The 113,560-nt window shown below is 37.9% G+C and overlaps 3 protein-coding genes across 3 annotated transcripts in view; 1 reads left to right on the top strand and 2 right to left on the bottom strand.

Moving 5' to 3' along the window:
• Nucleotides 1–36,130: 36,130 nt before the first annotated feature.
• LOC149774736 (gigasin-6-like) lies at nucleotides 36,131–51,158 on the bottom strand. Its single transcript, XM_089944996.1, has 5 exons — nucleotides 50,854–51,158; nucleotides 40,334–40,504; nucleotides 38,722–38,982; nucleotides 37,723–37,982; nucleotides 36,131–37,147 (listed from the first exon to the last, which is right to left on the bottom strand). The coding sequence occupies exons 1-5, from the start codon at nucleotides 51,156–51,158 to the stop codon at nucleotides 36,555–36,557; spliced, it is 1,590 nt and encodes a 529-aa protein (XP_089801122.1). The 3' UTR covers nucleotides 36,131–36,554.
• A 19,013-nt stretch (nucleotides 51,159–70,171) lies between these two features.
• LOC149774737 (uncharacterized) lies at nucleotides 70,172–90,995 on the bottom strand. Its single transcript, XM_089944790.1, has 5 exons — nucleotides 90,514–90,995; nucleotides 86,870–87,040; nucleotides 81,095–81,355; nucleotides 74,298–74,557; nucleotides 70,172–71,101 (listed from the first exon to the last, which is right to left on the bottom strand). The coding sequence occupies exons 1-5, from the start codon at nucleotides 90,819–90,821 to the stop codon at nucleotides 70,440–70,442; spliced, it is 1,662 nt and encodes a 553-aa protein (XP_089800916.1). The 5' UTR covers nucleotides 90,822–90,995; the 3' UTR covers nucleotides 70,172–70,439.
• A 21,205-nt stretch (nucleotides 90,996–112,200) lies between these two features.
• LOC149774738 (uncharacterized) overlaps nucleotides 112,201–113,560 on the top strand; it is a 7,953-nt gene continuing 6,593 nt past the window's right edge. The window contains exon 1 of the mRNA XM_089944833.1: nucleotides 112,201–112,291. The gene's annotated coding sequence lies outside the window, so the exon portion shown is untranslated. The remainder of the gene's footprint in view (nucleotides 112,292–113,560) is intronic.

Consider the following 113,560-nt stretch of genomic DNA (forward strand, 5'->3'; position numbering starts at 1 on the left):
TCTTGTTATCCAATTATATATTTCTACTCAGATCTCTGGAATATTTTATTTTGTTGCTTACTCGATTCGGGTAATAACACCGTGATCTCTCTCATTCGACAGATAACGATAACCAAAATCATCTCCACCACCTACTGACATCGGCACAGATAAATTCAGGTTTTAAACCTTTTTTCTCTTCTAGATAAGATTCGTATACTTTGCATTTATGATTTTTAAGATAAGAAATGATTACTGTTTGTAACATGCATATAGATTACTCTCTTGATTACAATTGCTTATTTTTCTTTCTCAAAAATTAAGGTTTGAAAGGAAACACAACTAACTTATGTTCATTGTGGCATTGTTTACTCATACCAACATAATGCCGTTCAGCAAAGTAAAGTTAGAATTTTTGTTCTGTAAATTAAGATGACTTTAAATGCCAATTTATATGAATCTATGCTAGTCAATCTTGTTTCATGTGATACATGTTTGGTGTACTGCATTATCATCTTTTCTGACTCCGATCTTTAGGAAGATTCTTGCAAGAGAAACGTCTTTAGATTTAAATTTTTTTATAAACTATAACATTCTTGGATTTCATTCACTAATGGTCATATGTGAAACTTGAAAAAATAAATTCATCCTGGAAAATACCTGGACATTTATCTTTAAAATAAGCGTGGGATGTTCTCTCTCTCTCTCTCTCTCTCTCTCTCTCTCTCTCTCAAACATTTAGATAATTCCAAAATCTTTCCAATTATTCCTTTATCTGTCTATATACATGTACATGTCTTCTTTTGCTCTTCAAACTATATCTGCATTTGCGAAAGAATTTGGGATCAAGTACACGACCTAAAGCCCCATTACGTAGAAGAAAAGACAGTTACTGTAGTTAAAAGATTGTTTCAAAGGACAGAAAGCAAAGTCCTTATCGTTATATTCCTGAACATATGAATTCTCTCCTTGATTGTGGCTACTCAATAGCCCAACTGTTATTGGGTAGGAGGACCAAATCTGCATTGTCTATAACAGACACATTTCTCATTCCAGTGACTGTAGACCCAACCATCGTCCACCAAAAAGTGTAGCAATGAAAGAAGAAGAAAAAAACAAGCAGAAAAAATATTTTGACACGTAATCAAAATAATATAAACTCCTCCGTATAAATCACAATGACAGAGTTCTGTTTGGTAAAATCTGGAAAAATGATCAAAGTTCACAACAAAAGGTCATTATCCGTTCAAACTTAAGATGGTGTTATATACCGCCCAAACAGACGGTTGCTCGATCTAACCATGGAAAAGTTCTCTGAGCTAACCCCGTTTGCTGCATATGTCATAGCGCGTCCTATCAATGAACCATGGAATTGAATAACTGAACCAAATACCCCTGGACAACCCCATTTAAACAGAACTCTTACTGAACCGAGCCTGCAAGAACAGACCCTTAATAAAATGTCCATATGGAACACGGCCTGGAGGAGAAGTGAAAGCTTGTACTCGAAATCCTGGTGATCAATGAATTAGTAAGTGATATTGTAAATAGAGTAGTGATTGAATGATGAGATTAATAAGAATTGAATTCAATGTAGGGCGAATAACCTGTGTGAACAATGATCTTTTTACAATGTATGAATCACCCATCCGAGAGGAAACTTTGAAAGAATCAAAACTATACGCTGAGTGGAACGTTATTCATGAAAATTCTCGTGTAAGTGCTCAGTATGAAAATGTCGGCCGGTGCGATCTAGCTTTTTATATTCATTAATACTTGTGTGGCGACGGTCATGAAATCTAAATGGTTTTGCGTTCAAGCATACAAATGTGTGAAATTATCTAATTCGTAGGTTTCTTCAAAAATAGAAGACACTTCAAGATAGATGTTAGTTTACCTAAAGATAAGTCTTACCTAATCCTCCCATCGACGTCATAATGGACACACGAACACAAAGTACGTGACACTCTTCAGCGTGATTTGTTAAAACTTCATAAAGAAAAATATCCAAAGGAAGATGTTCTACTCTTATACAGACCGGTGTATACTCTGATGCGAAACATGCGAAACATCAGTGTACCGACACCTGACACGGAAACAACTCTCAAGTTTATGTTTAACGACATAGTCAAGTGTGCCGTTGTGTGAGGTTGAATGTGATAAGTGTGTCCATTGTCTTTTAGATATGCAGTCACCGTTCATTTATCACAAGAATTAAACCTAAAGAACCCACAGCGTGTTTGGATCATTGACGATTGTATAGAATGGTCAAATCTTGCAAAGTTGTGCTGATTCCATTCTGAGAATATTTAGATTACATTGTTAACACTTAGCTTAATTTCCGCCCACCAGCAACTTTGCATGCATTACGGTTGTTATTAACGATCATGCAAGACGTTGTCTTGGTGTTGGTGAATTAATGTTATCTAACGTGTCAATTAACTCACGATCAGTCATGTGTATCCGAGATAAATCACGATTACGGTATGCAAGATCATGTCGGTAACATGCGCGGTCTATCTCGTTCATTGGATTCTCACCATCGAGAGGAAAGTCTTGTCGATCTAGTCAGATATCCATTCGAGTCCCAGGGGACCGTAATTGTACCTGGTAAATGTGTTTGTCTCCCGGATATTTCGCCCATGGCGGCGATCGATTAAACTCCGACAACGACGATGCACAATCGCCACCCAACTTAGTATATGCTTGACATACATTTTTTTTGTTTCGTGCCACATCTTTCACACATCACTGTGGTTGGGCACCATGTTTGTTTAGCTGTGACTACATGCGCGTCTACTGTGTCCCTGTAACTCTTGCGTCGCAGATAATATCAACGACGAGTTTCACATTGTTGACTTTGAAAGACAAAAAATCAGCCGGTAAGACACAACGAGGCCCTACCTAATAGTGTCTGTACGATAATATAGGGCCGTCGACTTGTGGTAAGACTCAGTGGTCGTTAAATATCGTACGATTTGACTGGTTGTATCTGGTTGCACCAATTGCAGATGACACACCATGTTATAACGTCCTGCAAGACTACACCGATGCCGTCAAGAAAATCGAAGTATAGGACATAGTTGGCTTCATCAGCATCATCAAAGACGCACGTGCCATCGACGACATAGATGACGTTATTAACAATTTTGTCGTGTACGACGACATCGTGATTGAGAAACAATATAATTCAGCAGTGATAGTTTCAAGGGTTAAAACAAAACACTGACCTAATATAGCTGATACGATAAACACAGATGCCCAAAGTTATCAGGGACAACGCCAATATGTCATTTGTGTTCAACGGGTAGACTCACAACACTGGAGACATGGATTTCAAAAACCGTTTTAAAAAAGTATTTTCACATGTGAGGCCACCCCACATGGGTTTCTTACCATATCGATGTGAACGCCAGTGTGATGTCGGGTTGGCATTGATAAGATAAATTCAACGCATTAACACAGGCAGGAATTTATCGCGACGCGTTAAGCAAAAAAAAAAAAACGACAATAATTACTGTGACCTGCCGCGAGCTGCTGACACTCCCCTGCAGTAAATATATTTTCCATTTCGTTTTGGAAGATCATCAAACTCCTGTGCCGTTTTAACCTTTTCAAACTTTTCTGTTAGAACTCTGCACATATATTCGATTACTAGTCAAGGTTTTAAATTTTCCTCCTGTACGATGGAAGATTTGAAAATATCTGACCGCATCTCCGTGATCGGTTTATACTCAAACAACAATGATGGAAGGCTTCGTTCAAGTATTCGCTTTCCTTTTCAAATTTTTCTTGTATATATTCACATTTACGTCCTTTCGCTTTTAATATTTCAGTTTCATTAATTATCAGTTTTATAATTTCTGCACGCATATTGTATGGTTAGATATGCTTATTTTAATAGTAACCCGCACGGATACTTATGCCTTGTGAGTATTCTAGAGAACGATAATAATGTAACGAACACAGCTACCAGCACAGGAGCGCCTGGCAAGGCTATTTACCAGAGGGTGATACAGCCAAAGAACAATTACTGTGCATTCAGTCAACGACGGACGATCTCACCGCATGATTGGAACAAACATTTTCCCCGATGATTAAGATGTCTAAGAAAACCTCGGCGGCAACAGGAACAACGACGCAGACACTACATCGTTTTCCGGGACACATTGAAGCGATTCAATATGCCACCGCAATCACACATAAACAAATCGGAGAAGCCATAGCGGCAGCAGAACTCACATAAACTGCCATGAAGGATGCACGTAAACAAATCGGTTAAATTTCAGGCAAATTTGTGTCTGGAGATCCACGGTGTACGAATCAGAATTGTGGGTAGAAGTACAAATGTCTAACGAGCAGACCCGTCAGAAATCATTTGAGATCGCCTCTGCGTTTGCTACTGGCATGTATGACCAGAGATAAGCAAAGGAAAAATCCTCGATCAAAAAGAGACTGGTTAAGACAGGTTTATCGAGAATCTCGCGGTCATCTAGAGTAAATGATGATGAACAAAGCTGGGAAAACCTTTTACACGACGTAGGGGTTGACACATCTGAATATAAGCTTGTTAAAAAATCAACTAACCTCCAGCTGGAAAATCGATTAAACCTCCAGCTGAAAAAAACCTAACACATCTGACTAAGAAACCTTGAAATTCAGAATGAAACCGCTCCGATGGAAACAGTGGTAAGCGGTTATAAACCCCGTCGGAGTGACTCAGACGCGACATAATAGTGACATGATAATGGTGTCTGAGAGTGTTAACGTGGATGTTGATCGATTAGAAACCCACGTGGAGAGTTTACGTGCTTGCAACAATTCCCACGATGACATCAATGAGAAAACATAAATATGTCAGCGTTACACACAAGTAGGCTCATGGTCCTACACGTATACGATACACTGATAAACGTGGTGATCAACAACATAAAATCACTGTCTCTGCAACAATCATCACAACAAATACAGCTGTGCTAGTAGATAATGGAATCTAGGGTGATTCACAAAAAAGTAGTTTCACGACTTGATAGAATAATAGCAAATATCACTCCGAGTACCATTACAATGGTGTCGGTGTCGACATCGAGGCCGGAATTTTATTTATTTCCTTCCGCGATTATGGCATTATCTGGTAGAACACTTCAGATGCGTGTGTGAAGTTATCGTTACTGAATTTAGGCGGCGTGTAAGCGTGATAATAGGACGAGATTCTAACACTCAACTAGGCCATCGAGGTAATATATTCTAGGTATCTTATCGAATTTGAGCGACTGGATGAATACCTTGGCCAGGTGGTCAGCATATGCGACTAGAGAACTAACCGTGGATGATTTCCAGATCGCGATGGACGTTCTTTAGCACTTGGCATCATTAACATTGCATCGACGATCCGGTAAATCTCACTTGCCACGCCGTAGATAAACGCTTTTCATCTGGGAGCGGCGGGGTAGCGCATAAGGGGTATACTTTGTATAGTTTTTCGAGAACGTGTCTTAGGGTCCTACCAACTCAGCAGGTGTTTCTGCGATGTCTGAACAATATTCGTTTCAGAGTGAGATTCACACTGTCAGATCAAGATGAATGATTGCTTTCTTGACTTAGAGCACCACTAGCCGTTAGTTTGTATATCAAGGACCAGGTGGCTTAAGTGCTGACAAAAATTAGTAGCTGATGATCAAATAAATAATGGCGATCGTGCATGTTACGCAGCTATCCCCGTCAGAGTGGTAAAATCAGGCTTGCCTGTTTATCTCATTTATTACGGAAATGGACTTGGCATTGTTGTTCAGGGATTATTCAGCAGGATTGCCCCATTAACTCGCTAAAATAGAATTTCGCTGGCAGATAACAAATTGGTGAAGAAGGCCATTGGGGTTGTCAAGGATAAGATTATTCACGCGTCTTATTGGGTTCCCCGGTGTGGTTTCACTGCGATAGAGGATACAGTATCTAGATTAGTTTTCTGAGTTCCACGTGGCGACAGCAATACATTTTCGACCACTACAGCGATACAATCCACGCAGACCATTAATGGCCGGACCACTAGTGGTCTACCACTGCGTAGTACCGAAGGCCTAACCGCCAAGGGCAGTAAAACCATCACTGCAGCTTCAGCAGCGCGACGAAATAATTTGGTGGGGGATAACAAAATGCCCACATCAATACTCGGGGAAAGTCAGTGGTGGACAATAAACTGTCCAATAACACAACAGCTAATTTTATTGTTGGCAATGGGCTAACTCGGAAAGGACAGAGACGGTAAATTGTTCTAGCAATTCAATTGCCTAAATAACGTAAAATATGTTCAAATGTGTATCAGATCCAAGACTTGATGTGGGCGTACAAATACTCAAGAATGAATCTGTCAGCGATTCTCACTATTTTTCTTATGATGTTAGTGTGGCAGACGATCGTGGTCGATTAGATCAGCAGGTATTTCTTGCCCACTAAGGCCTAGTGGTTAGAGCGTCCTCCTCAGATGTGAAAGGTCTTGGCTTCGAATTCCTGCCGAGTCATACCAAAGACTAATAAAAATGGTACTAATAGCTGCCTCGCTTAGCGCTCAACAATAAGATGCTGCCCCAGAGCTTGACATCTCTATAAATTTCCACAATGCAGACATCGTTGCGATATGACTGAAAACTTGTTAAAGGTACGTTAAAAATCCAAATCACACACAATTTGCACATTAAAGCATTTATAGAGATCTAATAAACTCTATTTAATCGATACGTGGCGGGAGAACAATGTCGTTTTGTTATCAACATCGTGATAGCGTTATTTAACAATACCCGGTACGTCATATACGGCAAGTAAATTGAAACATGCCTTTAAAATATTGATGTAGCAACGACATGGGTTTGACTCGCACGATATCCCGATGATTATTCTCGCAGAGCTGGGCCCTCAATGGTGTTTGACAGGAATATCACAGATAATGCTGATGGCAGACCATTAGAATTGGTGATATCAATCAAAGTCGGTTCCGCTATACCGACTGCCACCAAGGTAGCATTAACAGACGTGCCAATTGCACCCTTTTCCGTTTCATTGCCGCCCAACGCAAAATTCAACCCGAGATTTTCAGCACGACGAGCGCAAATCAAAGGCCGCGATCAAATGAGTTGCTTAATGTCATTGTCAGACATTTTTGGCTTTTTCAGAAATGGTACAAAGGGTCCAAGAACACAGATGTGCTGATTTACTGGGGCAGTTGAAGCCGCAACTAGAGCACTGGATAGAAAAGTTACACTGTCGAAATTGTATTTATGGATGCCCTCGCAGACACAGTCGTTGACTTAAGTACAGCGACTACTTGGTGTTATGCAAGGAGGCGGTCAATCAACCCTGAGTTGACTGTTAATGTCTGCAGATACAGCTCAGTGTCTGTCAGTGGATTATTTACGTGGCAAGTTTCCTCGTGGCTAAATGGTCATCAAGAACCATCAAAGAAATCAAGCTTGATTTTGATCATAATCACGTCGCACGTGCATATCGCGCACTTATGCCATTATGGGGTGTGCTTAGAATGTTGACACGGGACTCAATCTATCTCAGAAGGATTTCGTAGCGTTGTATATAGTACTTTTCGTTGGAACATATAGATTTATTGAGACAAAATATCGTCGACATGCATTTCAGATTACGTGTGGATAACACAGGCACTTGCATTGACGACTAAAGATGTAATTGGTGCTGTCAGATAAAACATTGACAATCGAGGGGAACGGCTGATGAATGAGAGTCGTCGACGTCCATTTGGAAAACATGTATCACAATTGGTCATACGCGCGATAGCAATATAAACATGCTCAATAGCACATAAAACCACGTTGATATTACACTGAATCAAAATCAAATTACAAAACTACGATCGGCCACCAAAAATAGCAGTGGCCTTAGATTGCGATTATCAAACACGCAGCTGGTAGAGAAAATGGTGGGGCAAATAAACTGGCGTGCATTTCAATGAGGCACACAAAGCACGTCCTGGAATGGAAATAATGCTATTGGCCGCTGGGATTACATATACGTTCAAATCGTGTGGAATATTCTTCTTTCTCACAGAAACACAGCACTGCTGGCTGCTCCAAAAGCCGCTGTCATTGCTGCAGCATCAGCCGGTGAAAATGCCCACGAGCTTGGCGCTGCAGGATACTGCTGACTATAACAAAGCAGCAAGTAACACCAAAGGCACTCCACGTCGCGAAACCAAGCAAAGAACTAAAATGGAATTAATCTCAGTGTTCAAAGCAGTGGCAGAATAACAGTGGCAGAAGAACCTGAATCATAAGAAGAAATAATACAAATATACGAAAGTACGACTGCACAAATATAAAATAATGAAGATATGACCTTCTCGGAGAAATCATAGAGACTGAATTTTGCAGACACCGAAAGAACACAAGAGCGAATACATAGATTTCATGTGATAAACATAGATCGATAATGTTATTTACTTACTAGTTTATATAATTTATGCAGCCACCTATGTCTGATGCATTATCATGTTTAACCTTGAAATCTAAACATGTTTATTGTTGTAGGTACACTTTTTCTAATACTTTAACCAAGTATCAACGGTATAGAGTGTCTTGTGTCGTTAATAGTAATATATTACTTCTCAGTACTTCAGTTATGATGCAACCTCCTCCTCGTATGCTGCAACCTCCTCCTCATATGCTGCAACCTCCTCACATGCTGCAGACTCCTCATATGTTATCAAAGTGATTGACGAAAAATTAGATCGTCAAATATGGAAGGCCTTGTATCTTAGCCATCTTTTTAACATGTTGATTGTTGGAGCTATTGGTTGAAGTAAAACTCAATTTGTCAAATATTTTATCACAAACAAATCACACTTGTTTGATCATCCACCTCAACGTATTGTGTGGTATTACAGACATTGGAAATCGGCAGGACATTCCTAGCGAAGACGATCGGATAGTGCCTGACCTTATTCAGACACTTCTTGTCATCTTCCATGACATGTTTGGAGAAGACGAACGGACATTAAATTGTGGTACACTCCTGGGATATTGTTCCCTGAGTCTGCATTAACTGGACGAATTTAGTAGGTTTCTGTGTCATGTGCGACCCTCAGGATTTATAAACGTCAGCTGGTATAGCATCTGCTCCACTTGCTTTGACTTATGACGGAAGGTCAGCAGTGGAGGAGCAGCAAATTTCTCTTTTTATTTCCACTTGGGCAAGTCGATCACTTGCCTTCTGGCTGAAGCAAGACGGTAGTGATTAGGGATAGCATAGCGTCAAGGGATTTTAATGTTTAACTTGGAGGGTTGTACCCTGGCGTCTATTTAAATTTAACATGGAGCAAAGTGATTTTGTACCCTAGCGTCAAGGGGAATTTAACATGGGAATAGATTGTGGGACTGTATAGCGTCAAGGGAAATTGAACATTGTGGGACTGTAAAGCGTCAAGGGAAATTGAACATGGTGGGACTGTATAGCGTCAAGGGAAATTGAACATGGTGGGACTGTAAAGCGTCAAGGGAAATTGAACATGGTGGGACTGTATAGCGTCAAGGGAAATTTAACATTTAAAAAAGAAAAAAAGAAATAAGGTATGAAAGTTAATTTCTTTTCGAGGCATAGGATTCGCCCTGAAAAGGGCCTTTGGTTTTATGTTAACATACCATACTGCTAACATAGAGGGCACCGCTTAGGTCTCCTTCCTTTCCTTAAACTCTGTCTCACTTCTGGTCCGTAAATCAAAACCCTGTTTAAACAACCTTGTCTTTCTACGTAGATTCTTCTTTTCCACACACATGTATCCGTCATCTTGACAATAGTCCACGAGGATCTGACATACATGGGTAAGTCCGTTCTAAACATCATCGAATAGTCGGGAGTAGAGGATTCCACATCGGTCCACATCTTGGTGACGAGAACAGCTGAAGGAATGCAGCAAACTGCTGTTATTTATAGGGAAAGGGAGGATCGAAACGGATTGAGTTCATTGACCAATCCAAACACGTGTTACAAAATTCAGTCACCATTCGTCCAATTGGAAGAGAGCAGTCATTGACGTCACATTCCTTATATAGAGGCACTAGCGTTTGTGCGCAGTCAATCCATGCGACACAGTTAGCATAAACATAGCGCAAACTCAGAAGACAATGAATTGGGGTGCACCGACTTTCGAGACTACCCAAGTAAACCCGGACTTAACTTACAGAAGAGGTTAATTGGGATTGTGTGGATTTTCTTTCGCAAGAATTTGTTCCGGAACCAGTACCTTCGCCACCTTCTCCTTCTTTACCACACGTGGAGAATTTTAAGCAGAGACAGAAAGAAGAATTGGAGAAATTTATACAACAGCAAAAGGAAGCAGAACGAGCTTTTCTCCTTCACTCTGAAGACCAATGTCCTTTATTTTTTACAGATATAGCAAGTATCTTGACTTTTGTCTCCAAACGAGGGTGAGTAGTCCGTCGGCTGGTCTGAAGAAAATTTTCTAATGACCCCTCGCAAAGAACTGATGAAAAGTTCGATCTGTGTAGTCTCGTCCATTGTTCGGCTCAGTTTGAGAGTGAAATGAATAGTGGAAGGACAAGACATACACCCTTTATATACGCTAGTCTGTCATGGATATAAAGTGACCCATGGTGTTTCAACTTTAATCATTTGACTTTTTGCAGTCAAGATGAAACGATCCAATTCATTCGTGAAGAAAGGAGAGGAAAGTAAGAGGCAGAAACGTGATCTATCGCCTCGTACCATTGCTGAAGTCTTGGAACAAATTCATGCCAGTGATTTTAAAGAGAACATGAGCGAACCAGAATCCAAACCCAGAGAGTCTGCACCTAGTCAAAGTTCACCACTCTTAGTCAACCCTGAAAAGTACTATGACATTCTAGAGACGGAAAAGCGCTCCTCTTGAAAATTTAGAACCACGGCTTACACTTACAGGGTGAAGTTTAAAGATTTCAAGGCCGATGTACCATTGGAGAAAGCAGAAGGGTTCATCACCGAGATGTGGGATTCATTGCTCACCACACTCAAGAGACAATGTCAACCCAAAGAATACGATCGCTTGAGACTCACCATAGAACACGACGGCTTGAAATCTCCTGTTTGGATCGAGTTTAGCAGCCCTGCAGAACTGACCCCTTCCAAAGTCATGGACAAGATTCAACTCGTGCAACAATCCAATGACCAGTTTGGCATCACCGATGGAAAAGAGACACTGTCCATGATCCACGTCTCTCCTCCTCAAGGGACTGGCCGCAGAAAGGTGTTATTGGTGAACGGGCTTCGCAGCATTAAGCGTATCCTCGTTAAAATTCACACTTCTCAAGACCAGATGTGTTTAGCCAGGGCTATCGTGGTGAGACGAACCTATGCAAACAAGAACGACACGGCAGAATGGAAAAGAATCGGGAAAATTATTCAACAGTCGGACCGAGCCAAACAACGAAATGAAGCAGAACTCCTGTTACAACAAGCCGGACTGTCCAAAGACACACCCTGTGGCATTCCTGAAATGCAAAAATTGCAAGATGTACTAGCTCCACGCTACACCTTGAAAGTGTACCCTCAAGAAGTGCGCGGGCCTCTGTTGTTTAGAGGCCAAGACTTTAAGGACGGAAAATACATTCATCTCTATCACAACGATGAACATTTTGATACCATTACCAGTATCACCGCATACCTGGCATACGGTTATTACTGTGAGAAATGCGACTATGGCTATAACAATCGAGAGCAACACAAACATTGTGGATCGAAATGCTGAGGATGTGTGGCCTCTCAAACCTGTCTGAACAAAGGACAAGAAAGAGTAAATTGTCCTACTTGTCTGCGCACGTTTGTCAGCCCTACCTATTACAGACAACATCTGAAGACACACGGTTTACAGCAGAAATGTGCTTGTCAGCTCCTGAGATTGTGCCCTACGTGTGGACAAGGCATATGTACCAATACTGCCAAGGCACACGTATGTCGAGGAAAGAAAAAATGTCACATTTGTCACCAAATCGTGAACTTGGAACATCAAAAATACCAACCCCAACAAGAGGAAGATAAGGACCACAAGAAGAAGAAGGCAATTTCATCTTTTTCGATTTTGAATGCATGCAAGAGACCGGCATTCACATTCCTAATTTCGAGCATGTGAGAAGTGCATTCAAGAACCTATCTTCAGTTATAGCCCTCACTGCAGCAAAATTCCTGGAGGCGTGAAAAAATATTTCGGGGACCGAACACGCTAGCCGATTTTGCACGATGGGTCCTAGACCCCATCAACAAGACATGGAACCAAGAGGACATCGAACGTGACCGAGATTGTCATCGTCATGCCACGGTGATGGCTCACAATTTCTCCGGATACGATGGTCAGTTACTACTCACATACTACATGGAACATGGCACCGAGCGTCCTAAAGTCACTTTGAACGGAGCCAAAATCATTTTCATGCAAATGGGACAAGTACAGATTAAAGATTCGATGAGTTACTTGGCCATGCCTTTGAGTCGAATGCCTAAAACGTTCGGAATGACAGAAATGGCTAAAGGGTACTTTCCACACTTTTTCAATACCGAAGCCAATCAACATGCCGTTCTGCCCCATTTGCCCGAGGCTCACTATTACGACCCCGAAAACACGCTTACAGGACAGCGAGAAGCTTTCTACGCTTGGTACCAGGCTCACGCCTCGGACCCTTTTGAATTTCAGTAAGAAATGCTAAAGTATTGTCGCTCAGACGTAGACATTTTACGGCGATGCTGTGGAAAATTTCGAGAACTGTTCATGGAACACGGAGGGGTCGATCCTTTGAAAGAAGCTTGCACCATTGCCAAAGCGTGTTCCTTAGTCTACCGACAACGATTCATGCCTGAAAACACGGTGACTGTCATCAGTCCTCAAACGACCAACTATGTTAAACGTCAATACTCGTTCAAAGCCCTACGCTGGTTACATTACTTGTGCGACAAGGAAGACAAATGGAGTCAGCATGCCCGCAACGGAGGGGGCGAAAAGACCATCAGAACGTGTTCGGTCAATGGCTGGGGCTTAGAAAACCCCAAGATCGTGTACGAGTTTAACGGTTGCTTATTTCACGGATGTCCCGTCTGTTACCCTGATCGTGGCACTAAAAATCAGTTTTTACATAGAACCATGGAAGACTTGTACCAGGACGCTTGTCAGCGACGCTTGAAGTTAGAACAGCAGGGATACCAAGTGGTGGAAATGTGGGAACACGAGTACGATCACCGTTTGAAAATCGATCCCGAGTTTAAACGCCTCGTGGAAAGTTACCAGTTCATGGACCCCCTGAACCCGAGGGATAGTTTGTACGGAGGAAGAACCAATACCACCTGTTTGCTGTACTATGCCGACGAAGAGAAAGGAGAAGAAATCAAATACTTGGACGTGTGTTCGCTGTATCCCTACGTGTGCAAATATTGTCGCTTTCCTGCAGGGCACCCATGATTGCTAACGGAACACATCGACCTGAAAAAACATTCGACAATACAAAGTGCAAAGTTTTACCTCCCACGGACTTGTACCATCCCGTGTTACCTCACCATTGCCAAGGCAAACTGATGTTTCCCTTGTGTCGTACTTGTGCCGAAACGTGCAACCAAGACCAGCCTTGTCAGCACACCCAGGAAGAACGCACCTTGACAGGGACATGGGTTAACGTGGAATTGATCAAAGCTCTGGACATGGGGTACCAACTGTTAGAAATGTACCAAATTTGTCACTTTCCCAAGACACAACAATACCACAAGGGTGACCAAACTCAGAAAGACATTTTCGCAGACTACGTGGATGCTTTTTTGAAACTGAAACAAGAAGACAGTGGCTATACTTCCTGGTGTCACACTCCCGAACACCAAAAGAAATTCAAAGAGAAATACTGGGCACAAGAAGGCATTACTTTAGATCACATCGAGAAAAACGAAGGCAGGCGATCGTTTGCCAAAGTGATGTTAAACTGCTTGTGGGGTAAAATGGCATAATAACCGAGTTTACCCAAGACGGAGTATTTGACACAACCTTCCTGTTACTTCCAGATGATTCACGACAAAACCAAATACATGAAACACGTGGACGTCGTTCGCGAGGATTTGATCTTAGTTAATTATGAAGATGATCTAGACTTTATAGAAGCCGACGAATTTGGAAATGTTATCATTGCGGCTTACGTGATAGCTCATGCTTGCTTAAAATTGTACGAAGCTTTAGAACTGTTAGGGAAATGTGTCCTGTACTTTGACAAGACAGTTGTATCTACATTGTGCGCACGGGTCAACATCACCCTGACATCGAAGGAGACCGTTTAGGAGCCTGGACAGACGAGCACCCCGACGACAAAATTTTAAGTTTCGCGAGTGGTGGTCCCAAACATTACGGCTACGAATACCCGGACAAACAAGGAGAAGTGCACACGGAGTGTAAAGTGAAAGGATTGACTCTCAATTATCGTACCAGTTGAGTGGTGAACTTTAGCGTATTGAAAGAAGCCTTGCAGTCTGGAGAAGATAAAAACTTTAAAGTGACCACCTACCAGTCAAACAAGATTGTACGTTTACCCACTCACCAAATCGTCAGTCGGCCCTTGGAAAAAGTCTATCAAATCGTGTGCCAGAAGCGAGTGCGACTTCCCAATCACTTCACTTTGCCGTATGGACATGTCGGTATTGGCAAGAATATAAAAAGGTACCATAGGTAAGATTGTTAGTTTATTGTGACTACCAAGACCAAGCGAACAAGATGAATACTTTCAGAGAAACACAAAATAAGTTCAGACAGGCACAATTCAAGTTTAGAGACTCTGAAGTGGAATGTGATGCTGAGCCTTGCGATGTGAGCGATGATGTACGCTGTGACCTTAGCGATAACGTAAAGCATCATGGGAACTTTGTTCTCACTACTACTAGTACCACAATCCCTATCATGGAAAGTGATGCTGTACGTGTCAAACCTGATGGATGCGAAAGCGATGCCACTTGTCCTCTTGGACACTTTACTGGGTTTCATTTTAAATGTGGATGTCAACCTTCACGTTTACCACCCTTTCGGATGTCATCCAGCCCTGAGCAAACTCCTGTCGATGTCACCCTGCCCTCATCAAAACGAACCTGTGAAAGACGAATATTCGTTCCCTGTGCGTTTGTCTGAATACTGCAACTTTGAAAATCGTTTTCAATCGTTCAAAGGAAAATGGCGTAAGTATCTGGGAGGACCAACCCCCGAAGAATTAGCCAGAGCCGGATTTTTCTACTTGGGCGAAGGGGATAAGGTCAAGTGCTTCAGTTGCGGTGTGTCACTTCACCAATGGGAACCACAAGATCGGCCTACCTGTAACATGCTCGATGGTCTCCCAGTTGTCACTATTTACCTTTAGTAGGACAATATCAGTAATCCCTGAATGGATACTTTATAAGAGAACATTCGTGCTTTGCCTGTGGAGTTGAGAGAACGCATTTACCGAGAACTGGTCAAAATACAAGTGAAACGTAAAGAACAATTGCATCCGTTACGTCACCGGTGTTTAAATCACTGGTACCTGAATGCTATAAGAGGACTGATTCATGAGAAAGTGTTTCATTGGTCAGACCTTCATCAACTATCCCATGGTTTTAAAAAGGATTGGTTTGTTATTGATGATTCTATTTCTTACAATGTAAACTTACTGCATCGAATTCCAGAGGAAGAGTTAACGAGTTACCAACATCTTTTACACAATGTCAACTTAGTGAAAGAGGAAACTTCTAAACGAACTGTGATGTGCAAATTAGTGACTAAACGATTTAGATTCGACACTGGAGTTAAACCATGTCTGTGCAAACAGTACATTTCTTGTGTCAGACAAAAGAGGATTTAGTATGACATATTCATGGATACTTTACAAACAACATTCGTGGTTTGCCTGTGGAGTTGAGAGAACGCATTTACCAAGAACTGGTCAAAATTCAAGTCAAACATAAAGAACAATTGCATCCGTTACGTCACCGGTGTTTGAACCACTGGTACCTGAATGCTTTAAGAGGACTGATTCATGAGAAAGTGTTCCAGTGGTCAGACATTGTTCAACACTTTAAGGTCGCATGCGATCGACATGTTCATGTTTTACGTTACTTCGAGATAGACCTACTGCAATGCATTGAGGGTTGAAGTATTACAAACATCTTTTATGCAACATCTGTTTAACGAAAGAGGAAACTTCTGAACGAACTCTGGATTGTAGGTTAGCGCATGGAGTATTTAGGTTCCCTACTGGAAAACGAATATCTAGGCAGAAAGTAAATTTATTGCATACGAGAAAAAAGTATAAAAACAGGCTGCCATGCCAGGGCTTTTCTCATAAGTGATTGAACAGATTCCCTGGAAGGAACTCAATGACCATATTCAAACTGTGGATGATTACCATCACTTAGTACAAGATCTGTTTCCATTGAATTTGGGTCGACGTGTGGTGTGTGTCTTAGTGACTTGTTTTCTGGGATTTCGTCAACCAGCCGATTCCTTGTGGACTCTTTACGAACAGTACTTCAAAACCCGAATGGCCTTAAATATTCACGAGAGACTCATTTTGCTCAAAGCCTTGCGTTTTCATCTGGATACTTCTCGACCTCTACGGGAAAAAAAGATCCGTCAACTTTTAGCTACCGAAGACGTGTATGACGATGTGTGTGTAGCTTGTGACTTACACCCCCATTTGACAGACGTACGTGCCTGAAAAAAATGGGGTTTTGAGACTTGGACCCAAGAAGTGGACCAGTATGCTCGAGAGTTGTGATCCTTCCTTTCAAAGTCCAAAGAAAAAAGTCACTCTTCAACCTGTGTTGGTGACAGTACCAGAAGAACCCGTCACCGAGGACAGGACTGTCATGTACATTCCTGAAAGACCATTCCGGGAGGACACTTGTGTGACATTACCCCCTGTAGAACCTGTAAGAACATTACACCCTGTCTCTAGGACATCTTGGTTACCAAAAACATGTTGTACAGAGACTTCTTTATATTCCACTTTGATCGTTTAATTGTGCATTTTTTCGTTGTACTTAACCCTTTGGCTTTTATGTATTTTAGTCTTTCGTGTTTATTTTTAAAACATCAATAAACGTATCCTGAAAAAGCATAAAATAAACTCTTGTCTTGTCTGTCTGCGTGTCATAAGTGACATTCCTTGCACTATGGCTACCTCTGTTGGAAGACACTTGTGTGACCTTACCCCCTGTTGAACTTGTCAGAACATTACCCAAAACATGTTGTGCAGAAACTTGTTTCTATTCCACGATGATCGTTTTCATGTACATTTTATCATTGCACTTAAGCCCTTGGCTTTGATGTATTTTTGTCTTTCGTGCTCATTTTTAAAACATCAATAAACGTGTCCTGAAAAAGTATATAAACTCTTGTCTTGTCTGTTTTCTTGTCACAAGTGACATACCTGACACTATGACAACAGCTACTGTCTCTGCTCAATCTTCCTCCACTTTCAAAGTCATCGACGAACACTTAGATCGTGCCAGTTGGGAGGCTTTGTATCTTCGTCATCCCTTTAACATGCTATTGCTGGGCCTAGCGATTCAGGCAAAACCGAATTTGTCAAACGTTTGATCGAACATAAACATCATTTGATCGATCGTCCACCTTGTTGGGTTACAAAGAGTAGCAATCGGTGTACAGCCTCTTGCGAGAAAGTCAAGGCGATTCCATCGTGTTTGTGGAAGGCATTCCTAACGAAGACGACAGAATCGTGTCTGACTCCCGTCAAACCCATTTGGTCATTTTCGACGACATGTTAGGAGAAGACGAAGAAGAAATTAAACTTTGGTTTACCCGCAAAGGGCATCATTGTAAAGCCATTGTCATTCACATCACTCAAAATTTGTTTCAACAAAGTAAAGCCCATCGCACTATCAGTCTGAATGCTCATCACGTGGTCTTGTTTAAAAGTCCTCGAGATAAATCGCAAGTGCAAGTCTTAGCCAAACAGTTACGACGATGCCACTCAAACTCCACACGCCTATTTACTCGTCGATTTGAAACCTACTACACCCTATTATTTGCGATTACGTACCCAATTGTTTGACCACTGGTGCCAAGACGGAGGGCCTGTCCTGTACACCTCTCCGTCCTCGAATTAACCCAAAAAAAATCTATAAAAACCTTTGACACTTTTCGTCTGCCTCAGTCTCAACATGACGTCCCTTCAGTCGCATCTTCCAATCAAATTGATTAGTGCTTTGTATGGCATCAGTCGCGAAAAAAATCCACAAATACGTGCTCGTGTCTTAGAAGCCAGTCTCAAAGAAGTCTTACGAATGTTCACGGTGACAGCACGTCAATTATTGCAAGGCATCATTCAGATTCCTCATCAAACCAAACGCTTTTTTGATCGAAACAAAGTAGCTTTGACCCAACTGGCCGATCCCCGCATCGACACTCAAACCAAAAAACAAATCATTTTGAAACCTGGAGGGAGCGGTACTCTAGGAGGTGTCATCATTCGCTCTCTCTTAAGATCGGTTCCTAATGCTCCCAAAATTCTCCCCAAGAAAAAAGTCAAACGAAGTCCCAAGAAGAAAAAGAGCAACGGTGTCAAGACCAGGTCACCACCCCGGAAAAAGAAAAGCCCACAGAAAAAGAAACAGAGAAGTCCTCCGAAAAAGAAAAGCTGACAGAAAACTAGTCGCAAGAGAGGCACTTCAGCCAGGATGCAACCTTACATTAGTAAACCACGGCCTGCAACGTCGGTGACCGCATCTCCGGTAGCCTCAGGTTCATCCACTTCTCCGTTAATGACACCAAGAACTGAGAAGTTCTTGGAGACGTTGATGACACCAATAATTTCTCCGTTGATAACACCAAGAACTTCTCCAGTGGCAGGACTCTCCTCTTTAGCGGCAGTGGCAGCTGCTCACAAAGTACCTTCTCCCAAAATCAAAGTCCAAGAGAGATCGAACATTTTTTGTTACAGAGTTTACTGGATTTGTCCAAGCAAGAACTGGCTCGATTTAGTCCGTTACGTACCAATGCACGACGTGTCATGCCTGTCCTCAAAATGATACGAATTAAAGACAATCAGTGGCGACGCATTCCAGTATAAAAAGGTATGTGACAAAGTAGGGGCATCAGTGTTTTGGTGCTCCTGAAGACTCAAAGATGTCACCTTCCAAAAAACATCCTTCTTCTAAACCCCAAGGAAAGAAAAGGAAAGGACTGCCTTCTCGTTTAGTCAAACATGGGGACATGTTATCTGTCCTGTCCAAAGCTTCTCCACCCATGCGAAAAAACTCATTCAAACGGCCTCCAAAGAGGTCATCGATACCGTATGCGAATGTTGTTTGAACGTTTTGAAAGGCACGATCCCTTTGTCCAAACACCAGAAACAATGCTTAGACAAACATCGACACGCTCTTCGTCAAATGGTTCAAAAGAAAATCCCCATTCGTCAAAAGAAGATGTTGGTCCAACGTAGAGGAATTTTAGCACTCTTGTTAGGCCCGTTGCTGAAAGGAGTCTTGGGAACCATGTTGGGAGGACTCGTGGGAGCACGATAAAAAGGACCTCTGAAGTCTCAAGATCTCAGACGTAACCCTTGACATTCAATGGAAGGACGAAAACTAGCTTTAGTGCCTTACAAACGATGGATGGAATACCGTCAATGGCAAGAACAACGGACACCGCATTTACCTCCCAAACCCAATTTGACCGAGATGTCTCAGTCACAACACGAATTGCAAACCTTGATGGATCGCCAAGATTTGTCCGAAACAAAAAAATTGCAAAAGTACGGTCAACTCTTGCAACTACTGCAACTCTTTCACCAGAAAGCTTCAGACGAAACAGTTTTACCCACTCTGAAAGATTTTAAGACCTTGATGAAAAGTCCAGCACCATCACCAATGACCAAGACAGAAAAAGGAGAAGAAGAAGGGTTTCAAACTCCACCAGAAGAAGTACGCAAGTTAACAACACCACCTACCTCCAGAATTGGATGGATTAAAAATATGATAATGACCCCTTCTTCATTAGATGAGAAAAAGAAGGTGAAGACAGAAGTGAAACAAGAACCGATATCCCCTGTTCAGACATCCTCCTCTTCGACACCTCTCGCTGGTCGCACACGCAAAGCATTACAAACCAAGAAAATACGCCACGAGAAAAACAAGTAGCATCCTCAAAGAGTGGGTGCCTTATTAACAAACAAAATGGAAAAGGTGTTAGCCAGCATTTGCTACGATCCATCCCATCCTGCAGGTTACGCAGGAGTTCAAAAATTGCATCGTGCTGCCAAAACTCGACTGAAAAGTCTCCGTTTAAATCAAGTACAACGATGGTTACAAGAACAAGCTACTTACACTTTACACAAACCCATTCGACGCAAGTTTTCCAGAAGTTCCACCCAAGTGGAAGGCATCGATCATCAATGGCAAGCCGATTTAGCCGATGTCTTTCATATGGCCAGCTACAATCGCGGCTACAAATATTTGTTTTGTGTCATCGACGTCTTTTCCATATTTGCCTGAGTTGTGCCATTGACTTCCAAATCGAGCAACGAGTTAGTGCGAGCCCTGCAACGGGTGTTGAAAGAAAGCGGTCGGCACCCTCTTCGATGGCAAAGGGACAAAGGCACCGAATTTCTAAGCCAAGCTTTCCAAAATGAATTAAAGAAACGTCACATTCATTTTTTTACCACCGAGAATCCCGAAACCAAAGCTAGCATCGTGGAACGTTTTCAACGCACTTTGAAAGAACGCATGTGGAAATATTTTACCCATCACCACACTCTGAAGTACACCGACATCTTACCGCACCTGCTCCAAGCGTACAACCAATCTTACCATCGAAGCATTGGAGGTGCCCCACAAGAGGTGACTCCCGACAACGAAGTGCTGGTTTCTGATCGCCTATTTGTTACGTCCCCGACGGGGGCTGTCCCCAAGAAAAGTGGAGTGTTGGCCATAGGAGATTGGGTGCGCATTAGTAAAACCAAACGCACTTTCGACAAAGGTTACTTACCTAACTGGACGACCGAATTGTTTCGTGTCACTGAACGAGTGCATGGCCGTCATCCTGCTGTCTATAAATTGGAAGACATGAGCTCGAGAAGTGTTAAATCGAACGTTTTACTTGCCTAAGTTACAACGTGTCACAAAAAAAGAAGACGACGTGTACGAAATAGAAAGCATTTTCGAACGCAGAACCCGTAAAGTAGGCAAACGACGTGTCAAAGAAGTCAAAGTACGTTGGAAAGGATATCCACCCAGTTTTGATTCTTGGATCGACGCTTCGCAAGTCATCGACTATAAAAAGAAGTGACCTTCATGCCCTTTCACACAGACTCAGCTACTGCGACCACTCCTTCACCCAGTTCTTCTCTGCAAGATTTACAGAAACAACCCTTGTGGGTGTGGTGTGGAGAACGTGTGCCTAAAACGCAAATCGTCTTTTTCTGCCAAATCTTTGTGGTTTATTGTGTCATCGGTGCAGCCATTGCCAATTCGAGTTTGCAACAAGCAGAAAAACATATGTGGACCATTTTATTGAGCAGTTGCATCGGTTACCTGCTTCCCAATCCCTCACTGAAATTCTCCTCGAACGGGAACAACGGGAACCTTGTGTCCAGTGCCAGTGTCAGTCACCACTCCACCAATAATAACAAACCCATTTTGGGCGGAGATACTCCTCTGACTTCCAGTAACCCCTCGGACAGTCACAGAACTCTGGAATTATGAGTCACCATAACCAATTTTCCTTAACCTTACCTAGTGACAGTTCCATGGAGGTGTTTCCCAATAACACTTTGTGCTGTTACACGACCAAATTACCTCAGGCCATTAAATTAGATCACGAAGCCCATTGGGAAATGGCTTTAGTGGAAATCATTCATCCAACCGAAGTTCTCAATGTCCTTCCCAATCAAAAACTTTTTCAGTGGAAGTTCATGACGAGCAAATGCAACAGTACTTGGATACCCATGTAAAATATGATAACAAAATAAATAACTCAGAAACTCAAAAGTTGACCTATCGCTTGATCATTTCCTCAGACTTTTATTTTAGTGGTCAACATTTGGTGAGCACCATTGCCTCCAGGTTTAATGTCGTGTTTCTTAAAGCTTTGGAGAGTGTCAAAAAATTGTCTCCCTGGAGTACCACAAAGTAGCTCGTCGCCTCCTGATGAAGTTTCCTGAGGGGAACAAAATGTTGTCTTTTTTATTTTGTCCTGAATTGTTTGACATGTTGGGTTGAGACATGGAGATGAGGATGACCATGATCAAGAAAAACGAAATACCAGTCATTTCCGATAACGCTTCTTTTGCCAAGTTCTTTCGTTTCCCGGTAGATCTGAAAAAAAGATTCAATTTGATCTTTGTATAATCCGATGTGGTGGAGTATAACGTGGTCGGACACACCTCCGTACCTTTACTACTTGTCATTCCTTTCAAAGTGGATTCTGCCACGGTCGCTGACGAGGAAGGTGGAAACACTTATCACGTTCACCGCGAATTTGTACAACCTCACAATTTGCCCGTCAGCAAGTCGTATTTGGACACTGTCAAAATTGCTATAAAAGGAGATCTGGGACAAAATATTCCATTCACCAAAGGGAAAGTCACGGTGAAACTCCATTTTCGAAAACGGTTCTCTAACGATTCGTAAGTTATGTATCCAGTGTACCGAGGTGTTGCTCGACAGCGAGGACACGGTTTAGGAGATATGTTGAAATCAGCTTTTCGTTCGGTGGTCCCAGTGTTGGAACCGATGGTGACACGCTGATTGCACGCATTGACAGAAGCGGCATTGACACACGGTAAAGAATTTCTCCAAAATGTCATCATCGAGAAATAAAACCGTAAAGAAGCCTTCTTGACAGCAGGCAAAAATGTCTTGTTGCAAACGGGCAAAGGCCTTTTGGGTCGACGAGAAACTCCTATAAATGCCCTGAGCGCTAGCGAGTCAGGCATTCCTACTTCCCTGACGCCACAGCAAGGACAAGGTAGAAAGAGAGGACGAAGAAAACACCCTTTCACCAGACTTCACACTTCTAAAGCAAGAAAGACAAAGAAAAGTAGAACCGTTCGACACTTAGACGATTTTGATTATTAAAATATTGAGAAACAGAAAAATGACTCACCGAGAGTTTTGCGTCTGTTCCAAGTCGGAACTGGATATGTTTGCCTTGCCACCCACCATGATGACGATGCAAGAATCCCAATGGGTGGAATTTCATCCCGTCACCTCTTTGACGGATTCCACTCCCATCGAGTTTGAAATCAAAGGACAGCTCGAGGATTGCATAGATCTGAACAGCAGTTACTTGTATTTGAAAGTTAAAGTTCAAGTTAAGACTGGAGGTGCTATAGACGGTGACGAGAAAGTAGCTCCCGTCAACAATTTCATGCATTCTTGTTCAGTGGAGTGGACTTGAATAACAAACTAATCAGTAGCAGCATGGATACTTACCCTTTTCGTGCCTACCTGGAAAATCTCTTGACGTACGGAACAGACGCCAAGAAGAGTCATCTCAATGCCTGTGTGGTATGGGAACCTGACGATCCGGGCGAGTTTGAAGAAACAAAAATTGATTTTTAAAAAAGCATACAATGAGTGATTTGTAGAACGAAGAGACAAATCAAAGAGGGAAACAGTTTAGAACTGATGGATCGCTTGCATTTGGACATGTGGTTGCAAGAAAAGTATTTGCTGAACTGGGTGAATGTCCGCTTGAGACTGAATCGTAGCAGTACCACTTTCCATATATTAGCCGATGGTGCCGATTATAAAACCTTCATCCAAGAAGCCAGACTCTACGTACGACGCGTGGAAGTGTTACCTAAAGTGGGAAACGACATCAGTCACACATTGAGCAGAACGACCGCTAAGTATCTAATACGTCGTGTGGAAGTGAAAACCTTCACCATTCCCACTGGACAGAGATCCATGATCGAAGATCATCTGTTCCAAGGACAGTTACCCAAAAGTTTAATCCTTGGTATGGTTGAGAATACAGCCTTCAATGGAGTCCACAATCAAAATCCTTTCCACTTTCAACACTTTGACGTGTCCAAGATTGAAGTCAGTCGCGATGGCAAGTCCTTGTGTACCGACCTTTCGAGCCTGACTTTGACAAGAATAATTACTTGAGGTCGTACTTGTCCCTGTACGAAGCCACAGGACAATTAGTAACCAACACCAGTCATGGCATTACGTACGAGGAGTATGCAGGAGGCTATGCTTTGTGTGCTTTTGATTTCACTCCAGACCAAGGCAGTGACAAGGGACATTTCCACCCTATAAAATCCGGTCAGATTTGCGTAGAAATTCAGCTTGCTTCAAATCTAACAGAGACGGTGAACGTCATCCTGTATGCAGAATTTGACAATACGATAGAAATCAACAGTTTGAGAGAAGTCATTCTAGACTACTAGAAACCATGGAAGACTGTTATCCCTCTTTACCTAGTGGAGAAACTTTGGACATGGAATGTGAGGAGTCTGTGGAAGGAGACGAAAAAGACGAAGACAAAGACGAAGAAGTCATCATGATGAAGTCCCGATGGCCAGAACAAGAAGCCCATTTAGTCTCCTGTTTTGCTACAGTCCTGGGAGAAAAAATGAAGGAATTGATAAAGAAAGATTGCTATGGATGTCAAAACGATCATCCCAGTCAAATTCAACACGACAAATGCCTGATGCTGAGTCAAGAAGAAACATTAGACGAGTATCTGGAAAAAGTTTGGAGTCTCATCGAGATAGAATTCGTGTTAGATCAGTGGTATAAAGGCTTGCGTAAATATTCTTCTCCTCCATTAACGCCTCTGGAGATCCGTCGCATCGAAACTCTCGTGAACCAGGGTCCGAAGTCGGAGCTCGTACCCCTTTACTTATCAGACATTTTCCAAGAGAAAATCAGGATCGAATTGACCACACAAACATGGATACCTGGGAACTTCATTATCTTTTGAACCACAGCTCGTACACTGCTTCTTGGAATCCTGTCGTATGTGCTAAAGATGTACTCCCTCATCGCAAACATCAAGACCATCAAGCTTATGTGATCAACACGGACGACAGTCATCTCCCAGGAACCCACTGTGTAGCCGTCTACTTTCCTCAAGAAGGATGTGTGGAGTATTTCGATTCGTATGGATTGCCTCCTTTGGAAGACGATATCATTGACTTTATCAGAAGAAATGATCAGACCACACGATTCAATAATGTGAAATTGCAAGGCACAGATTCCTTGGTATGTGGACAATATTGTGTGTATTTTTGCATCATCTTAGAACATTTAGTGACTTATTTTGATCGTCATTCTTCTTCTAGAAACGATGTGAAAGTAGATCGATGGTTTTGTGACCATTATGCTTATATTTTGTCTTTAGCTAGGAAACGCAGTGTCCATCAATGGCCCAATGACTTCCAACAGTGGAAATCATAATTTCATTCACAACGTTGTCAGCTCTGTCCAAAATAGTGTTAGTCATTTGAGAAAAAAATGTTTCTTATTTGAAAAAATGTTTAATGTTATATTGAATGGTTAATGTTAAAATTTTATAGTTATTTGCTAGTATTAAGTGATTTGAATAAAAATGTTGTGTTTTGAAGAACAAAATGCCTTTGTCGTTTGTTTTGCTATTTGTATCACATCACACTAATTTAACGTTCCGATTCGAACACCGTGTAAGGATGTTTTCCTTCACGTCCGTGCTTTGACCATAAAATCGGGTTAGTTCCAGTCTGACCATCCATTATCGACTCATCCTCCTCCGAAGATGTGCTCAAGATTAGCTAAGCTGAACGAAGCCTACGTGAATTTGCATCGTGTCAGACAAAATCTGATACCGAAGCCTGAAGAGATAGAGAATGTTAGAATGTTAAAAGTCACTGAAGACCTGATAGAAGAGCTCTTCAGAGAAGAAATTAACAGGGAGAAAGAAGAATGGACGGAGAAGTACAGACTTCAGAAACAGCAGAGAGAACAGAGAGAGCAGCAACAACAACAACAGCAGCAGCAGCAACCTGAACCTGACAGAGGCTTTGTCGACTGTCGTATCGACACCAAAGAGTTCTTCTCTTTCCGAAGAAGCAGACCTTATCTTGTGAGAAAGCCTGTCGTCAGAGGAGGCCGCAATCCTATACACTAAAAGATTGCAATAGCTTCAAGTTCACACAAAAAAACCAGCCCTTTTCAGGGCTACCCCATACTCTAGAAAAGAAATAACTATCCATTGCCTATGATAAGATAGAAAAATAATATAAAGTGTGTGATTAAGCACATGAATTATTTATCTTCGTTAAAAAGTGATTGTATAAGAATTTTCTTTAAGGGGTTAATGAAATTTGTTCAAAATAGTAATGGGTAGTAAAAACGTGAGTGAGTGTTTCTTTTAGGTCCGCGCGTTTTTGGGTCATCATCTAGGTAATATAAGTTTTGGGTCTTATGGGGTATTTTCCTTCACGTCCGTTCTTTTCATATAACTTTAAAAACGCTCGGCAGTCTGACTACCCTTGATGATTGATGAAGAAGGAAAATATGAGCAGCAGACTAGCAAAGCTGATCGAACTCCAGATGCACCTGGAATATGCCAGGCAGCTCATGAACGAGCTGACCCAAGAAGCCTCAGAAGAAAGAGAAAGAGGAAAAAGAAGAAGAGGAAAAGAAAAAGAAAGTGGAAGAAGAACAGAAAAGTCCAATCTTGTCTCACCGGATCATGAGATATATGAGGTTTAACCATTGGCACCTCCACAGGCAGCACCGGTACCAGCACAACAACCGCAAGCACAGCTAGCGCCAGTATCAGTACAACAGTAGCAACTACAGGTACCAGCACAACAGCCGCAACCACGCCATCCTAGGGTCTGGCAGCGCAGGAGAATAGAGAAGGAAGAACAAGTGTTCCAAATCCCAGAAAGTGAAGATTGGGGTGCTGAGGCTAATCATCCAGCCTCTGCACTACCATCTAATAGAGTTAAGTGGGAAGGAGACTGGAGTAGGAGATGTGTCTGCGGTGCCAGGCCTGGAAGGTGCCATAATTAACCAGGTGCATCTGGAGTTCAAAAACAAACAGCCCAATTCAGAGCTAACCAAAACTCCAGAAAAGAAAAAACTATTTAATTTGCCAATGTGTAAATGTGGAGTAGTGTGATTATAAACACTCACTCCTTTCCTGGTGTGATTGTATATATGTGTGTGTGTGTGTGTGTGTGTGTGTGTGTGTGTGTGTGTGTGTGTGATTGTAAGCGCTCAAGTAGGTTTGCTGCTTTGAGTGTGTGAATAGTAGATTTGGGTTATGTTTTTGCTGCTTGGCGTGTGTGGATAGTATACATGGGATTGGTTTTGCTGTTTCACGTGTGTGGATAGTATATCATGGGATTGGTTTTGCTGCTTCACGTGTGTGGATAGTATATAATGAGGTTAGATTATATGGCCCATTACTTTTGTGTGAATAGTATATAATATAAGATGACAAAGTAGGAGATGTTTTCCTTCACGTCCGTGCTTTACATATAAGAACTTACAGCATTCGTCGTTCGAACACCACAAGGAAGTGGTATTAGCCCTACTCTATTCAACATCATGATCAATGAATTCAGCAAATATGTTAACACCAACCAAGTAGAACTATCATATTTTGCTGATGATAGGGGTATCGGGAAATCGGGCAACCCAAACAGCCAGGAAATCATCAAATAAATCCAACTCAACCTAGATAAGATAGGAACCTGGGCTGACAATTGGGGCTTCAAAATATCCAAAACCAAAACTGTAGGAATGCTTTTATCCCCAACAAATAAGCGTACAATAACATACCCTAAACTATATCTACAAAAAACACCAATAAACTTTGTTAAAAATACATATTTCTTAGGAATGTTGCTGGATGAACAATTAAGCTGGCAGTCTCATATTACCAACATCATTCAGAGATGCAGTAAAGATCTAAATGAACTTAAAAACATAAAGGGAACAACATGGGGAGCAGACCAACAAAGTATGTTAATGTTATATAGGTCACTAATTAGATCCAAACTAGACTATGGCTGCCAGATATACGCATCGGCAAACACAAAATTACTTCACAAATTAAACAACATACAGTACAAAGCACTAAGGCTCTGCACAGGAACACTTCCAAACATTGCCTTAGAAGAACTACAAATCCTTACAGGGGACTTACCCCTATGCCTAAGAAGGGAGGAACAGACCTTTAGGTATGCCACCAGGAATTCCATACACATGGATAACAACTCCACCAAAACTACAATCAACAAATGCCGAATAACATTTAGGCCAAAACTTGTCCCAAACCCACCAGCAGCCAATAAGGTACATACTCTCTGTACCGAATCAGGACAATGGGGAATACAAGCTGACCAACATCAATTAACTGACACGACGCCATGAAAAAATAGGACTCCAGACATCAACCTGACAGCGCAAAAAATTGGATCCAAAAGCGAAAACCCAATAGGACTCTTAGCGGAAGTACAAAAAAAATCATAATGGAAGAGTACCCGACCCATGTAAAAATCTACACAGATGGCTCCAAATCACAAGAGTTAAAAAGAACAGGAGCAGCTGTGGTTATCCCAGATTATAACATCGAAATTGCTGAAAGACTCCCAGACGACTGCTCAATCTACACAGCTGAATTCTGGGCCATAAATGAGGCACTAAAATGGATTACAAATTCAACCACATAACAACATGTAATCATCACCGACTCCCTCAGTGTACTTAAATCACTGGAATCTGGTCTTTCCAAAATCAGAGCAAATCTTATGGAAACAGCGCTACAAACAATAAGGGAAATATAAGCCAAACAATAGGAACTAATTTTCGTGTGGGTACCCTCACACATTAACCTACCAGGAAATGATAAAGCAGACCTAAGTGCAAAATCCAACCTCACAAAAAATACCAATTTGGCCATGCAATATAGCGTAACAGAAATGTAAAGCCAAATAACCCAAAAAATCAATCATAAATGGCAACAAACATGGGACAACATCATCAAGGGCAGACATCTATACCAATGGCAGAAAAGGTGGATAGACATACTACAATACCTAGGACACTACAAAGCCCAGATATCAGACTCATAAGAAGAATAAGAACCACTAAAACCCTGCTTAAGGGAAGCTTTGGAAGACATCTCAACAAAGGACTTAACAACCATACCCATTGTCCCCATTCCACAAGTATAGAGACCCTGGAACATGTCTTTAATCAGTGCACCTATTACCATTCGCACAGAATGGAAACAAAAGAAAATCGGATCCCCCTATAAACATCCAGACTTCCTAAATCCCAAAACAAACAGCAATAAAGACCTAACATATAAAAACATAATATCATACTTAAAACAAATAAACAAGTATGACAAGGTATGACCCAAGGAGTTGAAAGCATTAATTGCTAGCTTAAAAGCCTACTCAAGGTCCATAATAGGACAACACAAAGTATAGGTTATTAAACAAACATTAATAAAGAGAACAGGCACATCTGAGAAGTCCCCAGGACCTGATTATTCAGCAAAGGTGCCCAAATACTAGATATAAAAAAGAGTAGAATACTTAACTTTAAAAACAAAATAAATATAAAAATATAAAAATAATAATATTAAAATAAAAACAAATATAAAAGGGAAAACATTTCTTAAGACAATGGGGAGACAGGCACCTTTGATAAGTCCACCCGGACCTGAATATTCAGCAAAGGTACCTGCACCCATAAATCTCCTAAAATACACGCATGTTCCTGTCTTCCATTCTCTACCCTCCAAACTTTCTCAAATGTATGTCTATATTCTAACCATAACATCTAAGGTCTGACAACAAGAACAGAACACATATCAACTCCCTAAATTTAGATATATAAGGTGACATAAGTCCAGTCATCAGGACCCTCTGCACAAGGCGGAACAAAACCAAAGTCACAACAAAACCTTTCATTAATAACGCATTACACAGGGAGCACATCACTTTCTTCAGACTAAGTGCTGACAACTTTATTTATTAGAAAGAAAGAAAACAAATTATAACATAGGGCTTGAGGCAAAATGATAATTAAGATGATGGTGTGTGGCAGTTGAGTAGAAGAGGACTCCAGCAAGAAAGACCAGCAACCCACAACAACGATGACAGAAAGAAGACACAGACATCTGTCAATTGCCTCAAAAGAAGCTCTCACTTTGGCTATTGGAGAGCTCTTCAGATATACCAAATTTGTTTGGCCCTAATTCAATATGATCATTTTTGGACACCGCCATCAAAATTTAAAACTTAAAATTACAATACAAGAACTGAAATTATCTGGTGACAAACACCTAACTGATTGGCATCATATTCTTAATTTGTATTATATACATATACGAAAGTATACTCTGTACACAAACAAAAAGAGAACAAAACTGATACAGGTTAAAAATAAACAAAATTTAACAACTACTAAGATTAGGTTAATTGCAGTGGCTAACACGACATTGGTATATTTAAAGTCCATTAGTACAACTGGACTCAAATTGAACAATAGGCTTTGGCGTTTCTAACAACATGGATCCGTGACGTCGGGCTCCTCCTGGACTCATGCCTTCCCTCCCTTGCCACGGACAGACATTGTAATTAAGTAATGCGGTCATCGCACATAAACACGGGGGTGTAGTGGCTCCATTCCTACAAACCCGACTAAATAAATAGCCTGGTCATCAGGCATTAACAAGACGCAAAAGTAATAGTTTACATAAGCGTCTATAATTTTATATTCATTCATTCATTCACGTTCGCGCCATTCTACGGAATAACGACTAGGAAGATGGTGGCTGTAACAGAATTGTTTACCAGTTTGAGACATAGTTATTATTGGATAGTAGATGGAATGCACGTGGTGGCGAGACTAGAGAAGGAATGGAAAGATCCAGTTACAAAGGATTTGGTGACCAGACAAGTCACAAGTGTGAAATTAGCAATGGATCTGCTTGAGGGTATGTTAGAAGAAGAAGTGAAAAAGATAAGAGAATTGATTGACCCTCCCTATGTGAGAGTAGGTAACTTAAAGGAAGCTCTGGATAATGTAACAATAGTGAGATGCATCCTACAAGATATCTTGCTGTGGAGTGAGTGGTCCTATGTGAAGTGCGGTTTAGACCAACTTATAAAAGCCTAGGAAATGATGAGTCGAGTGCTAGCTAACCCAAGAGGTAAAGAACAAAGAGGTAAAGAACCTCAAAGAAAAGTCGACGAAGGAGAGGAAAGAAAGAGAAAACCTAAAGACCAAAGAAAGCTTTGAGCAACTGAACAAGAACTGGATCAAGATCCAACAGAAATTCAGAGCGACGGGTCTTCCTGACTGGATGCCAGAGACGGAAAAGAAGGAGAAGAAAGGAATAGTGGGAAAGATAAGGGGATGGCTGAAGAAGTGGAGGAAATAGAAGAAGAAGAAACCCAAGGGCCCTTTTCAGGGCAAATCCTATGCCTAGAAAAGAAATTAACTTTCATATCTCATTTCTTTTTTTTTTTTTCTTTTTTTAAATGTTAAATTTCCATTGACGCTATACAGTCCCACCATGTTCAATTTCCCTTCACGCTATACAGTCCCACAATCTATTCCCATGTTAAATTCCCCTTGACGCCAGGGTACAAACTCACTTTGCTCCATGTTAAATTTAAATAGACGCCAGGGTACAACCCTCCTAGTTAAACATTAAAATCCCTTGACGCTATGGTATCCCTAATCACTACTCAAGACTATTCATTGAGAATCATGTTGACATGTTTTGCCCATCTTTAAAGTATATCTTTTTTTTTCAATGGTCATCGTGGAGCTGTCATTACACAGTATAATAGATGTTCCTGATGACTTTTGCCCATTGATTATTTTCAAAGCATCATATAAGTTCCTCGTGCCATTTATGTCTGCACAGGACTGATTCTCATTGGCTTTATTGCCTTATTGCTCTGCCATGAGCCTTGTAATTCTTTCTTTGCATTGGACAGTCCTCTTTATGTTGGTGAAGCCAGCCATCTTAAACGATGAATTAATGCCTTCTAAGCAGGCCGTCTGTGGGCGATGTTTCTATTCAGAAGAGTCTATGTCATCAACATTCTCATCAACCCAATCTTGATGTTTACGTGTAGCAGAACAGTGAGATTGGGATGCAGTTGATTACACACAGTCTATAAATGATGCACAGCTTCCCTCGAGTTTATTTCGATAGCATCCAGCTGGCTGCACCGTTAGTCGACAAATGACTCTTTTACATTGACATGTTTCAATTTGGCAACATTTAGCGTTTTGGATATTTTATGCCACATGGCTGCTTGCTAGGTTGAATCCAGATCTCCAGCGTGGATATTATGAGCCCGTGGTCAGTCAAGCATCCTGCACATCTCGTGGCGTTCGTCACTCGGACATCTAGTGGAACTCTACAGCCCTGGATGACTGAGCAAAACTTCTTAGGAGCACACTGCTCACTTCGGTAGCACAAAGAAGAAACTATAAAATGTGCCGTAATATTGCATGATTCGCCTTATCCATGTTCCTCATGCGTTGTATTTTATGCTGAATTTTTCAGCATGTCACAGACGTAATTCATTTGATCACGGAATATACATTTTAATTTCCTTCTCTCAGTATATGCTGTTTTGTCAGCTTCAAACTGTAAATAGTATGAGCCTCCTTCGTCAAAACCTGTACCACAATGAATGCCATCTTTTACAATTACGGAGGCAACATTTAATTTTAGGGTCATTGTATTGTGTGTGTTTTTATTATTGCATTCTTTTTCTATCTTTCTGAATACGTTTGCAAAAAAAGAAATTTTCTATGACCAGATCGGATAAGTTGGCATTACCTTTACTACTAAAATAGGAAATAACTCGTAACAGCACTAACATTTTTATCTCCATTTTGCCATGTTGAGCAAACTATTCCGATTATTTAGTATTGTGCATTGATATAGTGAACCTATATGAACAAACGTGTACAACACGTTCAAGTGATCCAGAAATACACACACACACAAACACGCACTCACTCACTCAGTCACTCACATAGATGGGGGAGTAGTCAAAGGCGTTCGCCTTGACGGATCATTGACATCCCACCTCTGATCCCGTGGGATCGAATCCCTGAATTGGCCAACGTGGATATGTAAGAAAGCTTGTGCATATGATTGGGCTAGACATTGCCTTGAATAGACATTGCCTTTAATAGACATTGCCTATTGATACATTTCTGGATATGATTGGGCTAGACATTGCCTTGAATAGACATTGCCTATTGATGAATTTCTAAATATGATTGAATTAGACATTGCCTTAAATAGACATTGCCTATTGATGAATTTCTGAATATGATTGGCCTAGACATTGCCTACTGATAATAGCTTTGTCAATGATTCTTCTGGTGGTTTTCTCCAGAATTGTGACCTCTATGTACTGAGTTGAAAATGGCGTTAGGCCCAAAATGACAACACACATACGCTGGAGGAAGGTGAACAATATTTTGCACAACCTCTTAATGCACAATCAACAGATATGTATGTGCTTAGGTTATCATTCGCTTAAATCAATCACATAACAGACTCTGACCCATTTTTATGTATCTATCTCCTCTGTTTCCGTTGGTTTAATAACATCCATTTCCGTTTCCTTTCTGCTAACATTCTTTCCATCCTGTTCTGCATGTATCTTCCATTTTCCATTTCGAGTGATGTTAGTATCTTTGGTTGACAAAACAGAGACACATAAATCTGTGAGCATGAAACTGTTCAGGTTCATAGAAATAATGTTTCTTTCTTCCCCAATCAAGCTGTAATATCTACACCATTTATATATACTATTCAAACTCTCCATTTCTTTGATGGTTTAACAGCACTGATAGCATGTTTTCATCTCACTTTATTTCTTTTGTAAAATTTCAATAGTACGATATAAGTGTGCGTGAGCATACATAGTTAAACTATTGGTTCAGCTCTGAAATATCACTATGATCCAAGGACAAGGAGGTATTGTGAGCAGATATGAAAGAGTGGTCCAGCGACAGAGATTTACAGAGTACTTATTTTCCCGGGTTCTTCCTCCACCATTAATACTGGCCGCCATGTATAGCCTATCGTGTGCTGAAAAATGGCGTTAAACCCGACAACAACAACAACAACAACAGAGTACTTATTATCCAACAATACGTTTGATGCCCAAAACCCGAGTACTTATGTACTGGGGTTTTGGGCATCAAACGTATTGTTGGATAATTTTGCTTTCCATATTGAACGGAAAGAGCACGTTGAGTAGGTTATATTATTTGCAATGCAACTAGTGGTTCAAAACATAAATAATTAAGGACTGTGATTATTATTACCTTTATTTTTCTGTTAAAAAGCCATTACAATACATTAATTCGTTATTCAGCAAAATATTTTTTATCAGTAGATGTATTTACATCTTGAACATCATTAAATTATGGAATGGGAATGCTGATTTAAGTGCTATTTCACTGAAAATGTTATTGACGCTACTCACGCTATATGTTTTTCTTAATACTTTTTCTTCATGTGCGACCTGCCTGCCGTTCCTTGGAAGCTAGAGTGTTATGATGGCTGTAACGTGATCGTTATTGAATGATCCATGTTGTCTACCATATCACAGTTACTACCAGCATTAATGCTGTAAGATACGCACGCGCGATGCAGTTAGCCACGCGGTTCGATCTTGAAATATGTATGGCTTTGTTGACATTCCTTAGCCTCATGCCAGCATGTATGGCTGGTTAGAGCATAGAAATGATACCCTGTTTTTCTAAAAGTGTATTTGGTGTGGGTTCCCCCGTCCTTCCCTGAGGTCTGTAAGTGTAGTTGTTAGAAAACAATAATGCGTTAAAATATTTTTGCAGGGTTTTTCTATTTTTTATCCATCAAATCTGTGAGGTTTTTTTATCCCATGAAGTTAAAAGGTGTACTTTCTTCCCTTTGTCCGGGCTGACAGTGGGTCTGATTTCCACCAGTTACTTCGGATTGGGGTTGTAGTATTAACCCAAAGGCTAGTTACGGTCCTGGGTTAATTTCCTTCCCCTTTTAAAGTTATTTTGATTATTTTAAGTGACTTTGCCAGAGTCGTTTTCTCCGTATTGTGTTATTTGCAATATTTATTTTTTTGTCTATTTTTAAAAAAAAAAAATATTTGTTTGTATGTGTGTATAATGTTTTGTATGCTAAATAACCGGACGGCTTATCTAGTCCAAATCTAGAAGTTTTCTTCCTATCTACTATGCCCACAAAAAAATGATAACTGTTTGAAATGTATCGTTGTTTGTGTATGCATGTAGTGTGTCTGTCATATAAATATATGCTATAGCATATAGGGGTATGGGGTTTAGGTATTGTTTGCTTGATTTCAATACAAGGGTTTCCCAGACATGGTGGTGGTGACCATTCATTTGCTTTAAGTTTTATTTGGTTGTGCAATAGCACAAAAATTTCATTATCAATTGGAGGTAGATGAATTCCTCCATACACTATGTGTTGGGAGAATTTTCTGTTATTTTAAGTTTAAATTGAATGTACCATAGCACATAATTGTTGTGTTCAAAGTGGTTGAAGTTTCTATTATGAGGATGTAATGGCAACATCATTTATAACTTAAGTTTTAACCGATTGTGCCATAGCACATAATTCCAAATTAGGTTCTTTTTCTAAGTTTGTTTTGAAGTTATAGTGGAAGTCCCAAGTTTCCAAAGTTGGACCTCTCTGGTTGAGATCTCCACTATATTCTGTCGAGAAAAGAAAAAGGTCAATTAAAATTTAAATTATTAAATAGTCTTTTAAATAAACAAATTAATCCAAATTTGTTTATATTGTCTAAATTTGTAGTGAAGATTCCAAATCTCAGACCCCTTCTAGTCAGTCAAAGCTGACCTCTCTGGTTGAAACCTGCACCACACTCTAAAAGGAGAAAGATAATTTGTTAATTATTTTACTAAGTGAAAAGGTTTGAGTCCAATGATATAGTGGAGATTCCAGGTTTCAGAGTCCCATTAGGGTGTCAATATATAACCTCTCTGGTTGAAATCTCCACCATATTCTGCTCTGGAGAAACAAATATTCTTGTTAGGTCAATTTAGGATCAGTTATATTTATATAAAAGGATCTATGTGTTGGAGTTAAACTGTAAAGTTATAGTGGAGGTTCCAATTCTCAGAGTCCCGAGTCCCATTTGGAAATCAATAAATGACCTATCTGGCTGAAATCTCCACTATATTTTATTTTAGAAAAGCATAATTGTGGACCAGAGTATTTTTTTATTTTTTTTTTTTATTTTTATTAAAGTATTTTTGAATTTGAAGCCATGTTTGTTATTGGTCTAGTTTTTAATGGAGGGGTCCCTGTGTGGGTCCCTTTGGGATGTCACTGTATGACCTGCCCATCATAGACTCCTCCACCAATCTTCCTTCATTTGTCAAGTAATTTCGTTTGAAGTTTTCAAGAAGTCTAAAAGATGCATGTACAATAAAGTGACATGTATGTTAAGACACTACACCGGCAAATAGATTCTATTCGCAGGTGAGTAAATCTCTTATTGTCGTGTTTATATCTGTGAAATATGTATGACGACTGCATTCCTTCTAGTGAAAACTGGAGGATTCTGTGATTCGAAACTTGGAATTTCCAGAGTGTTCATTACATTGCTTGAATTGCTTTTGTCTACAAACCTGAATGTCGTGAAATCTTTTACATCCTTTAAAAGTCCCGTTCCTTCTGCGTAAAAGACGTCCTTTGTTTTCTTGGCAAACAGCAAAAAACTAGCGTACCCATAGGTCGCCATTAATTGATTGCCCTCACCAATGTGGATTTTGATATCTCCGTAGGCTTCGTTGTTATACACGCCAACATACAAGTCATTGGCTCGGAGGGGTTGAATATTTTTATCAATGGGTGTTCTCTTCGTTGAAGGTTTCTTCTCAAACCAAGGTTCTGGAAATGTACAGATCGTGGATTCATTCAACCAAGGTTCTTCGTTTAAGTAAAGATCACTGATGTAGTTGTGGAGATTAGAGCGGAATATATAGCTAGGATCGTCTCCGGTCATGGCAGTGAAGATGCCCAGCTTCTGGTTAGGGTAAAGCGTCAGCAGTGCACTGTACCCGTCGGTGGATCCAGTGTGGGAAAGCGTAGGATATCCTGAAAGAAAATTATTGTTGAAAATATTGCAGAAAATGATACATTAGAAAGGAAAGCTTGCTTAAGCTTTGGTCGAATTCCAGAAAACTAAATAGACGTTAACTCTCTAGCTTTTGCTCGTAAATATAACACATTATATACTCTCGTTCATTCTCACTAATAGGAACAAAATTATGATTATCCACTCCTTGTGTCTGTTCACATAATACAAAAGCAACATAAGTGTCAGTCAAAATAACACAACAAAATCTTTCGCAGTGAAGTGGTAACCGTGCACGTTCCCGTGCACTTCCCGTATTCAGTCACCGATAAATGCCATCTTGGTATCAGCATACTTCGAATTTAGGAAAACATTTTCATTTTCTGTAAGAATGTATACATTTTCCGCAGAGTGAATAAAAGTATTATGGTAAGACATTGATAAAACAAAATAATTAAGTTCATTGGCATCATCATCAAAACTGTGTCACGTAATCTAACTTATTTGTTATAGGTTCAACCAAAATCTTACGATAAAACTCAAGTTCAAAATTCTTTTGATTTTCTGGACATAATTTTTTTTTACTGCGTTTTACCTCGGTAATATCCTATTTTCCAGCCTAAACCATAGTTGTCTTCACTTAAGGTGACTGGGGCGGTAGGGCGAGTCAAATATGAACTGATTGTGGAGGGTGGCACAGGCTGTTGCTTCTTGTGGGCCTCGCCCAATACCCCCTCCCTAAGCACCCAGTCTCCTTCCGTATTCCGTCCGCCAGAAAGGTGAAACATCATCCACTTCGCCATGTCCAGGGCGTTACTTAGCACGCATCCAGACCCACACAACAGGCCCCATAGCCTGCAACAAGAGAGAGAGAGAGAGAGTGATTTTGTGTTGTCATGGTAAACACACACACACACACACATATGTGTGCGTGTGTGTGTGCAAAGGGAGCAAAATTTAGACATCGGTGAGAATACACACAAAGCTACTGGGGACACACCTTTAAAAAGAGATGTCCCTTTTTGTATATGGGACAGAGATAGATTGTGACGTCCTTACTTAGTGATAAAATCCTTCCAATACAAGTACCTCAATGTCCCTATTTCAATGGTAGAGAGAAGAAAAATCTGGGGCCACAGTTACGTGTCCCGGTCAGGTTAATTTACACGTTACTGGTCGTTGTTTAGTTTCAAAGACTGCATATTGTGTCCACTTTTGACTGGTCTATGCTCTCGCGTAGGCTTCTATTCATCCCTTTTATGTTCTATTCAAATACATAGAGGCGGAATTGGTGGGAATTGGTGGGGGTATGGCATTGGAGCTTGCCACAATAAGCACATATAACAGCTATTTATTATTTAGTATAAAAATCAGACAAATGCAAGAAATTCGACTATTTCAAGTCATCATCTTTGCATATATTTGTGAATGTGTATAATGTAGGCAAATACACCAGAAGCAAAGAAGTAGTAGTAGTAGCAGTAATAGTAGTAGCCTCAACAGGAGTATGGAAATATATTCTATCATGAATCATATTCTTGTAACAAAAAGGTAGAGAGAACAGGGAGGATAGGCGAGAAAATATTCTGGAAACCTTGAAAATTCATTAGGCACTTCATAGAGTTGTCCATCTTTGTCAAAATAACCCACGGCAAAGTCACCTTTCTCCCAGTCGTCAGTCGTGACAAAATTGGATGAAGTCATTCCTAGAGGTTGGAATAATTCTGTCGTGACCATATCCTCCCATTTCCGGCCGCCAAGCCTTTCTGTGATGTAAGTGATCAGTCCGTACATCAGGTTGTTGTAATAGAAACTGGTACGGAACCCACCAGTGGGTTTTAAATACTTCAGTCGCCTGAAACGACAAGTGAAAAACAGGACCGTCTTAAATGTTGGACCAGCTTCGAATAGTACAGCGGTAAAGTTATCGCTTAATGACTTTCCGGTCACAAGTTCAACTCACGATTGCAGAATGTGTAAATGGCAAATTTGCTGACTATCCATGGTCGGCGGTTTCATCTTCCTCGATTGTCGTTTTCAGCCACCCCATTAAGCTGAAGACCAATTCAAGCTAAATTAGAATATACAGGATTAAGTAGTTATAATTTTTTGTAAATAAATCACCGTTTTAATCCTAAATATTCGACCCTCTAAGGATAGTTCCTGTGGGAGATCAATGTTGGATTATTTTTCCCCTTTATCTGACGTCATTTATTTTAATGATAAAACTCCAATCATTTTATCTCACTACATGGGCATCTAGGTAAATGTCACTGTTTGAATTATAGGTACTCGCTACGAGTATTGGATTAACATAAGCAATCCTACGCTCAGCCTAAATTGATATAGATCCACTGAGAAAGATCTTCAATAATCATACAAACATTATTGTAAATATCGGGTGGCATGATTCAAAATTAGGGAGAGCAGGTTGTGTAAGAGATTCTAAGCGACAAATAAGTGTGACACTAGTAATTATTACAAAACATATCCAACTTATCTAAAGCAGGAATGAAGGTCTTAATTACCTTTAATTCATTACCATATTGGATTCTTTATAAACAAACATGTTGTCTCTCTCTCTCTCTCTCTCTCTCTCTCTAACTCTCTTCATACGTATATGTGTTATTGGTGCCAGTGGAGGTATAAATATATATATATATATATATATATATATATATATATATATATATATATATATATATATATATATATATATATATATATATATATATATATATATATATATATATATAAGGTGCATTATTTGAACTACAATCGTACAGATTCTATATTACATTCCCTATAGGACGGAAAAGTAAAAGAGTGAAAATATACAACGATGAAGGTCTTAAAAGCCGAACAACCTCACCCCATACACTTTATCCTTTAATACCCTTTCGCCCACCCTTTGCATATGCAGAAAGATGAAGCTGGAAGTTCCATGATTTCAGCATGACATGTGTTTCCAGTAAGATTCACAATTTTAACTACAGATGCCAAATATTTTGCATCACTGCCTGAATTATAGTATTATTCTAAAACTGTCAATATTCCATCACAATAGATTTCTATAAATTTCTGAAATATTTCGAAATCAACAAAAAAGGTCACGCAAAATAGTTTTCGTTCAGTTTAAGCTTTGCATTCTTTAGTTTTGTTGATTCTTTGCTATAATACCTAAAGAATGTGTTTGTCTTTTTTACCCGGCAAGATTTTCTCTGGTCAGCAAATCATCCAGCCTGATATTGTTGTTGCTAGGGATGCCCAATCGGTGTGCCAACAGGTCTTCGAGTGTAGCGTACTGGCTTCGAAGTTTATCATAAAACAAGTCATCCTTCTCCAAAACGTAAGACACTTTACTAGACAGGGAAAACCTGTAGAATGGTAATAATATCAGTGGTGGTAGCGGTGGTGGTTGTAATGGAAGTAGAAGTGGTGGAGATTTGATTGGATGTGGTGGTGGTTGTAATGGAAGTAGAAGTGGTGGAGATTTGATTGGATGTGGTGGTGGTTGTAATGGAAGTAGAAGTGGTGGAGATTTGATTGGATGTGGTGGTGGTTGTAATGGAAGTAGAAGTGGTGGAGATTTGATTGGACGTGGTGGTGGTTGTAATGGAAGTAGAAGTGGTGGAGATTTGATTGGATGTGGTGGTGGTTGTAATGGAAGTAGAAGTGGTGGAGATTTGATTGGATGTGGTGGTGCTAGTAGTAGTTGAAGTGGTGGTATTGGTAGCAGTAATAAGAGTAATAGTGATGCATTGTGGTTGTTGTTGTATTGGTCCAAGCATCAATAATGTCAGTGGTAGTAGTAGCGCTAGTGGCGGTAATAATATTACTAATAGCAGTAGTAGTAGTAGAAGTAGTGGTAGTGGCGGTAATGGTATTAATAATAGCAATGCTAGTGGCAGTATTAGTGGCGGTAATAATATTTTTAATAGCAGTGCTATCAGCAGTACTAGTGACGGTAATAGTATTATTAATAACAGTAGTAGTAGTGTTATTAGTGGCAGTGGCGGTAAATGTATTTTTAATAGCAGTGTTACGAATATTTGATTTAATTTACATTTGATTTAATTTAATTGTTTGTAAGTTTTAAAATCTTTTTATTTTTAATTTCATTATATGTCAAAATAATGTAGTTTTGTTTACTAGGAACTTTATATTTTCGTCAGAAAATAGTTTGCCCTTGACTCTTTAGTTGTAAACACCTAAAGCTGACCCAGTTCACAACCTTGATTTCAGAAAAACTGAGACAAGTTAACAACATTTTATTTTTAATCTTATTCTTAGAGAAAAATGATTGGTTTTTGTCAGGGTCATACTGGAAGTTTAGACGTAAATACTTCTCGAAAAATCTGGAGAGTTGACCCTTATCCGGTAATCTGTTTTGCGTTTCAGGTTATTGTATAATCTTTCTTTACAGACATATTTGGTGAGTTGGGGCTTTCTCTTTACACTGGAAAGTGTCTGCTGTGTCAAATTATTTGGATTCTAAAAGATAATTCTTTTTCCTGGAAATAATTGAGTACTCATACAGAATTCTTGGACAAAGACATTTATTTTTTTAAATCGGAATTCAAGCACTAAAATATTGTTGTTTTTCGATTTAAAAAGGACTACACATCTGGTTAATACTGACAACAGCATACGTCATCGCCTTCCACTTTGGATTTTTCGTCGGGATTCGTAAATTATTATTGGATTATCTTTGAATTTGATTCTTAAAACCGTTAAGTTCTTATTTTTTCATTATTTATACTATTTTCTCCACAGAAATAAATTATTTGTTAAATTGTTCAAAGCTTGTTTTCACTTTTTCTTTTGTTACTGTTTATTCGAGCCTAAACACGTAACATAAGAGCAGTGCTAGTAGCAGTACTAGTGGCGGTAATAGTATTTTTAATAATATTAGTAGTTGTGTTATTAGTGCCAGTGGCGATAAAGGTATTATTAATAACAGTGCTAGCAGCAGTACTAGTGGCGGTAATAATAGTATTAATAACAGTAGCAGCTGTGTTATTAGTGCCAGTGGCGGTAAAGGTATTATTAATAGCAGTGCTAGTAGCAGTTCTAGTGGCGGTAATAATATTATTAATAACAGTAGTAGTTGTGTTATTAGTGTCAGTGGCGGTAAAGGTATTATTAATAACATTGTATTAATAACATTGCTAGCAGCAGTACTAGTGGCGGTAATAATATTATTAATAACAGTAGTAGTTGTGTTATTAGTGCCAGTGGCGGTAATATTATTATTAATAGCAGTGCTAGTAGCAGTTCTAGTGGCGGTAATAGTAATAATAATGGCCGTGGTAGTAATAGCACTAGTAGTACTAGTGGCAGTAGTAACATCAAAAGTAAAAATATTAATAGTAATGCTAGTGGCCTTAATATAGTATTAATACTAGCAGAGGCAGCAGTAGTGCTTGTGGTGGCTATAATATTAATAACAGTAGCAGTGGTATTGTTAAGTAGATTATGTACTCTCTGTAGCAAAATTGGAATAGACTTTATATTCACATCAACTTTGTATATGCATGTATTGTATAACTTGATACGCATGCTCAAGAATTGCCGCTCTGTAAGGTGATTTCTTACTTGTTGGAATAAAGTCGTAGAAGCAACACCCTTGTGTTTGATTCAATGCATTCTTATTTTAGATTCAACATTAAAATAACATGCCACCAATACAATACATGGTGTCAGAACGTTTATAATATAATATTACAATTACGAGAGTGGATTTGAGTGGTATCGTACCGCCAGTCATGGACTGGGAAGCTTCAGAGTTCCCTGTATAATGGGAAAATTTCCAACTACAAGTAGAATAAATATTAAATGGACATCTGAAGGGTAAACAAGGACCGATGGGAGTGTCCTACTTTTTATCGTAGGTAGGCAAAAAGGAATGGTATGCCATGGTGAGGAATTTTCGAGGAAGATTCTAGGAAACGGTTAACATATTTTAAGAGGTTTATTAAACCGACCATGTGCAACCTAAACTAAATCAAATATGTGCAAGATACCGTTTTTACAAGAGACTACAATTTCAACGATGCCGACTATATGATGCGTGACTGTATTGTCTTGGAGTGTTGGAGAAAAAGTATAATTGAAGGGGATAAATTCACACTGGATAACTTTTTTCACATAATGCAAATTTATGCAAGTATTGTCAGTAGAAAATGAAGTCAATGTCGGTATCCGGCGGGATAGGCGGTGCTAATTGTATAGGAAAGAGTTATCCAATCTGGAAATGGGTTAAAAGTAAATTTAATATATATATATATATATATATATATATATATATATATATATATATATATATATATATATATATATATATATATATATATATATGGATTTTGCTTAACGAATCGTTTGAGCGCTTATCCTAGTTGTAAATGAAAGAAATAGAGACTTCCAGATCCTGCATTTTGTCGTGATACGTATAGGTCCTACCCAGACCCTAGTTAATTTCAAAAATAGATACTGGCTAACACGTAGATATTCTTCCTGTGACCATATCTAGCAAATTAGAAATAAATCTCTCCCTGTTAGCCTCAGAAACTCAACTCACTTCCGACACAGGCCTGTGATAGATATGATAAGCCTGTGTTGCTCGCACAATGACCGCACTGTAATCACATCACCAACGATTACATTGTAGATAACCCGGCAGCGGCGTAAATTAGCCTCCAGACATCGCTTGATCTCGAATCAAGTAATCCTATGGATACATAAATGGTCGGGATAAATCGGTCGTTTTCCATGTGCACACAGATCTATTTCAAAGGATGGGTTTATTTCCAATTGAATGCAAGTTACATCTAAAACAAAGCAGTTTTAAGCCCTGTAAAGCCCCCAAGACGTGTATCGGACGCTCCAAAATCAAAGCTCAAAGATGAGCATTTACCGGATGGAATAGTCCAATATTATAAAACGAATTACTGAGTCAACAGAATGGGTAATCTCCCTTATGCTCACGCAAAAACCCCTCACCGGTAAACTGACAGTTTGCCTTGATCCAAAATTCAATTATTTGGCCACATTACCCTATGCTGATAATTGATGACGTAACGTGCACGTTCTTAGGTGTCCGCTTCAACGAGAGCAAATGTGTAATAAGCGTAACTGAAGTACCATTGTTCTACCACATCATTAATGAGTTGGGCCTGCAGTAAGAGTAAGACCCAAGTAAAGTCTAAGCCGTTGTTAAACTAAAGGCTTCTTGTATAATCTTTTCAAATTAGAAAATTCGGGATGGTTGACTATCTAGCTAAATTCGCTCAAAATTTAGCTGCGGTCACAAGACTTTTGCGACTGAGCACTTTATATAGTATTTATGGTACAGATCACAAACGCATATCCCAATTTCTGGAGAAACATTCTGATTAAAATCAGATTCCCACTGTCCTACGTGAGATCTGAGAGCGACCGTTTATTGGTCATAATCTGGTCACCTTTTTTATTAGCTAATGGAAATCCAGCTTTCAGAAATCTTAAAATGAATAATATCGTTCGGACTTGATGCTCTTCGTCTTATTGGCTGACAAAATTAGCAACCATGGTAATAACGTATGTCACCAGCATATGACCTCTAAGCGGTCGCTGTCAGATCTTCACGTTGGACAGAGGAGATCTGATTTTATCAGACTGCTGAAGCAAACATCTTCGATTTGATGTCATGGAATAAATATAACCTCATCAATATCGGCCTTATGCTAATAGGATTAGAATCTGTCTTTGTTTAATTATTTCTATGTAATTTCCCTTACACCTACATTCTGTCACTTTGAATTGTATTTGAATACAATTGTCTACAGAACTGAATCATTTCTATATGTATTATATTAGCAACGAAATGGCGCCATAATAGCCAAAGTAGACCCTGTACATACATACATACATACATACATGCATACATACCATCAGTCAGCTGATATATTTACCGACCGACAGATAAAATCATTTATCATAATGTGTAGTGCATGAAACGCACAGTTTAGAAATGTAAACTGCATAGACATCGATAATCCATATCATAAGGTGCTGGCAGATCTGAGTTAACATTGTACGCTTGCAGATCTGAGTTGACACTGTACGCTGGCAAATCTGAGATGGCATTATGCACTGGCAGATCTGACCTGACACAATATGCTGGCAGATCTGAATTGACAATACGCTGGAAGATCAGAGATGACATTATTTTCTGGCACATCTGAAATGACATTCTACGCTGGCAGATCTGAGTTGACATACATTGGCAAATCTGAGTTGATATTATTCTCTGGCGGATCTGAGTGGACATTGCTTATAGCTATGCTATCAATAGCTACGATGTCGTAGCCTCAACTTGATTTATTGTTGAGGCTACGAACCGATCCTATATCAAGTAATGGAGCAAAAAAATCATACTAAAGTCAGAAAAACAAACAGTGTAAAAATCAACTACATAAGTATAATCATGTTGTGAAAGAAGTTTGGCTTATTTTTAATTTATTAAGCCCTTACACGATAAAATAAATTGGCATGGTTACTCTAACCTTATCCTGTCTGCCATGACAAATAACGCGAGACTCTGGCCGTGACCCCTTTTCTACGTAAGGCTTGCCAAACCATATTTTGTATATTCTACGCTATATTTTTATCAATCAAGTGGCGAATAATCGCTTCTTGGTGGAATTTCAAAGTTGCCGATAAACCGTATTTACTTTTAATGCGCGGAATTTCTGACCCAAACGGAGCCAAATTTTTACTACGATTTGTGTACATTTCCAAATAAGGCGTCAATGTCCTTATATGGCACACACACAAACGAGGCTGAGAACGGATGTAATCATTATTTGAAATAATATGGCGGACGATCTAAACGAAAATATCGGATAAAAAAGGTAAACGAGATTTTACAACTATTTCTACAATGATTTTCGATACTTCCGGTATTAAATGAGAGTACTCCTCAATTTATTGGATTATATGCAAGAAATATGTTCAAATTGTTGATATTAGGCTAAAAGTGCGCCGGGTGTGAATCACACCCGGCTTGCTCGATTAACACGTCAAAGCTCATGTTAGTACCCTGTCCACGAGGTACGAGTAAGGGTACTAATATTAGTACTATGCTATCAAATGAAACCATCAAGCATGATCTACAGATTCATTATGGGCGGGATATATTGTGTTTACGCAGACCACTAACGGATGCAAGATAAACATATATAGATGAATCGACTGTTCCACACTCATCCCGTCCGTTCGGCAACAAAAGAGCTGGGCACCGTGGACAACTTTGTACCACGTTATAGCGTGGTATTTCTGAACATACCACGATATTTGCCACAGTAAACCGCAAAGATGTATGGGACAAACAATTTAATGTTCCATGGCAGAGGTCTGACACGTTTTTTGTTTAATCTCCATGTGTCAATAGATTTGTCGTAGCGCCAACTCTGAGGTAACTGAGCTAAAAAGTAATTGGTCGCAAGAGAAAAGATTCTTTTTCCACATTTGATTTCACACTAATGTTTCTCTTTGCTGTAAAGGCCAGTGTAATAATTGATTCGAGCATAATTAGTTGATTTATTGTTGATCTTTTGTTGTGAAAGCCGGTTTTGATCTGGAATATCCAGTTTTTGTTTTCCTGTTGGTGTTGTAATCTATTGTTTATCACCATCTCGATAATTTTGCAAATGTTGCCTGTTAACGAAGTATGTTTATACGAATTGATGTCTGCTCTGTCCTTGTCTGGTTTGGTAAAGGGGTGATTATTGCGTGTTTTGGGGGATTTCGGGGATTTCTCCTGTTTTCAAAATCGTGCTCAAAATCGTGCTGATTAGATGTAAAATGGCCCGTTCCATCTTTGCTGGTAGATTTTATATATTTCCTTGCACTAAGATACGATACGAATCTTAATTAAGGTAGTTTTCGCCCCTGGTGCATGTGCGACCAGTTTACTCCCACCAGATGTGATTTTTAATTCGTCGAGTTAAGAGAAATAAGAACCGATCTCCACTTGCATTTATAAATGCAGGTCATACTATTTATATATGCAAGACATACTGTTTATATATGCAGGGCATACTATTTATATATACAGGGCATACTATTTATATATATGCAGGGCATACTATTTATATATGCAAGGCATATTATTTATATATTTAAGGCATACTCTTTATATATAACGGACATACTATTTATATATGCAGGGTATACTGTTTAATTGTCATGACTGATCACGGCAAGAAAGGACGGCGACAAGGGAACCGTATACCGCCATAGGAAGCGTACCCAAAATACAGGGTGTTTGTGGCAATTTAAAAATGTCGCCTTTGCATGTTTTAGAATAAGTGCACTAACTGACTGACTGACTAATCAACGTCGTCTTCCCCCGTTAGGGCATGTACGACGGTTTTATGCCAGCAAAGCTGGCTGATTAATTAATCCTGGGGGAATGAATTAGTGCCTCATCCCCCAGGCATTTATGTGTTCATAGAACATTGTTTAATTTAGGCCGTCAGGTCGTAGGACTAACAAGTCCCTAACGACCTGAATGAAGGGCCGTCATGAGTGGGAATGAACCCAACACGCACTCATGTTTAGAAATTAATTTCAGTCTGCCAGAACTGAGTAGGGGTGTCAACCAAGACAGTATGTGACACCAGTAGCGATTGTTCCACATCTCCGTCCATGTACGAATGTCCGAGAGAAGCAATAGGCAAGGAACTCGGCAAGCAGGCCACGGATGTTGTCTACGTTCCAAAAAGCCAGCTCGTGCTTATTTGAAATATATTTACTAATGGACAATAAAATATGTCAATAATATGTAAGCCACCTGTGCAATCAACCAAATCCAACGAGTTAATAAATTTCCTTTTAATAATAAATTGTTTGGATTTAATGTACAAAGTGTACTGTTTATCTTCTAAATAAAAGTAATACCAATTAGTTTGAGTCTGACTGACTTAAAACAATAAGAAAAATATTTATCTTTAGTATCACGCATTAGAATGTTTCATTCTGGCATGTAACATTTTGACGGAGGTATCGAAATGATCAAATTAGGTTCAAAAATAGAGATACTATCTAAAGCACTTTCCTATTAGCCAGCGTAGAGGACAAAAGCTGGTCCAATCAAAACGTTCCAGTAGACATTTTAATGTCATATGTCTAGAATTCCAATTTCACGTGTTGTATCAAAAATGTTTGTGCTTAAAGTGTCACTTTCTAGGTCGAGATTTAGATTGTATATGTGGAATTAAACAGTAGTAGTTGAAATTTATATTTTCTATGTCGAGGTTTTAGATTGTGTCGTTTGAATTAGACGGCGGTGGTTGAAATTTCAAATGTCATACGTCGAGAATTCCTAATGTACGTATTGGTTCAAAGAGTTTATGTTGCAAGTTTCATTTCATATGTTGAGTGTTTAGATTTCATCTTTTGAATTACACAGCATTGGTTGAAAATTCGATGTCCAGTGTCGAATTTTTAGATTGTATCTTCTGAATTAAACGGCGGTTGTTGAAATTTTAATGTCATATGTCGAGAGTTTCAATTTAACATGCTGAATCACATTGAGTGTGCCGAAAGTTCCATTTCGCATGTTTAGATTTTAGATTGTATCTGTTGAATTACACAGCGGTGGTTGGACATTTTATTGTGCTTGTCAGAATTATTACTTTTTTATGGTGAAATGATGTGTTGGTGTTAAAAGTAACATTACACAATGTCCGCTTTAAAAATTCAAAATAATATCGAGTATTAAGATACATCATTCGTGTATTCAGTTATGAGGCGCCATTACATTTCATGCATTTACAGTTTGAAAGTTACCATTCACAGGCCGAGAATTACTATGGATTTCTTCGCTAGAAGTCGCTCTCGTGAACGGACCGCGTTATTTTTAAAAAGGAGGCTGCTTCTTGTTGCTTTGAAATTCAACAGATGAAATCTAAATATTCGCAATATGAAATGGAACTTTCATCACAAACAGTTACATTCAACGTGTAAATTAGGGATTCTCGACATATGATATTCAAAATTTCGATCACCTCTGCGTAATTTAAAATATACATTGTAAACAGTCGGCATAAGAAATAGAATTTTAAACCACCACTGTATAATTCAACATATATAAAATCTGAAATCTCGATCTTGAAAATGGAACCTTAATGACATGCAATTTGATCCAACACGTGATTTTGGATTTCTCGATATACGACATCGATATTTCAACTGCACATTTCTCACTGGACCAGCTTTTGTCCTTTATGGCGCCTCATACTTTCCAGCCAAATGGAAACTGCAAAACTCCCTACGGCAATTTGTTAGGTAGTCCGATCTTTTCAATTTCTAGTTATCCCGATCAGTGCACTATGTATGACCCTAGCTTATAAACAATCCTTGATGACTTCGGAGAGAGCATTCCCTGAAGACGTTTTCAAGAATTACACTTTTACGATCTGATTGTGTTAGCTGCAGACCCTTTATCTGACCCAACTGTGTATCCCAAAGTGCACCAAAGTCTAAATTATAAACATATATCCACGTTAGACACAGTCCATTGCAACCTTTTACGTTTACTAGAATTTCCAAAAATAGAGTAAAATGTATACTTAAGAACTATTTAATTTTAAATGAAACATTATCGACCTAGCTCCTCTTTTAAGTACATTATATCAACTGAGAAAGCTCCAAGTTTCACAACAATTGGTCATGAAACTAAATGTTTGACTATTTACGGAAACTAGCTATCATTAATTTATACTAAATCTACAAAAATAAACTCCTACCACTATAATAGCTTCTTTATATCAATTACCTCGCCTGCACTTTTACCCAACACCATTGCCACTGTTACCTAACACCATTGCCACTGTTACCTAACACCATTTCCACTTTTACCTAACACCATTGCTCCTGGGACGCTGTAGACAATACCATATTAAACAGGAACCACAGCATCCACATTTAACCGTATATATAAAGATGTACTCCTCTATCACAGTCATACAGATACTAAATTTATCAAAAGAATTAATGAAGCCAAAATGTTTAAGTATTTTTATATTCATCATCAACCTTTCGCCATGTTTCTGTCAAAAACCTTGATACTGTTTAATGTACGTCACATGAAATCAAAGAAATAGGAAAATATATTTTGAATTTTCGTTTGGTTCTGTGATAAAAATACATTATTCGTTTACGTTTCTACATTTGTCAGCAAAAATCACATTTCACACCATCTTGTCAAACGATAACCCATAATTGGCATGAATTAGGTTATTTCTCGAGAAAAGATTATTAAGGAAAAACCCAGGGTACTTATACAATGGCTGTCAAACTGTTGATATACCATGAAGCGAGTTAGTATTTTCGCATTTTATCTATAGGATAAAATCTTGACTGCAAATAGAACCCTGGCTCACGAGTTAAATAGTATCCAACAGTATTTGAAACAAAAGGATTACAGGTTCATTCCTCAATCCCCATGATAAACGATTACTGGGTACGAATAGGACCGTGTAAGGATATGAATATGGATAGAACAGTTCTATATTTCAAACTAAATAATATTATTTATGTTAATTAAAATACAAACAGGTATTAAGTAGAAGTCTACACGTTATTTTAAAAACTTTAAAATACAATCTTTAAATACAACAAATGTCTTTACTGGTAATATAAAACTCGTATTGTCCGCCGTATTAATCATGTTACTTACTTTTTGTTTCCATCGAGTATTTTCATCAACAAAGTTGCTGCAAATGCCTTTGAAAGAGATGCAATCCCAAACAATGTTCTATTTGTCACAAAAGAGGATGGGTCCGAAATATTCTTCAACCCGAAACCCTCCGCAACAACGATTTCCCCGTCCTTTACCACAGAAATGGCCAAGGCTGGATTATTATGGCAGTCAAGTCCCTTTTGAATAAATTCTTTCACCTTCTGTCGAATCTCATCTTCCCCTGCAGTTTTTGCCACATAGATTGAACACAGAATCGCCAAGAGACATGTATATAGATGCATCATGGGTAAGTCGTGGTATCAAGAAAGGACTGACTTGAATGCCGAGTATCGTCTTCTCGGCATGTGCGACCCTGTATTCCAGGTTAAATAATGGAGAACATGTCGTATTTATCATAATGTACGTACAGCTCGAAGTTGTTCATTTAAAAATTTCATCTGGAAATTAGGCTATCGTAGTAATTTACCTATCATGAACAAATAGAAAATAAAAACATTTTGCAGCCCCACAATGCCATCAGCGATTGATATTACAATTTCAGGAATACGACATTGAAGTGCACCATGTTAACAGCAAGGATTTGCCTGTAAATGACTATTTGTCAAGACGGTCATTATAAGACACATACCCTGATTTGTTTCAAGGTCTTGATTTACATATACATACTATACAGCTATAAAACCACAATTTTTTTGTATACCGGACTGACGATTGGAATCGCTACAAAATGCTTTCAAACAACGATCAGCAAATGCAAACTCTGATACAGACAATAATTTGAGAATGGCTGAATCTTCGTACTGATTGCGAAATCCAGCTGTGCTCGAATTTAGGAATCACAGAGATGTCTACAAGACGGCCTAATTTGTCGAGGTCAAAAGTTGATCGCGTTTGTACTGAAATCAACCTTGAAATAAATATAGACCATGAGATCAGTGTGCCCGCCTGCCGCCATATTGTTTTCGGACAATGCATCAAGCATCCCTTAGTAACACGTAGTAATATCGACTAGATATATCCAGATAATAAAGTTGTTTTGATCTGCACTTCCCTCACAATGTAATGTTTTTATATAATTACCTGAGTGTGTACAATAATAATTTTGTACATTTTATTTTGTTGTCGTCCTTTTGTTATGTTTGCAAATTTACTAGGAATAAAACTCTTGTCTGTATACAGACATTTAACGGTATACCAGGAGGATTTCATTCAAAGAGGATTATGTTAAGAAAATGCAATACACACATACCAGGAGGATTTCATTCAAAGAGGATTATGTTAAGAAAAGGTAATACACATATACCAGGAGGATTTCATTCAAAGAGGATTATGTTAAGAAAATTTAATACACACATACCAGGAGGATTTTATTCAAAGAGGATTATGTTAAGAAAATGTAATACACACGTTTATGGTGTGTTGTTTACGTATTAATTACATAAGACTCAATAATACTGCTTGGCAAAGAATTGAATAGACAAAAACAAGTCTGCTCAAATCATTCTAAAAAGTCGGAATCTCAAATTATGTGTATACATGTCTCTGTTTGGAAAGTGACTATGTTATAATTAATAAATAAATGGATAAAATAAGTGTTCACAAATCCTTGAGTTGTGAATATAAATAAATCATAACAAACAGGCTCTCTCTATCTCTCTCTTTTTCACGACCGTGAAAAGTCCTTGAATTGTGCAAATATTGATGAAAGTCGGGGAAAACTCAGGCATTTTCCTCAAATACTTGAATGAGACACAAACATAATACGTAATGGAGTCATAACGTGGTAGAGGCATAGGGTACCTGCTTGTTTGGTGGCCTGATAAACTTAAACGCTGTTACATCAAGTCATATCTTTATGAAATCGCCAGGAACATTATTTGTTTTCTCAGAAATTTGAGTATTATAATCGTTATGTCTTTAATTCGCTGACACACGAGTTTAAACTACAGCATTTATGAAAATTACCCTGGTACTTGCCATTTGCATTTCTAGTCACACGAGTACACAAATCGTGCAACCGTCATGTTCATGGCGTCAAAAGTTTAGTATTAGCGTGATGCCAACAATAACACATTTCAAATGTTGTGCACAAAATCAAAATTATTAAAGCCCCAAAAAACTTTCACATCTCTTCCAATCAACATAAAGTTTGGAAGGAAAGAAATGGTTTTATAAAATGCTATCTGACATAAACCGTTTTGTGAAATAATCAAGATGTTATTTTTAAACGACGTTCAAATATTCAGTTTTGAATTAGGTGCCAATCCCTTAATTCAGTGAACGAAATCGCTCCTAATTCCGATCTTTTTCCGTAGTACTCCAAAAGTAGTGATGCGATACATTCGACAAATTCCGTTAGGAACTTAATATACGTGGCGCACAAATTTGTGCTAAAGGGAATGAAAATAGGCAGGCCTGCTTTTTAAAGCGGAACTGAAAAGAAAAAGCGTGCATTAGATTACTATATAACTCGGGTGAATATTTGTGATCAGCTGGGTCGCTACAGTATACATTGAAGGGCGAATTTGACCAGAAGGCAAAACGACATGGCGTGGTGTTTACAATTTGACCATAAGGCAATAAGACATTGCATAGTGTTTACAATGTTTAAATGCTTATAATGGTGGCGTCATCAAACCTTGTGTGCCAGACTTCGACTGCAATTGGTTCACCTACTGATGTCGCCGATCAACATCAGATTAATTTGTACACATGTGAAGAATGGCAGGGTTTCTCAGCTCGAGACAGAAATTACGTGGCCCATAATAAGATGAAACGTCGATATCATTTCATTTTAATGGAACCCAGCGATGTTAAGGACCAATATATTTCAAGATTAAGTAGTATTCAGATGATTTGGCATGTACGACCTTTTGCACGTAACTGCGGCACTGGGGTTTAAAATATAAGTGGCATACTGTTTGCAATTAAAACAACGAAAGAACAAAAATTCTCTATATATTTATACCGAGAATAACTGCATGTGTGAGGTTCACGAAACATGGCGCACGTGTTAACGATGGTTTTGTCGTATCACGTGACTACCATGTCGACGTCTCTCTGATTGACGACTCTGTCTATGTCCATGTTGATGCGACATCGACAGGTTTCTGGTCGTTGTTATGTAAATAAATATCTTGAGAATTATATGACCTTTCAGATTTCACAAAAGGTATGTGACTTTCATTTGATAGTTTTTTTAAATTTACAACAACATTGGAAAGGAGATTTTTCATATGACATGACTGTTGGAACTCCAATTCATAGGTTGAGAGATTTGTGTAGTGATGTTACTAGCCAGGACCGGCGTTTGGGATGGCAAGTGGGGCGACCGCCCCAGGCCCCGCTCTTGAGGGGGCCCCGCGCTTCAGGCATAAGGTCTTCCTTATGAGTTTGTCAAACTATATTCTCCGGTAAATTGGAAACGCGTATACAAACCGCACGTAATGCACGCAAATCGTGAAAGCTGATCTAGTCTAGACATAATCAATGTTTGCAGTAGCATACCATTCGAGATACCGATAATCTGGACCCGCGCGGTCATGGTCGGCCCTAGGCCCCGCGTACTCCTAACGCCTCGTCTCTTACTAGTAATGCAACTGGTGAGTACCAGGTCATGTTTTATCAATGCTGTAGATTACTCTCTCTGCTAGCAGACTAAAGACATACCAATTATAATTTGCATTATCTGACAAAATAAATAATTTCCAAACGATTTAATGCCGGTATGGCTCGTTGTAACATCATTGAAGTTTGCTAAGACCGTTGGTATACTGCTACGATATGCCGCTACCCCAGGGTGGCGGCGACGTCTAAGCTTTCTACAGCCAATCGGCTCTGACCCCACACCCCAATATATAAACGTTAAAGTAAAATAAATTCGGTGATAATATTTGGAGGAAACCCAGATTAGAAAACGGACTGCCATTCCTTATAAGTCAAATTTGAAATCTAAAACATTAAACTCTGAGTTGAATTTTGGTGCTAAACTATTGCACAGTAACATGTAGCTTGAAGTGTTGGTATTATATCTTAAATAAGACCCAGGAGAAATGGGAGATTGTCGTCCCTTGTATTATATATTAAGAAACGAAATGAACCACTGTAAGTACCAGTACATGTTTCGGAATTGATTTGTTGCATTAACAGGAAGACATGTGTTGATTTTACAGAAAATGCAATCCTTGTTTATACAGTGGTATATAATTTTGAAGGTCTTTTTGTCAAAATTTAAATAAACCCTTCTGTAATTAGGTCTTTAAAATGGCGGATTTGTATCCAGATTGTTTTGTGGGGTATACTTTGTTTGTAAAAGCTTCTTTGTTTTGGTTTTATTGCCTGTAAGGGTACAACAGTTTGAAGAAATAATTTTGCAGTGTATTTTGTTGGGGTCAGCATGACACTTAGCAAACCGTTGACTGCGAGGGATGGAATCTGCTCTGTTTGGGGCATGAATTGAAATTTAATTAGGATTCGCTTGGTTAATGGTCAGAGATTTGGAAGACGTCAATGTTAATGCAAGTTCAAAAGCGGTAAAAAAAAAAATAATAAAGGTGGACTAGAGAGGACTGTACTGGCTTTGATGGGAATGATAATCCTTTTTCACGGTTAAAGAGGAAATCCTTACTAGCTAAACTAAACGAGGGGATGGATGCTCCCAGATGGAATTCAAGGTCTTAAAGTTATCTCCCTTGCAATATTAGTCAGTCCAAACCTTTTGCCGATGAGGAAAGTCTGATGGGCACCGATGAAAATTAATAAGTAATTTCTATCGTTAAACAAACTGTCCAAGGTACATGGGCTTTGTAAATTTTGAGACATCCGGGAATTCTCAGATGATAAACGTGCGAGAGCTCGGGAAGGCACAACGGTTTTGTCACGATTGCATATACTATATTGTATTGATGTAAATCTGAAATTATTTGCTGAATATATTCATTTTTAATTCATACTTTAATTTATTCTTAAGTTTAGAAGCTATCGGTTTGAGTGCATTTTGTCTCTATGTTATATGATTCATGTATTTTATGAATCAGTTGTTTACAAGTAATTGAAATCGTGTAGTGTAAAACTTCATGCAGTTCTTCTGGCACAAAATGTGATGAGAAAATTCATTATATGTCTTAAATGATTTGTATCATGTATGATAATAAATGATTTTGCTATTTATATGTCAATGAATGGCTAATTGGCAAAGTAACGTAGTTAGGACAAGGAGTGAATTTGCACCAAGAAATGAGGCATGGATGCTTACTGGCATAGTTCAGCTGGTAATTTGTAGCCGCAGAGGTGTGTGATGCTTTTTGTTAAGAAGTATAATTATGTCAATGTTAATAAAAGAAGAGAGAAAATTTATACGTTTATCTCAATGTTAGTTTTACAAACAAATCATAATATTGAATGACAATATAAAACACATAGGAATAGATTATGTTCATTAGAGTTATGATGTTGAAAAGAGCTGTACTGGTTAATTATTTTTATAGTACGTGTATAACACATTTCCTTGCTTTCAAAAACTATATATAATTATATTTTGCCTGGGTGAATAATTGTATGCACGTGTTGATAGAAACAGCAATACAGAAACAGGTGTTTCTAATCATGACATCCACTCTTGAACTGATACACATTTAACATACAAAAGGAAACAAAACGAGCACAGTCTGCAACCAAGAGATTGGTGACCCTAAAAGCTATAGGAAAGAGGGAGGAGGAAAGAAAAACGGAACCGCCGACATATCACCAACAACGATTTGGAAAAGACGGAAGTACCAGGAAATGCTGACGTGCCGGCAGTTTGAGTTCGATTATACGATGAAATTTGTTCTATCCGTATAATAGAACGTCTAATTAAAGTTTGCATGAAATTTTTATCTCTATTTCTAAAGGAAAGTGAATCATTCAAATGGCATCTTCTGTTCCATTTTGTTAACATAACTGATTAAATTGTTTTATATACGGGGCTCTTGTTATTCAGTTATATATTTCTTCTCAGATCTCTGGAATATTTTATTCTATTGCTTACTCGATTCGGGCAATAACACCGTGATTTCTCATTCGACAGATAACGATAACCAAACTCATCTCCACCACCTACTGACATCGGCACAGATAAATTCAGGTTTTAAACTTTTTTCTCTTCCAGATTAGATTCGTATACTTTGCATTTATGCTTTTTAAGATAAGAAATGATTACTTTTGTAACATGCATATAGATTACTCTCTTGATTACAACTGATTATTCTTTTATCTCAAGAATTCAAGGTTTAAAAGGAAACAAAACAAACTTATGTTCATTATGTCATTGTTTACTCATATCAACATAATGTCGTTCAGCAAAGTAAAGTTAGAATTTTTGTTCTGTAAATTGAGATGACTTTAAATGCCAATTTATATGAATCTATGCTAGTCAAACTTGTTTCTTGCGATACATGTTTGGATTATTGCATTATCATCTTTTCTGACTCCAATCTTTAGAGAGATTCTTGCAAGAGAAACTTCTTTAGATTGAAAAAAAAGTTTTTTTTTATAAACTAAACATTCTTGGATTTCATTCAGTGATGGTCATATGTGAAACTTGAAAAAATAAATTCATCCTGGAAATTACCTGCACATTTATCTTTAAAAGAGCGTGGGATGTTCTCTCTCTCTCTCTCTCTCTCTGTCAAAAAGTTAGCTAATTCCAAAATCTTTCCAATTATCCCTTTATCTGTCTATATACATGTACATGTCTTCTTTTGCTCTTCAAACTATATCTGCATTTGCGAAAGAATGTGGGATCAAGTACACGACCTAAAGCCCCATTACGTGGGTTATCAAATGGATTAGCAGAAAAGACAGTTACTGTTGTTAAAAGATTGTTTCAAACGACAGCAAGCAAAGTCCTTATCGTTCTATTCTTGAACATATGAATTCTCTCCTTGATTGTGGCTACTCAATAGCCCAGCTGATATTGGGTAGGATGACCAAATCTGCATTGCCTATAACAGACACATTTCTCATTCCGATGACTGTAGACCCAACCATCGTCCAATAAAAAGTGTAGCAACAAAGAATAAGAAAACAAAAACAAGCAGAAAAAAAATATTTTGACACGTCATCAAAATAATAGAAACTCCTCCGTATAAATCACAGTGACAAAGTTCTGTTTGGTAAAATCTGGACAAATGATGAAAGTTCACAACAAAAGGTCATTATCCGTTCAAACTTAAGATGGTGTTATATACCGCCCAAACAGACGGCTACTCAATCTAACCACGGAAAAGGTATCTGAGCTAACCCCGTTTGCTGCATATGTCCTATTAATGAACCATGGAATTGTATAATTGAACCAAATACCTCTGGACAACCCCATTTAAACAGAACTCTTACTGAACCAATCCTGCAAGAACAGACCCTTAATAAAATGCCCTTATGGAACACTGCCTGGAGGAGAAGTGAAAGCTGTACTCGAAATCCTGATGATCAATGAATTAGTAAGTGATATTGTAAATAGAGTAATGATTGAATAGTGAGATTAATAAGAATTGAATTCAATGTATGACGAATAACCTGTGTGAACAATGATCTTGTTACGATGTATGAATGACCCATCCTAGAAGAAACTTTGAAAGTAATCAAAGTTATATGCTGAGTGGAACGTTGTTCATGAGAATTCTCGTGTAAGTGCTCATTATGAAAATGTGGGCCGGTGCGATCTACCTGTTTGTATTCATTAGTACTTGTGTGGCGACGGTGATGAATCAAAATCCTTTTACGTTCAAGCCAACAAATGTGCGAAATTATCTCATTCGTAGGTTTCTTCAAAAATAGTACGTAAATTTATTTTCCAGAATTCCTATAACGATATACTCGAGTTGTGTAAAATACAGTATTTAATACATCATCATATATAGACTAGTTCCGTACCTCATACAACAATCAAGTGCATGTGACCTAATTTTATTCTGATAAGAATTTTGTATAGTCTATGGCATTTTGTATGAAACTTTCTGCATTACTACGTTTTTCTCGCAACTACTGCTTTGAAGATAACGAGAACAATTTTCGATTTGGGAACCTGCTGTAAAAATAAGTTGATCACATGTTTAAAAAAGCAAAACGTTCTTCTCCAGAACTTCATGATCTAAACAAACTATTTATTTCATCTCTAACTATGTAGTGTATACTTTAAACGCATTGAATTTTTGCGCACGCCACTATAATTAAACTCAACAACAACAAAAGCAGTTAAGTTTATATATATCGTTCATATTTGACAATGTTTCTTAACTTTTCGACCACACGCACAACAATACAGAGAAAGCTAGACTAAAGTATTCGTGCTCACGCTAAGGACTTCATCAGCAGATTGAATTATTCTCGATTGACTGTTAACATCGTTCGATGGAATGGTGAGCGATGCTAACAGATTATCCCACATATGCGACATGTTGTGACGGCCCTCATCCCTGTTCAACGTCGGATTTTGCGCATGGATGTAGATCGATTCCTCAAACCAAGCTTGTTCTCATTCTATGATTTTTTCGGAGTTTCAAGTTACACTATGGCCATGGCTCATTTTGTGAAAGTGCCGTGATACTTCAGACAAGCTTGAACTTGGTTGTCTGTGTTCATTACATCTCGCTTCAGTATCAGTTTTGTTTCCCCAATATAGCCGTGATGGCAATGATACCCTGTACATGACCCTTAATGTCATAGATAGGTCGACACATTTCTCTTATTAGATTGATCCTTATGGAAAGTAGACCAACTGGGAGAATAGTTTCGAAAGGTAACATCACCCTACCATATGTAAAAGGGACTGCTGATGTCTGAAGCGCGTTTCCCAAAGACATAAAGTTAATGTGTGTTTTAAACCGTACCGGACCTCAAGACAGATGTTAGTTTACCCTAAGGATAAGTCTTACCTGATCCTCTCATCGAATTCATCGTGGACACACGAAAACAAGTTCGTGACACTCTTCAGCGTGATTTGTTAAAACTTCATAAAGAAACATATCCAAAGGAAGATGTTCCACTCTTATACAGACCGGTGTATACTCTGATGTGAAACATCAGCGTACCGATACCTGACACAGAAACAACTCTCAAGCTTATGTTTAACGGCATAGTCAAGTGTGCCTTCGTGTGAGGTTGAACGCGATACGTATATTGTCCTTTAGATATGCAGTCACCGTTCATTTATCACAAGGGTTAAACATAGAGAACCCACAGCGTGTTTGGATCATTGACGATCATATATAATGGTCAAATCTTGCAAAGTTGTGCTGATTCCATTCTGAGAATATTTAGACTACATTGCTAACACTTAACTTAATTTCCGCCCACCAGCAACTTTGCATGCATTACGGTTGTTATTAACGATCATGCAAGACGTTGTCTTGGTGTTGGTGAATTAATGTTATCTAACGTGTCAATTAATTCACGATCAGTTATGTGCATCCGAAATAAATCACGATTACGGTATGCAAGATCGTGTATGGTATGCAAGATCATGTCGGTAACATGCGCGGTCTTTCTCGTTCATTGGATTCTCACCATCGAGTGGAACCTCTCGTGGATCTAGTCGGATATCCATTCTAGTACCAGGGGGCAGTAACTGTACCCTGGTAAATGTTTTTTTTTTGTCTACCGGGTATTTCGCCCATGGCGGCCATCGATTAACCTCCGGCAACGACCATGCACAATCGCCACCCAACTTCACATATGCTTGACATACATTTTTATTTTTTCGTGCCACATCTTTCACACAATTCTGTGGTTGGGCAACGTGTTTGTTTAGCTGTGACTACATGCGCGTCTACTGTGTCCGTGTAACTCTTGCGTCGCAGATAATATCAACGACGTGTTTCACATTGCTGACTTTGAAAGACAAAAAATCAGCCTGTAAAACACAACGAGGCCCTACCTAATAGTGTCTGTACGATAATCATAGGGCCGTCGAGTGGTGGTAAGACTCAGTGGTCGTTAAATATCGATAAAATTTAACTAGTTGTATCTGGTTGCACCAATTGCAGATGACACACCATGTTATAACGTCCTGCAAGACTACACCGATGCCGTCAAGAAAATAGAAGTCTAGGACATAGTTGGCTTCATCAGCAACATCGAAGACGCACGTGCCATCGACGACATAGATGACGCTATTAACAATTTTGTCGTGTGCGACGACGTCGTGATTGAGAAACAATATAATTCAGCAGTGATATTTTCAAGGGTTAACACAAAACACTGACCTGATATAGCTGATACGATAAACACAGATGCCCAAAGTTATCAGGGACAAAGCCAATGTCATTTGTGTTCAATGGGGTAGACTCACACACACTGGAGACATGGATTTCAAAAACCGTTTTAAAAATGTATTTTCACATGTGAGGCCACCCCACACGGGTTTCTTACCATATCGATGTGAACGACAGTGTGATGTCGGGTTGGCATTGATAAGATAAATTCGACGCATTAACACCGTCAGGAATTAATGGCGACGCGGTAAGCAAAACAAACCGACAATAATTACTGTGACCGGCCGTGGCTAAAGCCGCAATGATAACTTTATCAAATATCGTTTTGGTGTCTGAGCGAGCTGCTGACACTCCCCTGCAGTAAATATATTTTCCATTTCGTTTTGGAAGATCATCAAACTCCTGTGCCGTTTTAACCTTTTCAAACTTTTCTATTAGAACTCTGCACATAGATTCGATTACTAGTCAAGGTTTTAAATTTTCCTCCTGTACGATGGAAGATCTGAAAATATCTGACCGCATCTCCGTGATCGGTTTATACTCAAACAACAGTGATGGAAGGCTTCGTTCAAGTATTCGCTTTCCTTTTTAAATTGTTCTTGTATATATTCACATTTACGTCCTTTCGCTTTTAATATTTCAGTTTCATTAATTATCGGTTGTATAATTTCTGCACGCATATTTTATGGTTAGATAAGCTTATTTTAATAGAAACCCGAACGGATACTTATGCCTTACGAGTATTCTAGAGAATGATAATAATGTAACGAACACAACTACTAGCACAGGAGCGCCTGGCAAGGCTATTTACCAGAGGGTGATGCAGCCAAAGAACAATTACTGTGCCGTCAGTCAACGAGGAACGATCTCACCGCATCATTCGAACAAACATTTTCCCCGATGATTAAGATGTCTAAGGAAACCACGGCGGCAACAGGAACAACCACGCAGACAGTACATCGTTTTCCGGGACACATTGAAACGATTCAATATGCACCGCAGTCACACATGAATAAATCGGAGAAGCCATAATGAAGAACACACATAAACTGCCACGAAAGACTCACGTTAAGAAATCGGTTAAATTGCAGGAAACTTTGTGTCTGGAGATCCGCGGTGCATGAATCAGAATTCCCAGTAGAAGTAGAATTGTTTAACGAGCAGACCCGTCAGAAATCATTTGAGATCGCGTCTGCGTTTGCTACGAGCATGTATGACCAGAGATAAGCAAACAAAAAATCCTGGAAAAAAAAGAGACTGGTTAAGACATGTTTATCGAGAATCTCGCGGTCATCTAGAGTAAATAACGATGAACCAAGCTGGGAAAAACATTTACTCGACGTAGGGGTTGACACATCTGAATATAAGCTTGTTACAAAATCAACTAAACATCCAGCTGGAAAATCAATTAAACCTTCAACTGAAGAAAAAATAACCTAACACATCTGACTAATAAACCGTTGAAATTCAGAATGAAACCGCTACGATGGAAACAGTGGTAAGCGGCTATAAACCCCGTCGGAGTGACTCAGACGCGACATAATGGTGTCATGATAATGATGTCTGAGAATGTTAACGTGGAAGTTGATCGATTAGAAACCCCCGCGTAGAGTTTATGTGCATGCAACAATTCCCACGATGATATCAATGAGGCAACATAAATGTCAGCGTTACACACAAGTAGGCTCATGGTCCTACACGTATACGATACACTGATAAATGTGGTGATCAACAACATAAAAATCACTGTCTCCGCAACTATAATCACCACAATTACAGCTGTGGTAGTAGATAATGGAATCCAGGGTGAATCACAAAAAAGTAGTTTCACGAATAGATAGAATAATATCAAATACCACTCCGAGTGCTATTACAATGGTGTCGGTGTCGACATCGAGGCCGGAATTTGGTGTATTTCCTTCCGCGATTATGGCATAGAATGGTAGCACACTTCAGCTGAGAATATGACGTTATCATTGCTGAATTTAGGCGGCGTGTAAGCGATGATAATAGGACGAGATTCTAACACTCAGCTAGGCCAGCGAGATAAAATATTATGGGCATCTCGTCGATATGTGAGCGACTGGGATGAATACCTTGGCCAGGTGGTCAGCATATGCGACTAGAGAACTAACCGTGGATAATTTCCAGATCTAGATGGACGTTCTTTAGCACTTGGCATCTTTAACATTGCATCGACGATCCGGTAAATCTCACTTGCGATGCCGTAGATAAACGTTTTTCATCTGGGAGCGGCTGGGTAGAGCACAAGGGGTATACTTTGTAGTTTTTCCCGAACGTGTCTCGGAATCAGGGTCCTACCAACTCAGCAGGTGTTTCTGCGATGTCTGAACAATATTCGTTTCAGAGTGAGATTCACACTGTCAGATCAAGATTAATGTTTGCTTTCGTGACGTAGAGAACCATCAGCCGTTAGTCTGTATATCACAGACAGCAGCCGTTAGTTTGTATATCACAGACAGCAGCCGTTAGTTTGTATATCAGGGACCAGGTGGCTTAAGTGCTGACAACAATTTGTAGATGATGATGAAATAAATAATGACGATCGTGCATGTTTACGCTGCTATTCGCGTCAGGGTGGTGAAATCAGGCTTGCCTGCTTATCTCATTTATTACGGAAATGGGCTTGGCATTGTTGTTCAGGAATTATTCAGCAGGATTGCCCCATTGACTCGCTAAAATAGAATTTAGCTGGCACAAAACAAATCGGTGAAGAAGGCCATTGGGGTTGTCAAATATAAGATTATTCACGCGTCTGATAGGGCTCCCTGGTGTGGTTTCGATGCGATAAAGGATACAGTATCTAGATTAGTTTTCGGAGTTCCACGTGGCGACAGCAATACATTTTCGACCACTACAGCGATAAAATCTCCGCAGACCATTAATGGCCGGACCACTAGTGGTCTACCACTGCGTAGTACCGAAAGCATAACCGCCAATGGCACAGCTCCGGTGGCCTAGTGTTTAGAGCGTCCGCCTCGGATGCGGTAGGTCGCGGGTTCGAACCCCGGACAAGTCATAACAAAGACTTACAAAAATGGTACTAACAGCTACCTCGCTTGGCGCTCAGCATTAAGAGGTTAGTGTTAGCACTGGTCGGCCTGGTGTCATGATAATTGGACGGGGTGGAACATTATGCTACATGTCTGCGGCATAATGCCCCAGTGCTAGACATCACTATAAACTGCCACACTGCAGACATCGTAGCAATATGACTGCTATTAAAGCTACGTTAATAATCTAAATCACACACACACACACACACACACACACACACACACCGCCAATGGCAGTAAAACCATCACTGCCGCCTCAGCAGCGCGACGAAATAATTTGGTGGGGGATAACAAAATGCCCACATCAATACTCGGGGAAAGTCAATGCTGGACAGTAAACTGTCCAATAACACAACAGCTAATTTTATTGCGGGCAATGGGCTACCCCGTAAAGAATAGAGACGGCAAATTGTTCTAGCAATTAAAATGCTGAAATGACATACAATATGTTCAAATAAGATGTAGCGCTTGACATGGAAGAAGAAATACTCAAGAATGAATCTGTCAGTGATTTTCACTATTTTTCTTATGATGTTAATGTGGCAGACGATCGTGGTCGATTAGAGCAGCAGTTATTTCTTGCCCACTAAGGCCTAGTGGTTAGAGCATCCGCCTCAGATGTGAAAGGTCGTGGGTTCGAATTCCGGCTGAGTCACAGCTAAGACTTATAAAAAAATGGTACTAATAGCTGCCTCGCTTGGCGCTCAGCATTAAGAGGTTATTGTTAGGACTGATGTCTGAATAATGTGACTGAATGTTACATCATTCTGCATGTCTGAGGCATGATGCCCCAGAGCTAGTCATCTCTATAAATTGACACACTGTATACATCGTAGCGATATGACTGAAAACTTGTTAAAGGTACGTTAAAAATCCAAATCACACACTTCTTGCACGCTGCAGCATTTAAAGAGATCGAAGAAACTCTATCTAATCGATACGCGGCAGGAAAACAATGTCGTTTTGGTATCAACATCGTGATAGCGTTACTTAACAATACTTGGTACATCATAGACGGCAAGTAAATCGAAACATGCCTTTAAAAGGTTTATGTAGCAACGACATTGGTTTGATTCGCACGATATCCCGATGATTATTCTCGCAGAGCTGGGCCCTCAATGATGTTTGCCAGGGATATCACAGATAATGCTGATGGCAGACCATTTGAATTGGTGGTATCATTCAAAGTCGGTTCCGCTATACCAACTGCCACCGAGGTAGCATTAACAGACGTGCCAATTGCACCCTTGTCCGTTTCATTGCCGCCCAACGCAAAATTCAACCCGAGATTTTCAGCACGACGAGCACAAATCAAAGGCCGCGATCAAATGAGTTGCTTAATGCCATTGTCAGACATCTTTGGCTTTTTCAGAAATGGTACAAAGGGTCCAAGAACACAGTTGTGCTGATTTACTGGGGCAGTTGAAGCCTCAACTAGAGCACTGGATAGAAAAGTTACACTGTCGAAATTGTATTTATGGATGCCCTCGCAGACACAGTCGTTGACTTAAGTACAGCGACTACTTGGTGTTATGCAAGGAGGCGGTCAATCAACCCTGAGTTGACTGTTAATGTCTGCAGATACAGCTCAGTGTCTGTCAGTGGATTATTTACGTGGCAAGTTTCCTCGTGGCTAAATGGTCATCAAGAACCATCAAAGAAATCAAGCTTGATTTTGATCATAATCACGTCGCACGTGCATATCGCGCACTTATGTCGTTATGGGATGTGCTTAGAATGTTGACACGGGACTCAATCTATCTCAGAATGATTTCGCAGCGTTGTATATAGTACTTTTCGTTGGAACATATAGATTTATTGAGACAAAATATCGTCGACATGCATTTCAGGTTACGTGTGGATAATACAGACACTTGCATTGACGACTAAAGATGTAATTGGTGCTGTCAGATAAAACATTGACAATCAGGGGGCCGGCTGATGAATGAGAGTCGTCGACGTCCATTTGGAAAACATGTATCACAATTGGTCATACGCGCGATAGCAATATAAACATGCTCAATAACACATAAAACCACGTTGATATTACACTGAATCAAAATCAAATTACGAAACTACATTCGGCCACCAAAAATAGCAGTGGCTTAACATTACGATTATCAAACACGCAGCTGGTAGGGAAAGGGGTGGGGAAAATAAACTGGCGTGCATTTCAATGGGGCATGCAAAGCACGTCTTGGAATGGAAATAACGCTATTCGCCACTGAGATCACATATACGTCCACATCCTGTGGAATATTCCCCTTTCTCACAGCAACACAGCACTGCTGGCTGCTCCAAAAGCCGCTGGCATTGCTTCAGCATCAGCCGGTGAAAATGCCCACGAGTTTGGCGCTGCAGGATACTGCTGACTATAACAAATTAGCTGGCTACACCAAAGACACTCCACGTCGCGAAACCAAGAAAAGAACTAAAATGGAATTAATCTCAGTGTTCAAAGCAGTGGCAGAATAACAGTGGCAGAAGAACCTGAATCATAAGAAGAAATAATACAAATATACGAAAGTACGATTGTATAAATATAAAATAATGAAGAAGAAATTACCTTCTCAGAGAAACCATAGAGACTAAATTTTGCAGACATTGAAAGAACACAAGAGCGAATACATAGACTTCATGCTATAAACATAGATCGATAATGTTATTTACTTACTAGTTTATATGATTTATGCAGCCACCTATGTCTGATGCATTATCATGTTTAACCTTGAAATGTAAACATGTTTATTGTTGTAGGTACACTTTTTCTAATAATTTAACCAAGTATCAAAGGTATAGAGTGTCTTGTGTCGTTAATAGTAATATATTACTTCTCAGTACTTCAGTTATGATGCAACCTCCTCCTCGTATGCAGCAACCTCCTCCTCATATGCTGCAACATCCTCCTCATATGCTGCAGACTCCTCCCCATATGTTATCAAAATGATTGAACAAAAATTAGATCGTCAAATATGCGAGGCCTTGTATATTCGCCATCTCTTTAACATGTTGATTGTTCTAGCTATTGGTTGACGTAAAACACAATTTGTCAAATATTGGATCCCAAACAAATCACACTTGTTTGATCATCCACCTCAAAGTATTGTGTGGTATTACAGATATTGGAAATCGGCAGGACATTCCTAGCAAAGACGATCGGATAGTGCCTGATCTTATTCAGACACTTCTCGTGATCTTCCAAGACATGTTTGGAGAAGACGAACATGACATTAAATTATGGTACACTCCTGGGATATAGTTCCCTGAGTCCACATTAACTGGACGAATTCAGTAGGATGCTGTGTCATTTGCGACCCTCAGGATTTATAAACGTCAGTTGGTATAGCATCTGCTCCACTTGCTTTGACATATGACAGCAGTGCGGCAGTGGAGGATCAGCAAATTTCTCTGTTGATTTCCACTTGGGCAAGTCTATCACTTGCCTTCTGGCTGAAACAAGACCATTGATTGAGAATTATGTTGACGTGTTTTGCCCATCTTTAAAGTAGATCTTCTTTTTCAATGTGCATCGCGGAGCTGACATTACACAGTATTATCGATGTTCCTGATGACCTTTTCCGATTGATTGTTTTCAAAGCATCATATAAGTTCCTCATGTCATTCCTGTCCGCGCAGGACTGATTCTCATCGGTTTTATTGCCTTTTTGCTCTGCCATGAGCCTTGTAATTCTTTGTTTGCGTTGGACAGTCCTCTTTATGTTGGTGAAGCCAGCCATCTTAAACGATGAATTAATGCCTTCTAAGGAGGCCGTCTGTGGGCGATGTTTCTCATTCAGAAGAGTCTATGCCATCAACATTCTGATCAACCCAATCTTGATCTTTACGTGTAGCAGAACAGTGAGATTGGGATGCAGTTGATTACACACAGTCTATAAGTGATGCACAGCTTCCCTCGAGTTTATTTCGATAGCATCCAGCTGGCTGCACCGTTAGTCGACAAATGACTCTTTTACATTGACATGTTTCAATTTGGCAACATTTAGCGTTTTGGATATTTTATGTCACATGGCTGCTTGCTAGGTTGAATCCAGATCTCCACCGTGGATATTATGAGCTCGTGGTCAGTCCAGCATTCTGCACATCTCGTGGCGTTCGTCACTCGGACATCTAGTGGAACTCTACAGTCATGGATGACTGAGCAAAACTTCTTAGGGGCATACTGCTCACTTCGGTAGCGCAAGGAAGGAACTAGAAAATGTGCCGTAAACATTGCATGATTCGCCTTATCCCTGATCAGCACACACTATTTAATGCGGAATGTTCAGCATGTCACGGACGTAATTATTTTAATCTCCTTCTCTCAGTAAATGCTGCTTCGTCTGCTTTAAACTGTAAATAGTATGAGCCTCGTTCGTCAAAACCTGTACCACAACAAATGCCATCTTTTAGAAATACGGAGACAACATTTAATTTAAGGGTCACTGTATTGTGTTTTTATTAGTGTTTTCTTTTTCTATCTTTCTGAATACGTTTGCAAAAAAAGAAAATTTCAATGACCAGATAAGTTGGCATTATCTTTACTACTAAAATAGGAAATAACTCGTAACAGCACTAACATTTTATCTCCATTTTGCCATGTTAAGCAAACTATTCCGATTATTTAGTGTTGCGCATTGATACATGTTCAAGCAGATGAACAAACGTTTACAATATGTTCAAGTGATCCAGAATTGTCACACACACACACACACACACACACACACACACACACCGAGAGGTGACCGAGTAGTCAAAGGCGTTCGCCTTCACGGATCATTTACATCTCACCTCTGACCCCGTGGGTTGGAAATCCCTGGCTTGGCCAACGTGGATATGTAAGAAAGCTTGTGCATATGATTGGCTAGACATTGCCTTGAATAGACATTGCCTACTGATGAATTTCTGAATATGATTGGACTAGACATTGCCTACTGAGAATAGCTTCGTCGATGACACTTCCGGTGGTTTTCTCCCGAGTTGTGACCTCTATGTACTGAGTTGAAAATGGCGTTAATAGGACCAAAATGACAACACACATACGCTGGAGGAAGGTGAACGATATTTTGCACACCCACTTGGTGCACAATCAACAGATAAGTATGTGCTTAGGTTATCATTCGCTTAAATCAATCACATGACAGACTCTGACCCATTTATTCTTTATCTATCTCCTCTGTTTCCGTTGGTTTAATAGCATCCATTTCCGTTTCCTTTCTGCTAACATTCTTTCCATCCTGTTCTGAATGTATCTTCCATTTTCCATTTCGAGTGATGTTAGTATCTTTGGTTGACAAAACAGAGACACATAAATCTGTGAGCATGAAACTGTTCAGGTTCATAGAAATAATGTTTCTTTCTTCCCCAATCAAGCTGTAATATCTACACCATTTATATATACTATTCAAACTCTCCATTTCTTTGATGGTTTAACAGCACTGATAGCATGTTTTCATCTCACTTTGTTTCTTTTGTAAAATTTCAATAGTACGATATTAGTGTGCGTAAGCATACATAGTTAAAGAAATTAGACCTTCTGTGATTTGAATTTATCAGTAATCATTTTCTATACATCTTTATACATGTTTACTGTGCGTAAATCGTACTATTTTAAATTAAACTATTGGTTCAGCTCTGAAATATTACTATGATCCAAGGACAAGGAGGTATTGTGAGCAGATAAGAAAGTTGGTCCAGCGACAGAGACTTACAGAGTGCTTATGTTCCCGGGTTCTTCCTCCACCATTAATACTGGCCGCCATGTATAACCTATCATGTGCTGAAAAATGGCGTTAAACCCAACAACAACAAAAACAAAAACAACAACAACAGAGTACTTATGTACTGGGGTTGTGTGCATTAAACGTATTGTTGGATAATTTTGCTTTCTTAATGGAACGCAAAGAGCACGCTGAGTAGATTATATTATGTGCAATGTAACTACTGGTTCAAAACATAAATAATTATGGATTGTGTTTATTATTACCTTTATTCTTCTGTTAAAAAGCCATTACAATACATTAATTCGATATTCAGCAAAATATTTTTTCATCAGTAATGAGAGATGTATTTAATTATGGAATGACCGTGCTGATCTAAGTGCCATTTCATTCAAAATATTCTAACCGCCGTTTTTTCAAATACTTTTTCTTCATGTGCGACCTACCTGCCGTTCCCTGGAAGCTACAGTGTTATGATGGCTCTAACGTACGGATCGTTATTGAATGATCCATGTTGTCTACCATATTACAGTTACTATCAATATTAATACCGTAAGATACCCACGCGCGATGCAGTTAGACACGCGGTTCGAGCTTGAAATATGTATGGCGACTGCCTTCCTTCTAGTGAAAACTGGAGGATCCAATGATTCGAAACTTGGAATTTCCAGAGTGTTCATTACATTGCTTGTATTACTTTTGTCTACAAACCTGAATGTCGTGAAATCTTTTACATCTTTCAAAAGTCCCGTTCCTTCCGCGTAAAACACGTCACTTGTTTTTTTGGCAAACAGCAAAAAACTAGCATACCCATAAGTCGCCATTAATTGATTGTCCTCGCTAATATGGATTTTTATATCTCCATAGGCTTCGTTGCTATATACGCCAACATACGATTCATTAGCTCGGAAGGGTTGAATATCTTTATCAATGGGTGTTCTCTTCGTTGAAGGTTTCTTCTCAAACCAAGGTTCTGGAAATGTACAGATCGTGGATTCATTCAACCATGGTTCTTCGTTTAAGTAAAGATCACTGAGAAAGTTGTGGAGATTAGAGCGGAATATATAGCTAGGATCGTCCCCAGTCATGGCAGTGAAGATGCCCAGCTTCTGGTTTGGGTAAAGCGTCAGCAGTGAACGGTGCCCGTCGGTGGATCCGGTGTGGGTCAGTAATGGATAACCTGAAAGAAAAGATATTTGAAATCTTGGGGAAAATTATATTATAAAAGGTAAGCTTGTTGAAAACTTCAGCCCAATTCTAGAAAACTAAATAGGCGTTAATTCTTTAACTCTTTCTCAAAAACATAACACCTTATACGTTCTCGTTCATTCTCACCCATCGGAACAAAAATATATATATCCACCCCTCGTGTATGTTCACACTATAAAAGAAAAGCAAGATGGGTGTTAGTCAAAATAATACAACAAATTTTTCGCGGTGAAGTTGTAAACGTGCCCGGTGAAAAGCGTGTTAATTTATTTGAAGAAGTAATTCTGATTCTGCCTACATCTCATTTTCCTTCAGTGACAGTTATGGTCCTGACATGGTTGATAAAGAAAATTCTGAAATGGTTGATAAATACATTCAACTCAAACTTGAGTAATAAATACAATCCTGAAATGGTTAAAAAATACGGACTTAATATGGTGTATAAATACGGTCCTAACATGGTTCATAAATACGGACTTTATATGGTGTATAAATACAGTCCTAACATAGTTGATAAATACGGACTTTATACGGTGTGTAAATACGGTCCTAACATGGTTGATAAATACGGACTTTATATGGTGTAAAAACACAGTCCTCACATGGTTGCTAAATAAGGACTTTATATGGTGTATACATACGGTCCTAACATGGTTGATAAATACGACTTTATATGGTGTACGAATAGAGTCCTAACATGGTTGATAAATACGGTCCCGAAATGGTTGATAAATACGGTCCTAACATGGTTGATAAATACGGACTTTATATGGTGTATAAATATGGTACTAACATGGTTGATAAATGCGGACTTTATATGGTGTATAAATACGGACCTAACATGGTTGATAAATACGGTCCCGAAATGGTTGATAAATACGGACTTTATATGGTGTATAAATATGGTCCTAACGTGGTTGATAAATGGCGGTATTGGCATTCCTAGCATGGTTAATAGATACGGTATTGGCATTCCTAGCATGGTTAATATATACGGTATTGGCATTCCTAACATGGTTAATAGATACGGTCGCTAAATTGTTGATAAATACATTCAGTAGAGGGCATTTCATTTTGTTTCGGAAAAAGATAGTGCAATTAAATTAATAAGACTAGTAATTTCTATTATTTGCAAATTATTGATACCGAGATTCAAATTTGAATATAGATAAGATACAAACAAACCGAATGATGTTGTATATTGTTAACGGGTTTTCAACCAGCATGCTAAAATTATGGATTGAAAACTGCTATCAACGATGATTAATACCGTGAAGAAAAGTCGTTTTTATAAAACTTAAAGCTCATGTACACAATTCTGCATTAAAACAATTAAAGTCAATATCAATATAAGTCGAAACAAGACTGACCTTAACAAAATTGTCTTCAAGGTCTCGCAGCTAGGTTTTGCTTTATATTGACTCTTTCTGTTGTGTATGTTTCATCATGGTAAATACCAGTAATTGTTTTGAAGCATCTATTGAGTTTGTAATAGCTGATATTATTTAAATTTGCATCCACATTTCGAGATAATTGTGATTTTGAATAAAAGACAACCCTTCTTCTTTGTTCCATATTTATTTATCAACAATATTACCCACCCACCCCCAATCTCAGACTGATCTCTGTTCTAATTTGCAAATGTAGTAGAGGGATAGTACAATGGGCATATGCATGAATTGTAATCCATAATCTCTTTAAATGGAAAATATGTTTTAATATATGCATATCAGCTAAAATTATATACATTGCTATGGTCTTGTTGCCATGGATATATGTAAATTTCCCTATGCCTTTATTGCATCCGCATCTACCATTGGCGATCCTTAACCCGTTCATCTGGCATAGCTGTATACGCTTTATTCCATAGTGATTTGTCTCCCTTACGTTTTGATTAGCCGGAAAATGCACGTCTTCGTCTTCAGTATAATTCAATTCTTGAAGGTCTGTAACACTGTCATATTTGATAGAATCTGGTTCAGTACCTGTATATGCATTAAATATGCAGTAAAACCACCAGCAGTTGTGATTTTAGTCATCAGGTCAACTTAGATCGAAGTGAGGCAAAGATATATATATATATATATATATATATATATATATATATATATATATATATATATATATATATATATATATATATATATGTTAAAACAGAGAATTCATGAGTATTCCAGACAAAACAAAAATTAAGTTCCATAGTTAACCACCCAATATTGTTTGAGATTATTGCTTCTCTGGACATACTGACTTGTTTCAGGAGGGAATCACAAGCAAATCTCTTCAAAAACACATCATCATCATCATCATCATGAAGGCTTTTATTATTATTTATTTATTATTATTATCTTTTTTAATTATTATTATTATTATTATTATTATTATTATTATTATTATTATCATTATTATTATTATTATTATTATTATTAAGATAGAAAACCTAATTATTTACTAAACCGCTCCAGTGGCCTAGTGGTTAGAGCTTCCGCCTTGGATGCGGGAGGTCGTGGGTTCGATCCCCGACCGAGTCATACCATAGACTTACAAAAATGGTACTAACAGCTGCCTCGCTAGGCGCTCAGCATTAAGAGGTTAGTGTTAGGACTGGCCTGCCTGGTGTCAGGATAATGTGACTGGGTGGGACATCATGCTACATGTCTGCGGCATGATGCCCCAGTGCTAGACATCACTATAAACTGCCACAATGCAGACATCGTAGCGATGTTACTGAAACATTGTTAAAGCTACGTAAACAATCAAAATCACATCACATCACATATTTACTACACGTTCACCCAAAAATCGTATGATTAAACTCCAACACAGAATTGACCGCTCCGATGGCCTAGTCGTTAAAGCGCCCGCCTCGGATGCGGGAGGTCGCGGGTTCGAATCACGGCCGCCTCATACCAAAGACTTATACAAATGGTACTAACAGCTGCCTCGCTAGGCGCTCAGCATTAAGAAGTTAGTGTTAGGACTGGTCGGCCTGGTGTCAGGATAATGTGACTTGATGCCCCAGTCCTAGACATCACTATAAACTGCAACACTGCAGACAACGTAGCAATATGACTGAAAAATCGTTAAAGCTACGTTAAAAAAAAAAACAAAGCAAAATCCAACTGTTTTATGATTTTTCTGGCCATTCATTGTTGACTGCGTTTTACCCCGGTAGTATCCTATCATCCAGCCGAGTCCATAGTTGTCTTCGCTGAAGGCCACAGAGGCGGTGGGGCGGGTCAGATATGAACTTATTGTGGAGGTTGGCACGGGCTGATGCTTCTTGTGGGCCTCGCCTAATACCCCCTCCCTGAGCACCCAGACTCCTTTCGTATTCCGTCCGCCAGAAAGGTGAAACATCATCCACTTCGCCATGTCCAGGGCGTTACTTAGCACGCATCCAGACCCACACAGCAGTCCCCATAACCTGCAACAACAGAGATTGATAATTTGCAGTCGTGGTACACTCTGTGTGTGTGTGTGTGTGTGTGTGTGTGTGTGTGTCTTTGAAAAGGGTGCAAAACGGGACATCGGTGAGCATACAAGACAAAATACTGGGAACACACCTCTATACGAGATGTCCCCTTTTTGTAAATGCGACAAGGAATGATCGCGACGCCCTTACTTATTAATAAAATCCTTGAAATAAGAGGATCTCAATATCTGGGGGGTGGGGGGTCACATCATACCACCCATTAAAATACACACGTGCCACTCAACTCAAACAATCATGCGTATCAGTCAGACAACCAGTCGGCAACCCCTCCAGAATCGATGGGCATATCAATATGGGATTTCACTAAAAGAATTCTTATGAAATTCTGCTGGTCTTAAATTAAACTGGTCCAGATCTGACGTCCATTATGGCCGCACAGTGGCCAAGTTGAAAATAGTTTTATCGTTAGTCCTCCTAAATGGATCGCCATATAAACATGGGGTTTACACTACAATACGTCTTATAATATCTAGTTGGTTCTGAATGCAAAGGATTCCCATCTGATACTAAGAATGGCAGTCAGAAAAGCCATCATTAAAATCTTGTTATTGCTACTCCTTCTGATTGGGTTTGTCATATAAACATGGAGTTTTCACTAGAAGAATTCTTATGTCTAATTGGCCCTAAATAAATTTTAAAAAATAGTGACGTTCAGCGTGCACGCCACCGTTATGCGTGGAAGAAGGCATTATCATGAGGTTTACACAAAAATTCTCCTTATGATGTCTGAATAAAAATGGCGGTGATATAGTATTCACTATGGCATCCATGGTAGCCATCTTTGAAATCCTGTTATCACAACTGTGCTTGAAAGGAAAGTCACACAGAAATGAGGTTTTCACCAGAAGAACTTCTAGCTCTATTGCATTGCTAGTATTTGATTATAATACTGATGGAGAAACATGTTTAGCTGAGCACGACTGTGTAAACTATTTGACATGGTAATATTAAAGGAACATGAAGCATCCCGCTCAAGTTCAGTCGACTGTACTGCCCTTGTCAGAGGACTACATAATTACATATTTGTATGACTTTGGAAAGGCAGGAAATTGTCAACCAAGCGTATGATTCATATCTACTAGAATTATGTCCCATACCCCCAAACTCCCAACAGCAACACACATTTGCACGAATATTATGTACATCTGACCTTTCGTAAAGCATTACAAAACAATGGCATATTTGCTCCAAATGTATATTTCGGTTTTATTTTTTAATTTTCCATTTTATTTCGTTTATTTATTGTTATCTTTTATTATCGAATCTGCATCTTGTTTCGTTTATTTTAACAATGCTATCCAATCCAATGTTTGTAAACCAACAAAAATTCAACAAGAATGCGATGGCGACAAACCCATACAAATTAGAATAAATTGAATTCATGAAGTTTAGCGAGTCGAACGTTTAGATTTTTACGATGGAATTAACATTTGATAATTAAATGGAAAATATCCGGTTTGTACAAACTTGTAACCAGCTAGTTTGTGAATAATGTAGTGTACCTGTGATAAAACTGTGTTGCGGATTTAAAATAAAAAACTGTGGTGTTCTAATGAACTCCGTTTCTACTAGAGTAGTGCATTTTTTCAGATTTAAGAAAAGAGAAATATCACTATCATAAGCAAAACAATCCAGCCTAGATTTAATTTCGAAACCCATTTTAAAAAATCATAGATTCTCCCGGGACTTGAAAAAAGATCCTTGTACAAAAAGAAAAAGACTATAAGACGCTAATGTCGGAAAAATCAAACACTCTCATCCTAATCTCCATACTTTCTATTTTGTCACGAAATTTTGGAGCGAAGGCGGTAAACAATAAGTTAAGACGGTTAGTGTAAAAAAGGCATCATATTTTGAGCAGAATCTGTATGTCGAATGCGATACTTAATTTGTTAGCAAATAAAGTCATTATTTCTCTTTCATATAAATACTATGTTTCTACTCTTTCATGTATAGTGTCTATACTCTTTCATATTCTTACAGTGTTTATACTCTTTCATATACAGTGTTTATACTCTTTCAAATAAATATTTTGTTTCTACTTTTCATATAAATACAGTGTTTATACTCTTTCATATAAATACTGTGTTTATACTCTTTCATATAAATAGTGTTTATACTCTTTCATATACAGTGTTTATACTTTTTCATATAAATACTGTTTTTATACTCTTTCATATAAATACAGTGTTTATACTCTTTCATATAAATAATGTGTTTCTACTCTTTCATATAAATACAGTGTTTATACTCTTTCATATAAATACTGTTTTTATACTCTTTCATATAAATAGTGTTTATACTCTTTCATATAAATAGTGTTTATAATCTTTCATATAAATACAGTGTTTATACTCTTTCATATATAAATACAGTGTTTATACTCTTTCATATAAATACACTGTTTATACTCTTTCATCAATATCATCTTCATACCTAACTTTATTATGTATTTAACTAGCCATTGTCTTATCTCAACTTCTGATGAATTTACAGATTTAATTTTTATATGGTAATCAACGTTAACAATTTCATAATTATTTATGATAATATGATAATGTTCATTTACATGGTTTTATATTTTATTTTGCAGAGTGTTTTACACATAAAACATTTGTACTGAATCACATACAATCATACTGAAAGGTCATTGGTATTACAGTTCTTCTCTCTCGACTCCACCAACCCACCCAAACACACACTTTCACTTAACAATCCCCAGCTACATTTCAAAGCCAATCCCTTATTATAATAATAATAATAATAATAATAATAATAATAATAATAAATAGATTTGGCAATTTATAATTTAAAAAACTCTAAACATAACTAATATTTTTATAAATACATCGGTAACATTCAAAAGTTGTTATCAAAGTCTCTATTTGTCATTATTGTTGAACTAGTGAGACAATGAAACGTCAATAAACGTAGGAGAAATAAATAAACAGATAAATAGTTGAACCTTAAGTTACATTTGTTAGTCTAATGTTCCTATATAAATAATAAACGTACCACATGTATCTATTATTTTTTAATTCGAATGGTGGTTTAATTATTTTTAGAGAAATGTCCATTTTCATGTAATGTTGAAGTGGATTTCATAACACTGTCCGCTCATAATGATGTATCACTCCTATGTGTTATTTTATGTTATTTCTAATTACACATGAAGTATACAACCCTCAAACAAACAGAACTTAAAAATCAATTTTATTTTATTCGTGTTTTAAGTTAAAAAACGTATACACGGCAGTAACAAATGATATTAATTGAACACGTGCCATGCAGATCTATGATCAGTTTATTTTAACGGAAATATGTTTTCCGTATTGCCGCACACTTCTGACTTCAAAACAGAGTACACTTTCGTATTGCCGCACACTTATGACTTGAAAACAGAGTACCTATAATTTTGACTATGTGTTCCCGTTCTAGTGGAAAAAACTTCCAATGCAGCAATGTTTGGAAAAATGGGCAACACACCGATATCCAAATCAAACTGAAACCCATCTTCCTCTCCATGTTACGATAAGGACGTCCTTACTGGGACGTCCCCATTATAATATAAAAACTAATTTGACCCGTTTCCTAGGTTTTACAAGGCTTTGTGTTTGTGTTTCTTTAAACGTCTATCCAGGATGATTTTTACTTTCAAAGACTGCATCGTGTGTCCGCTTTTGTCCGGTCGATGCTCTCGCGTAGGCTTCTCTTCATTCCTTTTATGTTTTGTTCAAATGCATACAGAGGGGTGGGGGTGCATGGTTTTCACGCTCTTCTAAAGATAAACTTCCAGGTCTTTTCCAGGGCTTTTCCAAGATGAAATTAATTTTTTCAAGGTTTCACCTATGACCATTACTGAATGGAACTAAAGAACATTTTAGATTATAAAAACATGCATTTTCTAAATCTTAATATGTTTCTCTTTCAAGACTCTCCACAACATCTGAGTCAGAAAAGATGATCACATACAAAACCACAAAATGTATCACACGAAACAAGCTTGATTCTACTGCTTAAAATTGGCATGTAAAGTCATTGCAATGTACAAAATAAAAATTATAACTTTATTTGCTGACCTGCATTATGTCGCTAAGTGGGAACAACATGATCAACATAAATATGTTGTTTTTTTTTTCTTTCAAGGCTTTAATTCTAAAGAATATATATATATATATATATATATATATATATATATATATATATATATATATATATATATGCATCTTACAAAAAGTAAACATTTCCTATTACAGTACATAAAAAAACAATGAACGCAAATAATTAGTATCTTGTCTTGTAACGAAAAGAGTTTAACCCTGAATTTATCTGTGCCAATAAAATCACAAACAAGATTTTTCAAACAACATAATCTTCTTAATACAATCTGGTTAAAAATTGCACGATTTAAAAAAAAAAAACATTTTCAAAAGGGTTGATTTAAAGTTTGACAAAAGACCTTCAAATTTATATACTGTTGTATAAACAAGGACTGAATTTTCTGTAAAACCAGCTGGTATGGTTTTAAATATATAATAAAAGGGACGATATTTTCTCATTTCAGCTCTGAGATTCAACAATTTACACTACAAATCTGGCTTAAAACCAACACAATCCGTTATCAAATATGGATTTCCTCCGAATATTCCCACCCCATTTTTCATATTTGGACATTTAGGTGTGGGGCCATCGCAACTGCATATCAAAAATTTGGAATTTGCTGTCACCTTGCGGGAGCGACATATTGTAGTCGCTTGCCAGCGGGCCTATAAAATTTAAATGTATGTTATATCGACTTATACCTGTATGAAAGCGATGGGAAAATGATTTATTTTCTCAGAAATGGCAAGTATTATAATCGTTATGTCTTTAATCCGCTGACAGACTAGACAAAACTATGGCGTAGATAAAACCTGACCCTGTACTCACCATCTGCATTACTAGTCACATGACTTCACAAATCTGAAACGACGACATCAGAAGTCTAATATTCACGTGATATCAACAACAAACATTTTTAATGTTGTTGTACAGAAATTAAATTATCTTAAATGACAGCCTCATATCTTTTGTAAAAATCAGCAATCTGGCCAGTCTGATTTATCAAGGAGACAGCACATGCCAACCTGGTAGTCACGTGATACAACAAAACTCCAGAAGTTGTTCCCGGAATATATAAATATGGAACATTTTGTGTTCTTTCATATTGTGTTTAAATTACAGCCAGTATACCACTTTCATAGTCGTTCCCGGAATATATAAATATGGAACATTTTGTGTTCTTTCATATTGTGTTTAAATTACAGCCAGTATACCAGTTTCATAGTCGTTCCAGGAATATATAAATATGGAACATTTTGTGTTCTTTCATATTGTGTTTAAATTACAGCCAGTATACCACTTTCATGTAAATATATATATATATATATATATATATATATATATATATATATATATATATATATATATATATATATATATATATAATTCGCTACAACATTTGAAAATGTTGATTGTTAGATTCGTATGCTCATGCGAGTAACAATGCAAATCACGAGTACCAGGTCACATTTCATCAACGCAGTAGTTTTATCTTGACCTTCAGCAGATTAACGACATAACGAGTATAATAGTCACAATTTCTGAGAAGATAGGTAATTTCATATCGATTTCATGTATGTATTACTCGATCTAACAACGTTTAAAGTTTGCTAGGCCATCCGGTAAGTGGCTACGCTTGCCACCACCATGTTGGCCTCTTGTGATGCAAGACTGGTTTTCATACCTTCCATGTAAGAAAAGATACGAATATCGATCTGATTTTGAAAATAAAAGACTACTAAACGAATCTAATCCACTGAGCGTTTGGATTTATTCAGCATATATGTTTATTGCGAGCACCCAGATAATCCATACTACACCCTCCAAATGTTCTGGTTAGAGCTCGATAAAGTTAACCCAGTTTCTGTTTAGTTAGACTCAATTACGTGATTGTTTCGGCCGTCAAGTGCTGGCGGAATATTCCCGGGTTTTTCCCGACTTTCATCAGTCTTTACGAAATTCAAGGACTTTTCACGGTCGGGAAAAATTATCATTTCTCCCGACTTTTTTCCCGATTTCCCGGTAGCGTGACGACCCTGGGGTTGATGTGGGATGTGGAGTATGGCAGAGGAGCTTTCCACAACAAACACGTATGACTGCTATTTAATATTAAGTTTAAAATCAGACCAATATTTCAAGACATTCGACTCTTTAAGATCTTCATCTCGGCAAATATTTGTTAATGTGTATAATGTTGACAAAGACACCAAAAGCAATGACGTAGTAGTAGTAGTAGTAGTAGTAGTAGCAGCAACAGGGGTATGGAAATATATTCCATCGTGAATCGTATTCTTGCAACAAAGAGGAAGAGAGAAGAGGTAGGAGGCAGAAAGAGAAATTAAGTAACATGGAAAATATTCTGGAAACCTTGAAAATTCATTGGGCACTTCATAAAGTTGTCCATCTTTGTCAAGATAGCCCACGGCAAGGTCAACTTTCTCCCAATCGACAGTCGTGACAAAATTGGATGACGTCATTCCGAGAGGTTGGAATAATTCTGTCGTGACCAAATCCTCCCATTTCCGGCCGCCAAGCCTTTCCGTGATGTAAGTGATCAGTCCATACATGAGATTGTTGTAGTAGAAACTGGAACGGAACCCACCAGCGGGTTTTAAATACTTCAGTCGCCTTAAACGATAAAGTAAAACATGACTCAAAATTATTCGAATATGAATTGCACAGCCGTAAAGCTATCGCTTTCTTCCTTTTTGGTCACATGTTCAATTCACGTTTGTGGCATATACAAGGGCAAATAAGCTGCTCATCCAGGGTCGGCTGTTTCTTGCTCTTTTTTTATTGGGGGGGGGGGGGTAAGGTGGAGGTTATCAACCCACTCAGTTGAAGACCACTTCAGATTAATTTGGAAAATATGTGCGTAAGTAGTTAAAAATTGTTGTGTATTGATCCATGTGCAAAAATTGGTATCCCCTAAATCAGAGGAGCACAACACGCGGCCCGCGGGCCAGATCTATTCCAGCCCTTGAACGTCTTCTGTCCGGCCGTCAGGGCAAATTAAAAATGCACAGAAATCTGAGCCGTGAACAGTAATTATATTAAAGAAATTAGAAATCCATTCGGCTACTAAAGGTAAAATTATATTAACACCTCCATGTCAAGCAGTAGTTTATTACAAAATTTATTAACGTTAATTTCGTTTAACAGTCGTTGTTGTATAGAACATGCAGCGTCGTGTTTGCGGCCCTCGAGTGGTCTTAGAAAATGCAATATAGCCCTTGGCCGAAAAAAAAAGGTTGTGCACCCCTGCCCTAAATATTTGACCCTATAAGGAAAGTTACCCTGGGAGAGAGATTTTGATTTATTTTCTCCTCTTATTGACGCTATGTCTTTTACAGTGATAAAACTCGACCTCTCCAATCATACTGTTTCTTAGGTATCTAGTTGAATGTCACTAGGTGAATTATAGGTGATTGCTATGATCTGAACAAATGGCACTGGACTAGCGTAGCCAATGCTACTCTCAGTCCAAATCGACACAGGTCGACGGAACTAAATCTGCAACATAGTCGCGCAAATATTATTGTAAATACGGAATGGTTTTATCCAAAGTTAGGGACAGCAAGTTGTGTAACAGGTTCTAAGCGACAAATGAGTTAGAAACTTTAAGTCATGATAGATATATGATTCAAAAAGCCTCCCACTAATAAAGCGTGGATACGGTTCTTAATTACTTTACATTTATCTGACTGGTTTCTTTATAAACATTTTTTTTCGTTTTCATGGCAACCGGTCTTCCACAATAAGAATCCTTAAAAATAATTTGTCCAGTCTCATACAGCACCAGGACCGAGAATATTACATGAATAACGTTGATATGTTCTGCTTTGATCCACATTCAAACTGCGTACAAAAGGTGCCGTCGTGGTTCAGTGATTAGTGTGCCGAACTCACAAACCGAAGGGGTACGGGTTCGAATCCTACCATCCGACAAACCTATGTCAGCTATTATGCTGTGTCCTTGAGAAAGGCACTATACTCCAATTACCATGACACTAAATAACCTATTTGTGCTGGTGTGCCGTAAATTCAACCCGTTTACAAGTAAGATGGTCTCGATACATGATGCGTATTGTTGCAGATTACATGTGTATGTGTGTTTATATATATATATATATATATATATATATATATATATATATATATATATATATATATATATATATATATATATGAGAGATAGATATATACATGGTTCTTTGACTTATCATCCAATAAAAGATTGTTTCACATGAATGTTTTCGCTAAATATTTCGGAAATGAATCTGTTTCTGAGACTACATAAAAAAGGCATTGTAAAAAGAGGTGATATTCGTCTCTGACTTTATCACGTAACACACATATACATTGATTTGTCCTTATGTCGTCCTTCCTCTATAGCTAAATTACCAGCGGAACAGCGAAGTCGGTTTAACTCATTTTGTAGATGGGTAGGTAAATTAATGGTTGTATAAAAACGGAAAGAACAAAGTATCATAAAATGTACTATAGTGATATGGCTTGTGTGATTTATTTACGGCTAATTCCAATCTTGAATGAAACTGTCTTTCTTTAAGACGTGGTCCTAAATTCAACAACAACAACAAATCATCTCCTACATCCTGAGCGAATCAACAATAGCCAAATCCATATCTGAATAGTATGTATTTAACTTTCGAGTCTCGGATTCGGCTAATGTGGGTATGTGAGAAAGCTTGCCAGTAGCTTCTCGTGGGTCGGTGGTTCTTTCCGATGGTTTTCTGGGTTCTTCCTCCACCATGTATCGTGTGCTGAAAAATGGCGTTAAACCCTAAAACAACAACTTTAACTTTCGAAACCCATGTAACTTGATCCGAGTCGCATTTATACCCGGATTCGGTTTTCGTTTGTTTTCCTTTTTTATACGACTTTTCGTTGGTCCTCCAAAATCCACCGTTTCTGAATAAAACAATTTCAGTTTTATCTAAATTAATACCCATTCCACTGTTTTCGCAAAATGTCTCCAAAATATTAATTTGCCTTTGTAAAGAATCGTCTTCATTAATATAGTTTGCAACGTCATCAAGAATGTGTATGGATGTCATATTTCTTGTATAAGGAAGATACCATTATCACAATTTTGTCGGCGGTTGGAAACTAAATTATTTATAAATTGCTTAAACAGAAGAGGGCTTAATTTCGTAGCCTTGTCTGGTGCCAGTACTACAATATTATATTGCACCACTGAATGAGGTTTGAAATACTAGTAAAGATTTAACTCAAGATATCAATTTGAGACATACCCCTGTAACTATTAGGGTCATTTGAAAAGACATTATGTGCAAGGGAAAGATAATGTTTTCGCCCAGTTATTTAGGGAAGTGTCTGGTGTAACGAATTACGCTAAATCATTTAACTGTACTGTATTTTGGATTGATGGTGGGGGGGGGGGGTCGGCTATTCCATCTAATCCACCAGGATATCTTGATTTTAAGGTTCGGATACATGAGAAATTCAGCTTCGGAGAATTTTGTTTCAACAAATCATCAAACGATTCATCATGGAATTATAAAATTAAAACAGTAGTTAATTTCTAAGTCACTACGATACAGTAACGATCTGAAGTACTCATATCATTGACGAGACGAGATCGTGACCTTATTGCGTGCCTTGCGCGCACGTGTTTTTGTTTTGTTTTGCTTTTTGGTCAGATTCCAAAACTTTGATACACCTAATCTGAACTTAAGAAACGAGCAGAACGCGTAATTTTAGATGCATCTATTGATCATCCCTCAAAAGCATTATTTACAGAACTCAAATGGTTCACAATATATGACAGGATAGATTTTCACAAGGCAGTTCTTTTATATAATGTCTGCATGGAATGGCACCAGAGTATCTTCAGGACTTAATCAGACCTTTTTCAAAACAATTTCAGTTGAGATCAATATCACATGGAAACCTTCTAGCACCAAAACCAAGAACAGAGCAATTTAAAAAGAGCTTCCAGTACTCTGGTATAGTTCTGTGGAATAAGCTTCCACTACATGTAAAATCTACTGAAAATATTAGAGTATTTAAAAAGAGATATCATGAGCATGTATGTGCTTCTAATAGATAATGGAATTTAGTATTTTAATACTAAACATGTTAAAACAAACAGCAATTATTGCTATCTTCATATAATGTGCATTGTTATACTCTCCTTCAGATGGCCTCAAGGGAGAATAGTCCGTGACTAATGAGTCACCCTCTATAAATAAAACATTATTATTATTATTATTATTAATTCTAATAATTCCATTTCCTTTTCATACTTAACAGTTCTCTATTTTCATGCGAATCACGTGACTGAACCTATTTCTATTCATTTTGCAATCTTTCAAATTTGAAAGGAAATGTTAAATCTAAATTAATGTAGAGAATGTAGTGGGGTGTTTTTACCTTTTTAAGAGATCACATTGTTTATCTCACTGAATATGTTGTTTTCTTACCTATTTTACAATAAAATAACATACCTCGGGCAGACTTGTGATGCTTGCACAGGTTCTTCAATCTCATGTGAGAAAGGGAGATTAAAATCATATCGAAAAACAAATAGTTCACTTTGGAATGAATTAACAAATTCGTTTAGTAATATGTTTATATTCTACCTGTCAAATATGGACTAGTATACCGATCCTCCAATACATACATGTGTCTAATGTTGCCAAGTGGAAAAGTGAACTCACATATGGTAGGGACGTGTACATATTCACTCCTAGAGACAATTTCAAAACCTGAGCAATATTTAAAGAAGCCGGATGAAGCAATCAAATGGACAACTACGCTATCCCCTTCATATGCGATACATGTGATACATGTGAGATTTCCATACTGATTTTGATGCATCCTACCATTTAGGATATGTAATGCTTTACATATATCGATCAGTGACATACCGAATGCATTACAAACATAATCTTTCGATTTTCTTTCCGTACCAACCTCATCTCGCGTTTAGAAAGCGTTTTCTTTAACTTAAAATCAGCAATGTCATTTTCTGAAAATTCAGTAAGATTACCAGTTCTACTGTTGAGGTCCCCAGTTCTATTGTTGAGGTCCCCAGTAGAAGTGAGATTTCCAGTTCTACTGTTGAGGTCCCCATCCAAACAGATAAATTCTGCAGGATAATAAGTTATTGACAGAACTCTTTCTTCAAATAATTCGACCCAGTTCTTATCAGTATCATCGAATCATATCGGAGTCTCTTGTAGTGATAAATATGCAAAACAAAGTATCAAATCTTTACCTGAATCTAAATGGTCTCCTTTATAGTGGAGACAGACACAGTCCTCTAATTCTGAGTAAATTCTTTTCACACTATTTTTGCTGTTCATTTTGTCTTCACGATTTATAATAGTAAGATCTTCGCAGCATCTGCGAAACGTTTCTGTTTTCTTCCTAATTTAAATAAATGTAAAATATTCTACTGCAAAACCGTCAAAATTTACTTTCTGACTTTCCCCAAGTTTCACAAAACGCGCACATGTAAAATCTTGTGACAAACAAATTAAAGTTAGCTGAAATTTATATTTCAACAAACCTTCAAACACATATGCGTATTGTTGTTTTCGCATTGTTGCGAGTGAAAGTCTTGCCCGCATTCCTATTTATATATTGGTGTTTGTGACGTTTCGGATCTAATTAAGTGCTGAATGTCGTCTTTTAAATAGGACAGAAAAAAAGAGAATGGGTATATACATTGATGAAGGACTTAGAAGCAGAACACAAGCCGGACTACCCCGCCCCATTGTCCTCATTTTTATACCCTTTAATCATCCCTCTGCGCGCGCGTGTGTGTGTGTGTGTGTGTGTGTGTGTGTGCAGAAAGATGAGACAATAAGTTCTGTAATTTTAGTATGCGTGTCCAGTAAGATTCATAACTGTATCAACAGATGACAAATTTTATTCAAAGAAGTGAAGCATTATTCTAAAACTGTCAATATATTACCACAATATTTTCCTCTAAATTTCTGAAATATTTCGAAACAACAAAAAATAATCAAGCAAAATATTTAGTGTCTTCTGTTTAAGCTGTGAGTTTGTGATTTAGTTTTGTTGATTGTTTTTTGGAGGGTGTGTTTTCTTTTTTCTACAATTCCCAAATAATGTCTTTGTTTTTTTTACCCAGCAAGATTTTCTCTGGTCAGCGAATCATCCAGTCTGATATTGTTGTTGCTAGGGACGCCCATTCTGTGTGCCAACAGATCTTCCAGTGTAGCGTACTGGCTTCTAAGTTTGCCATAAAACAAATCATCCTTCCCCAAAACGTCAGACACTTTACTGGACAGGGAAAACCTGTAGAATGGTAATAATATCAGTGGTGGTAGCGTTGGTGTTTGTAATGGAAGTAGAAGTGGTGGAGATTTGATTGGATGTGGTGGTGGTTTTAATGGAAATAGAAGTGGTGGAGATTTGATTGGATGTGGTGGTGCTAGTAGTATTTGAAGTGGTGATATTGGTAGCAGTAATAAGAGTAATAATATAGTATTAGTAATGGATGGTGGTGATTCTGGCATTGATCATAGTGATAACAAAAGCAGTGGTAGTAGTAGTACTAGTGGCGGTAACAGTAGTACTAATAACAGTAGTGGTAGTTATGCCAGCAGCAGTATTGTACTTATAGGGAATGCTTCGCGATGGAACTCCGTGTTTCTTAGATTATGTAATTTATTGGATTTCCTTTTTTTTGTAATCGTGGTACGCAGTTTTTTGTGTACAGGTGTCATATGAGTCTAGGTTTGTACAGGTGTCATATGAGACTAGGTTTGTACAGGTGTCATATGAGACTAGGTTCTCCACTGAGTGTTTCTGATTTCTATATTGTTTTATGTGTTCCCATGCCAAAGTTAGCTGAATCGTATATATATTTTTTATTTATTTATTTAATCATTTATTTATTTTGTGTCATGCGTAAACCATACTCAAACTAGCTCCTAAGCAAAGTCCATATGACTTCATCAGTTTCATCATGATTTTATACCGCATCATCTACCTTGTCTTGGATTTTTGTGGGAATTCAATCTTTCTTAACAGCGGAGATAATATTTATATGTGAATACGGAGAAAAAAATTATATTTGACTGCTGGGTGTATTTTGTTACAAACACACACACACACACACACGCTTGTGGCAATCAAAATTCAATCGTTTCGATCTGCAATCTGGTGCTAGTCACCTAGACCAAGCGGGCCCAGTTACCACATACATACATACATACATACATACATGAGTACGGTCGGGTGATACATAGTTGTATCTCAGTCGATATTATTCCCTGGCAGATCTGAGTTGACAACAACGGATAGCAGATTAGAGTTTCGCTCAGGTCACGAATGTGACAAATTAAAAGTACAAAGTTGATCAAAAGTTGACAAGAATAAGTTTGGTATTATAGAAATATATCGCCAGAGGATGGAAGAGTAATGGCATTTAATAAGTTGTAATTTATATCCGTGGTAATCTTGAAATTGATCAGTATTCCCGGCTTCGTATAATCCGTACATTGCACTCCACTATACGAATGTGCAATGCAGGGAAAATACGATTCGGGAACCCGATTATTCCCGACCTATTCGCCAATCAGAAGGCAGTACTCAATTCAGCGCGTTACACTTGCATATAAAGCAGGTGAGTTCATGACTAAGTCGAGCAGTAGGGTGGGAAAACTGTCTGGCATTTCTTAAAGCTACGGTGTAAACTTTATTACAACTATTACAAGTAACTGCGAAGTGTAGCTTGAAACATTAGCGTTGGTTCTTAAATAGATCTCGCGAGAATGGAGAAAAGTCTCCTCCTTTGTAGTTTTTTAGTGTGTGTGTGTGAGTGATTTGGATTTTTAACGTAGCTTTAACACTTTTTCAGTCGTATCGCTACGATGTCTGCAGTGTGACAGTTTATGGTGATGTCTAGCACTGGGGCATCATGCCGCAGACATGTAGCATGATATCCCACCTATCACATTATCCTAACACCAGGCCGACCAGTTCCAATACTAACCTCTTAATGCTGAGCGCCAAGCGAGGCAGCTGTAAGTGCCATTTTTGTAAGTTTTTGGTATGACTCTACTGGGAATCGATCCCACGAGCTCTCGCATCCTAGTTTTTTTTAGTACATATATGATTAATATGTATATTGTAAGCAACGATAGGAGCAGCTGTGTTCTTACTCTTTTAAACTTAAACTAATAAATTAATATTGAATACAGTGGTATTGGCACCAGTGCTTAGATACGTATGTACACGTACCACAGTGACACTAAGACAGTTAAATTACTTTTAAAATCATCATAGAATTTTGACCATGCGTCAGACAAAACGCTTACATACAGATCAGTCTAATTCACGCAAAATCCAAAGAACCGGGAAAACAATATCTCTTATTTTCGCTAGGTTTCGTGATAAACACAGTATTCGTTTGATTTTAGACCAATGCCAGAAATAATAATGTATCACATCATCTTGGCATGAGATAATCTTTACAACATTGAATCGCCAACATGTGATTTCTAGAACAAAATGTACCAAGGGAAAACCCGGAGTACTTTGTCAATGGTTGCCAGAATCTTGATATACCGTTTAATTTGCCATAGACGTGCAACGGAATGAAGGGAGTACTTAAATTAGCTATCGGATAACATCTTGGTTGGAAAGGGAACCCTAGTTCGCTAATTAACCTGTTTTACCCAGTACTTTAACCTGGGGGACACGCTGTACTAATGATCGAGAATAATGGTAACCAGCCAAGTAACTGGAAAACATAACATATATATATATATATATATATATATATATATATATATATATATATATATATATATATATATATATATATATATATTGTGTTGGAAAATGGCGTTAAACCCTACAACAACAACAACAACATCCTGTCCATATTTCATCACGACTAAGCAGATATCAAATAATGATGCTATTAAGTCGGTGGTATATGCACTCGTGCGTAAGCAATCACACATGTATAGAGATCTAGTAATTAATTAATCTCTCTCTCTCTCTCTCTCTCTCTCTCTCTCTCTCTATATATATATATATATATATATATATATATATATATATATATATATATATATATATATATATATATATATATCTTTTAAATAAAAGTCAGTCACTCCCTTATATATATATAAGGGAGTGACTGACCTTTTATTACAAATAAATTTTTTAAGTTTATCTTAGTTGTAATGGAAAAAATAGATACATCTTTTTATTGATGGAATTACAATGCTTTTACGGACCTGAATTTGAAAAACACATTACTGACATTTTAGTGCATAATCGAAAACACATGTTTCACACGCATGATATCCAGAAAATTCCTCGGCTTGTATGGTTTTCCCTGCACATAAGCTGTCATCAGGAATAAATCTATACGGACAAATGTATGGTTTTCCCTGCACATAAGCTGTCATCAGGGATAAATCTATACGGACAAATGTATGGTTTGATCATGATCATCCAGAAATGTAAGGTCTTGAAATTTTAATATCGCGGTGTTTGCATGGATTTTGTATGGGGTTAAGTAGCACAGTGAACTCTAAAAGTTTACACATTCATATTTTAACCCCACCCCTCTCATGGTCACCGAAAAGAGTAGGGCCACGTTAAGATAAGAACACGAAAAAAAAATACAGTTGTTCTAAATTGTTAATTAAAATACTAAGGTATTAAATAATAATTGCGTACATTATTGTAATACCTTTTGTAATATAAAACTTGTATTTGTCCTCCACATAAATTATGTTACTTACTTTTTGTTTCCATCGAGTAGTTTCATCAACAAAGTTGCTGCAAATGCCTTTGAAAGAGATGCAATCCCAAACAATGTTCTATTTGTCACAAAAGATGATGGATCCGAAATATTCTTCAACCCGAACCCCTCCGCAAAAACGATTTCCCCGTCCTTTACCACGGAAATCGCCAAGGCTGGATTATTATGGCAGTCAAGTCCCTTTTGAATAAATTCTTTGACCTTCTGTCGAATCTCATCTTCCCCTGCAGTTTTTGCCACACAGATTGAACACAGAATCGCCAAGAGACATGTATATAGATGCATCATGGCTGAATAGTGGTATCGTGTGAGGAAAACGTGTTTCAAGTTTTAGAGTGGAGAACATGCCGTATAGACCACAATTGACGTGCTTCTTGAAGTTATCCAGTTACAATACTCTGGGATTAATCATAGTTTTCTACCAGTTGAATGGTGATAGTCTTTATGTTGCTGATAATACTAATATGAATGTGTTCATACTTTTATAAATGTGTTCATACTTTTATATGTGTTCATACTTTTATAAATGTGTTCATACTTTTATAATTATGTGATAAAGTACAAATCTAAACCCAAAATCAACTCTGAGATAAGGGCGAAATTTGGATAATTTATATGCACGGTAACTTGAGAGCCAGTTAAATAACCTGCTGCTGTCAAGGTCGCTCAGGTCCGGAATCTGGCTGGTATGAACTAGCCTATACCTCCATAAATAATTAAAATCACGTCTACACTGTTCTACGTAGGACAGTGGATTTATCCTTTCAATGTGACTGCAATACCTCAAGCTATTAATCCCAGACAATACTGCCCTTATCAAGTGCAATTCATGCCGATGCACATATTTTAATAATTAGTGTCGTTTGTATGTGCATTTCAATGTATTATAAAAGGCATTACTTTTTGTAGTAAGCACAAATGGAAGCATTGGGCTCAATCGAGCCCCGCGCATACAGGGTCTGCGCGTTAGTAAATTTTTAAAATATATCTATAGAGAGAAAGTAATTTTAAGGAGATGAAAGAACATTTTAAGTACATTATCATATAAAACTTGTTTAAAAGTTTATTCCGAATGTTGTGCTCGCGGGGCCGCGCGTAAATCCAGAGTGCACAGCCAAAATGATCCAAATCGGTGTGGAAGAATCGTTGATCTTATAAAATACATGTTACCGCTACCATGTTCTGTTGTAAATACATTTGAATATATAGTAAATATACTTTGTGCAACTTTTCTGGTAAAATTTGTTATCATTTCTTTAAAAAGTAGAAGAAACGTACATTTTCTTTCTTTGCCGATTCATGATAACATTGGAGAGAATTTGCGCATGCGTAAAGCATGAATCTGCAGACGTGTTTTCCTAAATTTCACCTGGAAAAATTAACAAGGGAAATTTATCCAACAAGACAAGAATCTAAATATATTTTTGGATTCTGGGAATAATTTCATTTGCTGACGTGTATTATTTGTTTTTATATCTAATGGCATTACATTTACGTGGATGTCATTGCCATGAAAAGTTGTTGACAATTTGGTCAATGTTTAGTGTGTTCATTTGAATTTGGTCAATGTTTAGTGTGTTCATTTGAATTTGGTCACTGTTTAGTGTGTTCATTTGAATTTGGTCACTGTTTAGTGTATTCATTTGAATTTGATCACTGTTTAGTGTGTTCATTTGAATTTGGTCAATGTTTAGTGTGTGCATTGGAATTTGGTCAATGTTTAGTGTGTTCATTTGAACTTGGTCAATGTTTAGTGTGTTCATTTGAATTTTCTTCTGATACATTGTGATAAAAAGTACTAACTAGCATTTTTTAACTGATTACCACAAGTTCCAAAGCCATCTTCTTTGGTAAATTTGGCTTAAAATTATTTTTCCTGTGATTCTGTTTGAGAATAAAGTCCTGTCTTGACTTTATGCGGTAAATATAACATGTTCCAAGAAATAGTGTATAACGAGTACGATTTCCTTTCTTGGCAGTGTCTTCATTTACTTTTTTTTTAAAAAAACTAGATATGTAAAAACCGAAATTAATGCGAGTCTGATTTGGATGTCGTTATATACCAAATTTATTATCTATGTAAATTTTGACAACCCTTTTAATTTATGGTATTTTAAACAGGAAGACTAATATTAATTTTTCTTTATTTATTAATTTAGTTTTTAGTATAACCTGCCTTAAACATCAATTGTCCATTATAAATGATTCGTAGGTAAACAGTAATACATAGAAACATTACCATTAGCATAAGTTCACATGTCGACTGTGATACATCTTCTTACATTACAATGCATTATTTTGTTCTTACAAGGCACATCTTCAAAATTAAACATAAACACGCAATTCCATCATTATCTGAGGCTGAATAAATTAGCAACCGATATGAGATCTCATTGAAAGTCACGGAAATGTTCAAGAAATTGACTCAAATGTTAATTTGTTGGTGCAGAAAACCCCTACAAATAAGGCTATTTCTGAATGCCAGTAAATAAGACGCTTCTTATCAAGTTGAATGTACCTTCGGAGTCATAATTTTTTTGTTTTTATTCGATATATAAATACATCACAAATATCACATGTACAGGTGTGTACTCATTACATACAATACATTATACAAGGAGATAACTAAATCGTATGAAATATCACATGTACTGTGTGTACTCATTACATACTATACAGCATACAAGTAAATGACTAAATTGCATGAAATATCACATGTACAGGTGTGTACTCATTACATACAATACAGTATACAAGTAGATGACTAAATCGCATGAAATATCACATGTACAGGTGTGTACTCATTCTATACAATACAGTATACAAGGAAATGACTAAATCGTATGAAATATCACATGTACTGTGTGTACTCATTACATACTATACAGCATACAAGTAAATGACTAAATTGCATTAAATATCACATGTATAGGTGTGTACTCATTACATACAATACAGTATACAAGTAGATGACTAAATCGCATGAAATATCACATGTACAGGTGTGTACTCATTCTATACAATACAGTATACAAGGAGATGACTAAATCGTATGAAATATCACATGTACTGTGTGTACTCATTACATACTATACAGCATACAAGTAAATGACTAAATTGCATGAAATATCACATGTACAGGTGTGTACTCATTACATACAATACAGTATACAAGTAGATGACTAAATCGCATGAAATATCACATGTACAGGTGTGTACTCATTAAATGCAATACAGTATACAAGTAGATGACTAATCGTATGAAATATCACATGTACAGGTGTGTACTCATTAAATGCAATACAGTATACAAGTAGATGACTAAATCGTATGAAATATCACATGTACAGGTGTGTACTCATTACATACAATACAGTATACAAGTAGATGACTAAATGGCACGAAATATCACATGTACAGGTGTGTACTCATTATATACAATACAGCATACAAGGAGATGACTAAATCGTATGAAATATCACATGTACAGGTGTGTACTCATTAAATGCAATACAGTATACAAGGAGATGACTAAATCGTATGAAATAGAAGATGTACATGTGTTTACTCCTTACGTACAATACAGTATACAAGGAGATGACTAAATCATATGAAAAGGTTGATGTGCACAAATGATTACCACTGCGAGATGCACAATATCTTCAAAGAATACAGTCAGTTGCCAGGGTAATATAAATGGTGTCCTATACGGTATTACAAAACTGTAAATGTAAGTTATATAATGACAGACAGTGTAAAAGATGCAATATATATATATATATATATATATATATATATATATATATATATATATATATATATATATATATATATATGTGTGTGTGTGTGTGTGTGTGTGTGTGTGTGTGTGTGTTCTAACAAGCGATTAAACAAAGGATGAAATACAACATGAATTGTACCGGGATATATTCGGTACATAAGCTGTAATATTTATTGAAGACCGATGTATGTATAGTTCTAATTTATTCATGGAGCAGATAAGTCCAGCGAGGTACCAGTTATCAATGAAAGCTACGAGATTAAGTCTTGAAAAGTGGGTCGTGAGTCTGCATTTTTAAACTGAAGAAAAAGAAGGATAGCAGAGTCTTAATAGTGACCGCTTCTTTATGGTAGTATGAATTAATACCTTTGCTCCAAATGACGTATTTGTATTGAGCAGTTAGTAAGAGGCAAAAGTTATAGAATTCAGGTTCCACGAAGTTGACCTCTTTTGGAAAAAGTCCAAATTTGAAAAAGTGTTCAGTGTGTTGATAGCTTTTTAGGATTTCCGGTTAGCTTTTTCAACCATTTAATAACTAAATGTTGTGACGTTCTTAAAAGCTCGCGTTCGAAGAATATGTGGTCTACGGTTTCAATACTGGCACAAAAAGTACATCATTTCGATTTGGCAAATCTTCTCAAGACTATATTATGATTCACTGGACTACATTATGATTCACTGCGAAATGTCCTGTATGGTTTTAAGACTCATCTCTGGTGATAGGGTCTTTGAATTTATTGTGCAGGTTTTTCAAAATGTTCCAGAAATGTAGGTCATAAACTCATATAGTTTTAAAATCTTGGGTTGTAAAAGAAAGTTCTTAAGTTGTAACTGGGTTTTCACATTACCATGGATGTCAGCTATCAACATACGGGGCATGACAAGATTTCTAGATCGTCTCTTGCATGGTGATATACGTCTTCTAGCAGCGTCACCTCTTTCCTTGGATGACTGTAAACATATGCGCTGGAAACTGACTGTTCTGATACATTTCACATGCGATGTAGGTTAATGGAGTTGATTCATCACTCGCTAAACCAACAAAAAAACACCAAAAAATATGTTTCTACACGCCGTCTGTTCAGCTAAATATGATAATAAATCAAGCGTGCCCTCGTCTCGCATTGCAAACAACGTCCCATCTTCTCGTAATGGCCCATTCTTTGTAGGAAATTGTATTATTTTACAATAATGTCAATTTTCACTTTCGAGACATGTACTGATAACTAATTTCGAAGAAACAATCTTGTAAGTTTTTTTTCCCCTACGATATGAGTGTAATTACGTACGCAGGTTGATTTCGCATTATTCACCGGAGTATTTATTTGTTTAAGGCACATGTAACACACTTCTGTAGACTCCAAAGTGACACCGATGGAGATTAGAAGCTGGGCATTCAAGGTTCCTTTATAGTATTCAAGCAAGCCAAACGTTTTTGACAAATAAAGATGAATTACACCCCCAAAATTCACAAAAGTGCATATATGCACGTGGAAGCTTTAATGCCCTGCCCACCCACCCCCACTCCCCGAAATGTTACGGTCGGGAACTTGGCTTTTTCACAGTTATGATACTAATTAGATGTAGCTTACAACAAACTTACTGATCCAAGGGATGTTGGCAATGTCAATGCATCCTCTTTTTCAATTCCACTGATCCAAGGGATGTTGGCAATGTCAATGCATCCTCGTTGTCAATTCCACTGATCCAAGGGATGTTGGCAATGCCAATGCATCCTCGTTGTCAATTCCACTGATCCAAGGGATGCTGGCAATGTCAATGCATCCTCGTGGTCAATTCCACTGATCCAAGGGCTGTTGTTAATGACAGTATCTCCTCAAAGTCAACTCCACAGATTCAAGGGCTATCGGTAATGTTACTGTATCCTTGTCATATTCAACTAATCCAAGGGCTATTGGTAATGTCAATATATCATCAAAGTCAACTCCACTGATTCAAGGGTTGTTTGTAATGTCAATGTATCCTCGTTTTGAATTAAACTGATACAAGGGCTGTTGGTAATGTCAATATATCATCAAAGTCAACTCCACTGATTCAACGGTTGTTTGTAATGTCAATGTATCCTCGTTTTGAATTACACTGATACAAGGGATGTTGGTAATGTCAATATATCATCAAAGTCAACTCCACTGATTCAATGGTTTTTTGTAATGTCAATATATCCTCGTTTTGAATTACACTGATACAAGGGATGTTGGTAATGTCAATATATCCTAATAGCCAATGCCGCTGATCCAAGTGCACATGGTAAAATCAGTAGTGTATCCTCCTTGTGTTGTTTATAGGCCATTTATCAGAATTTCTGGTGACCTATCCCACTGCCTTTAATATCATTAGGCAGTTATGTTGGTGTGTGAGGTCAGAGCGCATTCCGTAAGAAAATCAACGAATTCTTCAAAAACCGCGTGGTTGTGGCATACTTGCCGCATTTAACAGTGGCAAACACGTTTAGCGACAGAAGCCTATCTGCCAGATAGTGATAATAGTAATTATTATCTGTTTGTTATTTTTTTATTAATTTTTTAATTATTTTTTTGACATGCTGTTTGGGGGGCTCTTTTTATTTTTAAAGAAAAAAGTTACTACTTTCGTTGGACTGTCTGTATCATACATACGCAAAAATACACACACACACACACACATACACGCTCGCGCACACACAAACACACACACATGCGCGCGCGCAATTTGAATATAACATCTGGCATATATAAAACAACCAGATTCTCCGCAGCTTTCTTCGCCGAGTGCTAACTGTTGAGCACGCGCAGCACTTCTTGCGAGCTGATGTGTTTCTTCAGTATGGTCGCATTTATTACTTCCGATTCAGTACCCACGAATGTAGCCCGAGTCTTTTTCAGAGCATTGTTAGTCAGTACCCACGAATGTAGCCCAAGTCTTTTTAGATTATTGTTAGTCAGTACCCACGAATGTAGCCCGTCTTTTTTAGAGCATTGTTAGTCTCTCATTTTGGTGGTGATAACGAGTGTTAGATTTAGACATTCTTGGTGTTAATTTAAAGGTAATTGTTTATTCTTTAGAATTTGAACATTATGGTTCGTCTGTATATATGTAATTTCAGCGACAGAGCACAGGAAGTAAAGAGGCATTCATGCTGAAATATGTAACCCCATTGCTCGGTACTTTGTTTACAGTCCACCATCTCAAAAGGAATGGTGAAGAACCTATGACAAGAATTTCACAGTGAATTTATCTTTGAAATTATTTTATAGTACAGTGTGATTTGTTTTTATTTGGTCCCAATGAAAAGTTCATTAATGAGAAACAAATGCAGAGACAATATAGGGAAAATAACTGTGACCGGAATCCATATTATAGAAAATCTATACCCGCCAAAGAAAGAGGTGTAGGTCGATAGAAGCTCTTCTTATGTCTTGGTAGAACATATATAAAGACATAAAGACGATTTTATTTACCTTTCAACGTGTATAGTTAATTATATCTTAGAAATTTAATTTTTTTTTTTCAGATATGTCTGAGAGTATCCCATAGGTGAATCCAACTGTTTCTCTTATCAGACTTTCCATTTCACAATAATGTTATGATTAATGATGCATCAGCAATTTTAACTTTTAAAATGAAATCGTAACATAATCAAAATAATGTAATATCTCGTGATGACAGGAACTATCAAAGACGAGACTAATAGTAAGTTTTACATATTTTCTAGTGATGCATATACAAACCATTGAAGACTGGACTAATAGTAAATGTTTTATATTTTATAGTGGCACATATAAGTAACTATTGAAGACTGGACTAATAGTAACTTTTATATATTCTATTCTTGTGGCGCAGTCTGTGTGTAATGCTCGTTTGTATTGCATATGGAGTTAAGTCTGGAATAAAGCTAACGCAACTTTTGAAAAGATGGTTATGATGTCACATATTTACATCCGGGTCTTCTCCAGTTATACAGTCTGATCAGTCTCGCATTTATCCAGTACAATATACAATGGTGCACCAGTCTTGAGCAATAGAAGCATGCCCATAATAACAATACAGACGATTGGTAGGTATTCGGTGTATAATGCTTGTAAAGGAAATATCGTATCTTCGCGTGCATGAATGAACGATTTCCACGATGTTGTCGTCTGCATCAAACATTATGAAAATGAGGATTAATGAAATTAGCCAACGATTATTCAACAAATGACAATAACATTGTAAGGCCAGCTGCCAGTTCAATTAGAGATTTCTTGTTCGGTGCCAGCTTCATTTTGGGAATGAAAATAAATCTTCTGGAACTAAGCCAGCCAACAGATTTCAAATCGACAGATAAATGATAAACAAAATTGACAAATCTAAACACAACCCTTTCTAAATCACCAGCCAAACCGGTATGTTGAAAAGAATGTGGTTATATTTATAGTGTTTCTAACTAATTTCCATGTGTCATTAACCTCTATAAAGGATTACGTGTACAGTACACATAATATTTACCAAGTACCGAGAATTAAAAACCGACTATTTCATCTCAAGATAAAAAAAATTCCAACATAATATGACCGATTTAGGATTCTACAAATTGGAGTAATAGTACAGTTTTAAAGATTTAAGGTTCTAATGTTTCCCCAAGAACACAGAGCCCTCAGAAAAGTAAGCGGTCGATCCCTGACGTTGCTAATATTTCGCTTCAACAACATAATGACAATGATGCTGGTTATGACGATAATATTGATGTTGATGATTATCCAATCACAAGGAGAATGAAAACGGAAATTTCATCACGCAAAGCAGTAAAAATTAGGATCGGAAATATTTGGCTACATCATGACAAAAACAAAGGAGCTCATACCTTTCCAAGTGCCACACCAGTACAGAGACCCATGATGGCCTTGGCGAGAATAGAATTCATATACATTGGATATTAGAATGTATCATGTGCGCTTTTGCAGGAATTTGAAAGTGCTTCACGCAAGGATGCTTTCTTTCAAATATCGTCAAATACTATTGTACTTACGTGATAAAGAGGTCATTCCGTGTGTTTTTCTATGTTTTAGTAACCGCGACGCGGGTCGGCATCCTTTGTACAAATCCAAAAGGTCTTTCATGTCAAAATTCTCTCCCACTCCTGTGACTTTTGAGACAAATCTAACAATATGAAACGTTGACGGATGATAAACGCAAGGCAATAAAATAAGCCTCCCTTTATATATATATATATATATATATATATATATATATATATATATATATATATATATATAGTCAGACAGACAGACAAACAGAGACAGAGATTGAGAGAGAGACAGAGAGAAATAGAGAGATTGTGTGAGTGACAATTTATTAAAATAATATTTACAACAATAATATATAACCTTATCTTCCGGAGTCTTATGCGGCAGGAGATCTGAGTCTATCATGCTGTTACAAACTAAGCATAATGCATTAACAAAGACTGTACTTCACATATTTTCCACTTGGCTGGATTTAAAATGACGCTTGGACGATGATAGACACATTGGCTGGAAGGGATACTAGATACCGTATATATATATATATATATATATATATATATATATATATATATATATATATATATATATATATATGCCAGATAAATAACCTTCAATAAATAGTCCTTAATTTGCTGTCGCATGATGCGCTGATATGGGTCTATGTTGCATGTTACTGATTAGACTCAACAAACTGCATAGACCTTAGACCTGCCAGCGCATGATGCAATGGCAGATCTGGGTTTATGTAGCTTACAGATGGATTCGACTTTTACGGAAATGTATATGCTAACATTTTATTGAGATATAACAGTATTAGATGGAGTTATGTTTACCTGACAGTTTACAAGTACTGTCTTCCTTGTTCCTGTCATCAAAACGAAACACACAAAAGGTATTTTATTACACTCACCTTTTTTGTTGCTTAGATATGTTATTAAGTACAAGTCAGGGATTACCAAAAACACAAAATGAGGCAGACTTTTTCTCAAATGCCCAGTAGGACTCGCTACCGTAATTAAATAGCAAACCGGTCGAGCGGTCTAAATCGCTCTCCGTTCGGATCACTGCCATCTCACCTCTCTCTTCGTGGGTTCGAGTCTCAGATTCGGTCAATGTGGATATGAGAAAGCATGCCAGGAGCTTCTCGTTGGTCGGTGGTTCTTTCCGGGGTTTTTCCTAGGTTCTTCCTCCACCATTAATAGTGTCCGCCATGTATAGCATATCGTGTGCTGAAAAATGGCGTTAAACCTTACAACAGCAACAACAACATAGCAAACCCATGTCATCCATCCTTTTTCTAAACATAATGACTATCTTTCCTATTTTTCTTCTTTCATCTTTCACTCTATTTTGACAATATTGTTATATTCTCTTCTTTATGAATTTATTGTTGAAACTTGCATTGACGCCATCCATGTTTGGCTGTAATAGGGAGCATTCTATAAAAGAGGGAGATCTTTTTATGCTCTGAAAACTTGAAGACCCGCTATGGTCACTTAAAATCGATTCATCACCTTAAGGTCAGAAATGTCACATATGCATGACTTCATTCATTAGGGCCAACATTATTATGGACGAACGAAACAAGTAGAGTATCCAATCCGATAATGGAATTGTGAAGTTAAATAAAAAAATGTGCATTCATGATTCATGCCTACGTGTAATAACAAGAAGCATATAATAAGCACTGCCAGTACACATTGTACCAGTTGACTATGGTCAATGTTTGTTTTCTTCATGGTTAACAGAGAACAGAATGTCCTGAACTCAGGATTTAAACTGCTCCGAGTCAACATAAAGTCAATCAGTCTGTCAATCGATAAATCAATCTATCCATATAATCAATGCACGTGGAGGTGCCTTCGACAGGACACATACTTAGCACTGATCAAAATAAATATGAAACTTCAAAGATTTGTTCGCAACGGAATTTGCTCTGCAATTATAACATTCTCTTGATAAGTGTAGATTGTACAGACCGTGCATCACCTGCAGCCAATAAAATGGCCCTACAGTTTGCTCTGTTAGTAGTAACTGCTAATGGCCAATTGTGCAAGACATTTGGCCAGGAAGGATTATCTCTGAAGCAGGCTTTTGGCGGTTCAACCCCAAACGGTAGATTTTTTGTAAAAAGTTGATGTAAATACTGAGTTCTAATACATACGCGCTGGGAATAGACCTGTATCGTAACAATGCAGCGCCATAGCTTCTTACATCCCTGTTAGTCTGGGTTCGATCCAGATTACCTGCACATCCATGGATAGTTAGCTTCCATGTTCGTTATAGTCTTACTGTTTCTATAATTTAACGTGGGCAGAGAGCAATGATTGAAAGTGCATGCATAATATGGTTGGGTAAAACAATGCTGTGTCACGTGTCACTTCTGTCAAAATGGATGGTAAGATCGGAAAAAGGTCGTATATTATATAGAGACGAATAGACTGGTGCTAGTTTTAGCACGCATCCAATCGTGAGGTGTTTTTATATTACGTTGCTAATCTGTAATCAATATGGGGGTGAGGGTGTCATCTAATCAAAAAGCGGGAATGCGTACAACAGTGTGGAAAATAGAATTTCTACGACCAGAAACGACACAGTAGAGTAACATGGGTCTGCTAAAGGGTATTTACACTATTTGATGGTGTATTTGCTCCTAATTCCGCAATGAGAGTCAACAGACACAACCACCATCGCTACCACTACCACCACCAAAACCACAAATCACCCATCAATCAAACGTGATTTGGATCTTTCTCAATTTAACCAACCATAAAATGTGTATACGTCATAAGCAGCGCAGCCGTCTAAATGCAATAATCTGTAATGGATGTTTCGGCTACCTTTGCAATGACTAGAGGAAGAAGGAAGATGCTTTTGAAGAACATGGACACCAATGGGAAAAGAAGAGAAGACGAGAAATAATAATATATCACTCTTAGAGGACAATGGAGTGAAACTAGTGAAAGAAGGGCCAAGCACACTGTGAGTGTATTACACACAAATCATGGCCTAATATAAAGACACCAGAGCGAGATTATGATCCCCACGAAGAAAATGAAGAAGGCAGTTACAGTACTTCAAGAGCAAGATATGAAATCTTACAAAACTGGGTAATTTATTTGAAAGCTCACCAACGAGCAAACCTAGAGCCGCTACATTCGATAAAATATACAGTGTCGAATCCGCGAGCAAGGTGATCTCTAATAATCTTCGAACACAAGTGCACACTTGAACTTTAATGTTCACAGTTTGTGTGTCACAGAGTCCCTGCATTGTTTATCACCATCTTTTTGAGTCTATGTTGGACAACTTAAAAAGACAGCGACAAGCCTAGGATCAAAATCGCGTTCAATTCTCCAACACACACAATAGTTGGCTTGCAATCTTCAGCATGGATTGAATTGAAGAGACTCGGGCTTGCAATCTTCAGCATGGATTGAATTGAAGAGACTCGCTTAATTATTGGCTTACGTGATCTTTAACGAGATTCGTAACGTGTAGCAATCCATAACATACACCAATTAGATATCACGGATGAAAAACGGACCGTGAACGTGACTCGCGTTTAACCTCTCTTAGATGACGGAGGCTGCAAAGTGTCATCAGCTTCAACGCCAATGAAAACACGTATTTGGCAGGCGAATTCCTGATGACTAGAGTTAACATTATTGAGAAGTAGGTATACATGAATGGAAGAGACTAATATTATAAAGCTGTACAAGTCCACCAACAGGAAAGATAGCCTTTTACAATAGATGTAAAGTAACAACATTTCGTCTTAAAATGTCAAACCGACCGTTGGAAATCTGCCACACACTGGCATGGCCAAATGCAAACGCATATTTATTTTTCCATCTGATATCAAGCTGGAAGTAATAGTAGTGTTTATATATTTTTTAATGACTTGGTTTATAACAAAAAGAAATAATGACGTACCTCAACTGCTTATGAAATAATGACGTACCTCGACTGCTTATGAAATAATGACGTTCCTCAACTGCTTTTGTATCAGACTACGCAATTACGACATGCTGTGTTGTACTCAAAACATCAGTACATATATGGTGCATTATTTGCAGGAATACTGACAAAAATGTGCCCCACAACAAAAATTACCTGAAGGGTGTATTCAACATTGTTTAATCAGGTTCAACTGTTATTAATCTTAATGAATTGCCTTAAAACGATTTCGTCTTAGAGGGGACGATACTTCCAACTCACATGTCAAAATATTTGTTGGCCATCGTTACGCTCTCTGTTAGTAGTTAACATATTATTAAACACCACGGCCATACTAACGATAATACATCAGTTGATACAGTTATAGTTGCTAATTAGAACCAAACCTTACGCTTTTACCTCTTAATTCCACAATAGATTTACTTTGAAGACAATTTCTTCACATGGTACCACTTTTAGAGATTTTGTAGTCACCTAAGACCATAAGTTTTAAAGATCCAACGAGCAATCATCTTTCCATTGACACGGTAAGACCTTTTCCCCAGTAACACGAACTGAAGTGTGTGTGTGTGTGTGTGTGTGTGTGTGTGTAGGGGGTCTATTTTGGCAAACGCAAGAATAGATCTACTGTGATCCACAACTGTGTACAGTAACTAAATTGTCTGTATTGGAGAGACCACCATACCTAAAGTATTTTAGCTTCTACGTGTACAGAGACGGCGTTAGGTGTACGAGGGGCCAATGGCCGACCATGACCACGCGGGGCCAGAGTATCGGTATCTCGATTGGTATGCTACTGCAAACACTGATTATGCCTAGACTACATCAACTTTCGCCATTTGGCTCACGAATTTAGTTTTTTCATTATTCATTTTAAAAAATCCTGTTTAAGGACGACCTAGGCCTGAAGCGCGGAGCCCCCTCAAGAGCGGGGTCTGGGGCGGTCGCCCCACTTGCCCCAAACGCCGTTCATGTACGTGCAAGAAAGTCACTTTTTAAGCTACAGATTTAAACATGCGTTGTTTGGTGCTCAGCATTAAGATGTTAGTGTTAGGATTGGTCGGCCTGGTCTCAAGATAATGTGACTGGGTGGGACATGATGCTATATGTCTGCGGCATGGTGCTCAAGTGCTAGACATCAAAAGAAACTTCTACACTGTAGATATCGTTGTGATATGACAGAATTCTTTTTGATGCTACGTTACAAGTTAGAAAAGCACACACACACACACACACACAGTTCAACACGTGTTATACATGGAGATAATTTAGATCAACCCTAATTAAACAAGGTTTTGCCAGTTACCTCCCTTATTCCGTCAATAACAAAATATCTACAACCGATATTCAGAACTCGAACATAAAACAAACATGTCAAACACACACACACACACACACACACACATCCATTTTATTATATTAGAACAGAAAAATGGGTCTCGTTCACTCAATAATAAAAAAAGTATGCAAGTATATACAGTGTACACAAGGAACGCTGTTATTGGAACTTATGTAAGTGTATATATGCAAGTACATACAGTGTGTGCAAGGAACACTGTTATTGTGATTTATGTGAGTTTATATGCAAGTACGTACAGTGTGTGCAAGGAACACTGTTATTGTGATTTATGTGAGTTTATATGCAAGTACATACAGTGTGTGGAAGGAACACTGTTATTGTGATTTATGTGAGTTTATATGCAAGTACATAACAGTGTGTACAAGGAACGCTGTTATTGGAACTTATGTAAGTGTATATGCAAGTACGTACAGTGTGTGCAAGGAACACTGTTATTGTGATTTATGTGAGTTTATGTGCAAGTTCATACAGTGTGTACAAGGAACGCTGTTATTTGGATTTCTGTGAGTTTATATGCTAAGTGCATACTTTAAGCAGGGCTGGGCAGAAAACCATTTTAATTACATTGTATGATATGTACATAATAATCTCACATGTACTATATACATATCAAGCATATACAATATATCTACGATACCCATAAGAAAAATTGCAAAAGTGTATATGTAATAAAGATGGTTATATGTGCGTGAATTAGAAATATATTAACCATACATAAAAGAAATATATCAATCTTTTAACTTCCGATTTTTGGTTGCAAACATTTAAATTTACATTTATATAACTTTACTTTTAATTGTACCATATAGTTAGTATTGTGCCTATGTGCCGTTACATCTTGCAACTACAAGATTTTAAAACCCTCCGCAAAACCTCCAAAATATTAGGTACTAAACGATACAAAATAAAAGGTAAATATTTAAAATTCTGTAAAAGGTATATAGAGCGAATAAAGAAAAAGTTAAAACATATAAAATCCTAAAAACACGCGGTTTTTCTAAATCTAAACTTTTAATTCATTCTTCGTACATTACAATATGATAATAGCCAAGGAAATAAGTTGTCGTTAGCAAGTGTTTATGAAAGATCCGTAATGGTTTTCCTATTAGAAGTTATTGGTTTACCTCATGTTGGTCGTGTTCTTTATTAAAACTGTAGCACAAGATCGGACATTATTTACAGCTTAGAATGTTCTGAAAATGAACTTCTGACTTTCACCCTGGTTATCTTATTGCGTCTTAGGTCTTTATGTTAAAGTCATTTGCTTCAGAATTAGTCATTCCTATATTGACATATGTAGTGGAATCAGTGTTTAAGTTGTGTTCAAATAACATTTGAGAGGATGTATTTATTTACATCACTCATTGGAATTACAAAGAAATCTTTGATGCATTTGGACTAAATCACTATTTTGGGACTATTTGAAATTCGTTCAAGGACATTATGGATTATATCATTGTAATACATCAAAACTGTTAGAATATCAAACTGTTTTTCAGGCTACGTCAGCAAATTTAAGATCGGAATTTATTCAAAACACGAATGGAATTCGGACTTGTGATAGACCTTTGAGTACTATTTGGGATTTAATTCACGACACCTTAAGTTCGTTTTAGTTTTAATTTTGTGTCTGACGGAAATAAAGTATTCTTTCAATTTTACTTAACTAGCTGGTTTTCATTTATTTGATTTTACTTTTGCTTAAGACCATAGAGTGGCAACATCAGCAAAAAAGTTGTTATGACATATTGATTGTAACAGAAAAAAGATTTTCGAAATTATGATTTTAAAACCAAATTATGTATTAATTTTGTTTTTTATTTATTTTATTGATTTATTAAAAATATCCTCCAAACTTTTCTTGTTTCATTTAACGTGATGTTGGTGGAGTAGGAATCAATATACATGGAAGTTAACTCAGAAAGCTCCATTCGCGTGTTATCATTTGTGAATGTATTACTAAGACGTTATCCTGTGTGAATGTATCACAAGATGTTAGACTGTGTGAATGTATTACAAGATGTTACAATGTGTGAATGTAGTCCAAGATGTTATAATGTGTGAATGTAGTACAAGATGTTACAATGTGTGAATGTAGTACAAGATGTTATAATGTGTGAATGTAGTACAAGATGTTAGACTGTGAATGTAGTACAAGATGTTACAATGTGTGAATGTAGTACAAGACGTTACGTTATGTGAATGTATTACAAGATGTTATCCTGTGTGAATGTAGTACAAGATCTTACAATGTGTGCATGTATTGCAAGATGTTATCCTGTGTGAATGTATCACAAGATGTTACACTGTGTGAATGTATTACAAGATGTTACAATGTGTGAATGTAGTACAAGATGTTATCATGTGTGAATGTAGTACAAGATGTTACAATGTGTGAATGTAATACAAGATGTTACGTTATGTGAATGTATTACAAGATGTTATCCTGTGTGAATGTATTACAAGATGTTGCAATGTGTGAATGTGTACAAGATGTTACGTTATGTGAATACATTACAAGATGTTACACTGTGTGAATATAGTACAAGATGTTACACTGTGTGAATGTAGTACAAGATGTTACACTGTGTGAATGTATTACAAGATGTTACACTGTGTGAATGTATTTCAAGATTTTACACTTTGTGAATGTATTACAAGATGTTAGACTGTGTGAATGTACTAGCAATATATATATATATATATATATATATATATATATATATATATATATATATATATATATATATAGTCATTGTCCGTTGTCTTGTTCTTGACACTGATAAAGTTTTAAAAATAACAATAATAAAAATGGCAAGATAGTGGCTGTAATAGGACACTCGTGGCTGTAGTAGCACTCTCGTGGCTGTAGTAGGATGTTTGTGGCTGTAGTAGGACTCTCCAGGTTGTAGCATGTGTGATGTGATTTTGATTTTTAACGTAGCTTTAACAATTTTTCAGTAATATCGCTACGATGTCTGCAATGTAGCAGTTTATAGTGATGTCTAGCACTGGGGCATCATGCCGCAGACATGTAGCATGATGTCCCACCCAGTCACATTATCCTGACACCAGGCCGACCAGTCCTAACACTAACCTCTTAATGCTGAACGCCAAGCGAGGCAGCTGTTAGTACCATTTTTTAAGTCTCTGGCATGACTCGGCCGGGGATCGAACCCACGACCTCCCGCATCCGAGGCGGACGCTCTAACCACTAGGCTACCGGAGCGGTTGTAGCAGGACAATCGTGACTGTAGCAGTACTTTTGTGGCTGCAGTGGGACATTCATGGCTGTAGTAGGGCACTCGTGGCTGAAGTATGACTCTCGTGGGTGTAGAAGGACTCTTATGACTGTAATAGGACTCTTGTTGATGTATAAGGACACTCGTGGCTGTAGTATGACCCTGTTGGCTGTAATGGGACAGTCGCGACTGTAATAGTGCTTTTGTGGCTGTAATGGGACACTCGTGGCTGTAGTAGGGCATTCGTATTATCTTGTGATTAAGCCAGACCACTGTAAGTTTTACATAGATTATGAATACTTAAGCATCTGGATATTTCATTATTTTAAATATTTTTTTTTAAATTCCTTTCCATTAACGGTCTATTATTATTATTATTATTATTATTATTATTATCACGCTCTTTACTCGTATCTAATACGTACTAACTGCGAATAACACAAACCCCGTCAGTTGCATAATGCGCCAGGAGATCAGGGTCATGATGTCCAATTGATATCTTAACGAGAATAACTATCATATACCCTGAAGCGTGTCATTATGTGATGACAAATGTGGGTCTACGCTAAGTTTGCGACAAAGACGATAAACCAAACCTTGACGCACACTGTTCTGCTATATGACTGTTCGTATTCTGATGCAGCAATGTAAAGGCAGAATTTCATTTTCTGTTTACATATCCAGTGTACCAAAACCTTAGTCAAACCTTAGCAAGATACAATCACTGCATACAATGTCCTGATTTTTGACTGACGATGAATTTGCACAATCCCTGAGCTACCTCAACAAGTGCGTGAAGGTACAATCGATCGGATTTGCCTACAACCCGCATAAGAATGATATTACAGGTTAAAGAATATTGATTTTTTATTGAAATGGTTAGTGGAACGCAAACGAATAGGCATGGTCATGACAAACAAGACAGATCTCAAGCACAAACGAATACACGGGTAGAGATGTTAGTAACATAAAATAAAGAACTAAACTATACTATTATATGCTCATTTGTTTCTCCGTTAACTTTACATTGTCAGAATCGTGCAATATTACCCGATACTGGACAGCGCGCAAATACACATAATGCATTTACGTGCATAAAGGAACTACTTTCTATAGTAAAAAAAACAATGGACGCAGACGCCAGCACTTTTGATTTGTAAACAAATCATATACACTCACGTAGTAAGCGCTTTACATTGTAGTTGTTTAAATTTTTCTGAATAAACTAAAGCAGATGTTTCGTGAACTGCCAATACCAGCTGTTTTGGCACATTCCGCGTTAACTTTGATACAATGTTTCGAATTTAGGCATGCTATACAACAGACGCAAGAAAGGGTCCTTTCAAATAACAAAGAAGTGACAAGTCATATACTGTCTTCTTTAGTTGGTGATAAGAATGGCAAAAAAATATACTTACAGTTTTACATCCTGGATTTCCTCAAAATGTAATTTCATAGTTCTGCAAATCCGAATACATGAACCGTGTCACAGGTTTTCAATCTTGATTACACGTTTCGAAATTGTACTGTACTTTCGAATATAAGTTCAATTACATCAGCCTTACTGCATTCAAAATGAAATAAGCATTAAATTCCATCAACTAATGATGAATCTGCGCTTCTGTATTTTGTTTTGAATACGGCATACATTCAGTTACTTTGTTTCTTGTAGTGTATTTTGTTAATATAATTAAGCGTAAGGTAGAATTTTAAGAAATAGCATATAATAAAAAGGTTACTGCATTTGCATGGGAAAATATGAACTCGTTTTATCGGATGGATATATTGCACTCCCAAGGTTGTGCAGTATTTCCCTTTCAAAAAACTTATTCAGATTTTCCCATACAAATGCAGTAATCTATAATTATAGACGCAGCATTTGTGATATAAAAGACCAATTTCATTTTCTGTTTGTATATCTAGTGTAGTTGAAACTTCGACAAAAACTAATAAGAAAATATAACTGCAGACAGCTAAGTGTGCTAACACTGAGTTGTTTTAAAGTTTTAATGTGAAAATTATATCCGATTTGGCCAAATGTGTTTCTGAAGCCAAACTTACCAGGAAAACATTATCAGATGGATTATAATAATAAAATAATGGGGACAGCTATGTGTGCAAAATATGTATTGAGCTGTGTGAAAGTTATAATGTAAAAATTGTATTCAACTGAAGCTGATATGAAGCCATACTTACCAGGAAGGCATTGTTACATGAATAATCCTTTGTCAATGTGTGTATCATTTAACATACTGGAATTGTCCTTCACTTGTATGGTTCTATAAAAGCCAAACTATCTGTCTTTTTATAGGTGCATTGACATATTAAGTGGAATCAGTCTTTTAGTTGTCTTCAAATAAAATTTGAGAGGATTTATTTATTACATTATTTGTGGGAATTACAAAGTACTCTTTGATACATTTGGACTAAATCACTATTTTGGGATTTTTGTAAATTCATTCAAGGACATTATGGATTATACAAGCGACTCTCATTTTCAAAACATGTACACTATGGGGCACACATGTCAACGGCAAAATAAGACTGGCTCAAAAGGTTATACTTAAATAATATCCATGCATCAGAGAACCGTGTCACGACGTCGACTATTTGTATCCAGGAAAAAATAGGTAACATATCACATGATCTCATCATGGTAGAAATCATTTGAATGTGTTAAATTAATGAGAGTATGCATTAAAGTAAGTAAAATATGTTCATCTTAATGTTGGTGATATTCAAGATATTCAAAATACTTTTTCAATCACAATATTAAACTTAGTCAAGACGAAAAAGTAAGATTACTTACAATCCAGGTTTTAGACTACAGAGGTCCGTATCACAGAAGTCTATATATCACCTAGAGAGACCTTTGTATAACTAACCTTATTACTGTTTCTTTTGTATGTATATAATAGTTGTTGTCCCAAAATTATCAGAAAACCAAAAACGTACTACTGTTTTAACTGAATATAATATCCTACACCACAGAGGTGTGTCTACGAAGACAAGTGATGAACAAGTGTGTGTGTGTGTGTGTGTGTGTGTGTGTGTGTGTGTGTGTGTGATCGGGATTTTTAACGTAGCTTTCACAAGTTTTCAATCATATTGCTACGATGTCTGCAGTGTGGCAGTTTATAGTGATGTCTAGCACAGGGACATCATGCCGCAGACATGTAACATGATGTCCCACCTAGACACATTATCCTGACACCAGGCCGACCAGTCCTAACACTAGCCTCTTTAATGTTGAGCGCCAAGCGAGGCAGATGTTATTAACATTTTTGTAAGTCTTTGTTATGACTCGGTCGAGGATTTAACCCACGACCTCCCGCATCCGAGGCGGACGCTCTATCCACTAGGCCAACAGAGCGGTCTACAAGTGTTAAGTACTTGTGTACTTTGCTAGTGGATTGTCTTGGTATCTATTTGGAAAAGGCACTTAATTATCATCTCCTGGCATAGTTTATTTACAATAATGGATTAAAAGTGACTTTTAAAATCTTTTTTTTTCTACTGAACATCCGACCGTTCTGCTGGGCTAAGCGATTAGAGTGTCCGCCTCGGATACGGGAGGTCGCGGGTTCGAACCCCGGCCGGACATATCAGATACTAATAAGAATGGTACTAGCAGCTGCCTCGCTTGGTGCTCAGCATTAATAGGTTAGTGTAAGGACTGATTGACCTGGTGTCAAAATAATGTGACTGGGTGGGACATAATGTCTCATGTCTGCGGCATGATGCGATGCCCCAGTGCTAGACATCACTATAAACTGCCACACCCCTGCGTGGGTTCGAGTCTCGGATTCGGCTAATGTGGTTATGTTAGAAAGCTTGCCAGTAGCTTCTCGTGGGTCGGTGGTTCTTTCCGGGGTTTTCCGGGTTCTTCCTCCACCATTAATACTGGCCGCCATGTATAGCCTATCATGTGCTGAAAAATGGAGTTAAACCCTACAACAACAACAAACTTCCACACAGCAGACATGGTAGCGATATGATCAAAATTGTTAATGCCACGTTCAAAAAATCTAAATCACACACACACACACACACACACACTGAACATCCAGGTCTACAAGGTAAGGAAGATGTGTCTCTGGGCCACATCGTGTACTGTTATTAGTCATGTTTGTGATTTGTGAATCAGTTACCTGTGGCTACCTACCGGTAATAAAAGACATACAATGGTAAATGCACATGGACAATAGACACTGAGCGTCCCAAGCCGAGAAAAGTCACACCTTTTAACCTTTATTTATTAAACACAGATCACATGACTTCTATTTGGGAGAAATATTTCAGCCACATCTGGCTTTCATTGGTGTGTAAAATAACAAGACGTACCTGTGCGATAAACAGGGCATTTTGATAACAAGTAATCTCGCTGGGGTAAGCAAATCGGTCTGGTTGAGGTAAGCAAAATATATGTGCTCTCTCTCTCTCTCTCTCTCGTGGACACACACACTTTTTATAAATGTTATTACGTATCAATAATCGTGATAGTTTGTATTATTCAGCTGTATAAGCACGTTACATACAGGCATCCCACAACAAAGCTAAATTACAATGTAAACTGGAGCAGTAAATGCAACACAAGATCTCAAGTACAGAACAGTTAAATTTAAATGCTTGTTAGCTTGCTTTTGTGGGATTTAACGCCATTTTTGTCAGCAATGACAGTTTATACATGTAGGCCATTATACATGTAGGCCATAATATATGGTTGAGGAAGTTCTCAGGAAGAACCACCGACCCACTGGAAGCTATCGGCAAGCTTTCCGACTTACTCAAAGTGATCTAGTCTGGTTCCCTGATTCGTATGCTTCATGCGTTGCTCTTTGCTAAGAGCGGAGTGCAACGCAGGGAACATATGTAGCAGGGAACCAGATTAGCAGTAGGGCAAAAAGTCGAACTCAGTGGAACACAGGTGAGATTAATGAATTTACTCCTAAGGCCAAGGCCTTATGCCACTCCGCCACTGGCGGCCTGTGACCACTAGACCTGACGAGTCCCATAAATTTAGACGACCTCCTCTCCTCTCCGCAACAAAAGTAAAGAAGCACATAGAGAAACTACGATTTCAAGCCATCGCAAAATATTCACTTTTCAAAACTGATCTTGTTGTAGATTAAGAGCCAGTTTAATTGGGCTCATAACAGAGAGGGAGTTTATTTTAAGATGTCACTGCATTTTGAAATTTTACGTAATTAATGTACGTAATTGGTCCTTTTTTAGTAGTATTCAAGAGTAATATCACGATATTTATTTTAATTGGTATGATTTTATCATACACTGGATTTCACTGTTGTATTAGGGGCAAATTCAATGTATTATAATTACTCTTTTTACTTCAAAGTGCTAATTATGTTGTGCCGAGGCAATCCGAGTAATGTACCTTTACCAAAGACCGACCACGGCAAGTGATATCACTTGATCTGAGGGTAGGTTCGAATAAGCGCCATTTCGGTTGTCAGACTGGCACCCTAAGCACTAAATCACATCATCTTCCTGAGGGCTTCTCGATCTATAGCTTTTTTTACAGTCCTAGATACAGCTTTTAATTTGGTATGTCGGGTCTAGATTTTCTGAAAGGTTTAATGCTTTCAGTGGGATCCCAGGTTCTGTAGAAAACAGGAGACGTCAACTGGGTCATTAACTACTAATGAAAATTCCTTGGCATG

Source organism: Sinohyriopsis cumingii, unplaced genomic scaffold (assembly GCF_028554795.1).
Source record: "Sinohyriopsis cumingii isolate HCF-2022 unplaced genomic scaffold, ASM2855479v2 utg000160l, whole genome shotgun sequence".
Classification (NCBI taxonomy): Eukaryota; Metazoa; Mollusca; class Bivalvia; order Unionida; family Unionidae; genus Sinohyriopsis; species Sinohyriopsis cumingii.

Bases quoted from the DNA above. Each gene is read 5' to 3' on its own strand.
- LOC149774737 (XM_089944790.1), bottom strand. From the start codon at position 90,821: ATGATGCATCTATATACATGTCTCTTGGCGATTCTGTGTTCAATCTGT. The intron at 81,356-86,869 runs GTAAAAAAAACA...TTATCGTTTAAG, and splicing joins ACCAGAGAAAATCTTGCTGG to GCGACTGAAGTATTTAAAAC. The intron at 71,102-74,297 runs GTAAAACGCAGT...CTTTTCTTTCAG, and splicing joins GATGATAGGATACTACCGGG to GTTATCCATTACTGACCCAC.
- LOC149774736 (XM_089944996.1), bottom strand. From the start codon at position 51,158: ATGCATCTATATACATGTCTCTTGGCGATTCTGTGTTCAATCTATGTG. The intron at 40,505-50,853 runs GTAAGTAACATG...ACCATTCTACAG, and splicing joins ATACTCGATGGAAACAAAAA to GTTTTCCCTGTCTAGTAAAG. The intron at 37,148-37,722 runs GTAAAACGCAGT...ATTTTCTTTCAG, and splicing joins GAAAATAGGATATTACCGAG to GATATCCTACGCTTTCCCAC.